Raw genomic sequence first — 144,179 nt, 5'->3', positions numbered from 1 at the left:
GTGCTTCCAGGTGGTCCAGCCAGACCATTAATGCTCTGGCCGTGCATGTAGCAGCTATCCCGGGTTTTAACCCTCCGCTAGCAGCTTCCCAGGATCCTTTTAAGAACACATCCGCCCTCTTATCCATAGGATCCTTGAGGGTTCCCATATCCTCAAAGGGTAAAGCAAATTCTTTAGAAGCTTTCGCAATAGCGACATCCAATTTTGGTGCTTTCCCCAATGAAGCACAGGCTGGGTCGCCAAATGGATATTTCCGTTTAGGGGCTAACAGGGCTTTTTTATCTGGCCTCTTCCACTCCTTTATTAGGGCCTGTATTTTTTCATTTAACGGAAACACCCTATGTCTTTTTTGTTCTAGGCCACTAAACATAAGGTCTTGTGCGTTTTTTTTAGCACGAGTGTCGGCCAGCCCCATGGTTGTTCTAACCATTTTCACTAACGCATCTGTTTCTTCAATCAGAAAACAGTTGAGGCCGTGTTCTGAGGATGCGGAGGATGATGATGATGAAGATGCAGAGCTCCCCGAGCTGTAATGTACACTATCTTCCTCGCTGGAACTGTAATCTGGGGATTTGTTTTTCCGTTTTCTCTTATGGCTTTTTACACTCTTTAGTGCCTCTTCTACTTGGGTTTTAATTAAGTCTTTTAGCTCAGAAGCAAATCTTGGGGTCTCTTCATTAATGGTGTTCTCTATGCATAAGGCACAGAGCTTTTTTGCCCATGCAGTTAGTAAATCTGCCAAGCAGAGCGGGCACACTATGTTTGGTTTTCGCCTGGCATTTCTTCCCCTAAGAAATACAATAAACCCCTATTTAGAATATATACATTCACGGAGGTCACTTACCCTCCTAACGTGAGGAAGATACCGGTTCTGGTCTTGGGGATGTCTTCTCCATTTGAACCGCCGTTTTCCTCCTGGATCCACTGGAGCCCCTGCTGCGTTGGGATCCTGAGCTGTGGTGCTGCATAAGTTGTTTCCTCTGCGGGTGGCGGCGCTCCTGTGGGTCTTTCTCCTGCGGGGGTTGCGGATTTTCCTCCACCGACTGCTCTTTTCCACTCATAGTGGTAAAATTTGAGCAGCGGTAACCGGTTTCTCCGCCTATTTTATCTTTATTGTGCGGTGCAAGGCAACATCCAGTCTACCCAGAGGTACCCTGCGCCGCCCCGGAAATGACCCCCCGCGCCTGCGCAGTAAATTGCCGCCGGCCTCGCGCGCACTCTACTGGCTGCCGGCTCACAGGAGGGACGGAGGAATCGCCACAGCCGCCGCTGCTTCACCACCGTGTCGGAGCCTCCTGTCGGTGACCGCCGTCACCTCCTCCCATGAGCCCCTCAGACCGGCGGTATCACACCAGGTAGCCGCCACTACCTACTACCGGTCGCTGTGGAAGAGAAGAGGCAGACTCGGTTCCTCTTCACTGCCTCTTCTCTGCACATACCCACAGGGCCCGCCGACCCCAGAATGTGCCTTCAGGGATGACCTCCAACTGCGACGGCGGCAGGGCCCCCTGCTGCCTGAATTCGGCCTGATGGTCCCTGGAATCCTACAACAATGTGGTAAGCTGTGGGCTCCCCGTCAGGGACAGGAAACCGAACTGAGGTGGAGGAGAGGTCCCGCCTTTTTAACCTGTGGGTTTCCTGTCCCTGAGGGCGGATCCCTCTCTCCGTGGTGCCGTCATGGGGGTAAGAGAAAGACAATGTGTGTGTAGGATGCTAGCAGGTGCGTAGGATGCAGTGACAAGCAAGAGGCAGAGCAAGGGTTAACAGGTTCTTTATACACTGCTCAAGAAAATAAAGGGAACACTTAAACAACAGAAAATAACTCCAAGTAAATCAAAACTCTGTGAAATCAAACTGTCCACTTAGGAAGCAACATGGTTTGACAATCAATTTCACATGCTGTTGTGCAAATGGAGTAGACAACAGATGGAAATTATTGGCAATTATCATGACACTCAATAAAGGAGTGGTTCTGCAGGTGGAAACCACAGACCACATCTCAGTACCAATGCTTTCTGGCTGATGTTTTGATCACTTTTGAATGTTTGCTGTGCTTTCACACTCGTGGTAGCATGAGATGGACTCTACAACCCACACAAGTGGCTCAGGTAGTGCAGCTCATCCAGGATGGCACATCAATGCAAGCTGTGGCAAGAAGGTGGTTTGCAGCGTCTAGCAGCATAGTGTCCAGAGGCTGGAGGCGCTACCAGGAGACAGGCCAGTACACCAGGAGATGTGGAGGGGGCCTTAGAAGGGCAAAAACCCAGCAGCAGGACCGCTATCTCAGCCTTTGTGCAAGGAGGAACAGGAAGAGCACTGCCAGAGCCCTGCAAAATGACCTCCAGCAGGCCACAAATGTGCATGTGTCTGCACAAACGGTTAGAAACCGACTCCATGAGGATGGTCTGAGTGCCTGACATCCACAGATGGGGGTTGTGCTCACAGCCCAACACCGTGCAGGATGCTTGACATTTGCCACAGAACACCATGATTGGCAAATTCGCCACTAGCACCCTGTGCTTTTCACAGATGACAGCAGGTTCACACTGAGCACATTTGACAGATGTGACAGTCTGGTGATGCCATGAAGAGCGATCTGCTGCCTGCAACATCCCTCAGCATGACCGGTTTGGTAGTGGGTCAGTAATGGTGTGAGGTGGCATTTTTTTGGAGGGCCGCACAGCCCTCCATGTGCTCGCCAGTGGTAGCCTGATTGTCATTAGGTACCGAGATGAGATCCTCCTTGTGAGGCCATATGCTGGTGCGGATGGCCCTAGGTTCCTCCTAATGCAGGACAATGCCAGTACTCATGTGGCTGGAGTGTATCAGCAGTTCCTGCAAGATGAAGGCAATGAAGCCATGGACTGGCCCACCCATTCCCCAGACTTGAATCCGATTGAACACATCTGGGACATCATGTCTCGCACCATCCACCAACATCATATTGCACCACAGACTGTCCAGGAGTTGGCAGATGCTTTAGTCCAGGTCTGGGAGGAGATCCCTCAGGAAGCCATCCGCTGCTTCATCAGGAGCATGCCCAGGTGTTGTAGGGAGGTCATACAGGCACATGGAGGCAACACACACACAACTGAACATTATTTGCTTGTTTTGAGGCATTTCCACTGAAGTTGGATCAGCCTGTAATTTGATTTTCCACTTTGATTTTGAGTATCATTCCAAATCCAGGCCTCCATGGGATATTCATTTTGATTTACATTGATCATTTGTATGTTGTATTGTTCTTGACACATTCAACTATGTAATGAATAAAGATTTGCAACTGAAATATTTCATTCAGTGATATCTAGGATGTGGTATTTTATTGTTCTCTTTATTTTTTTGAGCAGTATAATTTTATGTGTAAGTGTGCATGTGTAGCCCATTCACTACCTCCACCTATCCCCCACCCCCTGAAGATGGCTGAACTTTCACTGTAAATACATCATTGTAAATACATACCTGTACTTTGCATCTCCCCCACCTCATTGTAGATTGTAAGCTCTCAAGAGCAGGGTTGTTTTATTCTGCTTTAATCATTATATTCGTGTTAATACTTACCTATGACTGTTTTGTTTGAAACTGTTTAACTGTAAAGTGCTGCGGAATATGTTGGCGCTATATAAAGATTATTATTCTTGATCACATTCTGGATCCATGCACTTAAAATTTCAAGAACATACTCAGTTACAATTTTTAACCTTTAAGAAGCTTGAAAATCTTTTTTTCTCTGGATTGCTTACGTGAGTTCACACGTTTTTCCTTGCTTCTCCACACCGAGAACTGTCCAGATGAGCTAGATACCACTATACTAATATTCTATACCATTTAGTTAGTGCCTGGACAAGTTTAGGGATTTATGTTTATTTTATTTTTTTCTGGTTTTGGTGCAGTGCAACCCATGGAAAGCCATAAAACCTGCAAGTTTTTAGACCAAAATTGCATTTGCTTGTTTGAATACTACCAAAGGCCCAATGCCTACCAGAGCAAGGGAATCCCTGCAAAATACACACACACAATTATGGTTGTAAGTGTTGGCACCCTTGAAATTGTTCCAAAAACATTATTGGAAATCACACGTTTTGTTATACACGTTTATTTCCTTTGTGTGTATTGGAACAACACAAAGAGGGGGAAAAAAGGCAAATTGGACATCATTTCACACAAAACACAAAAAATGGGCTGAATAGAATTGTTGGCGCCTTTACAAAATTGTGCGTAAACAAACTTTGTTTAGAGCATGTGATACTCATTCAAACTCACCTGTGACAATATAAAAATCACACCTGAAATCAGATAAAAAGGGGAGAATTTGACTCAGTCTTTGCATTGTGTGTCTGTGTGTGCCACACGAAGCATGGAGAACAGAAAGGAGAGAACTAGCTGTTGATCTTGTTAAGAAATGTTGGTTCTCAAATCCTCAATCTCAAGGTTATAAGTCCATCTCCAGAGATCTTCATGTTCCCTTGACCACTGTGTGCAACAATCAAGAGGCTTACAACCCATGGCGCTGTAGTTAATGTCTCTGCACATGGATGGCAGAGAAAAATTGATAAAAGGTTGCAACGCAGGATTGTCCAGATGGTGACTAAGCAGCTCTAATCAAGTTACAAAAGAAATTCAACCGGTCTTGCTGGCTCAGGGTGCATCAGTGTCAGCGTAAACTATATGTCAACACTTGAATTAAATTCAACACTATGGCAGGAGACCGAGGCAGGCCCCCACTGCAGACAGGCATGAAAAAAAGCTATTCTGCAGTTTGCCAAAAATGTACCCAGGAAAGCATCTTGTGGATAGATGAGACTAAGATAAAGATTTTTGGTAAAGCACATCATTCTACTGTTTGCTCAAAACAGAATGAGGCACACTACCTACATTCAAATATGGTGGAGGCTCAAAGATGTTCTTCTGCCTCTGGCACTGGGTGCCTTGACTGTTCAAAGCATCATGAAATCTGAATATTACCAAGGATTTTGTGTTGCAATGTAGTGCCCAGTATCAGAAAGCAAGGTTTGTGTCCAAGGTCATGGGTCTTCCAGCAGAACAATTACCCCAAACATACTTCAAGAAACACCCAGAAATGGATAGAAAAATCACTTGAGAGTGGCCAGCAATCTGGCTCTAAATCCCATTGAACACCTGTGGAGAGATTTAATTGCTGTTGGGAGAAGGAACCCTTCAAATATGAGAGAACTGGAGCAGCTTGCAAAAGAAAAGTGATCCCAAATTACAGTCACAAGGTATAAGAAGCTTGTTAATTTTTATAGGAAGCGATTGATTGCAGTCAATATTTTTTTGCTCACCCTTTAGAGTAATTAAGGTGAGGGTGACAGCAATGTTGTCCGGACCATTTTTGGGGTTGTGTGTGAAATGATGTCCATTTTTTGTGTGTGCGTTTTTCCAATACACACAAAGGAAATAAAACGTGTATAACAAAACGTGTAAGTGGAATAATTTTCTGGGAGAAATTCTTAATTTTCTGGAACAATTTCAAGAGTTTGTGGCCATTAGTATGCGTTTGCTTTGAAAGTCAGTATCTAAAATAAGTAGTCGGTATATCAAAAAACTTTTCTTGTACCTCTTTTTTAACATAATTCTGCTTGTGGAGGGCCCAGGTTCTCGCTGAACCCTCTGCACTTCTCATGCTTCTAATGTACAGGCAGAGCGACCGGAAGCACATTTCTCCCAGTGACATACTGCTACTCTATTAGTGAAGCTGCAGACAGTCAGGGAAAAGTCTTCCATCTACCATTGTCACACTGGTCTGTGCCCTGAGCGGAGTGTAAACACTCTGATCAGAGCAAAGACCAGTCTGAGGCTATGTGCAGACGTTCAGGATTTTTCGCATATTTCCGCGATAAAAACGCGAAAAAAAAACGCTTGCATATGCCTGCCAATAGTTTCTATGTATTCTGCATAGCTTGTGCAAATGTTGCGTTTTTTTCCACGAAATTCAATAATTTTGCGGAATCGCTTATTTTCCGCTCACATAGACTTGTATTGGAACGCTTGAAATACGCAAACATAAAAAAATTTGCAGATTTCAAGCGTTTTTTTCGCGGTAAAAAACGCAGCAAACAGGAAGTGACATGTCCATCCCATCATGCCATGTATACGCACCCCATAATCCAGGAAGACGAGACTCCCAGATCATTCCCGTCTTCCTGTATTATGGCTGCCGACATGGAGTGGTATGATCGGATGATAAGGAAAGATGCAGATAAGTGTGCGTGTGTGTGTTCGGACATAGGCCGATGAGACTACTACTCCCATCGGCCTATGTCTGTTATCTCCAAGTCATGGCAGCAGGCTCAGCTCGATGGGAGCAGTATTTCCCATGGAACTGTCCCTGCTGTTATGCAAGTACCCGAATTTAGTGGTGGCCCCCTCCCCCTAATTTCATAAATAAATTTGCCAAAATTTCCCCCAAAAAATGTCACCTAAAATAATTTTCATTGGTGACCAGTGGTTACGGGCCCATGTTAAATTGCCCCATAAATATTTTAATCATTTATTAATTATTCCACCCCAAAAAAGTATCATTGGTGGCCAGTGTGTATTCTTATAAAATAATTTACATTGGTGGCCAGTGGTAAAAATAAATAAATAAAATAATTTTTCCCCATGTTATGTCCCTATTTTTAACCCCTTCCCGACCTTTGACGCCACGTAGGCGTCATGAAAACCCGTGCCAATCCGACCCATGACGCCTATGTGGCGTCATGGAATGATCGCGTCGCTGCAGAGCGGGTGAAAGGGTTAACTCCGATTTCACCCGTTCTGCAGGGACAGGGGGAGTGGTACTTCAGCCCAGGGGGGGTGGCTTCACCCCCCCGTGGCTACGATCGCTCTGATTGGCTGTTGAAAGTGAAACTGCCAATCAGAGCGATTTGTAATATTTCACCTAAAAAACTGGTGAAATATTACAATCCAGCCATGGCCGATGCTGCAATATCATCGGCCATGGCTGGAAATACTGAAGTGACCCCCCCACCCCACCGATCGCCCCCCCAAGCCACCGATCTGTCCCGTAGTCCCCTCCGTCCTGTGCTCCGCTCCCCCGTCCTCCTGTCCGCTCCCCCCGTGCTCCTATGTCACCCCCACCGTGCTCCGACGCCCCCCCGTGCCCCGATCTCCCCCCCTTATACTTACCAAGGCTCCCGGTGCCCATCCGCCTCCTCCATGGGCGCCGCCATCTTCCAAAATGGCGGGCGCATGCTCAGTGCGCCCGCCGAATCTGCCGGCCGGCAGATTCATTACAAAGTACATTTTGATCGCTGTGGTAGGTTCTATCACAGCGATCAAAATAAAAAAAATAATAAATAAACCCCCCTCTTTATCACCCCCATAGGTAGGGACAATAATAAAATAAAGGAAATATTTTTTTTTCTTTTTCCACTAGGGTTAGAACTAGGGTTAGGGTTACGGGTAGGGTTAGGGTTAGGGGTAGGGGTAGGGTTATGGCATGTGCACACAGTGCGGATTTGGCTGCGGATCCGCAGCGGATTGGCCGCGGATCTGCAGCGGATTGGCCGCGGATCCGCAGCGGATTGGCCGCGGATCCGCAGCGGATTGGCCGCTGCGAATTCGTACCAGTTTTCCATCAGGTTTACAGTACCATGTACACCTATGGAAATCCAAATCCGCTGTGCCCATGGTGAGGAAAATTCCGTGCAGAAACGCTGCGTTGTATTTTCCGCAGCATGTCAATTCTTTGTGCGGATTCCGCAGCGTTTTACACCTGTTCCTCAATAGGAATCCGCAGGCGAAATCCGCACAAAAAAACACTGGAAATCTGCTGTAAATCCGCAGGTAAAACGCAGTGCCTTTTACTTGCAGATTTTTCAAAAATTGTGCGGAAAAATCTCACACGAATCCGCAACGTGGGCACATAGCCTTAGGGTTAGGGTTGGAATTAGAGTTAGGGTTGGAATTAGGGCTAGGGTTGGAAATAGGGTTAAGATTAGGCTTGTGGTTAGGGTTACGGATAGAGTTAGGGGTGCGTTGGGGTTACAGTTGTGGTTAGGGTTGGGATTAGGGTTAGGATTAGGGTTGGAATTAGGGTTACGGGTGTGTTGCGGTTAGGGTTGTGGTTAGGGGTGTGTTGGGGTTAGGGTTGTGATTAGGGTTATGGCTACAGTTGGGATTAGGATTAGGGGTGTGTTGGGGTTAGTGTTGAAGTTAGAATTGAGGGGTTTCCACTGTTTAGGCACATCAGGGGTCTCCAAACGCAACATGGCGCCACCATTGATTCCAGCCAATCTTGCGTTCAAAAAGTCAAATGGTGCTCCCTCCCTTCCAAGCCCCGACGTGCGCCCAAACAGTGGTTTACCCCCACATTTGGGGTACCAGCATACTCAGGACAAACTGGGCAACAACTGTTGGGGTCCAATTTCTCCTGTTACCCTTGCAAAAATAAAAAATTACTTGCTAAAACATAATTTTTGAGGAAAGAACAATTATTTTTTATTTTCACGGCTCTGCGTTGTAAACTTCTGTGAAGCACTTGGGGGTTTAACGTGCTCATCACACATCTAGATAAGTTCCTTGGGGGGTCTAGTTTCCAAAATGGGGTCACTTGTGGGGGGTTTCTACTGTTTAGGCATATCAGGGGCTCTGCAAACGTAACATGATGCCCGCAGACCATTCCATCAAAGTCTGCATTCCAAAACGTCACTACTTCCCTTCCGAGCCCCGGCATGTGCCCAAACAATGGTTTACCCTTATATATGGGGTATCAGCATACTCAGGAGAAACTGGACAACAACTTTTGGGTCCAATTTCTCCTGTTACTCTTGCAAAAATAAAAAATTCTGGGCGAAAAAAATATTTTTGAGGAAAGGAAACATTTATTTTCACGGCTCTGCGTTATAAACTTCTGTGAAGCACTTGGGGGTTCAAAGTGCTCACCACACATCTAGATAAGTTCCCTTGGGGGTCTAGTTTCCAAAATGGAGTCAATTGTGGGGAGTTCCTACTGTTTAGTCACATCAGGGGCTCTGCAAAAGCAACCTGACGCCCACAGAGCATTCCATCAAAGTCTGCATTTCAAAACGTCACTACTTCCCTTCCGAACCCCGACGTGTGCCAAAACAGTGGTTTACCCCCACATATGGGGTATCAGCGTACTCAGGAGAAACTGGACAACAACTTTTGGGGTCCAATTTCTCCTGTTACCCTTGGGAAAATAAAAAATTGTGGGCTAAAAATCATTTTTGAGAAAAGAAAAATTATTTTTTATTTTCATGGCTCTGCGTTATAAACTTCTGTGAAGCACTTGGGGGTTCAAAGTGCTCACCACACATCTAGGTTAGTTCCTTGGGAGGTCTAGTTTCCAAAATGGGGTCACTTGTGCGGGAGCTCCAATGTTTAGGCACACAGGGGCTCTCCAAACGCGACATGGTGTCCGCTAATGATTGGAGCTAATTTTCCATTCAAAAAGCCAAATGGTGTGCCTTCCCTTCCGAGCCCTGCCGTGCGCCCAAACAGTGGTTTACCCCCACATATGGGGTATCATCGTACTTAGGACAAACTGGACAACAACATTTGAGGTCCAATTTCTCCTATTAGCCTTGGGAAAATAAAAAATTCTGGGCTAAAAATCATTTTTGAGGAAAGAAAAATTATTTTTTATTTTCACGGCTCTGCGTTATAAATTTCTGTGAAGCACCTGGGGGTTATAAGTGCTCACTATGCATCTAGATAAGTTCCTTGGGGGGTCTAGTTTCCAAAATGGGGTCACTTGTAGGGGATCTCCAATGTTTAGGCACACAGGGGCTCTCCAAACGCGACATGGTGTCCGCTAACGATTGGAGCTAATTTTCCATTCAAAAAGTCAAATGGCACGCCTCCCCTTCCGAGCCTTGCCGTGCACCCAAACAGTGGTTTACCCCCACATATGAGGTATCGGCGTACTCAGGAGAAATTGCCCAACAAATTTTAGGATCCATTTTATCCTGTTGCCCATGTGAAAATGAAAAAATTGAGGCTAAACGAAATTTTGTGTGAAAAAAAAGTACTTTTTCATTTTTGCAGATCAATTTGTGAAGCACCTGGGGGTTTAAAGTGCTCACTATGCCTCTAGATAAGTTCCTTGGGGGGTCTAGTTTCCAAAATGGGGTCACTTGTGGAGGAGCTCCAATGTTTAGGCACACAGGGGCATTCCAAAAGCGACATGGTGTCCGCTAAAGATTGGAGCCAATTTTTCATTCAAAAAGTCAAATGGCGCTCCTTCCCTTCCAAGCCCTGCCGTGCGCCCAAACAGTGGTTTACCCCTACATATGAGGTATCAGCGTACTCAGGACAAATTGGACAACAACGGTCGTGGTCCAGTTTCTCCTTTTACCCTTGGGAAAATAAAAAAATTGTTGCTAAAAGATCATTTTTGTGACTAAAAAGTTAAATGTTCATTTTTTACTTCCATGTTGCTTCTGCTGCTGTGAAACACCTGAAGGGTTAATAAACTTCTTGAATGTGGTTTTGAGCACCTTGAGGGGTGCAGTTTTTAGAATGGTGTCACTTTTGGGTATTTTCAGCCATATAGAACCCTCAAAATGACTTCAAATGTGAGGTGGTCCCTAAAAAAAATGGTTTTGTATATTTTGTTGTAAAAATGAGAAATCACTGGTCAAATTTTAACCCTTATAACTTCCTAGCAAAAAAAAAATTTGTTTCCAAAATTGTGCTGATGTAAAGTAGACATGTGGGAAACGTTATTTATTAACTATTTTGTGTCACATAACTCTCTGGTTTAACAGAATAAAAATTCAAAATGTGAAAATTGCGAAATTTTACAAATTTCACAAATAAACTCAGAAATTATCGACCTAAATTTACCACTAACATGAAGCCCAATATGTCTCGAAAAAAAAATCTCAGAATCGCTAGGATCCGTTGAAGCATTCCTGAGTTATTACCTCATAAAGGGACACTGGTCAGAATTGCAAAAAACGTCAAGGTCATTAAGGCCAAAATAGGCTGGGTCATGAAGGGGTTAATAAAATGAGTCCATAAAATTCATTTTCATTGGTGGCCAGTGGTTACCTGTGGAAATAAATTATACATACCTGTTCCTGCTGATCGCCACCTAAAATAAATAAAAAAACAAAACAAACCCATACTCACCTACACACCCAATTCCACGAATCCCTAGTCAGAAAAAAGTAAAAAAACAAACCACAATGTATACCTACCCTTCCGCAGCATCCAATTTAACGAGTGATCTTGAGTTTAGAGCAGCCACATAACATGTGGCTGCTCTAAACCGCGGCCACCGATACAATGAACGGGATCGTAAAGCGACACTGTTCATTGTATCACGAGTTCTCCCAAATGCAGCTCGCGCTGCTCGGATGAACTCGTTAGGTATTCACTGCGGCTGCATGGACTCCCCGGCTGACCGGAGGTGAACTCTGGAGCGTGGGAAGTTTTCCCACGCTATCAGTTCATCTCTGGTCAGCCAGGGAGGCCGTGCACAGATGATATATATCATTCTGCAGTGATGTTTACAGCGGGGCTGGTTCATTAGCACCGGTCCCATTGTAAACTAATGGATACATTTTTTTGGGGAACCCTGGAGGGTTATGTCTAGGGTTAGTGTTATGTCTAGGGTTAGTGTTATGTCTAGGGTTAGTGTTATGTCTAGGGTTAGTGTTATGTCTAGGGTTAGTGTTATGTCTAGGGTTAGGATGAGGTCTAGGGTTAGGATGAGGTCTAGGGTTACGGTTGTGTCTATGGTTGTGTGTTGGGTTAGGGGAGTGTTGGGATTAGTGTAGGAGTTCAAATGGGTAGTTTTTCACGGCTTCTGTCCATTATGTGATGCTTTTGTGTTTCTCTATTTCACCCGTTATGTTAGGACATTTTCTTCACAATTTGTTCGTTAGATTACGTTGAACGCGCTGTGTATGTGGTTTTGTGTGTGTGTCTCTGTGCTAGTCTAGATATCGATATATTTCTAATAGTCCACAATTAATTTGAAAAAATATTGACAGATTCCTTTGGTGTAATGGCCATTCCGGCTAATACGGGCGAAGTGGCGGAGTCCAACGATGCCGCTCCTGGCTCAGGTGCTGCCTCCAGCTCTGGTGGTGGTGTGTTGAGGCACATGGGGATGGGGGATGCTTCTGCCTGTCCCGTGGCATTGAGAAGTGCGGCACCCAAGAAGGCAAAACATTCTCAAATTATAGAAAATCTAACTAGCAGAACGCTCAATCTGCTTGACAATTCGGGCAAGCAAGATGAGCATGACAAATTTGGGTCACTTTTGGCAGACCGCCTAAGGACACTGCCACGGGACAAGCAGCAAATATACATGACAGCAGCCAGGGCCGGACTGGCCATCGGGCACTTCTGGCAAATGCCAGAAGGGCCGGTGCCAGTAGTGGGACGCTCGATCCGCCTACCCCCGCCCCCGCCGTCGCATTCAACTATACCGGCGTATAGACGCCGGTACAGTTGAATTCAATGATGGAGGAGAGCGTCTACAGACGCTCCTCTCCCATCATTCCCCGCTCTGCCTCTGACACTGCGGGTGCGCGATGACGTCATATCATCGCGCACCTGCTGTGTCCCGGGCAGACTGCACGCTGCTGAGACAGAGACAGGAGCAGGAAGGCGGAAGCAACGCTGGCAAGAGGAGAGGTGAGGAGAGTTTTTTTTTTTCTGGACTGTGGGGCCATTCTCGGAGGAGGTGAGGGGAGGGGGTGGAGGAAGAGAAGAGATGTGGGCTGTGCTCTGTGCTGTATACTACTGTGCTATATATAGTACTCTGTGGCTGTGCTCTGTGCTGTATACTACTGTGGGCTGTATATAGTTCTCTGTGGGCTGTGCTCTGTGCTGTATACCACTGTGGGCTGTATATAGTACTCTGTGGCTGTGCTCTGTGCTGTATACTACTGTGGGCTGTATATAGTTCTCTGTGGGCTGTGCTCTGTGCTGTATACTACTGTGGGCTGTATATAGTTCTCTGGGCTGTGCTCTGTGCTGTATACTACTGTGGGCTGTATATAGTTCTCTGTGGGCTGTGCTGTATACCACTGTGGGCTGTATATAGTTCTCTGGGCTGTGCTCTGTGCTGTATACTACTGTGGGCTGTATATAGTTCTCTGTGGGCTGTGCTCTGTGCTGTATACTACTGTGGGCTGTGTATAGTTCTCTGTGGGCTGTGCTCTGTGCTGTATACCACTGTGGGCTGTATTCTGTGCTGTATACTACTGTGGGCTGTATATAGTTCTCTGTGGGCTGTGCTCTGTGCTGTATACTACTGTGGGCTGTATATAGTTCTCTGTGGGCTGTGTTCTGTGCTGTATACTACTGTGTGCTATATATAGTACTCTGTGGGCTGTGCTGTATATAGTACTCTGTGGGCTGTGCTGTATATAGTACTCTGTGGGCTGTGCTGTATATAGTACTCTGTGGGCTGTGCTGTATATAGTACTCTGTGGGCTGTGCTGTATATAGTACTCTGTGGGCTGTGCTGTATATAGTACTCTGTGGGCTGTGCTGTATATAGTACTCTGTGGGCTGTGCTGTATATAGTACTCTGTGGGCTGTGCTGTATATAGTACTCTGTGGGCTGTGCTGTATATAGTACTCTGTGGGCTGTGCTGTATATAGTACTCTGTGGGCTGTGCTGTATATAGTACTCTGTGGGCTGTGCTGTATATAGTACTCTGTGGGCTGTGCTGTATATAGTACTCTGTGGGCTGTGCTGTATATAGTACTCTGTGGGCTGTGCTGTATATAGTACTCTGTGGGCTGTGCTGTATATAGTACTCTGTGGGCTGTGCTGTATATAGTACTCTGTGGGCTGTGCTGTATATAGTACTCTGTGGGCTGTGCTGTATATAGTACTCTGTGGGCTGTGCTGTATATAGTACTCTGTGGGCTGTGCTGTATATAGTACTCTGTGGGCTGTGCTGTATATAGTACTCTGTGGGCTGTGCTGTATATATTGCTCTGTGGGCTGTGCTGTATATATTACTCTGTGGGCTGTGCTGTATATATTACTCTGTGGGCTGTGCTGTATATATTACTTTGTGGGCTGTGCTGTATATATTACTCTGTGGGCTGTGCTGTATATATTACTCTGTGGGCTGTGCTGTATACTACTGTGTGGACTGTGCTGTATACTTCTACGTGGGCTGTGCTGTATACTACTACGTGGGCTGTGCTGTATACTACTGTGTGGTCTGTGCTGTATACTACTGTGTGGTCTGTGCTGAATACTGCTCTGTGGGCTGTGTTATCTACTACACGGGCTGTGCTATAGTATGCAGGCTGTGCTGTATACTATGCGGTTTGTGCTATATAATATGCGGGCTTTGCTATATACTATGGGGAGTATATTATATTCTATACTATGGGGGGGCTGCATTATATATTATGGGGAGGTGGGCTGTATTATATTCTATGGGGGTTACATACTCTGGGGTGGCTGCATTATACTCTGGGGTGGCTGCATTATACTCTGTGGTGGCTGCATTATACTATATGTGGGCTGCATGATACTGTATCAAGGACTATGGGAAATACGTTATACTATATGAAGAACTATGGGGTGCATTATACTATGGGAAGTGAATTGTACTACATGGATGACTGTGGCGGTGCATTATACTATATGGAGCACTATGAGGAGTGTATTATGCTATATGGAGGACTATGAGGAGTGTATTATACTATGTTGAGGACTGAGCAGTGTATTTTAATATATGGAGGACTATAGGGAGTGTATTATACTATATGGAGGACTATGGAGCACATTATAATATATGGAGGACTATGGGGTGTATTTTACTAAACAAGTAAAATGCTGCATATTCAGATTGTTTTTGCTGGAACAAAAAGCCTTGTTGTCAGCAGCACATTGCCAGTGTAAACTGTAGATGTGCTGCTGAAAACATGATACGGTATGGTGATCTGTTAGTGATCTATTAGTGATCGTTCTGTCCCATCATTATTCCTCAGCTGGTGGAAAGAGGCCAACAAGCGTTGAACAACTTCCGTATTGTCGATCAAACTCATTTAGCGGCCTGAACTCAGCGCACGTAAATACAACAGAAAGGCTTCTGTGTGATGTGGAATATGTTAGCTTTTGGGGCCCCATTTTAAACTTTGCCTAGGGCCCCACTTTGCCTAAAACCGGCCCTGCCTACAAGTGTACAAAGATATTATACAGTCACCATGTGACAAGTGGGCCTGTGTAACTTCAAATGCCAGGGCTGAATTTTAGTCCCAGTCCGGCCCTGACAGCAGCCAATTGTCTGTTAACGGCTATTGATGGCACATCCACCCTACTCCCTGCACAATATATAATGATGGGTATTTTTTATATATTTAATAACCTCATTGTGCCTCCACCACCAGCACCACAGCGTTTTGGGCAGGTGGCGCCACAAAGGCCGGACACTGCTGATGCCTACAGTTATGGCTATCCACCAGTACCTACAACAACTGGCCATCGTACAAGTGCGCCAAATTCAAGTGTCTCCTCCCAACAAGACTTATTTCCGGGTTATGGATATGACCCTGAATATCATCAATTTTGAGTTTGGATTGTTTCCTCTTTTTTTAGTTGAGTTGGACGTTTGGACAATGTTTGTGCAAGTGTTTTAAAAAACAAATATGAAAAAGTTATTTATATTTAGTAAAAATATGTCAGTTCATAAAAAAAAATTGTTTTATAAAAAAAATAAATAAATAAAATAAATATAAATAATTTTGTTGGAGTGGATTCCTTCTGAAAAGTAAAGCGGATGAGATCAAACAAACCTCAGCCTCGCGCTGTGAACCTGACACGCGGTACTGATTTTAACTCTGCGGCCTGTCGTTTAGGTACGCACTGTCTGCTTTAGCCCAATGTAGAACACATAAAATCCGCAGTGAAACCAGCATCTAAATCTGCATCTTACACATGGGGAGTTACCTGCATGATTATTTAGTCACTGGTACCTTTGGACCCTACCCAGTATGAAACTGGAAAGGTAATGTCAGATGTTATTTTGCACAGATTTTTGACGTTCAGTATTTGGTCAGTAATTCACATCAGTGAACAATCAGAGGGAAAGTATAGAAACACGTACTCACTTCTGTATTTATAACCGACTCCTGGTTTTGCCCTACTGAGGTAAAATGCTGACCAAATACTGAACGTGTTTACGTGGCCTTACTCCCATCCTTCTGCATAAGTGGGTTGTGGGAAACTCAACAATCTGGCGAACCCAGAAAATTTAAGTGCAGTTCAATGTTCATTTTAATTTCATAATAACATGCAAAGTATCGGCTTTGTAATTTTTGGTATTAATTCTGCTTCTGTATCCTCCTGGGCTGATCTTCAATTCAGTTTGTTTTTTTTTTTACTAAAAATATATTTCAGTTTATTAAAAACGTTGTTTTGGAACAACTCTGATTTTTTATTATTAAAAACATGTAGTATTTGCATAATTATAGTATGTGAAGAGTGGGTAATGGGACCCGATTAAGTGACAGTGAAAATAAAATTCATGGAGACGAAGTTTTCAAAAATCAAAATTTGTATTAATTAACAATTATTTGGTTTGATATAGATGAATAAAAACGGGCCTTGGTAGATAGTAGTGTTGAGCATTCCGATGCTGCAAGTATCGGGTATCGGCCGATACTTGCTGTATCGGAATTTCCGATACCGAGATCCGATATTTTTGTAATATCGGATATCGGTATCGAAACAACATTAATGTAAAAAGGTGTAAAAGAAAGAATTAAAATAAAAAAAATCGCTATACTCACCTGTCCGACGCAGCCGGGACCTCGGCGATTGTAAGCGGCAGCGTTGTTTCTTTAAAATTCGCGCTTTTACTTGCTTACGTGAATTCCCGGCTTCTGATTGGTCAGGGCGGCCATGTTGCCGGGACTCGGACCAATCACAGCAAGCCGTGACGAAATTACGTCACGGCTTGCTGTGATTGGTCCGCGTCCCGGCAATATGGCGCCGTGACCAATCACAAGCCGTGACGTCACGGGAGGCTGGACACGCGCGCTTTTCAAAATAAGCGCGTGTCCAGCCTCCCGTGACGTCACGGCTTGTGATTGGTTAATGGCGGCCATGTTCCTGGGACGCGGACCAATCACAGCAAGCCGTGACGTAATTTCGTCACGGCTTGCTGTGATTGGTCCGCGTCCCAGGAACATGGCCGCCATTAACCAATCACAAGCCGTGACGTCACGGGAGGCTGGACACGCGCTTATTTTGAAAAGCGCGCGTGTCCAGCCTCCCGTGACGTCACGGCTTGTGATTGGTCACGGCGCCATATTGCCGGGACGCGGACCAATCACAGCAAGCCGTGACGTAATTTCGTCACGGCTTGCTGTGATTGGTCCGAGTCCCGGCAACATGGCCGCCCTGACCAATCAGAAGCCGGGAATTCACGTAAGCAAGTAAAAGCGCAAATTTTAAAGAAACAACGCTGCCGCTTACAATCGCCGAGGTCCCGGCTGCGTCGGACAGGTGAGTATAGCGATATTTTTTATTTTAATTCTTTATTTTACACATTTATATGGTTCCCAGGGCCTGAAGGAGAGTTTCCTCTCCTTCAGACCCTGGGAACCATCAGGAATACCGTCCGATACTTGAGTCCCATTGACTTGTATTGGTATCGGGTATCGGTATCGGATTGGATCCGATATTTTGCCGGTATCGGCCGATACTTTCCGATACCGATACTTTCAAGTATCGGACGGTATCGCTCAACACTAGTAGATAGGGATTAGGTGTCATATGTTCTCTGGTGTCATCTCTGCCGTACAGGCTGGGGCCTTGGTAGATTGTGTTTAGGCGTCATATGTTCTCTGGTGTCAGCTCTGCCGTACAGGCTGGGGCCTTGGTAGATAGGGTTTAGGCGTCATATGTTCTCTGCTGTTATCTCTGATGTACAGGCTGGGGCCTTGATTGTGTTTAGGCATCCGATGTTCTCTGCAGTTCAGGCTGCTCAACACCGGCACGGGAGTATTGCAAGTGCACGGCACCTTCAGGACTCATGAAGTAGTCAGTGAAGGTTTCTCTCACACACACACAGCCGAGCTACATTGCCTTCCTTGACCCATGTTGTCCACTGCAATTAATTCTGACACCTGTGGCTCCTCAACTACCTCTGTGCTGTATTCCCGAGCATAGTTGTGGAGCACATAGCATGCCTTTATTACAGTGTCAACAGTCTCCGGATCTAACTGGATGGCAGTGTGAAAAATCCTCCACCGACTACAGATGATCCCAAAGGTACATTCCACATATCTTCGTGCACGGCTCAGCCTATAATTAAAAATCCTCCGCCGGTCATCCAGTGTTCTTCGTGGGTATGGGTGCAGCAGGTTGGGCTTTAAGGGAAATGCCTCATCCGATACCATCACAAAGGGCACTGGATGTGTGGAACCCGGCAAAGGTCTTGAGGCTGGGAGCGTTCCGCCATCTTGAAGAATCTGAAGTCCAATCTGTGATGATTGCAGCACCCGAGAGTCCCCAGAACTGCCAGAAGCACCAACAAGCTTGTAATGTGCGTCAGCCACCACCATCAGGCCCACAGAAAAATACTTCTTATAATTAAAGAAGCGTGATCCTGATCGTGGTGGCTTTAGCACTCTCACATGTTTGCCATCGACAGCACCTACGCAGTTGGGGAAATTGGCCACAGTTTGAAAGCCTGCTGCAACCTGCAGCCAAGTCTCCCCAGTTGGGCAAGGCATCATGATGGGCTGCAAATTCTGCCAGATGACGGTACATGTGCATCTCACAATTTGAGCAATGGTGGATTTGCCAACCCTAAATTGGAGGTGCAGGGATATGTAGCTCTCTCCTGTGGCTAAAAACCTGAAGAAAAAAAAAAAATTAGAATACCTAAGAAAATTAAAATTATGTATGGCAAGATAAAAAATACAAATCATGGGCACTATATCTGGCAGCATTATGGCACAGTGTGGCAGCATTATGGGGCACTGGCAGCATTATGGTGCAGTGTGGCAGCATTATGGGGGCATTGGCAGCATTACGCAGTGTGGCAGCATTATGGGGGCACTGGCAGCATTAAGCGGTGTGGCAGCATTATGGGGGCACTGGCAGCATTAAGCAGTGTGGCAGCATTATGGGGGCACTGGCAACATTACGCAGTGTGGCAGCATTATGGGGCACTGGCAGCATTAATTATGGGGGCAATGTGTCTGGGGGTATGTGTAAAAAAAAAAAAAAAAATTGGCCTTAGGCTAGGTTCTCATTGCGTTTTAGTGAACCTAGCCTTACCGCAAGGTGATGAGCAGCCTTTCCTCTGCAGAGATTGCTCTTCACATGACCGTATCTTCATAACTGAGGTGTGGACCAAGAATAATCAGAAGGCGAATGCCTCAATGGTAAGCCGGCAAAACGGAGTAAATTTATCTGGATAACTGAAGAAAAAAAACAAAATGAATACATTATTTTAAACACACACATAATGTAACACTACATTGTATAACAGCAATAAAAAAAATAATAGGAACACAGATGACAATATACCTTTTCTCCCTATATCTTACCTCCTTAAATCCCGGTAAAGGACATGGAAGTGTCCCTTTTGCTCCCGCTCCTGAATAATGGGATGAACCCACATCCGTTTCGGTCATCTTCTATTCCTTCTCCGAGATTGCTCCTATGGGAGAATATAGTCTTTATTATTACATGGTACTGTACAACGCATGGAAAACTGCTGCAAATCCCCAGCGTCAGATACGCTGCATATCTGCAGCCTAATACGCAAAGTATGAAAGTATGCACATCTAATGACTTTATCTTACCTGCTCGCTGTGGTGGTGCAGCAAAAGCTGTGCCGTAAGCAACAATAGCTGGTTCTGTTGTGGGGTAAGACAAAGGTGCGGCATGTTGAATCCAACAAGAAAGCAAAATGGAGAAGAGAGGTTGGACCAGGAAGTGACCTCATGGGAGCCTTTTTTTTTTTTTAAACCAACTTTGTGTGTTGTAAAAATCATACAAAAAATGCTCAAAAAACGCACAAATAACGCATGCGGATTTCCTGGGAGTGGTGTCAGGTTTTTCTCAGGAAAATCTCAGAAAATTCTGCACACATTCCTGAACATGTGCACATACCCTGAGGCCATGTGCACATGTACAGTATTTTTCGCATTTTTTTCGCGTTTTTTCGCTATAAAAGCGTGATAAAAACGCGAAAAAATGCTTACATATGCCTCCCATTATTTTAAGTGTATTCCGCATTTCTTGTGCAAATGTTGCTTTTTTTTCCGCGATGCGATTTTTTCGCAGAAAAAAATCCAACATGTTCATTAAATTTGCGGAATTGCAGGGTTCCGCACACCTAGGAATGCATTGATCTAATTACTTTCCGCATGGGGCTGTGCACACCATTTGGGAAGTAAGCACATATGTGCGGTTGGTACCCAGGGTGGAGGAGAGGAGACTTTCCTCCACGGACTGGGCACCGTATAATTGGTAAAAAAATAAAATAAAAAAAAAGAATTAAAATAAAAAATAGTGATATACTCACCTTCGATGGCCCCCTGGAGTCTTCCCGCCTCTCAGCGCTGCATGCTGCCACTTCTGTTCCTATAGATGGTGTGGTGAAGGACCTGCGATAACGTCGCGGCTTGTGATTGGTCGCGTGAACGCTCATGTGACCGCTCAAGTGACCGCGACGTCATCGAAGGTCCTGCGCACACACACCATCTATAGGAACGGACGCCGCTGAGGACATCGGCTGTCTGCAGGTGAGTATAACCATTTTTTTTTAAATTATTTTTAAACATTCTATCTTTTACTATTGATGCTGCATAGGCAGCATCTATAGTAAAAAGTTGGTGACACTTGTCAAACACTATGTTTGACAAGTGTGACCAACCTGTCAGTCAGTTTTCCAAGCGATGCTACAGATCGCTTGGAAAACTTTAGCATTCTGCAAGCTGATTTCGCTTGCAAAATGCTAAAAAAAACGGGAAAAAAACGCAAAAAAAAAATTGCGGATTTCTTGCAGAAAATTTCCGGTTTTCTTCAGGAAATTTCTGCAAGAAATCCTGACGTGTGCACATACCCTGAGGCCATGTGCACACGTTCAGGATTTTTCGTGTTTTTTTTTCGCGTTTTTTCGCTATAAAAACGTGATAAAAATGCGAAAAAACGCTTACATATGCCTCCTATTATTTACAGGGTATTCCGCATTTTTTGTGCAAATGTTTCATTTTTTTCCGCGAAAAAATCGCATCGCGGAAAAAAAGCAACATGTTCATTAAAAATGTGGAATTGCGGGGATTCCACACACCTAGGAGTGCATTGATCTGCTTACTTTCCGCACGGGGCTGTGCACACCATGTGGGAAGCAAGCAGATTATGTGCGGTTGGTACCCAGGGTGGAGGAGAGGAGACTCTCCTCCACGCACTGGGCACCATATAATTGGTATAAAAAAAAGAATTAAAATAAAAAATAGTGATATACTCACCCTCTGATGGCCCCCGAAGTGTTCCCGCCTCTCCGGTGCATGATCTCTCTTCGGTTCCTATAGATGGTGTGGTTCAGGACCTGTGATGACGTCGCTGTCTTGTGATTGGTCGCGTGACTGCTCATGTGACTCACGCGACCAATCACAAGCCGCGACATCATCGAAGGTCCTGAACCACACCGGCATCTATAGGAACGGACGCCGCTGAGGAGATTGGCTGTCTGCAGAGGGTGAGTATAACCATTTTTTTTATTATTTTTAAACATTCTATCTTTTACTATAGATGCTGCATAAGCAGCATCTATAGTAAAAAGTTGGTCACACTTGTCAAACAGTATGTTTGACAAGTGTGACCAACTTGTCAGTTTTCCAAGCGATGCTATAGATCGCTTGGAAAACTTTAGCATTCTGCAAGCTAATTACGCTTGCAAAATGCTAAAAAAAACGCGAAAAAAACTGAAAACAAACGCAAAAAAAAATGCGGATTTCTTGCAGAAAATTTCCAGTTTTCTTCAGGAAATTTCTGCAAGAAATCCGGAAGTGTGCACATACCCTAACAGTGATGGATAATAAAGCTGATAACTATCACTATCACACTGGTATTTGCTGTGATCGGAGCGTTTACTTTCCCATTAGGACACAGATGAGTGGGACAATGGTAGATAGTGAAGCTGCAGACTGGCAGGGAAATCTTCTAATAAAGCAGTACTTTGTCCTCAGGGGCTTCATGCACTCACTTCACAACACTGAAGAGGGTAACTGCTCTGAGCAGGGAGACCACATCGCTCAGAACAGTTACTTCACTTCAGTTATGTGGAGGGACATAGCGCCACTGGGCATGTCCAGAAATGGTGGAGAGACTTATTGATAGTTGGATTAACATAACATTTGCATATTATTCCCATATTAATAAAACTCCATTAAATAGGAGCAAAAGCAATGTGACAAGACTTCACCCCTCTGCAAACCCAGAGGCATTATGAGAAGAAGGCATCAAGATGGCAAACCACTCAAAAACAGAACAAAAACCTTCTGTATTATTCTGTAATAAATGTAGCGTTTTGTGGTTTCAGGTTTTTTTTTTTTTTATATAGGTCCGGATATAAATGGGGATAGATTTCCTTTCTACTTATTTTTTTAGATTTAATCCTTAGAAGTCAAGGTTTCACTTTTTGCTTAATGATACTACTGTGCAAAGGCCAATTTATAAGATTAGATAATTTGACTGTAACATGCCCCAAAATGATAAAATAGTGAGCCGATTGGCACTCGCTTGCTTTACCTGCTACAATTTTTTGGGGGGATTCTCAAGTGCGGATTCCATCGTCTCTTTACATCAGGGGTGGGGAACCTCAGGCCCCAGGGCCATTTACGGCCTTCGATGACCTTTTATCAAGCCCCGAGCAGATTCTCAGGGACCGCATTCTTGGGCAGGGAGGTGTATTTTGATTACAACCAGCTCATTAATTTCTTCTTGCTCTGCTAGCACACACATGCAGTGTTCACTACTGAACATTGAAGGGCATGCAATGAAAGATTACGTCCTAAAACAAGTGCCAGAGAGGATGTACTTTGTGGGCGGAGTTTGTACGGCCCCCGAAGGATGGCATAAACATCCAAATGGCCCTTGGCAGGAAAAAAAAAAAAAAAAAAAAAAAAAAAGATTCCCCACCCCTGCTTTACATAAATTAAATGGATATGCTGCCAACAAGCAATGTGTCATTTGGAAATCATCCGAATTGTATTGCATCTTTTATGAGATTACTGTACTTTACGAACAGCATCTGGGAATATCAAATGGTTATTTGAGCAATTGTTTCACTGTGTAAGTGGCCCTGAAAGAGAACGTGTCAATCACATGCAGTACAATCTGTGGAAAGCATGGGATAGAGAAGGAGAAGCGGAGGCAAATAATATACTGAATCTTTTCAAACAATCCCTTATAACTCAGATTTTATTCATTGAAGTGCCTGGTGTTTGTTTACATACGAGTCCGGTGGCTGGTTCTATTCGGTGGCTGACCGATATCGCTGCATGCACAGACATAGAGAATACTGTCCATTACTGATTAGGACCACCCCTGGACTCATGCATAAAAATGACATGGATTTGTGTGACTAAAACAAAATGTTTTACGGATACTTTACCAACAAAATGTATATCAATCAGATCAGCTCCTCCTGCTCTATACCATGCTGCCTGCAAATCAAATACCATTTTCAACATGACATATTCCCTTCTAAGCCTTAATTTGACTTTTACTTTTTTGGGTGCAGCAGAAACACACAACACAACAAGTGTCATTTATCATGCAAAGAGTTCCATTTCATAGTTTATTTGATATTAACAGCTATCATCCATTTCATGCTCAGACATGCATCCTTGCACCACTACTCCTGAAACACTTGAGTTGAGCTCTTCTGTAATACTTAAACTCAGATCGTCGGCAATACTGGAATTTGGATCCTCAGCTTCATTGGAGCTTGAAACTTCATGCATAATAGGACTGAGTTCCTGTATAATGCTGGAACTTGGTTCTTCAGAAACACTAGAATAAGATTCCTCAACAACACTAGAGTTATGTTCCTCTATTAAACTAGAACTGATTTCGGAATGGTGATAATAGAGGTCTTCTCCTGTGTAGCTGGAATTTAGTTCTACAGTTTGAGAGGAACTAGATCCATGCAAGTCACCTGAATGTACACTACCACCATCTTCATCATCATGAAATATACCCTCATTATGATCATAGTCCTCATTGTTGGGGATATTTGTAAAGGTTGGCCCTGCATCTTGTGCCATGTCATGTCGCTGTTCAATTTCAGCCTCTTCATGGTGTTCATTGTCCTTGGTTGCACATTTTATCTCCATATGTTTGGAAGCTTTTATTTCCTGCGTCTTCTTAAAGATAGTTAACATAACCTCATTATTATCATTGTCCTCATTTTTGGGGATATTTGTGAAGGTTGGCCCTGCATCTTGTGCCATGTCATGTGGTTGCTCAATTTCAGCCTCTTCTTGGTATTCATTGTCCATGGTTGCACATTTTATCTCCATATGTGTGGAAGCTTTAATTTCCTGCGTCTTCTTAAAGATAGTTAACATACCCTCATTATTATCATAGTCCTCATTTTTGGGGATATTCGTAAAGGTTGGCCCTGCATTTTGTCCCATGTCATGTGGTTGTTCAATTTCAGCCTCTTCTTGGTATCCATTGTCCATGGTTGCACATTTTATCTCCATATGTTTGGAAGCTTTAATTTGATGAGTCTTCTTAAAGATAGTTAAAATACCCTCATTTTTATCATAGTCCTCATTTTTGGGGATATTCGTAAAGGTTGGCCCTGCATCTTGTCCCATGTCATGTGGTTGGTCAATTTCAGCCTCTTCTTGGTATTCATTGTCCATGATTGCACATTTTATCTCCATGTGTTTGGACGCTTTCATTTCCTGCGTCTTCTTTACGATAGTTAACACACCCTCATTGAGATCATAGTCCTCATTATTGGGGATATTCGTAAAGGATGGCCCTGCATCTTGTGTTATGTCATCATGTGGTTGTTCAATTTCAGCTTCTTTTTGGTATTCTGAACAAAGTGGGGGCAGAATATTGTTCATGGTAGCACATATTATATCCATGTTTTCAGAACCTTTAATTTCCTGCATCTTCCTAAAGATAGCCCTCATTGTTAAGGGAATTGACATGCAACTGAGAAAGAAAATGAGATAATTCATGGCTTGCTTACAATTAATCAGTTATTTTTTCATCATTTCTATAGAATTAAATTTTGACATTGGAATATCTATAAATAAACAATGTCACATTGAGAAAACTTTGATCATGTTATGGCATATGCTGGCCATATCCCACAATGTATAACCATTGAAATTTCTGTATGAAGCGGATACATATTGAAGCATTTATTATCCACCTATTAGACAAAGTGCAGATCAGAAGAGTATTGACAGTGGAGACCCCAATCAATCATCATTTTGCTCAGTGCCATAGACTAACTATTTGATATTACAATGATGCTTGTACCTGAAAATTGTAGAATGGGATGGCCACAAAATAGTATGTAGTTACCTTTCTAGAACTTTCATGATGAATTCAGTGTTGCAAGGTGAAGGTGGGTCTGATGGGTTAGTGTAGAGGCTGCACATCAATTTCCTGTGACTCAAGACATCAACGACAACTATAGAAACATGTGAAAGGTTACTTTTCACAGGTCAAGCTCGATAGAAGAATATCAAGTACAATGGTCTCAATGTCATTTTTTTTGCATTTCTCAATTTTAAACCTACGTATAATTGAATGTTGTATTTATAGTTAAAGAAGACCGGTCACCAAGTTAAATGAAAGTTTTTGCTCCCTTCCCCCCCGATGCTTCCCCTGATTATTCTGTTTATTTTGTTTTTTTAATTCACCATTATTGTTCCAGAGATGTGGCCATTTTTTCTTTACTAGTATTTTTTTCTTGGCTTTACCAAAGGTGTACTGCACAAAACAAAATAATGCAAAGCAGCCTGAAGACATCCCAGAGAATCCTGTGACCAATGCCTCCTCTGTAAAGGCCATAGAAATTAGCACCAAATAAAAAGGCCCATATCTCTGGAACTGTATGGCAGATTTAACCCCTTCATGACCTTTGACATACCAATACATCATGGTTGGATAGGGGTTCCAGACCTTTTACTTATGGGTAAGTCATGACGATTGTGTGGGGTACAGGAGCTGTATCCACGCGATCGCCACAAGGAGTTCTGTTTATGTAATAGCTGAGCTCCGACTGTCACGACCAGGAGCAGTGACTGCATGCCTCGGGGCCATTTAACCCCCTAAATGCTGCAATTGATAGCAATCGCAGCATTTAGAAGGCTGTTAGAAGGCGATGGCTCCCTCTTCGTTCCAATCAGCGCCCCGCAACGTCATCATAAGGGTCCAATTATTGCCATGGCAACCCAAAGTAGTTATGACGATCTCCGGGTCTGTCAGCCATGAAGGCCTTGTTAGACTATGCCAGGAGCAAAGTCTAAGAGACATCGGTCAGTGCAGCACTGACAGTTATGATGCATTTCCACCAGGATTTACATATAAATCTCTGACATATACAATTCAGACGGAACCGCTGCCGAAACATTTCCTATAATGAGGCAGATGGAGTCACTGTGGACGCCGTCGGACCTATGATCCGGCGGTGTCCATCCTTTTAGACGTGCATAAAATCGTGGACGGCTACAGTTTTGTGCACTTCTGAAAAGAAGGACATCGCTTAACAGGGGCCACACAGATTCTAGAATAAGGCCGGGGTCACACTAGTGTATCACATCTGATGAGAGATGCCAATAACACTCGACTCCAGCTCTGCTGCGAGTGTGAGCAGAGTGTCAGTGCTCTGAGCTCCGATCCTCTCACTCCGCTTCCACACCACTTTCCGGCAGCAACTATGTGATGTCATCCTCCAGGACCAGGTAAGGTGGTTGTTAGAAAGGGTGACCGATACTAACAGTGTCCCGAGAGCTCTATTGCACCAAACATGTCCAAACCTAGGACAGATCATGTTTATCGAACTGCCCTGGTTAACCTTAGGTAAATGCAGGATTCAATAGGTTTTGCCCATTAACACTTCTGGCACTGTCAGATTTACACTTCTGGCAAAGCTTGTGCACTGCTCACCCGAATTTTGCTCTTGGTGCAGGAAAACCTAGATCCGCTTCTGTTTTGATGGAAGAAAATTATTGCATAATATTGCAAAAGGCACAACTAGTATGGTTGGAAGATGAATAGATGTTGTATGCAGATTTCTTTGCATATAATGACCCTTTGTTGATCGGTTTTACTATTGTCACTAATAAACCGAGCAGATGAATATCACCAATTGTAAACAGTTTAAATGACCATTGTACTTTCAAAACAGCTTTATCACATTTAATACATTATATGATAAATAGGCAATCTGTATATCAATATTTAAAATGTTGTAGTCTTATCCCACCTCCCAAATAAATAAATCATTCACTCTCGTGTCTCAACTGTAGGATGCTAGCAGGTGGGTAGGAAGCAGTGACACACATGACTGCGTATCCCAAGATTGGTCCTTCGAGATGCCGCATAATACCTACCCTCGACCACATTCCCCCCCAAGATATATTTCTTAACCTCAATTAAGACATGACAAATTATTTCTTTGGATAATTTGGCCACAGCGGCCATTTTATTAACAAAACAAACATAAATAACACCATTTATACATTTGTATAAAAACTTGAGGGGAGGGTTCTTGGAGCTAATAAATCTGGCACCTAATAGGCAAAAGCCCAAACCAACTTTTAAAATGAAAACCTTCTTTACCCTCAGCCGTAACCACCAGCTCAAGGGCACCATGTAACCCGTTTTCCAGGCAAACAAACCCCAAAGCTCCCGAGGTAAACTCCCCGTCCAGAGCCAGTAAACCAAAGCCAGATCAGCCCCATAAAACACCAACTCCAAGAACCCTGCCCCCCGCCAACCACGAGCAGCACTGAACACCTCAGGCTCGCGAGAGTGCCCCACCACCGCCATGGCTCTCTCAACACCTTCCTGTATGGCCAACATCCACAAGTCCAGACCAATATCGTTCAAATGAACGCCATCATGCCTCCAAAAATTTCCCACACCAGCCTCCAATTCAAAATGCCGAACTGCCACACCCCCATTCCGGGAGCTTGCCACGGCCCTGTTCAGCTTCACCCGGGCCCTATTGATCCCCTAAAGGGAACTTACCACCCTCCACGTTTTCCTGGGCACGATGTCAGACCAAACCGTCACCATCCCTGGAAAGGATACCCACAATCTCAAAAAATCAAAACGGATATCCCGAATCAACTCTCGTACCGGCTTAGACCCCAAATCATTCCCACCCAAATGCACCACAACAATGTCCGGGGAACGATCCAAACTAGCAGCGTGGGCAAATAGTATCCTGCACCACAACATGCCCCGAAAACCCAACCATCGGACCACCACCGCATCTCTCTTAAAACCCAGTTGCCTACCATCAGCACAAATCGCACCTCAATGCACAATAGAGTGTCCAAATATCCAGGCCAGCAGTGGGGTCCGACCTGCAAAATACAACAACAATACCCACCAAACAAGTAACCAACATCAATGTCGAACATAAAACAAATACCGATTAGACGACCACCTGCCAATACGCCGAATAACTTCCGGCCCCAAACCCAAACCAGCAGCCTCAGATGCCGCCCCAATTCAAAACGAGTGTGACCCAAAGGAATATGGGTCAAGGCCTAACGATGTCAGCCCTTTTCTCAATACCACCGTGAACTGAAACCGCGACAAAAACTCACCTTGTCGGTGCCGTAAAAGTGGGCCAGACCTGTCAGGCCACAAACCCCAATAATCCTCCAAACACCGATGAGGGCACATCAAACCCCAAACCACCTTCCCTAAAACCACACGTTTTCCTTTACCCAACTGATCGGTCTTTGACCGCCTAATCCAAAAGGCGATTCCACCAGCCCAAAATTCTACATCCTCTGCTAACAAACCCCCCGCTTTAAACCGATTAGGGGACACCAACTGTCCGAGTCTCAAAGGCCAATGAAAACACCAAGCAAAACAAAACAGCCTCGAAATGAGAACTACAACGTCCCCCCAACGCCTCCCCCAAATGCTCCAACGTCCCAAAAGATGACGCGCATTGCAAGTTGACGAACCCTTCCGAAAACCTTTTAACGCCTGCCGATCCTTAGTAACATCCACGGAACCCTGAAGCTTAAAACCAAAAGCCAAACCAGCTATAAATTTATTCAGCTTTGACACCGACCAACCCCATTCCTCCGCCGACCCAATCAAAAGCAAAATCGCCATCACCTTGTCACCATCTGATTCAACCGAACCCAACTGTTCCAACCACCCTTCCCACATATGCCATGCTGATTCGTAACCTGACCACGTCCTTCCCGACACCGAGGCCTGTATCAACCGACCTCCTCGTCCGCAACAATCCGCCACAAATGAGAAGGGCATGTTGTTCCTGCATCCTCCGCTTCTGGAGCGAACTCCCGAAAACGCTCCCACTGCAAACGAGACAAAGCATCAGCTATAGTTTTGAACGCCAGGAACATGTACCGCTGAAATCCAAGTATTCAACTCCAGGCACCGCAAAACTAACTCCCGAAGCAGTCTGATTACCGGGGGAGAGGAAGAAGAAAGACTATTAATCACCGCCACCACGCTCAAATTATCGCAATGGAAACGTACCCGCCTATGCTGGAACGTACGACCCCAAATAAACACCGAAACCACAATTGGAAAAAGCTCAAGCAACGCCAAATTTTTAGTTAAACCAGATGCACACCACCAATCAGGCCATCCGCCAACACTCCATTTTCCTGCACAATAGACCCCATAGCCAACACTGCCAGCTGCGTCCGTAAAAATTTTGCAATCAAAATCATTCAAATCTTCCTGTTGAATCAAAGCCCGGCCGTTATAATTATCCAAAAAATGCCGCCAGATGACTAAATCCTCCCTATGCTCCTTATTCAAACGTATGAAATGATGTGCGGACCGCACTCCCGCAGTCGCCCTGGACAATCTCCTACAAAATATTCTGCCCATAGGCATGATACGGCACGCAAAATTCAAACGCCCCAACAGCGACTGCAACTCTTAACGTAACCTTGCACAACTTTTCACATCTCAGCACCTCCTGCCGTAAAGCCAACAACTTCTCCTCAGGTAACCTGCACTCCATCCTCTCCGAGTCTATGAGAATACCCAGAAAACTCAAAACCGTGCACGGGCCCTCCGTTTTTTCCCGCGCCAAAGGCACACCAAACTGTCCTGCCACCCATTCCATGCTAGCCAACAAATTTCCACACAACAAAGAATCTGGCGGGCCGACAAACAAAAAATCATCCAAGTAGTGGATGACAGATGAAACCTGGGAAACATCCCGAACAACCCACTCAAGAAAAGTACTAAAGGACTCAAACAGTGAGCATGAAATCAAACAACCCATAGGCAAACACCTATCCAAATAAACCCCCCCCCGTTCCAAAAACATCCTAACAACGGGATACTATCGGGGTGAACCGGAAGCAATCGGAAAGCCGACTCAACATCTGTCTTAGCCATTAACGCGCCAGCTCCATACCTACGCACCCATTGTACCTCGGCATCAAAAGAAGTATATACCACAGAACAAAGCTCCTCAGCGATGCCATGAGTAACTGACTGGCCCTTCGGATACGACAGATGCTGGATCAAACGAAACTTATTAGGCTCTTTTTTAGGGACAACCCCAAGAGGCGAAACAACCACCCCTTCCATCGGTAAAACACTAAACAGCCCCGCCATACGCCCTAACTCAACCTCCTTCGCCAATTTAGCCGTAACTACGTCCGCCCGTAAATTAGCCGACCTCAAATTCTTTTTTGAAAAAGGGATAGTATGAGCCGGATGGGGAATCCGAAAACCCTCAGAAAAACCGTCCCACAGTAGCCTCGCCTTTTCCTGATCTGGATACCTACTTAGATAAGGGGCCATCCTTTGAACCTTCACCAGAGTCACCCCCTTGACCGCCACCCACTGCTGGTTTACCCCTTGCTTTTTTAAAACATTTGGCGGCTCCATGTGAGGCCCCGCTGCAGTGAGAACATACATGCTTGAACTTGCATGTACTGCCAAATTTGCATTGGCCGTCACGGCACTGCCAACACGTCCCTGTTTTGTCCTTAGCCCCTTGTGACCCCTGTCCCCCAACTCCTTGTCCCGACTGCTGACCGCTACTCCCTCCCCCCCCATGAAAGGACTGCCCAAACCTCGTTGGAGCCATAACTTTCAACCACAACCCTATATCTTTTTGATCCAATTTTATCTCAGGCCTGACCGCCTTCCTTTGCCGAAACTGCTCATCATACCATAGCCAAGCCTGGCCCCCGTACGCCCTTTATGCCTCCCCTATAGCATCCAAGTAGCAAAACAGGCCCGAACAGTTCTCAGGAAACTTTTCCCCGATAACACTTGCCAAAATTGAAAACGCCTGCTGCCAATTCACAAACGTCTGCGGTATTAATCGCCAGCGTCTCTTTTCTTCCTCCTCCTTTTTACTATCCTCATTCTTACCCTTGTCTAAATTAAACTTCTCCAAAGGCAGGAGGGAGAAAATCTCCACATATTCATCTTTCCAAATTTTTTCTTTTATTTTTCTCTCTTTAAATGAGCCCCTAACGGCCCCTCAAAACATACATAAACCTCTCCCTTAGCTCTATCATCCAATTTAATAGTATCCCCTTTGTCCTTTTCCATTTGAACCGACACCCCTGCCGCCGACGCTTGCTTAACGCCACTCGCTCCATCAGACCCCACAACCACTCCTGCACCCTGGCCAGACGCAGGCAACCATGCACCTACCGGAGATGACCGCGCACTATCAAGGCCCCCCCATCCAATCTCCTCAAAATCTGAGACATAACCGCCAAATGCTCCCTGACCCCCCGGAACCCCAACAGTGCTAGCCCCTCCTCTCCCTGCCAAATCGACCCCCCCATACCAGCTATCCCCAGACCGAACTCCACTATCCATCACCGCAAAAGAATCAGCCTCATACTCCCGAAGCTGCGCAGGTGCTGTGTCCCCGCCAGCCGTGCGATCACCGAAGTTGCGTGGGTCACTCCCGGATCCGGAATCCTCCGCGCTGCTGTGTTGCTCCAGGCCCGCGACCCTGGCCTCCTCGTCACCAGGGGGACTGGAGCAGAAGAAGCGGACCTTTCCCTCGACCTTCTGGGCGACCTGGACCTGGCGGCTGCCAGCACGTCTCCAGGCCTGTCTTCCTGCTCGGCCCTGCCACGAGCCACAGCCTCTGCCGAACTGCGGCCCCTCCGAACTGGGCCAGGCTGAGGGGTTGAGATATGCCTGTCCATCGCCCTGCCTCTCGAAACGCCGGTCCAGCCAGGCACCTGGGGTGTGTCAGACCCCGGGATACCCGCCGCCGAACCACTGCTGCCATCGCTGCCGACCCTCCGCACCACCACTGCTCCCTAAAGGCTCCTTGTCGTCGCCGTCGCTGGCGCCACCGCGCGTGCAGCTCCGCGCCGGGTAATGCTCCTGCTCACCGCCGCCATGTTTGGCCTTTGAACCGGATCCACTGCCGGTACTTCTGGTGCGGCCGGCGCCTCACTTCGGGCCTGCACCGCTGCTGCTCCTGATCGCCAGAGGATTCCTGCCGTAGGGCGGGCCAAGGCGGGTTGGTGACCCGCGGCCTGCGCCCTCCGCAGGGTCCCGAGAGGGGCTCCGTGGCCTGCGTCTGCCGCGCGCTCCCAGCTCCGGGGACAAACGCTCCGGGGTACGGGTCCTCCTGGATCTGGTCCCCTGGACACCGGGGCCACCCAGTAAAGATGCCAGCTGTTCCTCCAGCCAGCCACCATGCCGGGACCGCGCCATCTCCCGCAACTGCCCCAAAATGGCTTTCACAGAGGACATCGTGCCCATCTTCACTCTCTGCTGACTAACAAGGTAATGCCCCCCTTTCCCGCACTTTTCCCCACAGGCCCCCACAGGCCCTACAAGCTACAGACCACCCCTTTCTTCTTTCCCCCTAGAACCAATCCCCACTGCCCTCACTTTATTTTTAAACGATGCTCCCCCAGTCCCCTTGGCAACGCAGTCATGGGGAGCTTTCGTTTAACTGCGTTCCTACAGCCCCCCCCCCCGCTGGAGACAGAGCAAAGGTTAACAGGTTCTTTATATATAGGAGCAGTAATTATACAAGCAGAGGGGTAAAGGATGTGATTGGAGGATGGGGGAAAGTCAAATGCAATAGAACGTAACAGGTTAACTTATCAGTCTCTGTGCGCTGAAGGAAGGTGGCTGGAAGATCCCTCGGCGGCGCGAGATGTCTCCGATCTGGTCCCACAGATGAGCGATGCACTTGCTTCTTGCGACGACGAAACCTCCGGGCTCTTCGGCATGCAATCTCCTGATCCGTATGCATGGAGAGGCAGAGGTGATAGTTGACAGCACAGAAGAAGAAACACAGAGTTCAGTGAGCAAGGCAGCAGTAGGTGCACACAGTCCAGCGTACACAGCCACAGGTCACTCCTCAGCAGGTGCGGCGCCCCAGTGGTATTTCTTTCCTCTTGGGGAGCTTCTGCTCCAATTTATTATATATAATAAATATATATATATTTATTTTCAGTTCCTGACAGAGCTCCAGACAAGAGTTCTGGAGGGAGTTCCAGACCAGAGTCTGAGGAAGATGGGAGGTTAAAGAAGCCATGCATGCCCTCAGAGCTGCAGCTCCCAGAAAGACATTGAAAGGCAGAATTGTATTACAGCGAGCGTGAAGGAAGTCGAAGCAAAGAAGAGGATACCAGAAGGGGACTAGCCCCGCTCAGGCTGCCTCCTTCTGAGGTGCAAAATCCCGGGAGCCGGAACACCGAGGGAGTAAGGACCTCTACGCCTTATTTCAGAGACCGGCAGGACAGCTAATTGCAGGTTACCTGTCCGCACCTACACCCAGGAGGCACGGTGCACCTACAGAGCCGGGTTATCTAAGAGACCCTATAAACAGGCTTAAGTCACCAGTAATATGGGTTTTGTCCTATCCTATATGGGGGACAGAGAGAGTGAAACATCGCATCTGTGAGACCCTTATGTGAAACCATAGGTAGTAAGGGACTACAACACCGCAGCGCAAAGGAAGGCTACTGATTTCCACCTGGACAAGGGAACTCTGGACTTGCCTCCAAACTGGCCTGCCTCGTGATCTGGTGCCCTGGACTGTGGATGCTGAAGTCTTCAGTAAAGGTAAAGAAAGTGCAACCTTGTGTCCTCGTTCTTCTTTGCGCCTCTCACCATACCACCATCTACATACTGGGAAGCCCTGGGGACATACTTCACCTGTGGGAAGGTATACCATCTAGCTGCCATAACATCACCCCAGCAGACCCCTTAAAGCAGCATTGGTCACCCTGACCGAATACCACAGGTGGCGTCATGAACATAAACTTTATCCCTTTAAAGACTTTTCCCTTTTATACGGACGTCCCAGGGCCACGGACCGGGTCAGCCACCGTGACATCCCCCTGTGAACCAAAGGACACAGTACATAGTACCCCACGAACTTAGGAGAACGATCCACAGGCACTGCAAGGATAGGACTAAGCGGTGCCTCCGCGGTGTTGAGTTGAGCGAAGGTCTGTACTCTATCCTGGTCACCACCTGGTGAGGAAGTCTCTCTGGGCTGAGGGTAGGATGCATCAGCAGTCTGGGGGTATAGGCACAGCTAGCGGGCGTTGGTCCGTGAAGAAGGAGTTAACCGTCTTACTATTCACAAGCTTGGTCCTCGCCAAGACGCCTTTCCTCTCAAATTGCTAGTCGGACCCGCCCCCATCAGTCAGGTGCCTTGTACTGCTGCGGTCAGCAATCTCTTCCCCCTGCACCACTGGTGACAGCCCTGACGTTCTGGCCCAGACACACAGGAAAGACCATTAACTTGGCTCTCCTCCCTACACTCCCCCGCTCTCTTTCCTCCCCATTCCAGGGGCGATACTCTTCAAGAAGTGTATGGCTGTCTTCTCTTTTTCTGTGCGAATTGTTGCCAGTAGTGTTGAGCGATACCGTCAGATACTTGAAAGTATCGGTATCGGAAAGTATCGGCCGATACCGGCAAAGTATCGGATCTAATCCGATACCGATACCCGATACCAATACAAGTCAATGGGACTCCAGTATCGGACGGTATCCCTGATGGTTCCCAGGGTCTGAAGGAGAGGAAACTCTCCTTCAGGCCCTGGGATCCATATTAATGTGTAAAAGAAAGAATTAAAATAAAAAATATTGCTATACTCACCTCTCCGACGCAGCCTGGACCTTACCGAGGGAACCGGCAGCGTTCTTTGCTTAAAATGCGTGCGTTTACTGCCTTCCGTGATGTCACGGCTTGTGATTGGTCGCGTCGCGGCCACATGGGCGGCACGCGACCAATCACAGCAAGCCGTGACGTAATTTTCAGGTCCTGAATGCCTAATTCTAGGCATTCAGGATTTGAAAATTACGTTACGGCTTGTGATTGGTCGCGTCGCGGTCAAATGGGCGACGCGACCAATCACAAGCCGTGACGTCACGGGAGGCAGGAAACACGCGCATTTTAAAATTACATCACGGCTTGTGATTGGTTGCGTGCCACCCATGTGACCGCGACGCGACCAATCACAGCAAGCCGTGACGTAATTTTCAGGTCCTGAATGCAGAATTAGGCATTCAGGACCTGAAATTACGTCATGGCTTGCTGTGATTGGTCGCGTCGCGGCCACATGGGCGGCACGCGACCAATCACAAGCCGTGACGTCACGGAAGGCAGTAAACGCGCGCATTTTAAGCAAAGAACGCTGCCGGTTCCCTCGGTAAGGTCCAGGCTGCGTCGGAGAGGTGAGTATAGCAATATTTTTTATTTTAATTCTTTCTTTTACACATTAATGTTGTTTCGATACCGATACCCGATACCACAAAAGTATCGGATCTCGGTATCGGAATTCCGATACCCGCAAGTATCGGCCGATACCCGATACTTGCGGTATCGGAATGCTCAACACTAGTTGCCAGACAAAATTCTCTTAGTCATAGCGATTGGGAGGTTAGCCAGCTGTTGTTCGCTCAGAGCATCTCAGTTCAGAAGAAGTAGTGGGGCCGAATCTGGCTGAGGGGGAAGACCCATGGGGGAGCTTGCATCCTCTGGTTCCAACGTCTCAGAGCTTAATCCTTCACCCCCTTCTTCGTCCTCTGCTTCTACCGGCATATGGACCATTTCAGGAGCCTCGGGTTTCTCTTCTACGCAAACAGGGTTCTTGGACAAAGCAGGGTCGGAGCATATTTCGATGAAGAATTCGAGTGGGGGCATCTTCTTTTCCTTCAGATTGAACTTCGTAGACCGGTCCCTCTGGACTAACTCTTCTCTTCACCCGATACAGGTCTTTCTCCCAACAATTTTCCAGCTTGTCTTGAGGGCGTTTCTCCCGCACCAAGATGCGATCTCCAGCTCGAAACTCTGTTGCTCTGGATGAGGTTCTCTCTGCATGTGCAGCGTCCCAGAGTCCTGGTCGTTGCAGTAATGTCGCTCTGCCACTAAGGGGAGTGATGTTACGTCTGACTGCACTAAAGGAGTTCACCTGACCAGGTAACACTCACACTACACTTCACACTCCGGCCACCAGGGGGAGTGGTTCTATCTAGTAGGCCACTCCTCACACTCTGGTAAAACTGGGGGTTGGACAGGAAGACGGGGAGAAGTAACTGGGAAGAGCTAGAGAGGACCTGTCAGGGATGGGAACCTGACAGATTCCTAAGAAAGGACAAAAAGTGAGAAAACGGGAATACAGCAAAGAGGCGATAGGACCAGAAGGAGTCGTGCTGTAAGATCGAGGCAACATCCTTCTGAGGCACAAACAGTCGGTGGCCGGAAGGCCAAAAAAGTAAGAGACTTTAAGCATTACTTCAAACCACGGCAGGACAGCCAATTATAGGTTGTCTGTCTCACCCAAAATCACCTAAGCAGACAACGGAGGCAACTGTGGGAGAGGGGCGACTCTAGGGTCCCGGAAGAACTCCAGGCCTACGCCGTCATACGGGTGCGTCCTAACCATATCATCTGGGGGACAGAGAGAACGAACATCAGAGACAGACAATCAGTTGTGAGGACTATCCTGGGGTGTTCAGCAGGGAAGGACTACAACACACAGGCGCTAGAAGGTAGACACTGATTCCCACCTGCAAAGGGAACTCCGGATGTGCCATTGGACCGGCCGGTCTCAGCCAGCCCTGTTAACAGTGCTCTGGATGGGGTACCTCCAAACCTTCAGTAAAAAGGTAAAGAGACTGCAACCTGGTGCCTTGTTATTTACTGCGACCCGCACCGCACCATATCATCATCACCATCCACACCTTTCATTGAACGCCCCTCAGCAGGGTCACAGACCGGGTCTAGCCACCGTGACAACCCCAGAACAGAGACTCAGAGGCCCGGTACCGGGTACCCCTCGGCCCTGCGGCAGTGGGGGCGCTCCACATGCTCTAGCTCCTATAACCTGGTCTGGACCAACCGGTGTAACGTCTGCAGGCGATGTGTAGCTCTTGCAAGGCATATTGAGCCATGGTCTCGCCCTCCTTCTGCATCCTACTAAAAAAGTCGTCTTCTCAGTTCCCCTACATCTGTGGTGTCCCAGTGTGTCTACTCTAAGATCTGTAGCACCTTATTAAAGGTATCCCGGTCTCGTGGGGTCTGTAACATTACTGAATCCCTGGCTTTTCCGTCCAGAGCCATAATAGCCACCTCAGCCTCCAGCGCAGGGGTAATGAGGTGAATTCTCATCATGCCTCTAAGTCGCTCAGTCCAGCTCCAAAGCATAGCGTTGTTCCCAGTGAACTTGGGCAAATTGCTCAGTATGGCCCCCAAAGAAAGGCTAGTGTTGGGGCCACCCCCAACTGCTTGGTCTGCCACCTGCATTCTATTAGACTATATCCTGCCCACTACTCTACTTGTAGGATGCTAGCAGGTGCGTAGGATGCAGTGACACACAGGAGACTGAGCAAGGGTTAACAGGTTCTTATATATATATATATATATATATATATATATATATATATATATATATATATATATATAGGAGCAGTAATTATACAAGCAGAGGTGTAAAGGATGTGATTGGAGGATGAGAGAAAAGTCAAATGCAAAAGAATGTAACAGGTTAACTTATCAGTCTCTGTGCGCTGGAGGAAGGTGGCTGGAAGATCCCTCGGCAGAGCGAGATGTCTCCGATCCGGTCTTGCAGATGAACAATGCACTTTCTCCTTGCGATGACGAATCCTCCGGGTTCTTCGGCACGCCATCTCCTGATCCGTGCGCACTGTGAGGTAGAGGTGATGGTCGGCGACACAGAAGAAGAAGCAGAGAATTCAATGAGCAAGGCTGCAGTAGGAGAACACAGTCCAGCAGACTAAGGGGTGCCTCCGTGGTGGTGAATGGAGCGAAGGTCCATACTCTATCCTGATCACTGCCCGGTGAGGAAGTCTCTTTGAGCAGAGGGTAGGACACGTCGACAAGACAGCATAGGGGGTGGCAGCACCATTTGTCTCCCTTTTTGAGCACGTAGGCACTCATCTCTCTGCACAAGCAGGTCCCCTGATGATTGGCTTGGAGGAAATGCGTCGGGACTGACTACAGGGAGAGTGCAGGGCATGTTATTGCAGGGGTAGCTGTGGACTGCCCTTGTAAGGGCGGGAGCTCTGGGGTTAGTTTATTTGTAGCCCCATAGGGAATGACAGGGTATTGTCGTCCCTACTTATCAAGATCAGGATTACTCCCTGACCAGAGGCTTTCCGGTGCTCCTGCCCATTCATCTTGAAACCGGTGAGATTGTTCCTTTACCGTTCTACTGTGTTAATCACTAGCAATACCTTTGCTGCATTTTTTTAAAAAATAGTGATAATTTTCTTGCATGTAACCATCTGTATGTAGTATGGCCCTGCCACTCATGTGTAAATGATTTTGGTAGTTGTGGCTTTAACCATACTTTGGTCAGCGTTCACTCCGCAAGTACTAATGCAGGCGGAGTTGTTTTGAATCCTAATTGGGGTTTTTGGTTAGGTCTCATGGTGGGACCCTACCCCATTTTTTATAACACTTTGGGTGACATTGTTTTTACTTTTATCTATTTAATACGAGTAAAAGTTACGTTTTAGTCCATTTCTGCTGTTTATCTTGTTATCAATTGGTGGATATATCTGCTGAATTTACACATTTAGTATAGATTTTGCTATTTTCTGCAGAGGGTAGGACACGTCGACAGTCCGGCTAGCTGGGGGCATAGGCAGAGCTAGCGGGCGTGGGTCCGTGAAGAGGGAGTTAACGTCTTACTACTCACAAGCTCGGTCCCCGCCAAGGGTCCTGCCTTCCCGCTCAAATTGTTATTTAAGTCGGACCCACCCCCATCAGTCAGGTGCCCTGTACTGCTGACACCTACTGCCACTAATAACAATGAGGGCAGAAGCAGTGGATGGGAGTATTCATCAGCCGCTCCTCTGCTGTAAATAAAGAAAAAAAAAACAAAAAAAAAAAAACTTGTGTTGGTTCCCCTGTATTTTTGATACCCAGCCAGCTGCAACCCTCAGCTGTCAGCTTCAGTGAGGCTGGTTATCAAGAATAGAGGGGTGCCCATGCTGTATTTTTTATTTAAATAAATAATTTAAAAAAATGATGTCATGAGGTCCCCCTATTTTTGACAACCAGCCTTGCTAAAGCAGACAGCTGGGGGTTGGTGTTCTTAGGCTCGTAAGGGACTATGGATATGGACCCCCATCCCTCTTAAAAATAGCAGCCCGCAGCCGCCCAGAAAAGGCACATCTATTTGATGCACCAATTCTGATGCTTTGCCCTGCTATTCCCACTTGCCTTGTAGCGGTGGCAAGTGGGGTTCATATTTGTGGGGTTGATGTCCCCTTTGTATTGTCAGGTGACATGAAGCCCACGGATTCCCACTGCACTTGCGCTGACATCACATAGGTGAAGTGAGTTCACTGGCTGTGAACTCGCAGGACTTGTCTGACTGCATCACGAGCAAGAGAACTTTTCTCATGCTCACGGTGCCCTCAGACAGGGAATAGCTGTTCACAGGCAGACACAGAGCACACAGAGCTCAGTATCTACTGCATGACAGGCTGCATGGTCGCATTTCTGCGAAAAGGTGAGGAATATAGTTGGGTTTGACCAGGGGATCGGGGGAATGTGCGAGGTTGTAAATATGGTTTAATTAAGATTATTAAAGAAGTCTGTTTCAATTAAAGGACTTTTTTTCTGGGTGTCTGTTTTCATACAATGCGATTATGGGGTTAGTAATGGGGGAGTCTTATTGAGGCCTCTCCATTACCAACCTCGGGGCCTCGTGTAGCGGGGTCGAAACGTTGCACCACTTGGTGCTGGATTAACCCCTTAATGACAGCCAATACGTCTTTTAACTGACCTGAGATATAAGAGAATAGCATCCCCCCATACAGGTGACAATCCAGCAGCTGTCAGCTGTACACTATAGCTGGCAAGTTGCTGTATCAGCTACGATCAGTGTTTGCACCGTCCAAATCTGTTTAACCCCTTAGATGCTGCTGTCAATAGTGACCACATCGTTATAATTGGTAAACAGAGTGTGGGGGCTTCCTCTTTATCCAAATTGGTGCCCTCAGATCACAATTGTGTGGTCCTGATGTTTGCCATGGCAATTCATGACCAAATAGTGGCCTTGGTGTCTGACTGTCATGCCACTTTGCATTAATTCCTGTAAAGCACCTGAAGGGTAAGGCTGGGTTCACATTTTGTTTTGGCAGTCCATTAGATGGACTACGTTACACCGCGGCATAACGCGGTGTAACGTAGTCAGTAGTGTTGAGCGATACCGTCCGATACTTGAAAGTATCGGTATCGGAAAGTATCGGCCGATACCGGCAAAGTATCGGATCTAATCCGATACCGATACCAATACAAGTCAATGGGACTCAAGTATCGGACGGTATCCCTGATGGTTCCCAGGGTCTGAAAGAGAGGAAACTCTCCTTCAGGCCCTGGGATCCATATTAATGTGTAAAATAAAGAATTAAAATAAAAAATATTGCTATACTCACCTCTCCGACGCAGCCTACACCTTACCGAGGAAACCGGCAGCCTTGTTTGCTTAAAATGCGCGCGTTTACTGCCTTCCGTGACGTCACGGCTTCTGATTGGTCGCGTGCCGCCCATGTGACCGCGACGCGACCAATCACAACAAGTCGTGACGCAATTTTCAGGTCCTGAATGCCTAGAATTAGGCATTCAGGACCTGAAAATTACGTCACGGCTTGTGATTGGTCGCGTCGCGTCACATGGGCGGCACGCGACCAATCACAAGCCGTGACGTAATTTTCAGGTCCTGAATGCCTAGAATTAGGCATTCAGGACCTGAAAATTACGTCACGGCTTGTTGTGATTGGTCGCGTCACGGTCACATGGGCGGCACGCGACCAATCAGAAGCCGTGACGTCACGGAAGGCAGTAAACGCGCGCATTTTAAGCAAACAAGGCTGCCGGTTTCCTCGGTAAGGTGTAGGCTGCGTCGGAGAGGTGAGTATAGCAATATTTTTTATTTAATTCTTTATTTTACACATATTGATCCCGATACCGATTCCCGATACAACAAAAGTATCGGATCTCGGTATCGGAATTCCGATACCGCTAAGTATCGGCCGATACCCGATACTTGCGGTATCGGAATGCTCAACACTAGTAGTCAGTTAACGCCGCCATTAAGTTCTATGTCGAACGCATCGCTAGCGCACGCCCACAATGGGTGTGCGCTAGCCATGTGCCATCATTGAGTGACGGACCCTGGGACGTGGGCTGCAGCGTTTCCGGGTCCGTCACTGCTAGCGCAGATAAAGCATCTGCTAGCTCTATCTGCGCTAGCGATGTGACACATCGGCACTTGTGTTAACAGCAGCCCGTTAACGTATGTGTTGAACGGACTGCTGTTAACGCAGTGTGAACCTAGCCTTAATAAACTACCTGACAGCATTGTTCAATATGTCAGGGGGTACTGTTTTTAAGATGGTATCACGTTTGGGGGTTTCCCAATATATGAGACCCCTAAAGTCATTTCAAACATGGATAAAGCCCCTAAAAAAAAATTCCTTGAAAAAATGAAAAAGTGCTGCTACATTTTTAAACCTCCTAAAATGCTAACAAAATAAAATAACATTTTACAAATGGTGCTGATGTAAAGCCGACATGTGGGAAATGTTATTTATTAATGGTTTGCTGTGGTATGACCATCAGGATTGAAGGGATAATCATTCAAATTTAGAAAATTGCAAATTTAACATTTTTCTCAAATTTTTGATTTTTTTTTTATAAATAAACAAAACAGACTTACATTATACATTATGATGGTAAATTTGTCATTGGTCAGATTTCAAAAATTTGGCTCTGTCACTAAGGGGTTAAAATCCACAATTTTTCCTTGAACTGGAGTGTAGATAGATAGATAGATAGATAGATAGATAGATAGATAGATAGATAGATAGATAGATAGATAGATAGATAGACAGACAGACAGACAGCTCTGGCAAAAATTAAGAGACAACTGCAAAATGTTCAGTTTGTCTGATTTTTCCCTTTATAGGTATATTTTTGAGTAAAATGTAAATTGTTCTTTTATTCTATAAACTTGTCTCAGAATTTCCAAGCAGTAATATTTGTATTTTTTTCTGACAAAGAAAAATGGTCAAAATTAAAAAAAAACAAAAACACAGTGCTTTCAGACCTCAAATAATGCGAAGAAAACAAGTTCATAATCATTTAGAAACAATACTAATGTTTTAACTCAGGAAGAGTTCAGAAATCAAGATTTTGTGGAATAACCATGATTTTTAATTACAGCTTTCATGCGTCCTGGCATGCTTTCCACCAGTCTTTCATACTGCTTCTGGCGCAAAAATTTAAGCAGATCATCTTTCTTTGATGGCTTGTGACTACCCATCATCCTCTTGATTACATTCTAGAGATTTCCAATGGTCTCTTACTTACAGCTCTGGCAAAAATTATGTATGTATGTATGTATGTATGTATGTATGTATGTATGTATGTATGTATGTATGTATGTATGTATGCATGTCTAACCTGTCATGCTGTGATTATACTGTATGCAGCACAGTATCTATCATCTACTTGAAAATACTTTAGCGGCAACGCAATTATTTTCCTGCACTTTTACCGAATGTTGCTGACTTTTTCAGATTTTTAAGAAAAATGCTGGTGTTACCGATCATGAATCCATATGTACCAAAGTCGTGTCGAATTTGTTTGGTGATTGTTTTCCGAACATATTCGTTCATTTCTACCCTCAACCCACTAGCATTAGACCATTTGTTGCCAAGTACCCTTGCTAACCAGCCCTCTAATGCTTATTAGGCATTTGACTAGTCGATGGGGCATTTATTTCCCCAGGCTAGTCATCCCTCCTTGCATTTTATCATGCCCCTGTGATAGGCGTTATTGCCAACTTTCTATCGCCATGTGAGTGCCTTTCTTTGCCCACATCATTGCTCCTCTGAAGCCAGGTGTACACTTCTCAACTCTAGAGCCAGATATGTCCAGAAGACGTTAAACACCATAGAGGGCTGGTTAAGCATGATATTTAGCAATAAATAGTCTAATGCTCGTGGGTTGGAGGGCATGGGGGTCCTGTCAGGTTTAGAAACAAGATACATACCACATGAGAGACTGCCACCATTAGGATGTTGGAAGGAAATACAGATTCTTAAATCTTTTTGCAAGGAGACCTCAAAGTGTAGCATATCTGTATGATCTGAAAAGATGAAAGCATAATACATATGACAAGTTTAACAACAACCCAGGAGATTCTCAAACAAACTTTCAACAAAAAGGAAGTGTAAAAAAAAAAAAAAAATTAGGCCACGTTCACACATTCAGTATTTGGTCAGTATTTCACATCAGCATTTGTAAGCTAAAACTAGGAGTGGGTGATAAATACAGAAGTGGTGATGTGTTTCAATGATACTTTTCCTCTGATTGTTCCATTCCTGTTTTTGGATTACGAATACTGAGGTAAAATACTGACCAAATACTGAGCGTGTAAACATGGCCTTAGTGTAGTTGTACGTGGGGAAGGTTATTGAATTTTTAATTCAAGAAGATTAGAAAATCATTTTATATTATGACATTAAATAGGGATTTACAATGAAAATTAGTTGAACTGTGGACAACCCCTTCACGACATATGATGGCATGTGTCGTGTCCCTGCCTTTGATGCAAGCTCACACACCAAGGCCACATTTAATCAGTCATCATATGCCTTTAACAGCTGTGGCTGTTAACCAGTTAACTCCGCTGTCAATATCTAACAGCGGCATTTACCACGCACCAGCAAGGGGGTGCGTCATTCCACGTTTCCATTGGCATGACTATGACGTGATTGCGGATTGCCAATGGGTTGTCATGATAGCTGGGGGTCTACTGATGATCACTATGCCTATCATAACGATCCTTCTTTGAAAGCGTGTCTGACGTTCATAGGAGATTGCGAATTTTGCTATACATTGATGTAGCTTCAAGTCCCCAAATGAGACAAACCATTAAGAGTGGGGGAAAAAAAAAAAAGTTCAAATCACTCCTTTTTTGCCCTATTAAAAAAAAACAACAACTTTGTTTCACTGTGTTCACAAAAGTCCAGTCTCTCAAAATAAAAAATAAGTTAATCCGATTGGTGCATAGCTTAGCAAGGGAAAAAAAAAAAAAAGCCAAGATTACGTGGTTTTCTCCACCAACATAAAAGTGCAATAAGTGTAATAAAGTGCAATAAGAGGCTATCAAAACCTCAGATCTACTCCAAAATGGTATTCGTAAAAAAGTCAGCTCAAGCCTCAAAAAAACGGCATCAAAAGCGAACTTATTTTTTTGACAAATTTCCGATTTTTTTTTTCACCCCTTAAAAAAAATAAAATAAAATAGTATGTTTTTTTCATACACAGACACGTTTGGTATCTGCACGCTTGTACTGACCTATGGAATCACATTGCCTGGTCAGTTTTAAAATATAGTGTATATAGTAAATAAACCTCCCAAAAAGCAATTGTGAAATTGCACCTTTTTTGCAATTTCAAAATCCTTAGAATTTGAACAAGAGTCAAATAAGCAGTTTTAACATGGGCCGAAAGAGGAAGCAACCCTCTCCCAATATAAATTCACCAAAGCTAGTAGTGAATAAAATGGAATACTCCAAACAGGTATATTTACAAAGAGGAACGGAGTACAAAAGCACCACCAATATAAGATAAGAAATCATATTTTTATTTAAATATCATAAACAACAATGTTACAATATATCATGCCAAACAACACCAACAGAGGGGCAAAAAAGGAAGGAGACATGCTAATACAGCAGGGAGACAGTGAGCACCTAAATAGCCAAGGGTGTGTGGGAGTGCATACCAAAAAGAGACAATCAATTAGGCATATGTTACATATTCCACCGGGTATATAAATCACAAAGGGTTAATCCCACTTACCCATATGGAATGACAGTCTCCACGTGTCTTCCTGCTGGTCCCTTGATGAGCATTGCTTCCCTTTTTGAAAAAGCTCACGTGAAACATGCTCTGGGCATCTAACAGTTGGCGCTATAGAGTTAAGTCCTCTTTCTCTCAGAAGAGGCAATTTGCATATTGTATTTTTGGTATGAACTCCCACACACCCTTGGCTATTTAGGTGCTCACTGTCTCCCTGCTGTATTAGCATGTCTCCTTCCTTTTTTGCCCCTCTGTTGGTGTCCTTTGGCATCTTTTTATCATATTGGTGGTGCTTTTGTATGCCATTCCTATATATATTATATTAATTTATCTCTCTCCTTGGAATTTCTCATTTTCCAATACACTTTATGGTAGAATGAGTGGTGTCGTTCAAAAGTACAACTCGTCCCGCAAAAAAAACAAGTCCTCATATGCCCATATTGGTGGAAAAATACTTAAGTTATAGCTCTTGGAAGAAGAGGGATGAAAAAACCAAAAATCGCCCAGATATGAAGGAGATAAATCAGTATGGGAAACATACATTGAGAAACAATCCATTTTATAAAGTAAAATAAAAAACAAAAAAAAAAAAAAACAGTGCAACCTCATGAAGGGCTTAAGTGATATGCAAATGAGACTAGAAATGCTCTGGGCAGGACAAGCACTTCCAGTGATTCACCTCTCCTCAATTTTATTTCCACCTCTCCCTTGGTGATGGATATGCTGCAGTGCTAACGGTCAAGTGCATATTGGAGGGCAGAGTTAGGCCACGTTCACTTGTTCAGTGTCTGGTCAGTATGTTACATCGGTATGTGCAAGTCAAAAATCAAGAGTGAAACAATCAGAGATAAAGTATCATTGAAATTCATCACCACTAGTGTTGAGCATTCAGATACTGCAATATCGGGTATCGACCGATATTCGCGGTATCGGAGTTTCGATACCGAGTTCCGATACTTTTAGTATATCGAATACCGGAATCGGACGTTCACATAATGCAATGAGCCAGTTTGATTTTATTCAGCCAGTGAGGATCCGAAGAAGTGTGGGCACATCCTGTTATGCATGTTAGGCATGGCTGTGATTGGCTGCTGAAATGATGTCATGATGCACTATGAAAGCCGACTCCACCATTTTGAGTTCACTCTGCTGTGAATTCAGTTAGGGACATTATGCGGCTGTTCTGAGGGACAGTTTTAGCTACCGATTTGCTTGATTGTGCTTTACCCAGGCTACTTTATCAACCGCTGTAGCTTTCTTTTGCCTTGCAGCACTGTTCACGGCTGTCTGCAAGGTCTCTGTGTGTGTGTGCAGCTCACGCTGTAGTGTGTTCTGCAGCCACCTCCGGTTGTAATCCGCTCAGCGTGCGTCACTGCCTCATAAATTGTCCTTTTTTGCATTAGTGCTGCTCATGTCTCCTGATTTCTCCTATTGGTGTGGGTCCATCCATATCCAGCTAGATTGCTTGCACACACTATATAGGAGTAGATAAAGGAGCCTTTCTGCAGCCTTGTGCCCTGCAGCCCCAGCCAGATTAGTATTAGCCTATTTTTTGGAGCCTCATCTATTGCATTGTAGGTTACCTTCTTGCATTGTAATAGCTACAAAAAGTTTGTGATACTATCGGTTTTACATCTTTGGGCACATCCAGTGTCTTTTTGTGAAAAAACAAAAAGTGAATAAAGTTCACCAAACACTCCACTTTATAGTTGTGTAGGCCACATTAGCTCATATTAAAGTCTAGTCCACACTTTATAAAATTAGTGTTTCTTATACCTGTTAGCAGCTGTTCAGGAATAAGCACACTAAGCCCTTAGTACTTTTCTGCCAATCTTTATCAGTCTACAAAGATGAAGAAGGCAGGGAGTAAGGCACATGGTCGTGGGCATGGGCATGGAGTTTCTGCAGGGAGAGGACGTGGGGATTCTGTGCCTGCTGGGGGCACCAGTGACTCAGCATCCCCCAGTTTTACCAGGGAACAGTCCTTTATGTGCAGCTTTGTAGGGAGCTCGCCGTACCCCACTGCTGCGGGAGAAACAAATTGAAGCCGTTGTCGGATGGATGGCAGCTAATGCATCGACTTCAATTAGTTCCAGATCCTCTCAGGTCCAGAGCACTGAAGAGCACCCATCTGTCTCTTTACCACCTGCCAAATTGCCCAGGCAGTTAGAGAGCCCTCGACAGGAGCTATCTCTACTTCTGTTCTCTGAATCTCTTGGCTTGGAAAGAGGGGGCCAGCCAAGCAGCATTCGAGAATTTGAAGAAGAGGTAGTATGCAGTGATGCGCAACAGCTTTGTCTCTCTGAATAGGAAGAGGTGGGTGGGCCAGTGCCTACGGTCAGCACACCTCAGTACGCATCTGATGATGAGACTCAGGTGTCACTTTCTGGTGTGTACTGTGCTGACTACCCAGGAGAAGCAGTTGTTTGAAGAGGGTAGTGTAGATGATGAAGTCCTTGACCCATCATGGCGTGAGGTACAGGAAGGTGGTGGGAGCAGCTCTGAAGAAGAGATTCCCCGAATGGCCCAAAACGGAGGGAGAGGGAGGGGGCAGACTTCGTTGCCTGTAGCCTCCACTTTGGCACCCATTAGGAGCATGCCTTTTCCAAAACCCAAAACAAGCGCTCCCAAGACTTGCAGTGCCTGGTCCTTTTTTGACACAGTTGCAGATGACATTTGCTTTGTCAAATGCAAGCTGTGCAATCAGAAAGTCAAAAGAGGGAAAAGTGTCAGCAACCTCAATACCACAAATATGTGGAAACATGTGCGGACTAAGCACGTGGTGGAGTTACAATGACACTGAAGACCTAGGCCAACCTACAGCGCCACCTACCACCTCTTCAGCTCGTGTTGTAGCCTCTTCCTCCAGCTCACACACAGCTGGTTTGGCTTCCTCACAGGATCGCCATGGAAGAACCTTTGGCACTGTTGTACAGAAACACAGTGTAATTCCACACACAGCACCAAGTTCCCTGTCATCCTCACACTCCCAGGTCAGTCTACAGCCATTGGTAGTACAGGCATGGGAGAAAAGGCCCCCACACTCGGCAAATCACCCCCGAGCACAGGCTCTGAATGCAGCAAGGATTGCAGGAATCCAGTCTGAACACATTACTCCTCCTCATACTCCTGTTCCTCTGAATTCTCTCTGCAGGAGCCGTCACAGTCTACCTCCACATGGACCCGTGAAGGCTTACCTGTTACGACCGATATGAGCACAGCCGTGGCCAAATGTCAACAGGCCGTATTGAAATTAATTTGGGGAATCAAAGCCACACAGCGCAGGAGCTCTGGAATGCCATCAAGCAGCACAGCAACGTGTGGTTTGTGCCAGCGAATCTCCAGCCAGGCAGGACAGTGTGTGACAATGGCCGAAATCTGGTGGCAGCTCTGGGCCTAGGTAACCTCACTCACATCCCATGTCTGGCACATGTGCTCAACTTGGTCGTGCAGAGTTTTTTTGAGGGACTATCCGGAACTTGATGCACTGCTGCACAAGGTCCGCCTAGAGTGCGCTCACTTGCGGCATTCCAGCATGGCCAGATCGCGCATTGCAGCTCTGCAGCACCGATTCCGCCTTCCGGAACATCGCATCACATGTGACCTACCCACAAGGTGGAATTCAACATTACATATGTTGGAGAGGTTGTGTGAGCAGCAGGCAGCAGTAATGGAGTACCAGCTGCATCAGGCGCAAAGAAGTCGCACTGCGTGCCGTTCAGACTTCACAACCACTGAGTGGGCCTCTATGAAGGACATCTGTCATGTTTTGCGTGCTTTCAATGATTCCATGCGGATGGCGAGTGCAGATGATGCACTATCCCCCTTATCTGCCTGCTTGAAAAAACACTGCAAGCACTAAGGGAGGAGGTTTTGGAAGAGGTGGAGGATGAGGAGTCACAAATGCCATCTGCTTCTGGACAGTCTGCGCAACGTGGTTCCTCACAAAGGCCTAGGCAGGGGACACTTTGAGGAGGATGAGGAGGAGTCAATGGAGGAGGAAGACATCTGTCCAGAGGAGGGAGGTCAACAATGCCCTAGTAGTCAGTATGTAGAGCGAGGGTGGGGTGATGCAGAGCAGGCAGAGATGATGCCTCAAGCAGGGGACAGCGTTTCTTGGCCAGTTGGCAGTCTGCAGCACATGGTTCATTTCATGCTGCAGTGCCTGAGAAACGACCGCCGCATCGCCCACATTCTCAACACGGCTGATTATTGGGTGTACACCCTCCTAGATCCTCACTACCAGGACAACTTGCAAAGCCTCATAACACCGTTGAACCAGGAGCGTAAAATGCGGGAGTACCAAGACACACTGGTGCATTTCATCATGTTCTCCATTCCACCCGAGAGCAGTGCTGCTAGTGCTTTACAAAGCAGCTCAGTGCGTCGAAGCAGTGGAGGAAGCTCTGCACGGGAGCAGAAGCAGCACCTTAACACAAGGCAAGACCAGTATGGCCCAAATGTGGCAAAGTTTTGTGTCCCCGCCACAAATGTCTACACCATCACAGATGGCTCCAGTCAGCAGGAGGCAACGTTTCCATCAGATGGTGATAGACTACATGTCTTGCCCTCTCAGTGTACTCCCAGACGGCTCTTCCCCCTTCAAGTTTTGGGTCTCTAAGCTGGATACATGGCCAGAGCTTAGCCAGTAGGCATTGGAGGTGCTGGCTTGCCCTGCTGCTAGTGTATTATCGGAATGTGTCTTTAGTGCCGCAGGTGGTGTATTAACAGACTGTCACATGCGACTATCCTCCAATAATGTTGACCGGTTTACTTTTCTGAAAATGAACAAGGCCTGGATCTTTCAGGAATTTGCCACTCCTCTTCCAGATTAAATAATTGGTTGGCAACAGTATCCAGGTCTCCTGTTGTGTTCAAGTTTCTACCACCTGAACTGTAATCCCTGGGCTCCAACACCACCAGTTGCTGCTCAGAAGTGCCATCTGCACAGTCAACACATGCTTCAGTGCTATTGGGTTTCAGTAACGTCAGCTGATCCCCAGCTGTGTGTCCAGCAATTTCTCCAGTGCCATCCACAATCACACTACTACAGATATTAAACTTGCTCCAATTAGGCCTCTGGCTACACTCTGTTTCTAGCATTGACCCTGGGCTCCAACACCGCCAGTTGCTGCTCAGAAGTGCCGTATGCACAGTTATCATTAGCTCCAGTGTTATTGGGGTTCATTAGCGTCAGCTGATCCCCTGCTGTGTATCTGGCAATTTCTCCTGCTCAGTCCACACTCACACTACTACAGATATTAAACTTGCTCCAATTAGGCCTCTGGCTACACTCTGTTTCTACTGTAATCCCTGAGCTCCAACACCACCAGTTGCAGCTCAGAAGTGTCTTTGGCACGGGTACTCCCTCCTGCCCAGCCTGGTTCCAGCACGCCAGCTGTTTCCGGGTAGTGTCAACGTCACTTTGCCTCCAATACGTTGTCCTTTCTGGTTTGCGGTCGGGATAGCCGACTCTATGGTGCCTGCAGTTCAGGTGCTTCCTATGTGGGCTGTGGAATCTGGCAATGAAGGCTGGTTCCGTAGTGCCAATAGAACAAGCACCCCCTGTAGGACTGTGGGTTTTGGTAACTGCGGCCGGCTCGCGGCCTTGCAACCTTTTTTTTCATGTGGACCTTCTGCTGCCTATCTGAGTTCCAGTACCTTTAGCTGGTTCTGTGGAAGTCAATCTTGAATAGGTCCCCCTAGGTTCCAGTAACGTCAGCTGGTTCCAGGCAGAGCCTTTGACTTAGGTGCCTCCTTCTCGGTATCCGAGTTCCACCAACATCTGCTGGTCCTTGGTAGTGCTTTCTGGCACAGGTACCTCCTGCTTAGTAACCAGGTTCCAGTACCATCAGCTGGTCCTTCGTAGGTCCATTGGCTCTTGTACCTTCTGCTACCCATCCAGGTTCCAGTACCATCAGCTGGTTCTCGGCAGTTCTTCAGCCTTCTCGTACCTTCTGCTACATTTCCAAGTTCAAGCTTTTTGAAATGGTTTTTGGTAATCACTCTGGATCTCCCTGACAATGACCCTGAAGACCACCCAGAAGAAGACGATGACCCCGAAGACGACGACCCTGTAGACAACGACCCTGTAGATGACGACCCTCAAGACCACCCCGAAGATGACCAAGAAGATGACCCTGAAGAAGATGACCAAGAGGACAAAGAACAAGAAGACAACCACCAAGATACAGAAGAACAAGAGACAGAAGACCAAGAAGCAGAAGAACAAGAAGCTGCAGAACAAAATATATATAATTATAAGCAGAAGACAATTAAGCAGTGTATGGGGGTGAGTCTGTTCCTCCTCATGGTGCCCCTGGAAAATACCTGCTGCTGCATGCCAAACTGAACACGGACAAATCCTGTTGTAAATCTTTTGTGACAGGCAGAACAGAAGGTGTAATCTTCAAACTTTTATAGAAAACTACAGGAATGCCTGTCACAAATAAGAATATAATTGTCATGCAGCTGCAGTGCAGTACAGTGCAACCTCCACCAGGGGGAGCTTGGTGGAGCAGCGAGACTGCACTCACAGAGCAGCTGAACAAACGCCACCTAGTGGCGAGAGAGAGAGAGGTCAGGATAGCCAAGTCAGAACACAGGATAGCATTACAGTACAAAATGATTAGACAAAATGGATAGTCAGGACATAACAAGGGATCAGTAAACCAGGACGAGCAAAATACGGTACAAAAGGGACAAGCTGAAACAGAGTCAAAACGCCAAGCCAGGAGGTCAGTAACAGGGAGTCAAGCAGATCTACAGACAAACAAAGAGACACTGGGAAAGGGCAGGCAGGGGGAGATAACATACACAGGACAAGTCAGGGTTCACAACAGGACAAATCAAGAACTTCCAGAGTCAGGTACACACGCCAAAGACAGAGCTATAGCTGACACCACCCTCAGGATACCTGAGAGCTAAATAGCAAACCTGAGCCCAAAATGAGGCAGAGCAAAGTTAACCCTAGACATGATCCACTCAGAGAATGAGCAGACAGGACTAAACTCCGGACTGGATCATGACAATAATGAAGAAGAATTATATGAAGAAGATGAAGAAGTAGAATATGAAGAAGAAGAATAGTTGAATAAGAAGAATATGAAGAATGTAAAAAAAAAAGAATAATAGGAAGAAGGTGAAGAAGAAGATGAATAAGGTGAAGAAGAAGTTGATGAAAAAGATGCTGCTGCTGAGGATGATGAAGGAGAAAGTGTGGGAGAAGTAAAAAAGAAGGCGAAGAGCATGGAAGTAGTGAAACAAATATCTGACAAAATATAAAAAAGCTTAGCATAGTCAATATCTTTGTAACTCCGAACGTCTTAAAAAAATTTAACTCCTGCTATTCCATTTGATTGGGCTAAACCTCTCTGCCTTTAATGTCTCCTCCACCTTCCCCAATACATTCTATATTATTCTTAGTTGTTTTCCTTCATGTAGAGTTAACCTACAAGGAAATAAAGGGTTTATATTCATTCCGATATTTGTGTCCCATTGACTTGCATTGGTTTACGGTATCGGAATCGGCGATATCCGATATTTTTGGGGTATCAGTCTGATCCAATCCGATTCGATATTTCCAGATATCGGAAGGTATCGCTCAACACTAGTCACCACTTGTGCATTTTTCACCAACTCTTGGATTTGGTTTTACAAATACGGATGTGAAATACTGACTAAAATCCTCCCATGTGAACATGGCCTTAGGTGGAGAATTGAGCTGGGAGCTGAGGAAATGGAAGTGCTCTGTCCTGCAACGAACCCTTCTTTTAAATTCTGGGTTTTTTTAATAGCGTAATAACTGGCAATTTAGTTCTATTCAGAAAGAAATAGAGCTGTAAAACAATGGGGAAGGTGCAGCTGTGCTGGGGAGAAAATGGCTAGAAGGTTGGAGGAGTGTTTAAACTAGGGAATGGGGGGAGGGTATTAATTTTATAGGAGGGGAAGATAGTGCAGATAGAGACCTGGGCACAAATAAGGAAGTTGGGGGTGGCGGTCGCATGAGGGGTAGGATTAGAACAATTAATAATTTAAGAAAGAATAGAGGTGCAGAGAGATACATAAAATGTATGTATACTAATGCCAGAAGCCTCGCCAACAAAATGGACGAATTTGAATTAATGTTGTTGGTGCATAATTATGACATGGTGGGGATATGTGAGACGTGGCTGGATGAGAGCCATGACTGGGCTGTTAACTTGCAGGGTTATAGTCTCTTCTGAAATGACTGAGGCGAGGGGGAGGGGTGTGTCTATATGTAAAATCATCCTTAAAACCCATCCTGAGTGATAACAAAAATTCCCCATTAAGTGTCACCTGCTTAACCCAGCAGGAAGTACGGCAGCGTCTAAGAATCACTAAAATTGACAAATCTCCGGGCCCGGATGGGATACACCCCCGAGTACTGCAAGAACTAAGTACAGTCATTGATAGACCATTATTTTTAATCTTCAAAGACTCCATAATAACAGGGTCTGTACCACAGGACTGGGGTATAGCAAATGTGGTGCCAATATTCAAAAAGGGGACAAAAACTGAACTCGGTAATTATAGGCCAGTAAGCTTAATCTCTACTGTGGGTAAAATCCTGGAGGCCATTCTAAGGGATGCTATGCTGGAGTATCTGAAGAGGGATAACCTCATGACCCAATACCAACATGGGTTTACTAGGGACCGTTCCTGTCAGACTAATTTCTATGAAGAGTTAAGTTCCGGACTGGACCAAGGGAACCCAGTGGACGTAGTGTATATGGACTTTTCAAAAGCTTTTGATACGGTGCCACACAAAAGGTTGATATATAAAATGAGAATAATGGGGAGAGGGGAAAATATGTGTAAGTGAGTTAAGAGCTGGCTCAGGGATAGGAAACAAAGGGTGGTTATTAATGGAGCGCACTCAGACTGGGTCGCGGTTAGCAGTGGGGTACCACAGGGTTGGGCCCTCTTCTTTTTACATATTTATTAATGATCTTGTAGGGGGCATACAGAGTAGAAATTCAATATTTGCAGATGACACTAAACTCTGCAGGGTAATCAGTACACAGGAGGACAATTTTATATGACAGGATGATTTTATGTAAACTAGAAGCTTGGGCTGATAAATGGCAAATGAGCTTTAATGGGGATAAATGTAAGGCCATGCACTTGGGTAGAAGTAATAAGATGTATAACTATGTGCTTAATTCTAAAACTCTGGGCAAAACCGTCAATGAAAAAGACCTGGGTGTATGGGTGGATGACAAACTCACATTTAGTGGCCAGTGTCAGGCAGCTGCTACAAAGGCAAATAAAATAATGGGATGCATTAAAAGAGGCATAGATGCACATGAGGAGAACATAATTTTACCTCTATACAAGTCACTAGTTCGACCACACTTAGAATACTGTGCACAGTTCTGGTCTCCGGTGTATAAGAAAGACATAGCTGAACTAGAGCGGGTGCAGAGAAGAGTGACCAAGGTTATTAGAGGACTGGGGGGTCTGCAATACCAAGATAGGTTATTACACTTGGGGCTATTTAGTTTGGAAAAACGAAGGCTAAGGGGGTGATCTTATTTTAATGTATAAATATATGACGGGACAGTACAAAGACCTTTCTGATGATCTTTTTAATCATAGACCTGAGACAGGGACAAGGGGGCATCCTCTATGACTGGAGGAAAGAAGGTTTAAGCATAATAACAGACGCGGGTTCTTTACTGTAAGAGCAGCGAGACTATGGAACTCTCTGCCGTATGATGTTGTAATGAGTGATTCATTACTTAAATTTAAGAGGGGACTGGATGCCTTTCTTGAAAAGTATAATGTTACAGGTTATATATATTAGATTCCTTGATAGGACGTTGATCCAGGGAACTAGTCTGATTGCCGTATGTGGAGTCGGGAAGGAATTTTTTTCCCCAAGGTGGAGCTTACTCTTTGCCACATGGGTTTTTTTGCCTTCCTCTGGATCAACATGTTAGGGCATGTTAGGTTAGGCTATGGGTTGAACTAGATGGACTTACAGTCTTCCTTCAACCTTAATAACTATTACTATGTTAATACAAGACCCAACACTCAAGTAAATCGGTTACAGATGAGCCTACTCTTAGAATAGATGCAGCCAATTCTTCTCTGTCCCTTTACTATCAACTTTCTCAGCTGGACTCAAAAACCCTATACAATATGAAGGAATCCCCTGCCGCTCCCATCCTGGTGGTTTTTGGTTTTTTTCAGGTCTCCGTTCCATGAGGTGATGTTGATATGGATATGTAACTGCAGAAATGGTGACCTCAGTGGCGCTGACAAGTGATTGACTGCTGCTGCATGGAGAAAAAAGAACGGAGACCAGCAGAGAATCAAAATGGCAACATCAGGAAACCAGTAAAATGATTAATTTTTTGAATTATTTATCTTGTAGCATTGTAGGCAGTTTAAAAAAAAAATGGCAGCTAGATTTACCATTAGGGTTTATTGTGCTCGATATACAGCTGCTCAGCAGGGTGTTGTAGGCTGCTTGGTGTCGTAATACTTCCAGAATTGATGGGACATGATTTGGGTCGATAAAAGGTATTTTTTTCACCAATGCACCAATCACAATATTTTCATTGTCCAGTCTGCTGTTCAGCACAAAACACTGATCCTCACCTCCTGAAAGAGACTAAGAAGTAACATCTCATCAGAAGCCAGCATTACATTTCGAGGTTTCCTTTAGATGCTCAATGAGTACTGACTGCAGGTATAGGTGACAAAAGTCTTGAATAGAAAAAGTGTAGGGGAACAAAAGCGCACAAGACCATCGGGTAAACGGGGATACCCTTTTGGGTGCAAAAAAAGTAAAAGGAAGGTGCTCAGCTGAGCAGGGTCTGTGCAGGCACAACTTGTATGAACAACTGAAGATATCAGCTGCTGCCTAGTGGCTGGGGATTGTATGTATGGATGTGACGGTCAGTTTTTTCAAATGTATTGTTTAGCTTTCTGACCGAGCACTCCGCCTCCTACAGTGTGCTACCTTATTCGCTTGAATTAGTGGCTGGGGATGACCGCCTCCAGGATGACAACACGATATCAGACTGTGTTGCTGTAATAAAGAATCCTTAGGATCAAAATGCAATAGTTTTTTTCCACTTGAAAAACCGTAGTCCAACATGAACGCTGTGGAAATAATAAAAAATTCAACGCAACTTGGTCCTAAATATTCTTCCTTATAGCAGCGCAGACTGATATCGTATTAAAGTTGGCCAAAAGTCTTGTACGAGATTAGATTAAACTAATGACTTTTCCTAAAAATAATACTGCTTGTATGTATATATAGTTGCTTAGTATTTTAGCTCATAAATATTCAATTAAACAGGCAATATATAACTTTTAACTTTTTATGTCTATCAAATTTGTCCTGGTAGTAATTATTTTTCCCTAGTACGAATCAATCTAAATTTGGCAATAAACAGAACACTGCAAATAGGAGCAATTATTATTATTCCACATTAGGACCAGTCTCCTGAGGTCAAGTTCATGCGCTATTTACCTCTGACCACAGCTTGTATAGCTCTCACAGTATTATGATCAGCTTTGCAGATAGGAATAAGCAGATGTCCTCTTTATATAGTTACCTTTATTCTGTTATGTCAGATATCAAAATTTTGTAGCAGTCTTGTAATGGGCCCTAGAATACCCGCTTTATGTTGAATAAACAGCGTGCATGGTATTGAGGAGAATGAACTCTTTCATGGGAAATACTGCAAACCATTTAGTATCATGACATTGTGGCTTACAGGAAGAAAACACATACAAAGAAAAACAGAGGTCATACAGCACAGTGTTAAACTAACAAGATACACAGCGCCATCTGCTGTCTGTGCAAGTTAGCATCGCTGCATAAGCCTGCAGCTATTGTATGCTCTAAAAAAGGAAAATGTATAAACCTACTACAATAAACTGGACTTCTTGACCAACTAGATCCGCAAAAGGCTTTTGCTTCGTTTCAATAATCAGCTCATGAAAGAGACTTTGTTTTGTGGAGACAACCGTAAGGCCTTTAAAATAAAAGATACATATTGTAAATACACGCATTTCTTAGGTTACTACTGGTAGATTATGGCAAATTCAATGAATCCTGCCATCTATAAAATCTTATATATAAAAATAGTTTTTCTTGAGTAATTTTAGTCACAAATACCATTCTGATGATTCTCCCACTGTAGTGTGATAATTGGGCCGCGTTAGCAGCAAGTTCATAGTTAAAGGGGTTGTCTGGCCTTAGCTTACAAGTCAGCTTTCACTCTGACTGCAGATATAAGACATGTGAATCTTTGCAGTGTGCGCTGTGAGGTTTCTCAAGTGCTGGGAACGTGACCTCAAATATGCAGTCTAGACCTTCACACCTCGTTCAATATGAGAGAATTGAGTGAGGTCGGTCATGTCTAGTTGAAATGTGGCCAGAAGTATGCAAATTACATATTTGTGGTCACATGACTGCCCGCTCCTGGCAAAAGCACTTCAAAATCTTCACAGTGAGCACGCTGCAAGCATTTACAAGTCTGCAGTCACATTTAGTGAATCAGCAGAGCTCAGCAGGACCAGCTGACCAGCTAATGTTAATGGGATCCTCCAAATTTTCCACAGACAGATGATGTCAGGATAAAGACGGATAGGGAAGTTGAAATTTAAATGAGCGACCCTTTTGTTTTATGGCACAGAATACTCCTACTTTCTTACTTTTTCCTAAAGAAAACACATGAACACTTGACAGGCAATTTTTCATGTGCAGCAGGCAGGTGAATGCGACAGCAACCATCTAACAGCTACTTCATGTTTCCAGATCCTATATATTGTCCTTTCCTCTGGTCCATGAAAGACTGAATTGAAAGACTGAATTTACAGTGGCTAATGTACAAGTAAGTAGGTCCGCTAACTCTGATGCATCTGTGAGACCACCAATATTTAGAAATAAATATATATATATATATATATATATATATATATATATATATATATATATATATATATATATATATATATATATATATATATATATATATATATATACACACATACATACACACACACACACAAACACAAACATACATACATCTGGGTTTACTCAGATTTGGAACCTTTGTTTTTTTCCACAAATATCTAAAACTACAAGTCAAGCCTACAAAAAAAAAAATCCATTTCTTAAACTGAAAAAGCAGACCCAGGAATGACTGCCTAATCTCCCAATTACATTCTTTTTTCTTAAAAGAGGACGGCATTTTGTAATTACATAACATGCCACTATAGCCCTAAAATGAAAATATTTAATGACCATTGTCAAAACAGAGAAAATAAAAGATTCCAGTAAAATCAGTAAATTAATAGAGTAAAGAAAGATTTCTCCTACCGGTTATGTTTTGGATCTTCTGAATTAATGGGAGCAGAACGGGCTCCAGGTGATCAAATCTTAGAAAGAAACATCCTGGTAGTGATATACAGGACTCATCAGTGAGGGTTGATAATCCATCCATGCTTAAAATATGACAAAATAAGAAAAAATGCATTTGTTGTTTTTTATCCATGCTCATGAATGAGTAGGCATTAGTCACAGACTGCCCCATTAAATCGGGTGCCACCATTGCAATCAGTAAACAGTTAAATTGCTGGTCACTGCTTCCCAATGAGAAAAGCAGTGCAGCTTTAGGTTAAACCATTCAGATAAATGCTCTGAGCCTGCAAAAGAGACAGGCATTGTTCAGAGAGGGGAACTCACATTTATGATGTCTATTCCCTAATAGGGCATATTTGCAGAGGATGCCCTGGTGTAGCAGACCACGCACTCATTTTGAGCACTTTAAGAACTTTTCATTTGATGCAAAAATTAGTTGTATTACCTTCCATCTCCTTGGGGACTTTCTTGGAATAATGACCCCATTGGAAGGTGGTACCAGTTTGTTGTGCCTGCAATAGTTACCGATACATGTGATCCAACCACACGACTGCCTGGAGAAAGAAAAAAAATAAACGAAAACAAGAACACAAAAAAATAGAAATAAGTAAAATGGTTATCTATTGGTAAGAGAAATACATCTGAAAGAACCATTGGCAATTTATTTTTTCCCCTTGTTCCGACAGCATCAAGAGAACACACAAACTCCCCCTCTGTCAAATCAGATCCTGCAACTCACGTGTAACTCCCTCTACTCTTCTTGCTAGCCTACACACTGTAATGTTGGTAGAATCTGGGACCATCTGACCATCTACTGGGGAGAATGCGGAGGACTACAATTCTGCTCCCCCTTGACATTCAGCTTATCAATATGGTCATGTCGAAAGCCTGATATTTTGTTCCCAAGAAAGATAACCCAACACTAGAGGTGTCTGACAGTAGCTGAAGAAACTGTTACACTGGGCAATAAATACAATTATTCATACGATCCAGATTCTCATCATTGCCCAGTTTAAAACGGTCACGTGATTGACATTTGCCCATTTGGCTTTGATAGTACATTTTATGAATAAAAAAAAAAAATAAAGACCTCGTTGAAAAAAATATAGTCCACATAGCTCATAAAGTGGGTGCCTATTAGATATCAGTTAAGTGCAATACTACAACCTCCTTTCCCCTGAGATCAGGTATACTTGATGAAACTAGGAAACCAAGTAAAGGTTTTCCAAATTTTACAGTATTTGCTAAAGAAAAAAAAAAAATGTCATATGCCCGAATGCCATAATTCAGTTTCTTGCTTTCAGTCTTCTTCCTGGCCACAGCTGAAGCCTGCACTGGCTATCACAACAAAACAGCAGTAGCAAGACTGATTAGCCATTCTCGGGGCGACAGCCTCCGAAAAATATATGACGGGGTCATGCTCCGGTCGGGAGAACCGCATCTATTCCGCGCGTCTTGGTCCATGAGGAGTCCGAGATCCACAGACGTCTGCATGAGCCCTTAACATAGGAATTTTTCTAACATGTAACATGACAAGACTTGAATTTATATGGCCATATTTTTTCATAGCCACCCCAGTTATATTAAAAGGGAGCCATGTAATACTGACGTTACTCCAGCAGGCAGTACTGGATTTACATCTCAGGAACCTGTAGGCTCCTTATAAGCTAACCATCAAGCAGGATAAGTTTGTTTTTGTTTTTTTGATCTAGGGCAGTGTTCCCCAACTCCGGTCCTCAAAAGCCACCAACAGGTCATGTTTTCAGGATTTCCTTAGTATTGCCCAGGTGATAATTGCATCACCTGGAGAGGCAATAATTCCATCACCTGGGCAATACTAAGGAAATCCTGGAAACATGACCTGTTGGTGGCTCTTGAAGACCGGAGTTGGGGGAACACTGATCTAGGGTATGGAATCCCACAATAAATATATTCTATGCTATATGGCAATGATTTTATTTTCGTAATTTGCAAGACATAGCTGAAAAATTTTGGACATCTGCAGTATCACGAATAGTCAAAGGGGGCTATTTTACAAAGGTTTCCACCCACGTCCAGGCATCTTAAAATAATAGATTTAGGAGTGGATTGGTTAATTCCACATTATAAACTGTCTGCAGTGATGGCTTAGACCTGCTCGATTCAGCATAGTATAAGGTCTCATTCAGAAAAAAAACGAGCCTTAAGGGTCATTGACTTCAATGTGAAAGCTACTGTAAAAAACACATTAAAAAGGGATAGTTTACCTTTCATTTAGAATTCCATGTACTTTCTTTATGTAAAAACAGTCAATTGTGCTTACCCCTTACTTCTCCATCTCTGCTGCTAACCCCCCTTTCTTCTCCCCCCACTGTATAGGTGATGTGACAGTGACATCACGCAACTGCTGCAGCCAATCACTGGGTTCAGCAGGGATACCGATGTAGACAGCACAAGGCCGCCGAACCCAGTTATTTTAACGTACAGTAAGACTATCGAATTGGGAAAAAATGGATAACCTCATTAAGTCATGTATGGAAGTAAAAGGTTTGCGTACACTAACAAATTTCATATTCATCAAGCCATTTCTGCAGACTTTTGGAGTGTCAGCCTTTATCATTCCCAAAGCATTGAGCGGCTAACAAATATGCATAATGTGAATAGATAAGTTCATTTCTAGTGTACACATAAACTGCAGCCAAAACCTTGCTTTCCTCCAGCGTGTTAAGGAAACCTATAGGTACAGGCCTAGTGGTAAATATTGTCCTGACCACAAGGTGAATCAGAAGCCTCACGGAGTTTCATCTAGTAATAATAACTACTTATTTATTACAAAATTGGTGCCGATATTTAAAGGGTTTGTTCTGTTAGCCACATTAAAAAGAAGTTTCAATCAAAATGTATGACTTGAAGGATGTTTTTAAAGTCTAATGATGTTTGTGCATAATTGTATACATCTGTATGGCCATTAGTCCAAATGAGCAAATAATTTTCTAAAAGGCAACTTCTACCTCATATCATGACAAGCTTTCACAATTTAGCTTATAAAATGGTGTGTTCCCACGGTCAGTAAACGCTGCGGGTTGGAGAAATCCCATCTCCACTTTGTGTGCACGGACTCCTCCGGCTTCCCTGCGGAGACAGACATGCAACACATCTATTTATCTTGCGGAGACGCTCAGTCTCCGCAAGATAAATGTCATCATTCCATTGTATTGGGCATGGTTATTTCGCATGGATCAATGAACACATGCGGAATCACCTGCGTTTCAAAAGCCGGCAGAGCTTTGGCCGCAGCCGACATGTGCTGTGTCCAAAGCGCTGCCTAATACTCACTGTGGGGACATACCCTAACAGGTACCTGTATTTTTAGCCTATTCAAATTAAAAGTGTCATGTGTGCGCACATGAGAAAACACAATATTTCTAATATGTCTTGTTTCAGGTAATGCTCACAAGTTCTTTCCCCTACAGGAACACAATTTTCTTTTGTCTCTGTGCTAGTGGGTGGAGGCTAGGGGCTAGAATATCTCCCATACACAGCACACAAGGGATTCCTGTAGCACGTGTTGAGAAGCAGTAGCATGGAGTATATCATACAGCAGTACTAGTAATGTAGCTGTGAATCCAGCTTTGGGGTCATGCAAAATCTTTACAAAAAAGCTGCAGCACAGAAGACCATTACACACCGTTTCTCCCTCTTTCCTATAAAGACTTCAAAAAAGTACATATTGTGTTGAAGATTGCAGAAAGGTTTCTTATTTTGGCTTGTACTATTGAGGTTTGCAAAGTTTGTTGATCATGTAGAAGATATCCTTTACCTGGTGTTCGTTTTTCTTCCCAAATCTGTTGTGGAGTAATATAGTACTCAATATTCATTGGAGTTCCTAATGGACATAAGTTAAAGAAACTGTACTTAGAAAAGAAAAAAGGCAAAAGGATGAATTTATACATAAAATTTCATTTGTTCTCTGGAAAGTGCTTTTCTGAATTCATTCAGTTTTGAGTAAAATTGGGCTTTTAAATGCTTTATGTAGTTGCTGCAACACTTTACCTTTATTGAGGCTTGTTTTGCTTCTGTTATAGTCACTAGCTTTTTGTCTTTGAAAATACGTTTTGTGTCTACTATAAGTAGGATGATTTTTCTGCCATCTGCCTCAGTATCCCAATTTTTCCATAGTCATGTATTATTTTTATTTTTGCATCCTAAAAAAGCTTGTAACTATTGACCATGACATTTTGGGATATAGCAAAGATGCAAAGCAAATTCTGGACCTGTTACTGGAGGTTGAATGATTCATCTGCAATGTGGTAATCAATGTTCTGTATCTGCATTATACACAACTGTGTCACCTGAATCCGATTGTGCATTACAGGCAGGGCCAGCTCCAGGTATTTGTGGGCCCCTTTAACACACACCATGATTTGTGATGCAGATACATCAGAGAAAAATAGGTGTAGTACAATGCCAAATATTTCACTTACTTCTTACATTACGAGTGATATCTATTGTAAAATTATACAATAGCTCAGAAACCAGAGATTATAGTCCTCCATACAGTATTATGTGCACCAGATAGTGCTCCATGCAGAATAATGACCCACAAATATTGTTCAATATAATAAAAGATGGACCCAATATAATTTTTCAGTGGTAATGGGCCCCATATATTGCTCCATACAGAATATGGTGGATCCCATATAATGCTCCATATATAATGGGCCCCATATAAATGTTCCAAACATGAAAAAAAAAAAAAAAAAAAAAAAAAAAGAGGAAATTGAAATACTCACCTCTACTTGCTGGCCGCTGCTCTGCTCTGGACTCCTCACAGTCACCGCCTTCCGGCTCTCTGCACTGTGACTGTTAAGAGCAGAGGACACACACTAGTCATGTCATCGTGCCGTCTGACCTGAACCTCACAGAGTCCGGAGACGCAGAAGATGCCGCAGAGGGGAGAGGCAAGTATTGCAAGTGGGGTGGAGGGGGTGAGTAGGGCCCACTCGCGGGTGCTGGCAGTGGGCCCCCATAGTGCACTGGTGTCCCCAATGGAGAGTGGGCCCCTAGACTGCTCAGAGCCCTGGCATTTGCCTGGGTGTGGACGCCAACCCGAATTACAGATGTTACATTATTTTCTAGGTGAATATGGCAATAATTCTCCATTTTTTTTTACAGTATTTCAGTGAAATACCTCTTAGGCTTAATTCGCACTTCAGTATTTTTGACTATTATTTTGATGCCAAAAATTGGAGTCTCTCCAAAACACAGAACAGGTGTCAGTCTTTCAATTTTAGTTTCTATGTCTGAGAAATGCAAATGGAGCGCCCCGTCAGGGCAGCAGGGTACTCGGTATCGGGTCCTGCGGTTCACGGTGGCTGACCCAGTCCGTGGCCCTGGGACTTCCATGCAAAAGGGAAAGGTCTTTAAAGGGGAAATGTTTGTGACGCCACCTGCGGTATTCGGTCAGGGTGACCGACGCTGCTTTAAGGGGTCCGCTGGGGTGATGTTATGGCAGCTAGATGGTATACCTTCCCACAGGTGAAGTATGTCCCCAGGGCTTCCTGGTGTGTAGATGGTGGATGGTGAGTGGCGCAGTGAAGAATGAGGACACAAGGTTGCAGTCTCTTTACCTTTACTGAAGACTTCAGCATCCACAGTCCAGAGCACCAGATCACAGGGCAGACAGAGTCAGGCCGGTTTAGAGGCAAGTTCAGAGTCCCCTTGTCCAGGTTGAAATCAGTAGCCTTCCTCTAGCGCTGCAGTGTTGTAGTCCTTTACTGCCAAGCTTCTCATAAAGGTCCTCACAGATGTTGTAGATGTTATGTCTCTCTCTCTCTGTCCCCCAGATGGATAGGACAAACCCGTATGACCGGTGGCTTGAGGCGGTTTATAGGGACTCTATCATGCCCCAGCCTCTAAGGGGTGCCACCTTGGATCCTGGGTATAGGGCTGGCAGGTAATGTGAAATTAGCTGTCCTGCCGGTCTCTGGAGCAAGGCATAAAGGATCGTTGCTCCCTCGGTGTTCCGGCTACCGAGATCCTGTGCCTCAGAAGGAAGCAGCCTGTGTAGGGCTGGTCCCCTTCTGGTATCCACTCCTTTGCTACGACTTCTTCCACCCTCTCTGCAATACAGTTCTCTTTCAGTGTCTTTCTGGAAGCTGCAGCTCTCAGGGCATGCACAGCTCCGTGTCCTTCTGTCTTGATCTCTGACAGGATCCCACCCCTGTCAGGGACCAACTACCTGAGCGAAGCTCAGCCAGCCAACCAGCAACTAACTCACATTCCCTACAGGTCACTAGTCTTACCTAAGTGTGGGGAGTGACCTAATAAATAGGAGCAGAAGCTCCCCCTGGTGGCCTGGAGTGTGGAATGTGTTGCATGTTTGTGTTACCTGGATGCAGTTGTCCTTCTTTGCCTCCAAAACATAACATCACCCTCCCCTAGAGGAGAATGACATTACTGCAAAGACCAGGACCCTGGGACGCTGCACAAACTTCTGCCCAAATACTGACATGTGAATAAGCCCTTAAAAAAATAAATAAAAATAATTTTTTCCCCTACTCAACAACCCCAGCTTAAATCACTTCAAGACCACAGAGAAAATAAACATGCTACATATCTCCCACACGTCTAGCAATGTCAGTGCTGCCATTAACAGTGGATCACGTGACATTGATGGGACATTGAATTACTGCATTAGTCGCATGACACAACATAGTGGATGTCCACTCTGAAGACATACCAGCTCCAATCAAATCAGCGATCAGTCATGTGATGCAGTAGTCATATGACAAAAATCAGCTGCTGGTGACTGGCTGCAGCCTTTATTCTTTCGCCAGAGTGGAAGTCCTCTCTAACTAAATATTGATGAGCTGCAGTGGGAAATTTGACGGTCAATCTACTCCCAGAGGATAACCTATTTTCTATGGGGCCCACAAGTAACTAAGAAGGATTCTTTTTCCCTTTTATTGGACAGCCCCTTTAACTCAACTTTTTTTCTATTTTAATGGGGAATACTATAGGTAAAGTATGGGGGCAAACATTTCACCATTTCTGGCAGTTTATATGGCCCTATGGGAGAATATGAACATTTTTCTCCCATCAGGCAGAAATTTTGAAGGTTAATTGGTCTAGCAGGATTTCTACGTTAATGAACCAATTAAGACTTTGGGACGATTATGTGTTGGCCACACCAAGACCTTTTAAAATATTTGATTGACAATTGCATCAACACAACATTTACATCAGCTGTTTTTGATACAAAGGTGTTCTTTTTGTAGACACAACCATCATGTCTACAGTAACGAACCATAAATCGGATATGTCTTAATGCATGCTAATTTGTGTCACCTTATACATGTTAAAAAGAGGTTTCCATTTGTGACAGGTTTCTGTTTCATTGGAATTGAAAGTGTTAGTTTATCAAGCATAAACTGATAGAAAACTTTTGTTTTTAATGATGAAGCATTATGGATTTTTTCCATGAATACTCATTTTCCAGCTGGTTTCAATTTTAGATATGACTTGGTTATCATCTGTGAAATGTACTGTATATTTAAAAAGCAAAAGGATACATTTCTATAATAGCAATATAGTGGATCTATTTTTAATTTTGTAACAATTTATTGTATCAGTGTCATTTGTGTCACAATTTGTTGTACAAACATTTAGCGATTGGCTCTGCCTTAGGCCTCATTCAGATGTCTGTTGCATATACATGTTCTTTTACAGATGCAGGTTATATCAGTTATAAAAACAGGAGTGGACAAGCTTTTCAGCTCCTCTTCTGAAGACCTTAGTTAGTTGTTGGAAAGTACTCAGAGTTGGAACACACATTTACCATCCAGCATTGCTTAAAGAGGTTTTTCCACAAACAAAAGTGGGATTTTAATTAATAGATCTTGGAATAATAACAAATTCCATTTTTTTGTGTGTTTAATAACATATTCCTGTGCTGAGATAATCTTATAAATGCGACCCTGCGGTGTGCTGTGTAATGGCGGTGTCTGACCGTACTGGAACATGGTCTGATCATACCACATTCAGGAAGGGAAATTTTTTACCTCACAAAAAGAATCAGCCGTGATCCCCTTACTCTCTCTCTTTTGCTTCCTCCCATGGCCGGTAGATGTGGTATGATCAGACCATGTTCCTGTACGGTCAGACACAGACATTACTCAGCAGGGGCACATTTATAAGATTATCTCAGCACAGGAACATTATATTTACACACATCCAATTGTAAAAGTTACTATTATCCAAAATCTATTGATTAAAATGAACGTTTGTTTGTGGGAAAACCCGTATAAGGGTGTTGTGTGTGGAGAAGAGAGAAGATTATACTCAGTTAGCAAGTTCTAAAGTAACCAAGCAGCAGAAGTAGTCTACAGCAGCAGGCAAGTGGGGTGCCTATCGATAGAGTTATCTATACTACATAAGAAAGTGAAATGTTAGCCATACCTGAAAGCTCTGGTGAAGGAATACTAGATTGGCCAGGGTGGGACACGTGTTCCCCTAAATGAGACAAAGTGGCACCTCTGGACTCTGTGGCCCGTATAAATTACAAATTAAGAATAGTTGTGATGTACCACAGCGACACACCTCGACTCGTACGGCTCACAAGGGAAGATGGAGGCCCTCAATCAGAAATGTGCTACTACATGTAACCAACAATTTTATACCTCTGAATTTTGCGGAAGATGTGTTACTTAAGTAACATTTCTGCCATCTGTACATGTGCTTTACAAGTTCATTCAAGATTATTTTCTTACTCCGGTCTCATATTCATCTCTACTTCGTTGGGTCCTGGCTAGGGATGAGTGGACCCATGGATGTTTTTCAGGTTAGTCCAAACGACAGTCCAAAGTTCGGTTCAGGTACCAGAACTCTACTTGGGCTTGAACCCGAACCACATAGAAGTCAATGGGAACACGAACTTTGGTGCTGTAAAATGGTCGTAGTAAGGGCTATGGGGCTGCATAGCAGTCTGCGCCCCAAGTCACATAGCAGTCACTTCTGCTTTTTGCTGACTCCACTGGCTGTGATTCTGTGGGCCACCTGGCCCAGCCTCACATTTGGAAGAGATTGAGAGCACTGATGGCCAACCACTTGTTCATTTGAAAGATGAGTACATGGGAGGTTAAGTACAAACGATCAGCGGACCACTGCAGCATACATCAGATGATGATGATGAAACACAGTTGCCAACTGCTGAAGCTTTCTGCTGTGTGCAGACCTGCAAGGAGGGCATGGGTGAGGACTGGGTGGAAGATCACGGGGGTGATTATTATTATGGTTTACTATTAGAGCACCTTTGATTCCATGGTGCTGTACATGAGGAGGGGTTACAGACAAAACACAAATAGAAATTACAATGAACAAACGAATAGTGACAGAAATACAGAATGGAGAGGACTAGTGATGAGTGAGCATGTTCGTCACTACTCGTTATTCGCTCGAGCATCAGTGTGCTCGAAATGCTTGGCGAATATATATATTTTTTAATGCTCAAGCAGGAACTAGAGTCCCCATCCCACATGTTTGGTGCTTTTTAAACAGCCAATGAACATGTGGGAATTGCCTGCCACTCACTGTAATGCTGTAGCCATCTTGGTTGTGGCATTACTGGGATTGGTTGGATATACAAGACTTATGACGCCATGCTCAGCACACTGTACCCCGGACGTAGGCAGCTTATGGAGAGGTGTTGGTGAGAGGGACAGAATTGTAGCTGCATATTAGCCAGGGATTCAACCACATTTATATTTTTGTAAAGTACAACAGTCCTTCTTAGGGCTAATTAGAATACATATTAATACTGCTGTTAGCAGCACTTAGAGAGATATTGTGCTGAACGGATCTTGTAGGACAGGACAGGGTGAATTGCAAGTCCTTTATGCTGCAGTCTGCAGCTCATACCAAAACCCCTTCTAAGGACTAATAATATTATTTTTGTTCTTAATCCTGCAAATTGTTCTGAGCAGGGAAATATTATACACCATTTTTACTGTGCATCAAAAGCATACAGCCAGACTTGGTTGGATCTCAATAGCATTGCTATATGGACACTGCAGTCTCATTCGTCCAACTCAATTGGGCAAATTTGCCTGGCATTGTAATACTGCCAATTTTTTGAGCAGCGAAAATTTAAACCACATTTATCGTGCTATAGTTGAGCTTGCAGCTTTTTTCAAGATGGAAATATCACACACACCGAAGTGGACATAAGTCTAATTGCGAGCACAGAAGCCGAAGACATGGGCAAAGTGAAATGGTCCTTGCCACGGGAGCACAACAAACACACACACACACACACACACACACACACACATCAATCTAGCTTTCTGTCCCATTTTGAAGGGGGGCATGGAAAACCACTCTTGAAGCCAGACCAGTATGAAGAGGTTGTTGGATAGATAGCAGATAAATGCTTCCAGTCACTGTGCAAGCACCACTCTGTCTTCCACACGGTCAAGTCTCAATAGCGGTGATTCTGGACCACATAATCCTCACCTTGATCCTCCTCCTTCCTTCCATCATGCAGTGTGCCTGGAGACAAATGATTCCACACTTGAACACTTCAAAGAGCTGTTCACATTTCCATTTACAGATTCTTGCCTCTCATCCTGCCTGTTGCAACCGAGACATGAGGAGATTGCATGTAGGGATACTCAAATAATTGAGCAGCCACACGCACAAGATGGCTGCGGTGGGAAAATTCAATTACGGTCACAAGAGCTGGATGATGATGAGACAATTGCCAGCAAGTGGGGTAGACGAGGAATGAGGTAGACGATGAAGTCACTGACCCCACCTTGAAAGTTGACATGCAGAGCGAAGATAGCAGCGCACAGGGGTGGGGATCCACAGCATGCAGGAAAAGGCAGTGGGGTGGCTAGAGACAACTTATCAGGTGGGCAACTGATCCCCAAAGCACCAACATGGGTGAAGTTGCCAAGCCAAGGTTTAGGTGTTCACAAGTCTGGCGCTTTTTTTTTTTAAAGACAGTCCAGTTACCCTAAAAGAAGCCATTTGTAACATCTGCCATGCCAGCATCAGCAGGGGCAGCACAACTACAAGCCTGAGCACCACCAGCACATGCAAGCAAAGCACCTGACTACTTGGGTCGAAATCCGGGGTCCATAAACCGTGTCTGTGGGTGACACAAAGCATCTTCCCCTGTTCTGCGGGCACGCCAATCCCTTTTTCACGACAAACGTGAGGATGCACCTGTTGCACGTTTACAACCACCATCAGCAACTATGTCCACATCCTTGTACCAGTACAGCATTCAGTTGTCTCTACCTCAGTCCTTGGAGTTAGAACACAAGCGTAAAATATGCTGCCACCCACAGGCTATAATGCTAAAATTACCACATTTCCAGACTGCTTGCCCTGGAGATGTTGCCATTTAGGCTTGTGAAGACGTAACCTTTCCGCAACCTCATGATGGCGGCCGTACCTTAGTACTCTGTCCCCAGCTTCCACTGTTTCCCCGCCTTACACATGCATGTGTCCTATAACATCAGCCGTGCCCTGACCAACACGGTGACTAGGAAGGTCCACTTAACCACAGACACCTGGACAAGCGCTTGTGGCAAGGGACACTACATTTCCTTGATGGCACACTGGATGAATATTGTGGAATCGGGGACCCAGTCAGACCCTGGGAAGAAATACGTGCTACAGACAGAGGATTGTGGGCCCTGATTCAATTAGGGTTGCCCCCACCTTCTACAGAAGTTCCTGCACCTCCTCCTCACCCTCCATCTCACAAGTGTCAACATCAGTCGCAAGCTGGAAGAACTGCAGCACTGCCTTGGCCAAGTGGCAACAAGCTGTGCTGAAGCGAATTTGCTTAAGTGACAAACCACACATTGCCATAGAGTTGTTGAAAGGTCTAACAGATCAGACTGATCTCTGGCTATCACCCCTGAACCTACAACCAGACATGGCAGTGTGTGACGATGGCCATAACTTGGTGGCAGCTTTGTAGCTTGGTAACCTCGCACATGTACCATGACTGGCCCATGTGCTCAACTAAATGGTTCAGCGAAAACCTACCCAGATCTGCCTGAGCTACTTGTGAAAGTACGCCACGTGTGTGCTCATTTCCTCAAGTCAGCTACAGCTGCTGCCACCCTGGCAGTGCAGCAGTGTTTGCAAATTCCAGCTCACCGACTGGAATACTACTCAAACATAGTAAGAGGGTAACAGTGGGCTGATACTTTATTCGATATCACCAACAGTCAATAACAAAATACAGTCCCAGCAAGTATATAAGATGGTGAAAGTAACAGGAGTCTAACCCTGGCACTAGCTTGCCAGGAATTAGAATATCTGCGACTTCGGGGCTACCCCAAGCAGTGGCACTCCGCTTTTGGCAGGCACCCACAGAGAGGAGGTAGAGCAAGCCTAGGAAGCTGACAGTCCATTGAGGTATGTGGATAGGTGACCAGATTGGAAAACCCAGGTTGAGACACATTTCTATGGGTACAGTGATGGGCAGTGGATCAAATGTGTATTCCTTCAGTTGGTGCCATTGTGCCTTGGTTGCTCTCCTCTAGAGTCTCTCTGTAGAAGGAGAGAGATCCTTTTTATACCAACAGCTGTCCTTCAGGGCAGTATCCACAGGTTTCAGGGGAGGTGAGGAAGTGATCGCTCATTGTTCAGGTGTTCAATTAACCTGTATATTTTATCCTTCAATGTTTGCAGAACGTCAATTTGCTTGGACTGATAACACTGGTCAACAGCATTTTTGGTGCCAAAGATATTTCATCGAATTTAGGGTATTTTTGGGGTGCTGATTCTGAATATGTCATCAGTTTTGCCAGATTGGCTCAAGTTTTTGAGATTTTTGGTATCTTATTTATAGCACTTGTTGGTAAATGCGACGCATCATCTCATTAATTTCTTTGGATTAGTACTTGAACTGAGCAGTTCTCAATATAGTTTTGTGTTAATTAGTGTTCTAAAAGTTTGTTCATAGCTTGATTTTTGCACTAACTTTATGTTGTTGTCTGTTTTCCAGTGAAAAGCATGAACTCATCAAGAAGAAGTTGTCTTAACGATCCAGACTCATTCTGTTACATTTGTGGTGAATACACACTGCCAAAACATAGAAGAAACATAACAGACTTCGTAAAAAAAGTGTATTTTGCCTATTTTGGGGTTATGCTTGGGGACCAAGACAAGTTTTGGGCACCACACATAGTGTGCAAAGCATGTATCGAATTATTACGAAAATGGAGCAAAGGACAAAGAAAAAGCTTCAAATTTGGTGTTCCAATGGTGTGGAGAGAGCCAAAAAATCATCATGATGACTGTTATTTATGGTAAACACAGGTACAGGCACATCTTCACAATGAGGGACAGGCCTTCTTGCAGATTCCATGTTACTCCCATTTTCGTTTCTTATGCTTATTGAATCCTTGCACTTGCACTGCACAGAAATAACAGTCATCATGATGATTTTTTGGCTCTCTCCACACCATTGGAACACCAAATTTGAAGCTTTTTCTTTGTCCTTTGCTCCATTTTCGTAATAATTCGATACATGCTTTGCACACTATGTGTGGTGCCCAAAACTCCCAAAATAGGCAAAATACACTTTTTTACGAAGTCTGTTAATGTTTCTTCTATGTTTTGGCAGTGTGTATTCACCACAAATGTAACAGAATGAGTCTGGATCGTTAAGACAACTTCTTCTTGAGGAGTTCATGCTTTTCACTGGAAAACAGACAACAACAAAGTTAGTGCAAAAATCAAGCTATGAACAAACTTTTAGAACACTAATTAACACAAAACTATATTGAGAACTGCTCAGTTCAAGTACTAATCCAAAGAAATTAATGAGATGATGCGTTGCATTTACCAACAAGTGCTATAAATAAGATACCAAAAATCTCAAAAACTTGAGCCAATCTGGCAAAACTGATGACATATTCAGAATCAGCACCCCAAAAATACCCCAAATTCATTAAAATATTTTGGACACCAGAAAAAAATTTTTTTTTTGTTGACCTGTGTAATAGCTCGTTAACAAGCAGTCACCAAATTAAAGGGAATGTCACCCCCTGGGTCACTTTAAAGCTTTTACTAGGGGCAAACAGGTGATAGGATGGTTAAAAAACTCTTACCTATATGCCCCATAGCTTCAGTGTAGTTGAGAAATTGAGTTTTAATCTTTTATGTTAATGAATTCTTACAGGCCCCTGGGGCATGCGTTGCCGGGAAGAAATCTCTGCCTCCTGTCTTCATTGTCATACCACACCCTACCATGCCTGTCACATTGCCCTGTGATGTGCAGGTGTGGGGCCGGACTACTGCACAATGATTAGCCTGCGCATGCGCAGAAGGAGGAGGAAGACACTACAAATATAAGGTGTATAAAGTTCAGATAATTGTACAAGTGCAGGGATTACGGTGCCACAACTGCACGTCCCATGAAAACAGGAGGCAGAGATTTCTTTCTGGCACCACACGCCCCAGAGCCTACCCCACAGCTATGGAGGCATACAGATAAGACTATTTTAACCATTGTGATACCTGTATGCCCATAGTAATACCTTAAAAGCACCCCAGGGGGTGGCAGATTCCCTTTAACAAACATTGATTGTTCAGTTGACCTGTGCCTTTGTTCCTCAAGGATAGCAGAACAATCATCTGCAGGTACGGACACCATGGGTATGAACCAACATCAATTCAACCTACAACAAGAGTCAATTTCCAGGCTCTCTTAACCTGCTGAATATTATGTCTGGCATAATTAAGACTAAATGCTGTGCTGTCACAACCCTCAGAACCCAACTAAGGCTACTTTTACACTAGTCCGTCGGTACGGGCCGTCGCAAACCGTCGGCCCGACGTACCGACGGAGTGTGCTAATTATTCAGAACGTGGGCAGCGGATGCAGTCTTACGATGCATCCGCTGCCCAGTGTGATGAGCGGGGAGGAGGGGGCTGAGTTTCGGCCGCGCATGCGCGGTTGAAAATGGCGGACTCGACGCACAAAAAAAAGTTACATGGAACATTTTTTGTGCCGACAGTCCGCCAAAACATGACGCATCCGTCGCACGATGGATGCGACGTGTGGCCATACATCGCAATGCGTCGCTAATGTAAGTCTATGGGGAAAAACACATCCTGCAGACAATTTTGCAGGATGCGTTTTTTCTCCTAAACGACGCATTGCGACGTATTCCAAACAATGCTAGTGTGAAAGTAGCCTTACTGTCCCTCACTGGAGCTGTGTCCTGTCCCTATGCTAGTCAGAGCACAATGGCGGCACCACCCGTGATCCAACATTTACCCATACCCTGGATGGTTGTGATGGCTGCGCAAGTGCCCACAGCCAAAAAGCTTGTTGATTGGCTGCACTGCAGCCCTTCAACAAGCTTTTTTGAGCATCAGAATTCCAAACACTAAATTGAACTTCCTGGAGAAGTTCACGTTCAAAGTTCAGGTATCTTGGTATCACGGATGAAAAATGTCAATACAAATGTATGGATCTGTGACAAACAAGTACAGCACACGGATGGCATCCATGTGCTGTAAATATTTAACATTGCAATGTATAGAAAAGCTTTGTCATTTATTTATCCATCCGTGAAAAAAAACTGATGACACACAGATGGTAAAACTTGACACACAAACCAATTAGCCAACTGTGAATGAGGCTGTGGAGACATCGGTGGGGGAATGTGGTGGGAGTCTGTGGGTGCTCTAGTCCACTGGCCCGAAATCTCATGGTCCAGGGCTCAACCCACTGAACGCCCGCTCTCTTTTTACTATAGGCATAATACTACTCAGACAACACAGGGTGAGGATAAAAACAGTGTGGCAATTCTTTATTGAACCACAAAGCAGATGATAAATAGAACAGTCTCAGAAAAATACCCAAGATTTTAATTCTGCAACGAGTCTCTCTTCTGCTGACTTGCCGGGATTGGGAACAGCTGCGACTCCTGGGTGTCCAAGGCCGGACTAGCCTCACCAATGGCACCCTGCTTTTGGCAGAACCCCACAGCAAGAAGGTAACGACAAGCTTAAAAAGCTGACAGTCCATTGACGTACGAGGCCAGGTGATCAGAGGGTCATAACCTGGCACAGCCGAACATCTCCATGGTGCCAGTTGACTGGTGGGCCCCAATCCTGGCTTTCCCAAATGTATCTATGGATTCAGTGATGGTCAGTGGAGCAGATCTGTATTCTTTCAGCTGGGGCCATGGTCCTCTAAGCTGGCATCATGTAGAATGTCAAATCTGTGTCCCTCATGATTGAGCCATGACTACTGACTACTGTCCTGTGGAGTGTTCTTGGCTGTGGTTTTGTAAAAAGTCTCTGATCCTTTGTTACAGAGGCATATTCCCCTTATATAGTTCCCATTTGTTGTCCTTCAAGCCATCATCCAGTGGTCAAGGGGAAGGTGTGAGGAGATGAACTGGCTTGCATTGTTTCGTTATTTAATCAATCTGCATAATTTGTCCTCAGTTTAGCAGGTCAACAAGCCACAGGACACACAATGGTCAATCAACATATTTAGCAAACATCCATTGTTCAATGACCCTGCATCCCTGCCTTGCAAAGATAGACAATAAGTTACTACAAACGTCAATATTAAAAGGTTCGTACAAACAATAATCTGTGTTTCTTGACCAATGAAAGAAGAAACACAAAATTCAAAAGTCCACAAAGATAACAGTCTATGCCTCCTGGACATCTGGATAATTAAGATTAAATGCTGTGTCGTAACAGAGGCCTTGCTGGGTGGTGGGTAATAGGGACGTGAATTGGTCACAAGGTTGTAGTCATGATTAAGACCACTAACTCAAAAAGCATTGGATAACATGCTAAAGATGGCAGTTTCATGGTTCTATGTTGCGTGAATAAAGCTGCAAGTTATTACAGTCTGAAGATTGATTGCAGGAGTTTTTCTATTTTTCTTGAACTGCACAGGTTCATGTCCGTGCACCTGAAAGTGTGATAAGCTGGCAGCATGAGGACTATCATTGTCATTTTGGCAGTCAGAAGGTTATTGGTACGTTTCTCATTAAACATTCACTTTTAGGTACAAAGCAAGTGCAATTATACCATATTAGGATTAATGTGACTCTTAGGTTAACCTTAAAGAAGCATTCCTATGCAGATTTTTTTTTTTTTTTTTTTTAACTAAATCTGTGTAATGTGGTGTGTTAAAATACTCAGCTACTGCTGCCTTCTCCAGGATCCAGTGCCATTCTTCATCGCTCCTCTTCTCAGTGACGTCACTGCTCTTCTGACTATCTGGCTCACTCTATGCGAGAGTCAGAAGTCTTTTACCTTGTAAGCCTATGGAGCCTTGCTCCGACACTCCATAGACTTACATTGTAAAAGCCACATCCAAGTTACACAAGTGCGCAATGTGACCTAGAAAATCTGAAGAGCAACGACATCACCGAAGAAACAATAGCCGTAGAAGGTGGTGGTAGGCAAGTATATTAACACACTCACACAGATGTAGAGTTTCTAAATAAAAAAAAAAATAATAATAGAACAAACATTTACCTCCACTTCTTGGAGAGATGAAGCCTACTTTTCCATCTAGGACTATAGTTATCCTACAATTGTCACTTGTGGATCTAAAGAAAAATTCAAAAGGTATTTAACATGTGTTCGATATAATATCACAAAGCATTGTTAAAGGAGTATTTCCATTTTAGTCAGTTACAACACATATTGTAACATTGGATATGCCATTAATACTCAATAGCTTTCGAACCTGCAAGAGAACAGATCAGGGTCATATTGAGATAGAATATGGCCAAAGCAGGTGAGGGAACAGTATTGTATGCTATTAAACCCAAATATTTGTCACCTACAATTTTAAACAAAATGATAAAGTACCTGCTGAGATTAAACAAGGCAGTCATATCCTCTTCTAGATTACACAATGACAGGTACACTTTAGCTTTGATATCACTTGAGAGAAAGAAAAAAATGATGCTTTTAAAATGTATTTGAGAAAATCAAGAACTCTAAATTATAAAATGTATACAGTATACCTTGTCGTATTAAATTATAATTGTACTTGATAGATTCCCTTATTTTTTGGTACTCCTGTATCTGTGAATATTTAGAATAAATCTAGTTTTGTGAGTCATGTCATTTGTTAGTCCGTGTTTAAGGCTATGTTGACACGCTGCTGATTTTGCTGCAGATCCGCAGCTGCGGGTCCGCAGCAGTTTCGCATGCGTTTACAGTACAATGAAAACCTATGGGAAACGCAATCCGCAGTACACATGATGTGGAAAAAAACATGCGGAAACGCAACGGTTTACATTCCGCAGCATGTCAATTCTTTGTGCTGAATCCGCAGTGGTTTTACACCAACTCCACAATAGAAAACCACAGGTATAAAACCGGAGTGGAATCCGCAGTAAATCCGTGGTAATTCCGCAGGAAAATCAACAGGTAAAATGCAGTGCCTTTTACCTGCGGTCTTCACAAATCCGCTGCGGAAAAATCAGCAGACCTCAAGAATACGTGTGCACATACCCAAATGGAATCTGTCAGTAGAATCAACAATCCTAAGTCATCTATATGTGCATGTAGGGAGAATAATTGTATGCACTCTGATCAAAACAATGCGAGGTGCTGGTAAGACAGACCCGGACGCCCAAAGAGTCATGTAACCAAAAATTACCGCACGCTCTGACTCGATATGATGCAAAAAAGTGTTCAACAAGTTTATTACAAAAAAAGAAAAGTTGCCATGGAATAAATAGAAGCACAATGAATTCAGATTGGACCAAACCCAACGTTTCGACCCACAAGGGTCTTATTCATGGGGTTACTTGGTTTCCAAAATGCGTACATAGAGAAGAAAGCAGGTAGGCAATTTTTCAATATAAATCCTGTCACTATGGTGTCACAGGAAGGCGCATCAGTGCATGCATAGGGATGAAGGCCAATGGCGAATCATTGAAGAGCCAGGGGTAGCATTGTAGCGCATAAGTTTTGCCTGTTAAGGCTCGGAGCTGCAATATTTCCGTATATAATTCAGTGTAGTGTACTAGAAGGGAGGTAGCGAGTCCACTCACCCACACTGGTGAGGCAGGATTAGATGTGCTGGACCTGAATTGTCCTTTAGCCAGAGTACATTTATGCCCAGTATAGTAGGATGTACTGGGGAGATGTGGGATATTGTATGTCCTGGCTCCCGGTATACTGCTGGATCCAATGTGCTGGAGTGTAGGAGCGGCACTCCCGTGCCCTGCTCTGGGTGGTGTGCCTCGGGAGTGCCGCTCCTACACTCCAGCACATTGGATCCAGCAGTATACCGGGAGCCAGGACATACAATATCCCACATCTCCCCAGTACATCCTACTATACTGGGCATAAATGTACTCTGGCTAAAGGACAATTCAGGTCCAGCACATCTAATCCTGCCTCACCAGTGTGGGTGAGTGGACTCGCTACCTCCCTTCTAGTACACTACACTGAATTATATACGGAAATATGGCAGCTCCGAGCCTTAACAGGCAAAACTTTTGCACTACAACGCTACCCCTGGCTCTTCAATGATTCGCCATTGGCCTTCATCCCTATGCATGCACTGATGCGCCTTCCTGTGACACCATAGTGACCGGATTTATACTGAAAAATTGCCTACCTGCTTTCTTCTCTATGTACGCATTTTGGAAACCAAGTAACCCCATGAATAAGACCCTTGTGGGTCGAAACGTTGGGTTTGGTCCAATCTGAATTCATTGTGCTTCTATTTATTCCATGACAACTTTTCTTTTTTTGTAATAAACTTGTTGAACACTTTTTTGCATCATATCGAGTCAGAGCGTGCGGTAATTTTTGGTTACATATATGTGCATGTAGTTCATAGAAAACTGAATAAATTTATATCTGTTTGATGTCTTTACTTGAGAGAAATCTATACACATACACACATACACACAGTTCAGCACTATGGGCTGGACCCTGATCTGCATGAGGATTGGCCTCCACAAAGCTCATTTTGCATAAAAGGGGCCATTACCAGTGTGATGTGTAATGGCCGCTCTCTGCTCTCCTGATCTCACTGCAGAGCTGTGTGTGATTATACCGGACATCTGCAGGTTCCTCTCAGCTTCCAGCTCACAGTGAGTGTTGCAATACAGCAGAGCTGTGAGAGCTGCAGTGTGTTTGTAGGAAGACAAGAGTTAATTTCTCCTGTTCTGTGTTAGTTACCTGTCGCACATTGGTAACACCCTCTTTCATATAAAATTATCCCCGGAGGCAGAGTCTCCTGCAGATCCGTGTCTGGCCCATAGTTCTTACCTCATTTACATGTAAGAAAAATGTGGATTTATCTGGAATAAGATCAGACAGCAGATATCACAGTATCATTTTATTCAACTTCCTACATGCCCATATAGACGGCTTAAGAGGGTTGATCCTACTGATCTGGAAATGTATTTAAATTTAACCTTATAGTAGTGGCCTCTAGTTCGTAGAACATTTTGGGAAAATGATACTTCAAAGCACATGTTTACCTGTTGCCTGGAATGCTGTACAATTGTAAAAGTTCTTCCAAACTTTTGCCAAAACCATCAAAGTCCTTAGTTCTGAAAAGGAAAATAAAGATTGTAGAAAACACAAAAATCCAGATTTTGAAACCTGCCTATTATAAAGAATTTGGGTTACCCATCTATTGCTGCAACATACAGCATAGCGGAACTTAAATGAAATAAGATTATAAATGTATTTATTTACTAAGAATTAATGAAAAATTGCATAGTGAACTGAGAGACAAGAAACTTATAGAGTATGTGTAGATGATCCAGAACTGGCAGCGTATTGGACGCAGCTCATGTTTGCTGTGTCCAAAGCGCTGCTGTCTGTTAAACGCAAGTGAATCCGCATGCGATCACTGAACCGTGTGGATTCACCGGGTCCAATACATTGTACTGGCGAAATTTCTCTTGCAGAGACTCTAGTCTCCACAACAGAAATGGACATGCATCGGTCTGGAGAGATGCGCCGCATGTCCGTCTCCGTGGGTGATCCGCAGGAGTCTCTAGATGCATAGTGGGCATGGGATTTCTTGAAATCCACTATGCTGCAACATCTGGATGCTGTTGCTTGGACCCTTCAAAAGTACCCAGCATCCAACCCGCAGCGTTTACTGATCATTTGTACATACCCTTAGAGTCAGTGGAGGGAGATTATTTGGAAATCACATGATCAACTTTTTCTATGAGACTTTTCTAGACAATGACACTCAGTTGGCTAAAATGATCATTGGTTGTTCAAATGATAGTTTGTTAAAATTGTGTGATGAACTTTAGATTTAATGCATAAATATAATACATTTATATAAACTGTAGCAATCTGATAACCCTTTATAACCTCTTCCTGTCTTAGGATGAGTGCATGTGTATGGAGCTTGCTCGGGATTGGAGCCCGCCCAACATCTGGCAAATGCTGGTCGAGTTTTATAGCCAATGTCTGTCTGTAATAGCAGCCATCAGAGCCACTGGTAATCCCTTCAAAACTGTTGTCAGTTTTCAGCTTATGTTCAACGCAGTTGTGGGGTGCTGGTGGCTTGCTAAGGCCATCAGAGGCCTTCTCAAGGTCTCAGTGGCTGCCATGCTGGTAATCTTGTACTGGATTTCATGGTAGACCAGAATTTTAGCTATATGCTAAAATAATAATACTAATCTCAAGTCACCCCTTCGTTCCCCTTAGGAAAACTAAAATTATAAAAAAAAGTAAAAAAAAAAGTTGTCAATTCTACATCAGAAAAAGTTTTACTAAAGTATAAGATTTTGCTCAATTTTAACCCAACAACCAGAATTTCTGTTTTTAAGTCACTGGAACTTCCATCAAAAATGGAAGAAGATGAGAATAAGAATAAAAGGACAAAAACGATTTCAAAAGGAAATGGGCCTTTGTGGAAGTGGTTTAATACTAGAGGGAGATAAATCTTTATATGGTAAATATCAATATTGTCATCATGCACTGGTTTCTCATTTAGAGATGCATTTTTCTTATCTAAAATTACTCACAATTTCTCTTACAAAAAGAATACAAAAAGAATAGAGTGCCTTATCTGTAATTGCAATGCTTCATATATAGGACTGCAAAGTTAAGGCAAGAAATAAAGTGGAAAATGCAGGATGAGGGTGGGCTATTTATTCTATAGAAAAAGATCCCTCTGTATTGCAATATAGTAGTGAAATGTAACAGATACAGTATCAGCATAAAGTAAACTTCGAATCTTAAATTTCTCAGGATTTATACTAATAAAAGTAGATGAAATAGAATATCAATAAAATACATACACATTGCATTAAATATATCAAGCACCTGTTTGATGACATTTCATATGAGAATCCCCAGAGTATGCTGTGATACTCTAATGCAGAGTTCCCCAACTCCAGTCCTCAAGAGCCACCAACAGGTCATGTTTTCATTATTTAAATAGTATTGCCCAGGTGATGGAATTATTGCCTGTGCAGGTACTGCAATTATTACCTGGGCCATACTAAGGGTACTGTCACACAGTGCAACTTTCCAACGATCACGACCAGCGATACGACCTGGCCGTGATCGTTGGAAAGTCGTTGTGTGGTCGCTGGGGAGCTGTCACACAGACCGCTCTCCAGCGACCAACGATGCCGAGGTCCCCGGGTAACCAGGGTAAACATCGGGTTACTAAGCGCAGGGCCGCGCTTAGTAACCCGATGTTTACCGTGGTTACCAGCGTAAAAGTAAAAAAAAAAAAAACACTACATACTTACATTCCGGTGTCCTTCAGGTCCCTTGCCGTCTGCTTCCCGCTCTGACTGAGTGCCTCCGTAAAGTGAAAGCAGATCACAGCAATGACGTCGCCGCTGTGATCTGCTCTCACTTTCCGGCCGGCAGTCAAAGCGGGAAGCAGACGGCAAGGGACCTGAAGGACACCGGAATATAAGTATGTACTGTTTTTTTTTTTTTTTTACTTTTACGCTGGTAACCACGGTAAACATCGGGTTACTAAGCGCGGCCCTGCGCTTAGTAACCCGATGTTTACCCTGGTTACAAGAGAACGCATCGCTGGATCGCTGTCACACACAACGATCCAGCGATGACAGCGGGAGATCCAGCGACGAAAGAAAGTTCCAAACGATCTGCTACGACGTACGATTCTCAGCAGGGTCCCTGATCGCTGCTGCGTGTCAGACACAGCGATATCGTATGGATATCGCTGGAACGTCAGGGATCGTACCGTCGTAGCGACAAAAGTGCCACTGTGTCACAGTACCCTAAGGAAATCCTGAAAACATGACAGGTTGGTGGCACTTGAGGACTGGAGTTGGGGGAACACTGCTCCAACGAGATGACATCAGGGGGCAGAGGCTGCAGTCACTTCCACAGCCTCCATCTCTACCTTGAAATGAAGCTTCATCATTGACATCTGTTTCAGGGGCTGGGCTACTCCCTGCTCTACTGAGCATGCATCAGATGTCAATTTCCACATATGTCATTAAGAGCTTGTCACAGTGCAATATTCTATTTAATGCACAGTGACAGTGCACTTTCTCTCGAGCTCTTCACTTCTGATTAGAATTGGTGAGGAAGCGCACTGTCACTGTACATTAAAAAGAATATTGAACCGTGCTCATTTGAAGGAGATAACCCAGCAAGCAGGAAAAGCAAAGACCAGCACCACCCCAAAAAGGGACATTGGTTTGAGGCTCGTTTCTGTTCTTTCATCTTTGGCCACAGCACAAATCACATGGCCAAAGAATGTTCTGTGCAGCTGCTACTCTGCATCTTCATATAAATGGGGGTGTGCGAGAGCGGGTGGGAGAATCACATTGTAACCACGAAGGCAAGTCACAAAAAGTACATGATTAAAAATATATATTTTTCCAAAACTTTTAGTAATCGTGTATGGAACTAAACATATACCTTAGAAGCAGAAGTAGTTCCTTGCAAATCTGGGAAATCAGAAAAGGAAGGCATTAAGATTTGAAGCAAGCAATACATACATCTAGCAAATTAGAAAAATACTTTACAGCTCAATGACAAAAGAGATGCTCTTTTCGGAATGAAAGCAAATAGGGTTGAGATGCAACAAAATAAAAAACATAGACCCTTAATATCTCATAAACCCCTTTTAATCTATTTAGGCAAAGTGTTTAACGCAGAGTACCGTATATTGTCGGCCACTGATTGGATCACATTACCACTGGGTGACACAGCAGGGATGGTACCAGTCAGTTAAAGTATGAATTGTTCTGGCATTTTGAATATATAAATCTGAGGGATCAACGATTGCCTGCTACAAAAAGTGGAATACAGTCTGTAAAAAAAATAAATAAATAATAAAGTCAGCTAAAGTAGAAGATCAACAGCAGGTAGCCAAGAAAAAACAAATCCCAAGAAATTATTTAAATGCAAAAGGAAAAAAGAAAAAAAGTTCCACACAGGTGGTGGATCTAAGGATATGTGCACAAGCTGTGGATTTTGCTGCGGATCAGCAGCGGATTCGCAGCAGTTTTCCATAAGTGTACAGTACCATGTAAACCTATGGAAAACAAAATCCGCAGTGCACATGCAGCGCCCCAGAGTCCTGGTCGTTGCAGTACTGATGCTCCGCCGCTAAGGGGGGCTATGGTACGTCCGATGGCACTGAAGGAGTTCACCTGACCAGGTATCACAGACACCAATACACTTCACAGTCTGGCCTCCAGGGGGAGCTAAGGGTTCTATGTATTAGGCCACGCCTCACAATCTGGTAAAACTGGGGGTTAGATAGGAAGTTAGTGAGAAGCTGACTGGGTTGGAACCAGGCAACATCCTGTGGCAGAGGGTGTTGCAGGGGAAGATTCAGGGGGGTCCCTGTCAGGGGTGGGATCCTGACAGAGGCCTAGCGAACAGAGAGAACGTTACGGGACCGCGCCTACACTTCATCGCGGCGGTACCCCAAGAAAGGACAAGAAACGAGGTTTATTGTGCTGAGTGAGAAACGAGATCAACGCAACAAGGAGAAACACCAGTAGGAGTCGTGCTGTAAGACGAGGCAACATCCTACTGAACGCCGAGGAAGTATTGAGCTCCAGGCCTTACTTCAAATCTACGGCAGGACAGTCCGTTATAGATGGGCTGTCTCACTCAAATCACCTAAGACGACATAGGGGGCAACATTTGGAGAGGGGCGACTCTAGGGTCCCGGAAGACCTCCGAGCCTACCCGTCATACGGGTGCGTCCTAGCCATATCATCTGGGGGACAAAGCAGAACATCATAATCGAGTTGTGAGGGAACTTCAGAAACAGACACAACAGTTGTGGGGACTATCCCGTAAGCACAGCAGGGGAGGACCACAACACACAAGCGCTAGAAGGTAGGTACAGATTTCCACCTGCAAAGGGAACTCTGGAGGTGCCATCGGACCGGCCGGACTTACACAGCCCGGTTAACCGTATTCCGGATTGAGGATCCTGAAGCCTTCAGTAAAGAGGTAAAGCGACTGCAACCTGGTGTCCTTGTTATTTACTGCGACCTGCACCGCACCATAACATCATCCCCATCCACACCTTTCATTGGTCGCCCCTCAGCAGGGTCACGGACCGGGTCTAGCCACCGTGACAACCCCAGAACAGAGACTTAGAGGCCCGGTACCCCTCGGCCCTGCGGCAGTGGGGGCGCTACACACATGCTGCAAAAAGAAAAAAACACGCGGAAACGCAGCGGTTTACATTCCGCAGCATGTCAATTCTTTGTGCGGATTCAGCAGCGGTTTACACCTGGTCCACAATAGAAATCCGCAGGTGTAAAACCACAGTTGGAATCCGCACAAAAAACGCGGAAAATCTGCGGTAATTCCGCAGTAAATCCGCAGTGCGGTTTACCTGCGGATTTACCAAAAACAGTGCGGAAAAATACGCACACCATTCCACAGCGTGTGCACATAGCCTAAATAATTGTAATGCAAAGTTGGGTCATTGAAGACAGGGCCATCTTAAAAGCATTTTGGACCCCTGGGCAAACCAGTGTGCTAGGGCCCCTACGACAACCATTCACAGGAATAAAAAGTAAATATTAAGCATATATTTTATTGGCACTTCAATAAAACTGGTGTTAAAAACCATGCTTTAAATCAGCAACTAATCAAAAAGATAAACATTTGAACAATACGCAAGGCTTGAAAAACACAATAATACTCAATAAACCACACAGATTAGATGGCACAGTGTGAAAGTACAAATTTATTACAGCAACGAGCATTTGCGACATTTCTTGAAATTACTTTATTATCGGCTTGAAGTCAATGGTCTTCAGGATATCATTTTCCATGTACTTGAGTGAAAGCCTGTCCAAACTATGCTGCACCATTGTGATATGAAGCAGATGTTATTTATTTATTTTTTATAAAGTTTCCATTTTGAATAAGAACGTCCTCCAGTACAGTTGGTCACCATCATGCACATGAACAATCGAGTGCAATTTCAACATTTGGGAATACAGAATTCAAATTGTCCAAAACTATTTTTTTGTACAGTGCAGGGAGAATCTCACCATTTTCATCAAGAGCCATGTAGTGCTTCAGATTAGCAATGGACGAACCCCTGGATGTTTGGGTCTGGCTGAACAGTTTAAAAAAGTTTGGCTGGGGTACCAAAACAGTACCCAAACCTGGACTCTTCAGATGAAGGGGGGCCTGAGCATCCATTGTTTGCCATGCTGTTATCTGAATGACTGCACGGCAAACACTGCCTCTGATCCGCGGTAAGATTATTACTGCCAGTCAAAAAGCTGAGGTTTCCACGCTGACAGGGTATTCATCAGCCTGTGCTATAAATAAATAAAAAATGACATGGGTTCCCCTCTATTTTTGATAATCAGCATGGCAAAACTGACAGCTGCTGGCTGCAACCCTCAGGTTTCCGCTTTATCATAGCTGGTTATCAAGAATAGAGGGGTCCTAGACTGTAAGCTATTTTTGACAACCCCCAGTTTTGATAACCAGCCAAGCTAGAGTAGACAGCTGGGGGCTGGTACTCTCAGGCAGATGAGGGACCATGGATATTGCCCCCCCACCAGCCTAAAAATATCTATTAAGTGTGTCAATTGCGGTGCTTAGCCCACCTCTTCCATCTTGCCTTGTAGCAGTGGCAAGTGGGGTTAATATATGTGGGGTTGACGTCACCTTTGTATTGTTGGGTGACATCAAGCCCATGGATTAGTAATAGGGATCCATATCCCTCACCTGTCCGACAGCGCCCCCATGCCATAATTCACATTTGCGATAAGTGGTTTTTAACCTGGATGGTGCCAACATGCGACCATCCAGACTGAAAACCACAGAAGGAGCTGGTGCAAGCAGCATTAGTGATGTAATTGATGTTACTGTAGGTCATTGAAGCTGCATTCCCTGTTCACTTCACTGTGAGCCAGGCCGATGAACTGCAGTGACCTCAGTGAGATCAACGCTAGCACCATGAGACTTTCTCATGTGCTGCACCATGAGACTTTCTCATGGTACTAGCAGTGATCTCTTTGAGGCCTGTTACTGGACAAGCTACTTGACTCCCTTTTTTTGCCATCCACACAGTGGTACCCCTTGTAGGCGAGGGCAAGAAAGAGCATGTGTGCTAGTGGATGGCAAGTGTTGTATCAAGTGGCCTCTACTCCTCTGCCTCCATCTTATCACACACAGTACAGTCCTCAGAGGTGTCACCACAATTACTTCCCCCTGCGTCACAACTTTCCAATCGCCCAACTGACCCAGAGTACAAATCGTATAATTGCGCAGCATGGATGCATGGGGTAGGGCCAGGGACAGGGCTTGGAACAGCATTTCTAGCTTAAACATTGATCAATAACAGGTGGATGAGTGACGGGTGTAGGCCTGGTGCTCTGAGAGCCCTGCCAAATTCAGGCAACATACATGAAGGAGATCCAACTCAGAGTCCAAAGATTTCAAAAAATTAGGGGCAGACACCACTAAAGAGGCATCAATTTCCCCAGAGTAGAAATAATATAATGGGGTTCTGACACCCCTTCCAATACAGGCAACCCACCAGATGGATACAATTTGGAATCTACACATTTCAAAAAATTGTTACTAACATCAGCAGCTGAATGCCCTTATTGGTCAGGCAACCACCTGCAGAGCTGAAGACACCTTCTGAGAGAACGCTGGCTGCAGAGCATGACAGGTGAGATCAGGCCACTCTTCCATTTTTGAAGACCAAAATGCAAAGGATCCAAACTCCCCATGATGGATCGAATATTGAACTCGAGATACTCCTGAGCTATCCTCTTCAGTCGTTCACAACATGTCAGGCTTGTACCCTTTTGTGCTGGTTCATGGGCTGGTCAAAAAAAGGTCTGAAACGACTCACAGAACTTGCTTCTGCTACTTACACTGCTGCTGCTGCGTCACGACGCTTGTCGGGTGTCCCTGAACCAGGGGCTCCTTACCTGTCCCTAATGCTAGGGGCACCCTAGCTTGCATTGTTCCCCGGATTACTTCTGATTGTGAAGAAGCCAGAGCCAAGTACCTTGCCTTATCGCCTGACTCTGCCCTCAGTCTGTACACTTCCCTTACCCAGGGAAAAGGGGAGTAGTAGTGTACCTTAACCCCCTTCATGATCAGAGCTTTTTTTGGTTTTGCGTTTTCATTTTTCGCTCCCCTTCTTTCCAGAGCCGTAACGTTTTTATTTTTCTGTCAATATGGCTATGTGAGGGCTTATTTTTTGTGGGACGAGTTCATCTTTTGAACGACATCATAGACTTTAGCTTGTCGTGTACTCAAAAATTGGAAAAAAATTGCAGTGCAGTAAAATTGCAAAAAAGTGCAATCCCACACTTGTTTTGTTTGGCTTTTTTGCTAGGTTCACTAAATGCTAAAACTGACATGCCTCTATGATTCTACAGGTCATTATGAGTTCATAGACACCAAACATGTCTAGGTTCTTATTATTTAAGTGGTGAAAAAAATTTCCAATATTTGCTTAAAAAATATTGTGCAATTTTTCATGATCTGGGGTTGGATGAGGGCTTATTTTTTGCACACGACGTTGCTGATGTTTTTAATGATTGCACTTTTGTGCAGATACGTTCTTTTGATCGCTCGTTATTGCATTTTAATGCAATGTCACGGCGACAAAAAAAATGCAATTCTGGCGTTTCGATTGTTTTCCTCGCTATGCCGTTTCACGATCAGGTTAATCCGTTTTTTTTTTATTGATTGGGCAATTCTGAACACGGCGATACCAAATATGTGTATGTTTGATTTTTTTATTGTTTTATTTTGAATGGGACTAAAGGGGGGGTGATTTAAATTTTTTTTTTTTTTTCTTATATTTTTAAAACTATTTTTCTTTAAGTTTTGGCATGCTTTAATAGCCTTCATATGAGGCTAGAAGCTGCCACAACTTGATCGGCTCTGCTACATAGAGACGATGCTCAGATCGCCTCTATGTAGCAGACTTACTGCATTGCTATGAGTGCCGACCACAGGGTGGTGCTCACAGCAGTACGGCATCAACAACCATAGAGGTCTCAAGGAGACCTCTGGTTGTTATGCCGATGAACCGATGACCCCCGATCACGTGACGGGCGGCGGTCAACGGTGCACGTATTTCTGGCCCAAAAGTTTGACAGCGGCTTTTAACTAGTTAATAGGCGCAAGCGGATCACGATTCCACCAGCGCATATTGCGAGCACATGTCAGCTGTGCAAAACAGCTGACATGTCCCAGCTTTGGTGTGGGCTCACCTCCGGAGCCCACATCAAAGCCGGGGTACTGCCATTGGATGCACTATGCTGTCCAATGGCAGTAAGGGGTTAATACGCCAACCATACTAACTAGGTAATACGAACAGGGATTAAGGAAAATATCAATCATACAAATATACACACAGAAACAACACAGGCAAAATATGGGGAGTGGAGGATGGGGTTAAGCCAAAGTAGGAGAAGAAATGGAATTATCACACCAACAAAACCTAGCAACAGTCACAGATAAATCCACCAAACGCCTTCTGTAATAACTACCAACAGTTTATGATGCATGGCTGGAGGTTAACTGACAATGAGTGCTAGCCAGGGCCTGGTTTATACAGGAGATGGGAGTGGCTAACAGTGCACAGCTGAGAGCCTTAACACAGGAAAGCTTCCAGGAGCTCTCAACTGAGCAGATTAATCCATGCACTTTTAAAAGAAATTTACACTGTTTAATATGAAGGAGAAGTGCTTCTAATCAGTGCAGTAGTAGGATAAATCAGACATTGCAGTCTTTTGGCTCTTCTCTGTCGCAGTAAACCCATTACATGCTGTAAATGTTTTTGCGTTGATGACTATATGTTCCCAGAGTTGTAAATCTATAACTGATGCACGCTGCGTGCCAGACTGCGGTCTTGACAAAAATCACTCTCTGGTTTGGGGGGGGGGGGGGGGGGGGGGGCAGGGGAAGCAACTGGCAAAATGTACTCTCGTACCGTGGATCTAACAGAATAACAACCCAGTAGTCAGCACTATTTCTAATCCTAGCAATATGGGCACCATGCTGCAGATATGAGCTCCTACTCGCTGCACCATGTTGGGGGCTTACATGAGGTACAAGTCCATGGTATGTTAGGGGCGGGGTAACACTGAAGCTTGCTTCCTCCATCCCCTTCCACCAATCACGGACAACAGAGAGGGGATCGCTATCCTCTTCATCTCTTGACTGTCATCACCTCTTCCTCCTCCATTTGATGCTTAGCTTGTTTAGTTCCATGAGCCACCCTTGGTCGCTGTAATCCACCCTCACATGGCACCCACCTGTGCAATGGCACCACATCCATACGGAGTTGGCTCAAGCTATGCAAATGGACATTCCAAACTGCTTGCACATCGCAAATCAACTGGTTAACCGGTAGTGCCAAAGACCTCTGTAGCAATGCAAGTCGATGAACCCTGTGGTGCGAATGGTGGAAGGGGGCACACAGACTGTGCGTTCTGCAGCAGCACATCCAGGCTGGGATAGTGGTGGAAAAATTGCTGTACCATCATATTGAGAACGTGAGCCATGCAAGGCACATGTGTGAGGTTGCCCCAGCATAGGGCTGCCACCAGGTTCGCACCATTATTGAACATGGCCTTCCATAGCATCAAGTTCAGTGGAGACGGCCCATGCGCTAACAAGACTAAGATAGCTGTCCACAACTCTTGAGTTGTGCGACTGCGATCACCAAGGCATATTAATTTAAACACTGCCCGATTGCAGGGAGCCCTGGCTGTGCAGTACGGAGGTGGGGGGGATGATTTGCTCTGCACTGTTGGATCACGTGTCTCATTAAGGGAGAGGTTGAGGGTGTGTAGCGCCCCCACTGCCGCAGGGCCGAGGGGTACCCAATACCGGGCCTCCGAGTCTCTGCTTCTGGGGTTGTCACGGCGGCTAGGCCCCGGTCCGTGACCCTGCCGTGGGGCGCACAGTGAATGATCGGTGTGGATAGTGGTGGTGGTGCGGTGCAGTAAATAACGAGGACACCAGGTTGCAGTCTCTTTACCTTTTTACTGGAGATCTCTGAGTCCTCAGTCCAGAATATGGTTCACCAGGCTGCGCAAGTCCGGCCGGTCCAATGGCACCTACAGAGTTCACTTCACAGGTGGAAATCGGTGCCTTCCTTCTTAGCGCTATGTGTTGTAGTCCTTCCCTGCTGTGCTTACGGAAAGTACCCCACAACTGTTGTGTCTGTTTCTCGTGTTCCCTCACAACTCGATTAAATGATGTTCTTCTAATCCTCCGTCCCTCCCTGATGTTACGGTTGGAACGGCACCCGTTTGTCGGATAGGCCTGGAGTTCTTCCGGGACCCTAGAGACGCCCCTCTCCCGCAATTGCCTCCCAAGACTTCATAGGTGATTTAGGCGAGACAGCCCGCCTGAGACTGACTGTCCTGCCGCTGTTTAGAGTATTGCTTGAAGCTGGTTATTGTAATACTCCCTTGGCGTTCCGGCCACCGGTAGTGCGCCTCAGTAGGATGTTGCTCCGGTCTTACAGCACGACCCCTACTGGTATTCTCCTATCGCTTGATCTCGTTTCTCACTCAGCACAATCTATCTCGCTTCTAATCCTTTCTTGGGTCCCGCCGCTTCCCGGAGCTGGCGCGGACCCGTTACGTTCTTTTCAATGCCAAGCCTCTGTCAGGATCCCACCCCTGACAGAGACCCTACTGTCTCTTCCTCCACAACACCCTCTGCCACCAGGTGTTGCTTCGTCCAATCCAGTCAGCTTTCTGATCTAACTTCCTGCCTGACCCCCAGTTTACCCACTATGGTGGGGAGTGGCCTAATGAATAGCACCCTTAGCTCCCCCCGGAGGCCCAGCTGTGAAATGTATTGGTGTCTGTGATACCTGATCAGATGAACTCCTTCAGTGCCATCGGACGCACCGTAGCTCCCCATAGTGGCGAAGCCACAGTACTGCAACGACCAGGACTCTGGGGCGCTGCACTCCCCCCTGGTTAAACACAGTACTCCGGGACTGGGAAGAAAACAACAATACAAGTTAGCAAAAAGACATACAATTTTGTTGAGTGCAATAACAATAAGCATATTTGAACAGAGCTTCCCTTTATGGGAGGTGAGGGCACTTGAACGTTACAAACATGGTTAACATTATAAATTATAGGCTATAAATAACTCCTGTTACCCAACCGGGCATTCTACTTAAGTGCAAAATTGTTGAACAATAATTTAACATTGCCTTTAAGGACTCACACTCTAAATCCACTAAAGACCTTCCTATAATCACATTATAAGGCACTTTAACTTTCTCATTCTCCTTCTTTAAATCTGCAGGACCGCCGGTCCTATCGGCACCAGACCTACTGCCTCTCCTTTCTTTTACAGGACCGCCCCGTTCAGCCAGGGCCTACTGCCTTTTCAACTACTATACACAGTATAGAACATAACATTTCTTTCAGTTTAAGAGCACTGAGTCATCTCTACATGACTCCTATCAGGACTCAGGGTTTACCTTCTATCCTAACTTTCTATCAGCATTATCTAAACATTGTCTATCGAACATTAAGCCTTCTCATTATCTTTCTTCCTTTCTTGCATGCTGGACACCACATCTATTTCTACGGGCCCACTGCATCCTTCTTCTATCTTTCACCTTTTACTTCTCCGAGCACATCATCAGTATTCCTTCACATTTAACTAATTAAACACATATAACTCTCTTGTACAAAAATTATCATCACTTTTCTCTCATTGACATTATTGCTATTTATCTTAAGTAATTTTACTATTGAAATACGATAAATGAACATCCCCTTTAAGAGGGGACCAAGTCTCTGTGAGGTAGCGTGTCTTCCCAAGCTACCAGTCCATACTCAGCAAAGGTTCCAGTGCGGTATCTTCGCAAAGAGTCTTTAAGTAAAACCAGTAGGGAGCGCCTTTAATAAGGTGCAACTATTTACAAGAAGTTCGGATCATGCACTGTTCATGATTTCAGCAGTTTTTGAATAACATAGAAAAATAGAAAAATAACCAAAAACAATAGGGATCCCGGGTCCATAGAAGGATCCCCCTAAAAGTTTACCCTGAACGGGTTTTAGCAGCAATCATAAAAGGCAATAAAACAGTAACTATTTTACAAGTAACAAAGTACAGTAGAATCTTACTGTGGTGGTCTCCGGTCTGGCATCACCAGGCCAACGGATCGCACTGGTGCGCCAGGAAGCGGTTCCGGTCCCAGCAGTGATAAAATCCCTCGCCGGGACGCCCTTCTCACGGGTAGGTGCACACGTTCCTCCGGAGCACGGCAAGGACGGGCTCCTCGAGATTCCGCGGGGCCGGGCTCTGCTGCTTTCCCCTTGGGATCATCTTCTTCCGGTGTTCCGGCAGCAGCCTGGAGGGCAATGCATCGTTGCACACCTCGCGCCATCCAACCAAACTCTCCCGCAGCCCTCCTCCATCTGGTGTAAGTCACCGCATCGCCTGGCTCCAGGTCGCGGGGAAATCTTCCGCTGCAGGGCTCCACCTCCTCCCGATCCACGTGGATCTGTAGCGGCTCCCCGATTTCTTGGATAACCCCGCGTCCATACTGAGGGTTAAAGGCCGCCACTACACCCCAGTGTGATGGCGGGATCTCCGGGGTGCTAATTAAATCAACCTGCTCTGCAGGCTGGGGCCGGCTCCGCCACGCTGCCATCAGACGCCGTAGATGTTCGGCGTCCGGCATGATCTTCAGGCCCGGCGTCTGTAGCGTACCTTCAGCTGCGGCCAGGTGGGAGGGAGCAGGGGACACTGGGGATAAACGGATCTCCGTAGGCTGGCCCAGCCGAGTGAGCACGCGGGCATCAGCCTCCAGCCTGCGGGCTAGCTGTCGGGCCTCGGCTGCAGCCACACATTCCTCAGACAGCGGCAGAGGGGGTCGGCCCATCGGTGACCCTGTGAGGGTCAGACCCCGCAGCGTCGGCGTTTCTGGGGCTATGTCAGGTTGCGCAGCCTCAGGCCGGACCGGGTCAGCCCCGCGTGGTGCTCCTGGTGTCGCCATCTTGGCCTTTCCTCCAATGTCTTCTTCCCGCGGTCTCTTTCGTGGGCGGCCCCGTCCCCATGGTCTCCACCCTCCAACCAGGATCAGGAGGCGGACCTCGGCTGTTGACGGGCACGTCCTCAGGACACAGAAATACTTAGACTGGGCGGCCATCGCTGTTCGCGCTCTCCAGCTTGTCTACGCCTACTTCACGCCCCTTCTCTCTTCAGCGCTGCAATGGCGGCGGATTTTGGCGGTAAATGGCGCAACACAGTCTTCGTAGTAAAGCACAGTCAAAGCACAATAAATCACAGTTCCAAGGCACACATGACCTGATTCTTCAGGCTTAAGTAGATCCTGTTCGTGACGCCAAGTTGTAGCGCCCCCACTGCCGCAGGGCCGAGGGGTACCCGATACCGGGCCTCTGAGTCTCTGCTTCTGGGGTTGTCACGGCGGCTAGGCCCCGGTCCGTGACCCTGCCGTGGGGCGCACAGTGAATGATCGGTGTGGATAGTGGTGGTGGTGCGGTGCAGTAAATAACGAGGACACCAGGTTGCAGTCTCTTTACCTTTTTACTGGAGATCTCTGAGTCCTCAGTCCAGAATATGGTTCACCAGGCTGCGCAAGTCCGGCCGGTCCAATGGCACCTACAGAGTTCACTTCACAGGTGGAAATCGGTGCCTTCCTTCTTAGCGCTATGTGTTGTAGTCCTTCCCTGCTGTGCTTACGGAAAGTACCCCACAACTGTTGTGTCTGTTTCTCGTGTTCCCTCACAACTCGATTAAATGATGTTCTTCTAATCCTCCGTCCCTCCCTGATGTTACGGTTGGAACGGCACCCGTTTGTCGGATAGGCCTGGAGTTCTTCCGGGACCCTAGAGACGCCCCTCTCCCGCAATTGCCTCCCAAGACTTCATAGGTGATTTAGGTGAGACAGCCCGCCTGAGACTGACTGTCCTGCCGCTGTTTAGAGTATTGCTTGAAGCTGGTTATTGTAATACTCCCTTGGCGTTCCGGCCACCGGTAGTGCGCCTCAGTAGGATGTTGCTCCGGTCTTACAGCACGACCCCTACTGGTATTCTCCTATCGCTTGATCTCGTTTCTCACTCAGCACAATCTATCTCGCTTCTAATCCTTTCTTGGGTCCCGCCGCTTCCCGGAGCTGGCGCGGACCCGTTACGTTCTTTTCAATGCCAAGCCTCTGTCAGGATCCCACCCCTGACAGAGACCCTACTGTCTCTTCCTCCACAACACCCTCTGCCACCAGGTGTTGCTTCGTCCAATCCAGTCAGCTTTCTGATCTAACTTCCTGCCTGACCCCCAGTTTACCCACTATGGTGGGGAGTGGCCTAATGAATAGCACCCTTAGCTCCCCCCGGAGGCCCAGCTGTGAAATGTATTGGTGTCTGTGATACCTGATCAGATGAACTCCTTCAGTGCCATCGGACGCACCGTAGCTCCCCATAGTGGCGGAGCCACAGTACTGCAACGACCAGGACTCTGGGGCGCTGCAGGTGCACATGGAGGCCCTAGATTAGATGGAGTAGGCAGAAGCAGTGGAGGAAGTGTTAGATACAGGAGGTTTGTCCGGCAAGCCTTGGGGATGCCAACACTTGATGTCTATTGACACTTGTGTCCAGTGGTTTTGTTCACCATCCCTTGGTGTCTAATGGTTTAATTCCCCAACCCTAGGTGTTTAGTAGTTTAGTTCCCCATCTGGTGGGAAAGTATAATAGAAACACGTTACCACTTCTGCATTTTTCACTTACTACTGGTTTTGGCTTACAAATACTAATTTAAAACACTGATGAAATACTGAATGTGGCCCAACACTCATCCAGATGTGTGAATGTAGCCTTAAGACTCATGTAGACAAGCGTTTAATCCATCCGTGTACGGTCTAATTTTTTAATCAGATATCACACGGACAGCACACTTATCAATGTTATGCAGAAGTGCTTGTGCAGAATGATTTTTTTCTCGATTTGACTTGTACATCTGCATACATGGCCAATTCGGTTTGAAGAAAAAGAGGCCTTCTTCACCATTGATACTATTAAACTGTGGAACTGCCTACAGCAGGAGCTGGTTACAGCAGGGTTTATGGATGGTTTCAAGAAGGGCTTAAATGCACTGCTTAGAAGAAAAAAATACTCATGTACATGTGAACATTTTTTGTACAGAATATTGATACAGTTAATTGGCACTCAGGATTGAAAAATTTGTTCTTAGTTTTATAGTTGTACAGGTGTCTCTTTACAACCACACTAATTATGTACAGTGGGGCAATAAAGTATTTAGTCAGTCAGCAATAGTGCAAGTTCCACCACTTAAAAAGATGAGAGGCGTCTGTAATTTACATCATAGGTAGACCTCAACTATGGGAGACAAACTGAGAAAAAAAAATCCAGGAAATCACTTTGTCTGTTTTTTTAACATTTTATTTGCATATTATGGTGGAAAATAAGTATTTGGTCAGAAACAAAATTTCATCTCAATACTTTGTAATATATCCTTTGTTGGCAATGAGAGAGGTCAAACGTTTTCTGTAAGTCTTCACAAGGTTGCCACACACTGTTGTTGGTATGTTGGCCCATTCCTCCATGCAGATCTCCTCTAGAGCAGTGATGTTTTTGGCTTTTCGCTTGGCAACACGGACTTTCAATTCCCTCCAAAGGTTTTCTATAGGGTTGAGATCTGGAGACTGGCTAGGCCACTCCAGGACCTTGAAATGCTTCTTACGAAGCCACTCCTTCGTTGCCCTGGCGGTGTGCTTTGGATCATTGTCATGTTGAAAGACCCAGCCACGTTTCATCTTCAATGCCCTTGCTGATGGAAGGAGGTTTGCACTCAAAATCTCACGATACATGGCCCCATTCATTCTTTCATGTACCCGGATCAGTCGTCCTGGCCCCTTTGCAGAGAAACAGCCCCAAAGCATGATGTTTCCACCACCATGCTTTACAGTAGGTATGGTGTTTGATGGATGCAACTCAGTATTCTTTTTCCTCCAAACACGACAAGTTGTGTTTCTACCAAACAGTTCCAGTTTGGTTTCATCAGACCATAGGACATTCTCCCAAAACGCCTCTGGATCATCCAAATGCTCTCTAGCAAACATCAGATGGGCCCGGACATGTACTGGCTTAAGCAGTGGGACACGTCTGGCACTGCAGGATCTCAGTCCATGGTGGCGTAGTGTGTTGCTTATGGTAGGCCTTGTTACATTGGTCCCAGCTCTCTGCAGTTCATTCACTAGGTCCCCCCGCGTGGTTCTGGGATTTTTGCTCACCGTTCTTGTGATCATTCTGACCCCACGGGGTGGGATTTTGCGTGGAGCTCCAGATCGAGGGAGATTATCAGTGGTCTTGAATGTCTTCCATTTTCTAATTATTGCTCCCACTGTTGATTTCTTCACTCCAAGCTGGTTGGCTATTGCTGATTCAGTCTTCCCAGCCTGGTGCAGGGCTACAATTTTGTTTCTGGTGTCCTTTGACAGCTCTTTGGTCTTCACCATAGTGGAGTTTGGAGTCAGACTGTTTGAGGGTGTGCACAGGTGTCTTTTTATACTGATAACAAGTTTAAACAGGTGCCATTACTACAGGTAATGAGTGGAGGAAAGAGGAGACTCTTAAAGAAGAAGTTACAGGTCTGTGAGAGCCAGAAATCTTGATTGTTTGTTTCTGACCAAATACTTATTTTCCACCAGAATATGCAAATAAAATGATAAAAAAAGACAATGTGATTTTCTGGATTTTTTTTTCTCAGTTTGTCTCCCATAGTTGAGGTCTACCTATGATGTAAATTACAGACGCCTCTCATCTTTTTAAGTGGTGGAACTTGCACTATTGACTGACTAAATACTTTTTTGCCCCACTAACTATAACTACCTTGTGCAATACAGCTTTTAAAAAAGTTTTTGTCCGATAGCCAATTACCTTTGGAATGCAACCAGGAGTAATGGGGTGTAATTTATTGAAATACTTCTTACCGTTATTCAGTACAAAATGGCTTTAGAGATTCATTGTACAATGTTCTCATGGCTTTGAGTCTTGTGATTTTTAGATTACACTCTGCCAGATATTTTGATATACAAGTTTATTATCTGTTTTGCCTACTCCTACTGTGAGTGCTACTGTCAGCCGAACCTGTAGATATCAGCTGGTTCAGCCAACGTTCATCTAATATAGACTGTGGGGAGGGGAGGGCCTTAGAAGTCCAGAAAAAAAAAAAAGTACATTTTTTCTCAATACAGAAACCATGTTACCATTGGGGATTCACCGTGGTGGGCCAGCTTGACAAATGCTACATGTCCATTTTTCTTCACTTGTACTTCTATGTAGAACATTTCTGAGGTTATATAGCAGGTTCTTCCATTTGGACCCAAGTGTGACTCCAACCTGTGTTTTTGAAAAGTCAGAAATGATGAACACACTTTCTAGTAAAGTTTAGTTTCTTTAGTAAAAAAAAAATATACAATTCAACCTAAATGGTCTGACAGCTACTATTGAGACTACTACTGTTAAAGTTGTTATAACCCCATGTATCCAAACCATAAAGAAGGTCCAGTGCAACAGAGCATAAGAGCATATATAGGAAAACTGCACATAGAGAAACAACCAAGATAAAGTAAAATAATATTTGACAAAATCTTTGAAATGTATTATAAATACAATAAAATTGCAGAGCAAAAGAGAAAAGGGTGAATCAGGCAATGAAAAACACCAAAACCGTGGAAGTAGGGCCCCGGTACTTACTTTTCACTGTGGCGCCTTCTGCCTCTGATGTTTCAGGTCAGAGGGCGCGATGACATGTCTGTGCGCCCTCTGCCTGACCATTCAGTACAAAGAGCCAGAAGACGGCGACGCTGAGGTGTCCGGAGTAGAGCAGCAGCCAGGGAGGAGATGGAAGCATTTAATTTTTTATTATGGGGCCATCATATACTGGAGCATCATATAGGGCCAATCATATACTGGAGGATCATATGGGGCCAATCATATACTGGAGCATCATATGAGGCCAATCATATACTGGAACATCATATGGGGCCAATCATATACTGGAGCATTATATGGGGCCCATCATACACTGGAACATCATATGGGGCCAATCATATACTGGAGCATCATATGAGGCCAATCATATACTGGAACATCATATGGGGCCAATCATATACTGGAGCATCATATGAGGCCAATCATATACTGGATCATCATATGGGGCCAATCATATACTGAAGCATCATATGGGGCCCCATCATATACTGGATCATCATATGAGGCCAATCATATACTGGATCATCATATGGGGCCAATCATATACTGGAACATCATATGGGGCCAATCATATACTGGAGCATCATATGGGGCCAATCATATACTGGAGCATTATATGGGGCCCATCATACACTGGAACATCATATGGGGCCAATCATATACTGGAGCATCATATGAGGCCAATCATATACTGGAACATCATATGGGGCCAATCATATACTGGAGCATCATATGAGGCCAATCATATACTGGATCATCATATGGGGCCAATCATATACTGAAGCATCATATGGGGCCCCATCATATACTGGATCATCATATGAGGCCAATCATATACTGGATCATCATATGGGGCCAATCATATACTGGAACATCATATGGGGCCAATCATATACTGGAGCATCATATGGGGCCAATCATATACTGGAGCATTATATGGGGCCCATCATACACTGGAACATCATATGGGGCCAATCATATACTGGATCATCATATGGGGCCAATCATATACTGGAACATCATATGGGGCCAATCATATACTGGAACATCATATGGGGCCAATCATATACTGGAACATCATATACTGAAGCATCATATGGGGCCCCATCATATACTGGAACATCATATAATTGAAAATTGTCTTTGCAGAGAAATTGGAAGTTATAAAAACAGCTCTGACTGCTTTAAAAATTAAACTAGCATTGCATACTTTTTATTGGCTATGCATTTATGTTCATAGTTTTTAAAAAAGTATTTATTTTTGTATGGATCTACATCAAAGAATATAAATGCAATATCTGGCACTGGAATCCATAAGAGTAGTATTGAGTAAATCCAGATATTTTACAAATTTTCACAATTTAACTTATATTAAACCATTTACTTACCCCTTTTGCTTTGATATGGATTCTATCCGGGTTAATAAGGTTGAAAGGGATTTTGCTAAAATTCAGAGGAATCATTTTGTAAAAACTGATCTTATATGACCAAAAAAAAAAAAACACACGCACAACCCAAGATTATGAATCATGAAGAATCATTAAATGATCAAAAATGCCTTATTTTGAATTATAATAGATTAAAACAAAATGTATTAGGTGCAAAAAAAAACAAACAAAACTTTTCCCCCAGTTGGGCTTTATTAAAATATTTGTACCCTTCTTACTTTTACAGGTTCTTTGTTTACCTGCACATTGAACTTTGATGTGATCTTAGTTATAAATGTAAAGAGCGATAAAAATATAAAAATTATAAATCCCACCAGACTGTCATAGTGATGTGACTGCCAGATTCTCAGTTAACTCGCTCTGCAGCCAGCAAGAGACAGTGCAACATGGTGAAAACATTTTTCAATGAAACCAACTGCATTTGTTTTTTTGAGTACCAATTACAGTACATGCATTTAAGTAACACAAAAAACATAAGTTTGTCCCCAAAGAGGTGGACAACCCCTTTAAGGCTAGTTTCATATGTTGAGGCAAGGCTACATTTGTTTTGCAGAGATTTTCTTAACTTTCTTTCAAATCACAGCAAATTCTAGTCACCTTTCACAGCTTCTTGCAATGTATTTGTGCATCTCAAAATGGGATGTTCTGCTAAGCGTTTTATAGTGGCTGAAGCAGGCTTTTCCTGAAAAAAAAAGGATATTGACAGTGCAAATAACATAATACATAACATATTAATGTATGCAAAGTATGAATTATAATAGAATTCCATCTTAAATGCCTTTGTGTCCCACACTTAATTGGGCATTCTATAAGGTCTGGTCACAAAAGCGGTTTCTGCACAAAACTCTAAACAGTAATTAAAAAAAAAAAAAAAAAAAGGGTCACCAAAAGATCAAAGCACAAAGTATTAATACATGATGAAGAATAAGAAACCAAAAAAAAATAAAAAATCAGTAGCTCAATGAAGGCTTAAAGAGATTAAACTGAGGGCCACAGAACGTATATAGAAAAAAAAAAATGCCTATGAACCATATACAAGTCCATCCATAGAACATGGTTCACAGTGGATTTCAAATACTTCCATTAGCATAGATTAGATATGCCTATAGGCTTACATAATTTTAAAAAAATGTTGTAATTTTCAAACTTAATTTTTATGCCCACATGTCTGCTTTACATCAGCATAATTTTTGAAACACTTTGTTATAAGGGTTAAAAGTTGACCAGCGATTTCTCATTCTTACAACAAAATTTGAATTTTTATTTATTCATTTTGTAATTTTTTTTTTTGTTAGGGATCACTTTTAGATCCACTTTTTTTTTCTAACTTCCACAAGGGTAACAATAGAAAATGGACCATATAATTTGTTGCGCAATTTCTCCTGAGTACGCAGATACCCAATATGTGGAGGAAAAACACTGTTTGGGAGCACGGCAGGGCTTGGAAGGGAAGGAGCGCCATTTGACTTTTTGAATGTAAAATTTCCTGGGATAATTATATACAAGGTGAAAGAAAACCATCCATCTTAACAAAAAAGAAGCCATCTCCCGCTGAAGAAAAATACTTCTAGATTCTCCTTTACATATACTGACACAGCTAAGGGCCGCGCTTAGTAACCCGATATTTACCCTGGTTACCATTGTAAAAGTAAAAAAAAAAAAAAAAAGTACCCTGTGGACACCGGGGGACGTGACAGACATCAGAATGTGAGTATGTACTGTTTTTTTTATTAACTTTTACAATGGTAACCAGGGTAAATATCGGGTTACTAAGCGCGGCCCTGCGCTTAGTAACCCGATGTTTACCCTGGTTACCCGGGTGCTGCAGGGGGACTTCGGCATCATTGAAGACAGTTTCAACGATGCCGAAGTCGTTCCCATGATCGTTGGTCGCTGGAGAGAGCTGTCTGTGTGACAGCTCTCCAGCGACCACACAACGACTTACCAACGATCACGGCCAGGTCGTATCGCTGGTCGTGATCGTTGGCAAGTCTTTTAGTGTAACGGTACCTTTACTCAGAGTAAAAATAGTTACCTGCGCAAGCAGGTAAACACTATCATATGGTGTCCTTTGTTATTTATCGGCATACACCATCATTGCTGCCTACACCTCGGGAGCCCCGCTTCACCTGTGGGAAGCATCACCATCTGGCCACCATACCATCACCCCAGAGGACCCCTTTAAGTGGCGTCTGTCCCTACTGACTGAAAACCACAGGTGACGTCATGAACAATAGACTTTATTTACAATTCCCCTTAAAAGACCTTTCCCCTTTAATTGAGTCCCAGGGTCACGGACCGGGTCACAGCCACCGTGACATCCCCTTTAAGTGCGACCAGACCCCGATACAGAGTATCCCCATTGCCCTGGTGGGCGGCTAAAACACAAAAAAAAGTGGCAATTTTTTTTTTAAATTATAATACCGCTGTAGAAAAAGTGGAATAAAATGAAATTAAAAAGTTAATATTTACTAGGAGGCAATTTTACTATTTAGAGAGCATGAAGGAGTCATTATTATTATGCAAGGAGCACAGTGGTGGCATTACTACGTGGGGCAGTAAGAGGAGACGTTATTGTACCACAGAGCAGGTGCAGTAATAGGGATACATACGGCAGCAGTGGCTCAATATTGGGGTATAAGCAGAATGAGGAGTTTGTGCAGGTTAGGAATAGATAGAGACGGAGCTGGAAATGTGAGAAGTCTGATGGTTCTGTGCTGTAATTTCTGCAGACAAGTCCTGGCTGGTGTAGTAGTCATGCCAGTCTGGGCCAGGGGAAAAAAAAAGACGGCAAAAAAAAAAAAAAAAAAATGAAAATGAAGGATTCCATAAGAAAGAAGAAAAAAAACAAACAAACAAACAAACAAAAAAAACAGCTGGTAGTCACTATTTGTAACTGTACTGTCATCTTATACGATCACCATATGTTGGTAATAAATCAGTGCTCGCCATTGTATATAGATTGATTTTCAGTAACAGCATGGTCATCTGCCGTGGTTCCCCTATACCTACAATTAGGGTGCGCCACCGTAGCCGTTTTCATGGTTACCTGGTTAGGGGCCCACTCAGATGTTTCGCCCGCCGCCCCTGAGCTGAAACCCTAGTGACACCTCTGCTGGAAGTGTATGTTGCGAGTCACTGTGGTATTTGGATGGTAGCATTAAGGAGGTATTTTGGTGTTTTTGTATTGTAAGTGTTGCTGTGAGAGGCGCTATATTTCAAACTGATCGTGTATATTTCCTTCTGAAAATCATTGTTGGAATGGAATAGGCTCGAGGGGTGGCACTTTTTAAATAGTTTGGAGCCCCAATTTTTTTGGGGGGGCTGTCCTGGGTGCTACCAGTCATTGTAAATTTGCCTCTAATAAGGAGACATGCTGAAAACACATCAAGAAAGAACAGAAATTATTTTAGGAGTCTAAAAAGCCCCAGTGGCCAGTATGAAAACTGCAAGATTACAAATTTATTTATTTATTTTTTTTAAATAAAAGATCTTAATATGATTATACAGTTTAAAAAAAAAAAAGTCAAAACTTATGAAAATACATATGAAACATAAAAACTTGATTTAAACAGATGTTTTCAGACCATAGCTTCCCTTTAACATCAGAAAACAACATTTTTTATGTAAATATTACTTGGCATTTGCATTTTTAATATGATATTTAAGTAAAAAAAAGGTTGGTAGATAAGAGGTGGAACACAGCTACCTTCTAAAGACAGATGTAAATGTAATAATTTAAAGACTTTAGATGAATGCAACTCAAGAAAAACCAAGAAAACTAGTTCTTACCAGACAATAACGGACAAGTTTATATGTTTCAATCCATGGTTTCTGTGAATATTTCAAGTGAAGCTTTTCTAGTAAGGCTTTTGATGAGAGCTTTACTGGAGCTGCAATAATTAAAAAAAAAATAATAATATATATATATATATATATATATATATATATCGCACTGTATAAAAAAAAAAAAAAAAAAGGAGGTAAGGTATACACTACACAGTAATCATTGCACAAATTTACTCATAACCTGTTGTCTAGCACAGAGGCATAGCTAGGGAATTCGGTCAGGGGGGCGAAGCTTCTGAGTGGGCCCCTAACCAGGTAACCTTGATTACAACTCGGTGACACACCCTAAAGGCTGAGTCACACATAACGATATCGTTAACGATATCGTTGCAACGTCACGCTTTTGGTGACGTAGCAACGATCCCGCTAACGATCTCGTTAAGTGTGACAGCGACCAACGATCAGGCCCCTGCTGGGAGATCGTTGGTAGTTGGGGAATGATCAGGACCATTTTTTGGTCGCTGATCACCCGCTGTCATCGCCGGATCAGCGTGTGTGACGCCGATCCAGCGATGTGTTCACTTGTAACCAGGGTAAATATCGGGTTACTAAGCGCAGGGCCGCGCTTAGTAACCCAATATTTACCCTGGTTACCATTGTAAAAGTAAAAAAACCCCAAAAACAGTACATACTCACATTCTGATGTCTGTCACGTCCCCCGGCGTCCACAGGGTTAAAACTGCTTTCGGCAGGAGCGCTGCTAATGCACGCGCTGCTGCCGAGAGTTTCCCTGCACTGACTGTCAGCGCCGGCCGTAAAGCAGAGCACAGCGGTGACGTCACCGCTGTTACTGCCGGCGCTGACACATTCAATATCGGGTTACTAAGCGCGGCCCTGCACTTAGTAACCCGATGTTTACCCTGGTTAACCGGGTGCTGCAGGGGGACTTCGGCATCGTTGAAGACAGTTTCAACGATGCCGAAGTCGTTCCCCTGATCGTTGGTCGCTGGAGAGAGCTGTCTGTGTGACAGCTCCCCAGTGACCACACAACGACTTACCAACGATCACGGCCAGGTCGTATCGCTGGTCATGATCATTGTAAGTCGTTTAGTGTGACGGTACCTTAATAGTGGAGGAGAACCTCAGCAGATGATAGCACTGCTGCTGAAAATAATCTCTATACAAAGACCAACATTGATATTACTGCCATATGGTCAGTTGTAGATACCATCCCTACAGAACATATAAGAGATTACAGCAGAGTTACAGATAATGACTTACTGCTGACATTCTTTCTGATGGAGTTGTTCACTTTTCCTGTCTTTTCTATCTGGCCCAGACAGACACGAGAACTTCTTCCACCCAGGACTCGTCTGCAGAGATTACAACAAAGATGTAACACCCCAGGGTCCTGGTTGTTACAGTGGCATTGCTTTCCTCACATGGAGAGTGATGTCACACTTGGAAGCGAAGGAAGATCTCTTTCATCAGGTAAACACAAGCATACAATATGTTCACACTCCAGGCCAGAAGGGGGAGCTCTGATCCAGATTTTGGGTGGCTCCCTTAGTTATATATGCAGTATATACACATCAGCTTAGGTGGAGTAGGTACGAGAGGAGTGCAGCTGAGAAGACATGGGAGTCTGCAGTTCCTGGCAGACAGAGAAGAGAGATAAAGGACTGAAGGGCTGTTCAGCTACAAGCGTGCTGCATCTCCTAGACAGAGATAACACAGAAGGAAGAACAGCTTGTAGTGAGCGTGCAGGAGAGCGACAATTGGGGAGCACAGCTGCGACTGGGCTACCTCCCTACAGAGCGCAGACACCGGTAGCTGGAAGATCGAGGCTGTGAGGGACTCCAATACTTACAGCAGAAGGTGGCAGGACAGCTGGACTACACATCACCTGTCCACCCTAATACCCAGGAGGCACAGTGGACATAGAGCCCGGGTCGTGATAGAGACCCTGTAAAAAGGCTCGAGCCACCTGTCATACGGGTTAGTGTCCTACCCTTTATGGAGGACAGAGAGAACAGCGAGGACCTTGACAGAAGCCACAGGCAGCAAGGGACTACACCACAGTGCTAGTAGGAAGGCTTCTAACTCCACCTGGTAAAGGGGACTGAACTCACTTCCAAGCTGGCCAGACCCTGCCTGTACCTGTAATCCGGGACTCTGGCTGCCTGAAGTCTTCAGTAAACCAGGTAAAGAGACTGCAAGCCTGTGTCCTCTGTTTCTTACCGCACCATTCACCATCTTCATCTATACACTGGGAGCCCTGGGGACCCAACTTAACTGCCATAACATCACCCCAGAGGACCGCTTTAAGCAGCGTCTGTCCCCACTGACCGGACACCATAGGTGTTCTTTAAAGTGTAATGCAGCGCCCCCACTGTCGCAGGGCCGAGGGGTACCCGGTACCGGGCCTCTGAGTCTCTGCTCTGGGGTTGTCATGGTGGCTAGGCCCGGTCCGTGACCCTGCTGAGGGGCGCCCAAATAATAGGTGTGGATGATAGGGGTAGTGTAGTGCCGGTCGCAGTCAATAACGAGGACACCAGGTTGCAGTCTCTTTACCTCTTACTGAAGGTCTCAAAGTCCTCAATCCGGAATACGGTTAACCAGGCTGCGCAAGTCCGGCCGGTCCGATGGCACCTCCAGAGTTCCCTTTGCAGGTGGAAATCTGTGCCTTCCTTCTAGCGCTATGTGTTGTGGTCCTCCCCTGCTGAGCTTACGGGATAGTCCCCACAACTGTTGTGTCTGTTTCTCGTGTTCCCTCACAACTCGATTAGATGATCTTCTGCTAATCTTCCGTCCCTCCCAGGTGTTATGGTTGGGACGCACCCGTATGACGGGTAGGCTCGGAGCTCTTCCGGGACCCTAGAGTCGCCCCTCTCCACAGGTTGCCCCCTATGTCTGCGTAGGTGATTTAAGTGAGACAGCCCGCCTGTGACTGACTGTCCTGCCGTTGGTTTGAAGTATGGCTTAGAGTCCTGTACCTCCTCGGCGTTCCGGCCGCCGGTTGTTTACGCCTCAGTAGGATGTTGCCTCGATCTTACAGCACGACTCCTACTGGTATTCTCCTTCTTGCTTTGATCTAGTTTCTCACTCAGCACAATAAATCTCGCTTCTCGTCCTTTCTTAGGGCACCGCCGCTATGAAGTGCAGGCGCGGTCCCGTAGCTTTCTCTCTGTTTGCCAGGCCTCTGTCAGGATCCCACCCCTGACAGGGACCCTACCGAATCTTCCCCTGCAACACTCTCTGCCACAAGGTGTTGCCTGGTTCGTACCCAGTCAGCGTTCTTTTTAACTTCCTGCCTGACCCCCAGTTTTACCAGTATGTGAGGAGTGGCCTAATGAATAGTACCCTTAGCTCCCCCTGGAGGCCCGACTGTGAAATGTATTGGTGTATGTGATACCTGGTCAGATGAACTCCTTCAGTGCCATCAAACGTACCATAGCCCCCCTTAGCGGCGGAGCCACAGTACTGCAACGACCAGGACTCTGGGGTGCTGCACTAACTTTATTCAAACCCCTTTAAAGACAAATCCCTTTTACATGGGCACCCACAGCCACAGACCGGGTCACCGCCACCATGATACATCCCCTCACATTCCTCATCCTACTGGTACCCCAATGCTGCCGCCGTATGTTTCCCCATTACTGCACCTGCTGTCTGGTTTTCTGTGCCATCTAAATTTTAAAGCAACCCTCTAGAATGTAGCAATGCTGGCGCAAGTGCCCTAGAAAACAGTGCTCACGCTTTGCTCCGTAGAAAGTAATAGTGCCCTGTGCGCCCCTTTGATAGTCACAGTAACCCGAGTTCCCCTATAACAATAAGTTGCCACTTATCATTGAATAATGTCCTGAGTCTCTCCCCGTTCAGCTCCTACACACAGTATCATACATAACATGATGCCTCCTCACTGTAATGTACCACACAGTATACTGACCCCTAGTAGCCCCCAAACTGCTAGATGGCCCCAACACTGTGATGGCCCAGTCACTGTAATCCTCACACTGTGTGATGGCCCCAAAGATATTCCTCAATATAGTATAATGTACCCCCCCCATTAGGCAGCCAGTACAGTATAATGCACCCCCCATTAGGCAGGGAGTAGAGTATAATGCACCCCCATAAGCAGTGAGTACAGTATAATGCACCCCGATTAAAAAAAAAAACCAAAAACACAATACTCATCTTTCTTCCCCCTTGTTTCTGCAGTGCTCTGAGTGCCAGCTCATCTCCAGACCGTAGGCACTGAGTACTGACGTCATCGCGACCCCATCAGTGTCGGCATATGTGACGTCAGACACTCACAGGGGGATGATGGGAGAGGAGGCGCAACGCTCCTTCTCTCATCAATGCGGTCAGCTGTATTGGCATCTAGGGTTGAGCGAAACGGATCGGTCATTTTCATAAGTCGCCGACTTTTGGCAAAGTCGGGTTTCATGAAACCCGACCCGATCCCAGCGTGGGATCTGCCATGTGGTACGCGATCTTCGCTCCAAAGTTGCATTTCAAATGACGCGTTCAGCGCCATTTCTCAGCCAATGAAGGTGGACGCAGAGTGTGGGCAGCGTGATGACATAGGTCTCAGTCCCCACCACCTTAGAGAAGGGCATGACAGTGATTGGCTTGCTTTCTGCGGCGTCACAGGGGCTATAAAGGGGCGTTCCCGCCGACTGCCATCTTACTGCTGCCGAGCTGAGCATAGGGAGAGGTTGCTGCCGCTTCATAAGAAGCAGGGATAGCGTTAGGCAGGGTACATTAACCCCCAAACCGCTTGTGCTGTAGCGATTTCCACTGTCCAACACCACCTTTTCTTTGCAGGGACAGTGGAGGCTAGATTTTTCTTCATCAGCTCTGTAGCTTATTGGGCTGCCCTAGAAGGCTCCCTGATAGCTGCATTGCTGTTTGTACGCCGCTGTGCAAACCAACTGCTTTTTTCAAAGCACAAATCCTGCTGCTCCTTCCTTACTGCACAGCTATCTTGTTTGTTTGTCCACACTTGTGTGCAGCAGTCCTTTTTATTGCTGCCTGCCATACTTTTCTGAGATTATTGTAAAGAGATAGTAATTGTAGTACAGTCCCTTTTTTCTTTTTTTTTTTTAAATATATCTTCAAGCCACTTTCAGTCCCTGAAACTGTAGTGTAAAACAATGGGCCTGTATTTTTCTGCACTTTCCTACACCTAAAAAGGGAGATTAATATTGCCTAATCTGTGCATCTGCGCCAGTCCTGTCTGTGGTATCTGTCAGTCATTTTCAGCCACAGAAACTATACTGTAATACAGTGGGCCTGATTTATTCACCAGTCTCCCATATATATAAAAAAAAGAGGGAGATTAATATTGCCTAATCTGTGCATCTGCGCCAGTCCTGTCTGTGTTTTCTGTCAGTCATTTTCAGCCACAGAAACTATGCTGTAATACAGTGGGCCTGATTTTTTTTTTTTTTTTTTTTATATGGGAGACTAGTGAATAAAAGCAGATTTATATTGCCAGTGTGTGCATCTGCGTCAGTCCTGTTAGTGGCATATCCCCAGCCTCTTTCTGCCAATCAAACTGTGTAGTTTAATACATTGGGCCTGATTTTTTCCTGCATTCTCCCACACATAAAAAAGGGAGATTTAAATTCACAACAAGTTTACGTAAACCTTCTACCTGGTTTTACAGGACCATAGAACGGTTGTTGGTTTGGTTACATTTTTCCAAGAATGAGGTAGTCTGGTGGAAGAGGTCGTGGCCGTGGGTGGTCATTGCCAGCTGGTAATGATGGTAGTGGTGATGGTCGTGGAGCATCAGGTGGTCGTGGGAAAAGCAATATAGCCCCTAAGTCTTGAGTTGTTGAGCCAGCGTCATCGTCTGGCTACACAAGGCCTCGAACGCTCCCTTTTCTGGGAGTTGGAAAACCGCTGTTAAAGCCGGAGCAGCAGGAAAAAGTTTTGGCTTTCCTTGCTGACTCTGCCTCTAGCTCTTTCGCCTCCTCTTCGGATAGTTCAAAATTGAAAAGTAGCCAGTCGTCGGTGGATGCTCCCGGTCAGGAACAAATTGATTCCTTGTGTCCTTCCCCCAAAACAACAGTGAAGGATGCGTCAGGCGACACAACAGGTTACTCCATGGAGCTCTTTACACATACCATGCCTGGGTTAGAAAGGGAAATAGTTACCAGCCCACTAGAAGATGATTCGGACATGGAGTGCACTGATGCACAGCCACAGCTAGAGTATTATGCTGTTCCATTGACTCAGATCACAACATTGCCCTCGCAGTGTACCGAGCCAGAATCTGACCCAGATGAGACTATGGTGCCCTGTCCCGAACGCTATAGCAACGGCTTACATGGTGACCCAGAGGAAGGTGCACAGGACATAGAAGAGGAGGTGATAGATGACCCAGTTGTTGACCCCGATTGGCAGCCATTGGGGGAACAGGGTGCCGCTGGCAGTAGCTCTGAAGCGGAGGAGGAGGAGCCGCAGCAGGCATCAACATCGCAACAGCTTTCATCTGGCAGGCCCGTATCTGGCCAAAAACATGTGTCAAAACCAAAAACAGTTGTAGGACAGCGTGGCCATCCGGTTAACGTAGCACAGTGTGCAATGCCTGAAAAGGTATTCGATAGTAGGAAGAGTGCAGTCTGGCAATTTTTTAACCAAGATCCGAATGATCAGCGCAAAGTGATCTGTAAGAAATGCTCAAGGACCTTTAGCAGAGGTCAGAATGTCAAAAATTTAAATACAACTTGCATGCGTAGACATTTAACCGCCATGCACTTGCAAGCCTGGACTAACTACCAAACGTCCCGTAATGCTGTTGCAACCGCTCACAATGAAGCTAGTCAGCAACGCTACATTCCTTCCCTCACTGTAAGCCCACCGTTTACGACACCACCTGCAGCAAATGTGGAGGTATCGTCGCAAGGCCAAAGCAGTCAGGGAATCACCAGGTTCTTGGTAGGAAACACTGTATGTAGGCCAACAGCAAGAATACCATCACCAACCCTCTCTCAGTCTGCCATGTCCACCACCACCCCCGCTAGTTCCACCATATGCAGCTCTCCAGTCCAGCTCACCCTACAAGAGACTCTCGTTAGGAAAAGGAAGTACTCAGCCTCTCATCCGCGTACACAGGGTTTGAACGCCCAATTGCTAGACTAATCTCGTTAGAGATGATGCCCTACCGGTTGGTTGAAAGCGAAGCTTTCAAAGCCCTGATGACCTACGCCAGGGGTGTCAAACTGCATTCCTCGAGGGCCTCAAACGATGCGTGTTTTCAAGATTTCCTTCTCATTGCACAAGGTGCTGGAATCATTCTGTGCATGTGATTAAATGATCACCTGTGCAATACAAGGAAATCCTGAAAACATGACCTGTTTGCAGCCCTTGAGGAATGCAGTTCGACACCCCTGACCTACGCTGTACAACGCTACGACCTACCGAGTCGACACTTCTTTGCGAGAAAAGCCATCCCAGCCCTCCACCAGCATGTAAAAGACCGCATTGTACATGCACTCCGGCAATCTGTCAGTAGAAAGGTGCACCTCACAACAGATGCATGGACCAGTAGGCATGGCCAGGGACGTTACGTGTCCATCACGGCACACTGGGTTAATGTGCTGGATGCAGGGTCCACAGGGGACAGCCATATTAGGACAGTTCTGCCTAGCCCACGGTGTAGGAAACAGTTGGCTGTAGGCGTTCGCCACCCCTCCTCCTCCTCCAGCAGAAGCGAGAGCTCGTCCACAGACCACATTCGCACGACCTCTCCATCTGCAGCTGCCACTGTTGCACCTGAGGTGTCCCATTATGGAACAGCTAGTGGCAAGCGTCAGCAGGCTGTGTTGGAAATGAAGTGTTTGGGCGACAACAGACACACCGCGGAAGTTCTGTCCGTGTTCTTGCAGCATGAAACTCAGTCATGGCTGGGCAGTGTACATCTTGCGGCAGGCAAGGTAGTCAGTGATAACGGAAGGAATTTTATGGCTGCCATAGCCCTTTCACAACTGAAACACATTCCTTGCCTGGCTCACACCTTGAACCTGGTGGTGCAGTGCTTCCTGAAAAGTTATACGGGGTTACCCGACCTGCTCCTGAAGGTGCGCAGACTTTGCTCGCACATCCGCCGTTCACCCGTACACTCCAGCCGTATGCAGAACCATCAGCGATCTTTGAAGCTTCCCCAGCACCGCCTAATAATCGACGTTGCAACAAGGTGGAACTCCACACTGCACATGCTTCAGAGGCTGTGCGAACAGAGGCGTGCTGTTATGTATTTGTGGGAGGATACACATACACGGGCAGGCAGTTGGATGGCAGACATGGAGTTGTCAGGTGTGCAGTGGTCGAAGCTACAAGACCTGTGTCAAGTCCTTCAGTGTTTTGAGGAATGCACACGCCTGGTTAGTGCAGACGACGCCATCATAAGCATGAGCATCCCCCTAATGCGTCTGCTGATGCAAAGTTTGATGCACATAAAGGAGCAGGCGTCTGCAGCCGAGGATGAGGGAAGCCTTGATGACAGTCAGCCATTGTCTGCTCAGGGAAGTCTCCTGGACGAGGTGGCGGATGAAGAGGAGGACGACGAGAAGGATGACGTGGATGAATATCTATGGGAGGAGGAAGCTTCTCAGGGGCCAATACAAACTGGTGGCTTTGCAAGGTCAGGTACAGGGTTTTTGAGGGAGACAAGTGATGTTGATTTGCCAGAAAGTGCTACTCAACCCAGCACAAGCGGTGAATTGACACCTGGAACATTGGCCCACATGGCGGATTATGCCTTGCGTATCCTAAAAAGGGACCCCCGCATTATCAAAATGATGACCGATGACGATTACTGGTTGGCCTGCCTCCTGGATCCACGCTATAAAGGGAAATTGCAAAATATCATGCCACATGAGAACCTTGAGCAAATATTGGCTAACAAACAAGCAACTCTTGTAGACCGCTTGGTTCAGGCATTCCCAGCACACAGCGGCAGTGATGGTTCTCACACGAGCTGCAGGGGGCAACATGGCAGAGGTGTTAGAGGTGCACAAATCAGAAGTGGCATTGGACAGAGGGGTTTTATGACCAGGTTGTGGAGTGATTTCGCAATGACCGCAGACATGACAGGTACTGCAGCATCAATTCAAAGTGACAGGAGACAACATTTGTCCAGTATGGTTACTAACTATTTTTCCTCCCTTATCGATGTTCTCCCTCAACCGTCATTCCCATTTGATTACTGGGCATCCAAATTAGACACCTGGCCAGAATTGGCAGAATATGCATTGCAGGAGCTTGCTTGCCCAGCAGCTAGTGTGCTATCAGAAAGAATTCAGTGCTGCTGGTTCAAAACTGACCGAAAAAAGGACTCGTCTGGCTACCCAAAATGTTGATGATCTAACCTTCATTAAAATGAACCACTCATGGATTTCTAATTATTTTGCCCCACCTTTCCCTGTTGACACCTAGCTTTCCTGTAAAAAAGGTCTTGCTTTTGGACTGGTCTTACTGACTGTTCCAATTTCTCAATTTGCAGCTGCTGTATGTCCAGCATACCACATTTTTAAACCTCCCTAATTGGGCCGACTCCCCCCACGGGGCCGTGGTCAGTCACCACTTGGTGCAAGCACCCGTGAGAGTGCCGATTGTGTCTGAAGAGGTGGGTGTGCCCACTTTTGGGCGACGGCACAGGGTCCCTCATAGTACAATGAAGTGTCTCTGGCGGTGGTGGTGCGCACCCAACGTCAGACACACCGTTGTAACATGAGGGGCCCTGGGCCAGTACCGCCACCCACGAGAGAGTTTGTCCCCCCCCCCAGCTCAAACAGTGCTCTACCACTTGCAAAATTATCTCTCACTGCTCCACCACTGTTTAGTCTATGCGGTTAAATCCTTCAATGGCACTTCCAGTAACAATTTGTTGACATGTATGATGCTAGTAAAAATATTCAGGGGCCCTGTCCTACATTTACACCAGTTAATACATTGCGCCAAATACCAATGCCTGCAAGTCAGCAGAGGAGCCCACCCCTGTACCTAGGTATGCCACCTGTTTGTTTATTTATTTATTTTTTTTGGCGAGACATTAACATGTATTTATTATTTTGGAGTACTAACTGTGTCAGACACTCCTTCCAATTGTCCTCCGCTGACCACAGCAATGCTGCCTGTGTACCCCTGTAACCTAATAAAACCTGCATCGAGCCAAGTTTTTTAATTTAAGGCCTAGTAAGTCTGTCTGCGGTCCCTCCTTCCAATAGTCCTCCACTGACCACACCAACGCTGCCCGTGTACCCCTGTAACCTTTTTTAAACCTGCATCGAGCCAACTTTGTGGTGTAAGGCCTACTATCAGTGTCTGTCTGAGCCACTCAATACAGCTGTCCTCTTCTTAAAAAAGCTGAGTTGCAATTGTCAGGTTTTCAGCCTATCGGAATTTGAAAACTGCATTGGGGCTACAAGTTTGGTTGGGTTCTACAAACGGTGTCTGCCGCTCCAAGGTGTTCTCCATGTTTACTTGCCTGAGCTTCAATCTTCAGGCTCTCATTAAGTAGTTGTTAATGTAACACGGCATTAGGCCTACTAGTTTGGTTGGGGCCTACTAACGGTGTCTGCCGCTCCAAGGTGTTCTCCAGGTTTACTTGCCTGAGCTTCAAACTACAGGCTTTTGGCCTATAGGGAATTTTAAACTGCATTTGGGCTACTTGTTTGGTTGGGGCCTACTAACGGTGTCTGCTGCTTTTTGCTGTTCTCCACTGAACAAAGCAGTGCCGCCTGTTTACTACTGTTGCCAATTTTGAACTGCATTTAGCCTAGTTCCTTATTTGGGCCTATATCTGTGTTTCCTCCTCATCCTGCCCATTGCCCAGCCAGTGCTAGAGGAGTCTTGTGGTACATTGACCCAGACCACTACATTCCCCTTGAACGCTACACAGCCAGAATCTGACCCTGCTAAAAGTCAGGTTCCCCTTCCCGCATACTATACCACCTTACACGGGGACAAAGAGGAAGGTGCAGATGAAAGTGCAGGTTCCTTCATCAGGTGGGGGGGGCATACTTGTTGGCGACGTCACTGGCACAGGGCCCCTCATAGTACGCAAAACTGTCGCTGCCGGTGGGAGGCGCCCCCGCCGTGCAAACACACCGCCGTACTTTGAGGGGCCCTGTGCCAGTGCCAAAGCGAACGAGTGGGCCCCCCCTGCTTGCTCAGGATCACAGCACTTGCAAAGTTGAAATACTTACCTCTCCCTGCTCCAACGCCGTGACGTAGTCAACGTTTCCTGGGCCCACTGTTGTGAATTTGGATTCTGGGCTCCCCCGGTGGCTACTGGTGGAATTGAACTGGTGTCTTCATCTTCTCTGTTCACCTGTTCCCATCAAGATGTGGGAGTCGCTATATAACCTTGCTGCTCTGTTAGTTGCTTGCCGGTCAACAATGTTATCAGAAGCCTCTCTGTGCTTGTTCCTGCTCCTAGACAACTACTAGATAAGTTGGACTCTTGTCCATGTTTGTTTTTGCATTTTGGTTCCAGTTCACAGCTGTAGTTTCGTTACTGTGTCTGGAAAGCTCTTGTGAACAGGAATTGCCACTCTGGTGTTATGAGTTAATGCCAGAGTTTTAAAGTAATTTCTGGATGGTGTTTTTGATTAGGGTTTTCAGCTGACCATGAAAGTGTCCTTTCTGTCTTCTGCTATGTAGTAAGTGGACCTCAAATTTGCTAAACCTATTTTCATACTACGTTTGTTATTTCATCTTAATTCACCGCCAATACATGTGGGGGGCCTCTGTCTCCTTTTGGGGTATTTCTCTAGAGGTGAGCTAGGACTAATATTTTCCTCTGCTAGCATTATTTAGTCCTCCGGCTGGTGCTGGGCATCTAGAATCAACGTAGGCATGCTACCCGGCCACTGCTAGTTGTGTGTTAGGTTTAGTTCATGGTCAGCTCAGTTCCCATCTTCCAAGAGCTAGTTCCTATATATGCTTATGCTATGATCTCTTGCCATTGAGATCATGACAGCCCACTAAAAACTTGAACCAGCCCTACCCCCCACAACTTTAGCCAAATGACCCCCAATTTCCAATGCCTAACTATTATTATAAAGTAAATTAAGATTGACAAGCTTCAGTAACAAGAATGGATGTTTTTGCCATTAAAATGGGCACTGTAGGTTTTTTCCTGGCCTCCACTCACTGCCGACTATGCTTCCCCATTGACTTGCATTGGGTTTCGTGTTTCGGTCGATCCGACTTTTGGCGATAATCGGACGATTTCACTCGACTTTTGACAAAGTCGGGTTTCGCGAAACCCGACTCGATCCTAAAAAAGTGAAAGTCGCTCAACCCTATTGGCATCCAGTCGATACAGTTGATCCTGCTATGATGAGCAGGGGGCCCGCATCTGGCACAGGGTCCCCCACCACCTCCTCAAGGGCCCCATAGTGGCTTAGTGGCAAAGCAGGGAGATCGATTTTCCCTGCTCTGCCGCAGAATGTAACTGTATCGGCGCAATGCAATGTCAACAGAAAAATGCAAGAAACTTCCTTAAAAACTGAATGGAGCTATGGAGGATGTGATGAACTCGCACCTCGCCACCCCACCTGATGTAACTATTACATCGGAGGGATAACAGTACGATCTCCCGACTTCCACCATCATGATGTTCCGCACTCACTGGGGAAACGCAAGGTCACAGATTACACAATCACCCCCTGTGCACAAGTGCCCAAGGAGGCATGGGGAGTGAGAATGTGGGCACATTCTAAGCATCTGCTTGAACTGTTCGCACAGGGCATTGGTATGTTTGTGGTAAAGGGACTACATCAGCTGCGACATGAACTGGGTATCCCTGTCAGTAAGCATTTCCTGGGAGAAAATCCACTAGGGGAGAAAAACTCCATTAAGACAGGGGCAACCTTGTCAGCTCAAATGAATGACAAGGCTAGCTCCTACGGGTATCGGCTGGCATAGTCTACTACCGTCAGTAGTTTCCTGGAGCTGCTGGAAGAGGCCATCGGTCCAACCAGATCCAAAGTCACCCTCCTGTAAGGTTCTTCAATAACAAGCAGAGTAATCAGTGAGGATTTGGAGCGCCTCCTTGCCTTCCCCACCATCTGACAGGTGTCACATGAATGGCGGTAGGCAGCCACACTTGCCCCCATCCTTGGCCAGTAGAAATGCATTAGGGAGAGGAGCTCGTTGGTACATGACTAAGTGTGAAAAATCGCATATGTCCTTGGTTGGGGGGGGGGGGGGGGGGGGGCGCCAAAATGAATTCTTGCCCCGGGTGCCAGAAATCCTAGATACACCTCTGCATATGGTAATGTTTTGTAGTTGATTATTTGTGTTATGTGATATGTGTATGTAAATTAACTGTTTGTTTTGCAGAAATGTAAGAACATTGACGAGAACCTGATACCAATGGCAGACCTCTCGGATTTTCAAAGAGGCCAAATTGTTGGTGCTCGTATGGCAGGCGCTAGTGTAACAGAAAGTGCCCGAATGCTTGGCGTGTCAAGAGGTACTGTCTCCAAAATAATGACTGCGTTTGAAAGAAGGAAATCACTGCTGAGCTCAATGAACACCTACAGAACCCAGTTTCCACGAAAACTGTTCGTCGGGAGCTGCACAAATCTGGATTCCACGGAAGAGCTACAATTAGAAAACCGATGCTCTCAATGACAATGTTTCCAAGTGCAGCGCCCCAGAGTCCTGGTCGTTGCAGTACTGATGCTCCGCCGCTAAGGGGGGCTATGGTATGTCTGATGGCACTGAAGGAGTTCTTCTGACCAGGTATCACAGTCACCAAAACACTTCACAGTCTGGCCTCCAGGGGGAGCTAAGGGTGCTATGTATTAGGCCACTCCTCACAATCTGGTAAAACTGGGGGTTAGGCAGGAAGTTATTTCAGAAAGCTGACTGGGTTGGAACCAGGCAACACCTTGTGGCAGAGGGTGTTGTAGGGGAAGATTCAGAGGGGTCCCTGTCAGGGGTGGGATCCTGACAAGAGGCCTAGCTAACAGAGAGAACGTTACGGGACCGCGCCTGCACCTGATTGCGGCGGTACCCTAAGAAAGGACAAGAAGCGAGGTATATTGTGCTGAGTGAGAAACGAGATCAACGCAACAAGGAGAAATACCAGTGGGAGTCGTGCTGTAAGATCGAGGCAACATCCTACTGAGGCGCGTAGCCGGAACGCCGAGGAAGTATCAGGCTCCAAGCAATACTTCAAACCTATGGCAGGACAGTCAGCTATAGGCGGGCTGTCTCTCACCAATCACCTATGAAGACATGGGGGGCACACTAGGAGAAGGGCGACACTAGGGTCCAGGAAGAGCTCCGAGCCTACTCGTCATATGGGTGCGTCCTAGCCATATCATCTGGGGGACGAAGAAGAACATCAGAATCTAGTTGTGAGGGAACACGAGAAACAGACACAACAGTTGTGAGGACTATCCCGTGGTGCTTAGCAGGGAAGGACTACAACACACAAGCGCTAGAAGGTAGGCACAGATTTCCACCTGCAAAGGGAGCTCTGGATGTGCCATCGGACCGACCAGGCTTGCGCAGCCCGGTTAACCGTATTCCGGATTGAGGATCCTGAAGCCTTCAGTAAAGAGGTAAAGAGACTGCAACCTGGTGTCCTCGTTATTTACTGCAACCTGCACCGCACCACCACAACATCATCACCATCATGCACACCTATCATTGTACGCCCCTCAGCAGGGTCACGGACCGGGTCTAGCCACCGTGACAACCCCAGAACAGAGACTCAGAGGCCCGGTACCGGGTACCCCTTGGCCCTGCGGCAGTGGGGGCGCTACACAAGCGTTTAGAGTGGTGTAGAAACCTCCAGAATTGGTCCCGCGAGCAGTGGAAACATGTGATGTTCGCAGACGAATCATCGTTTACCCTATTTCCGACCTCCGGCCGAGTGTACGTTTCGAGACAGCCGAAAGAAGCATTCCATCCAGACTGTCTTCTCCCAACTGTAAAACATGGCGGAGGGTCTGTGATGATCTGGGGTGCTATTTCGTGGAGATCTGCCTGGCCAATGATATCCCTTCATGGAAGAATTAATAGCCGAGATTATTTAGGCATTTAGGGCGACCAAGTGCATCCAATGGTTCAAGCAATGTTTCCGGAGGGGAACGCCATCTTTCAGGATGATAATGCACCAATTCATACAGCTAGAATCGTTAAAGCATGGCACGAGGAACATTCTAATGAAGTTGAGCTTCTCATCTGGCACCGACAATCCCCAGACCTCAACATTATTGAGCATTTATGGTCGATTTTAGAGATTCAAGTTAAACGTCGATTTCCGCCGCCATTGTCGCTCAAAGAACTGGAGGGTGTTTCAACTGCAGAATGAGCTAAAATTCCTTTGGAAACAGTTCACACCTTGTATGAATCCATACCTCAGAGAATTGAGGCTGTAATCGCCGCAGAAGGTGGACCTACACCATATTAATCTAACTTTTGTTGATGCTTCCATTATTTGGTCCAACTCCTGTATATGAGGGGCCGCTGCTGGGCTGTATATATCTATCTCATATATATATATATATATATATATATATATATATATATATATATATATATATATATATATATATATATATATATATTCTCTGCTGCTGGGCTGTATATATCTGAGACTGTTACTGAGCCGCCGCGGTGGAGAATCCTCTTCTCGCGCCGACATCGTGGCTCCACCTCCTTCCTCAAAGGTAGTTGAGCAAACTATCATCTTATCTAACCTGAGGGAGTGATCATGTAGCTGAATAGGTAGCGCCTAGAAGCTTCTGTTGGGATCGGAAAAGGCTGCCGCATGCCATAAGCTAAGCATTAGGTACAGGGAGGGTACTAAGGAAGTCTGGCTAGCCAGGTCAGTGGATGATGATGCAAGTCAGGTGCCATGACTCTGCCACTCTGCGCCAGCCACTGAGATGTAGGACCATAGCCAGGTCCCTACACATTCAATAGGTTCTCTTTTCTTAAATGTTCCTTATCATTAGAAATGGTTCTCAGCTAAGAGATGTGTATTTTACATGTTTTGAGATATTTATCCCTATATTGGTGGGAGGCCCCCGCTTGGTGGGTGGCCCAGGCCCCTTGGGCACACCCCTAAATCCGGGCCTGAGGTTGCTACTAATTGACGTTTCCTTGGCCTCACCTCCAGTGAACCCTGCTTGGCTGTTACCCGGTAAAGCCATCCTTGGTAATGACCACCCGCACAAGCTCAAGAGTCTGAGGGAGGCTGTGCTGCCTGCTCATTGAGAGCTTTCAGGCTATCATCAGTTTCCAATGACACCTGAAACCCTAAACTGGACAAGGCCAGAATAGGCGAGACTGACACTTCTTCCGTCAGTTCCCCAGGACCTGCCTCCTAGTCTCCATCTGACCCGGCAGCAACTTGTCAAAAACAGAGAAGTGGTCATGCCCCCAGCACTACCACTGCGTGAGACATCGGCCACAGCAACCTAAGGTAGTACCTGCTTCCCCTCCACTTCTGACCAAGTTGCTGGTCCAGACTGACTAACCTGGCCCTCTAACATCCCAGTTGCGGAGGAACCCTGCAATGAGGCCTTACCTGGGAGCCCCATCTCACCTGACCCTCAGTTACACGCTCCTGCTCAGCGGTCTGCCCCATCTGTCCCCTCTGTGACATACTTAAAAGGAGAACTAGTTCCAGCTACGGATCCCATTGATATCAACAGGGATGGACATTACCTTGTTGTCTGGAGATCAGACATTGGAGGGGGGGGGGGGGGTTCAGTAGCCACATACTGGGAAACTAGCCTTTCCCAAGCAAAACACTGGCAGGAATATTCAAGGATACCCCACTTTCTGAATTCCAGTCCAGTCTAAATGCACCTTGGTGATGAGCAGCGCTGATACGCTGCCTCCAATCCCGGATACAGAAAGGATTTTCCCAGGTCCCAAGTGAATCGCCCACCAGGGCAGTGGGGTACTTGGTACTGGGTATGGTCGCTTTTAAAGTGGATGTCACGGTGGCTGCGACCCCGTCCGTGGCCCTGGGACTCAAAGGGGAACGGTCTTTTAAGTGGGTATTGTGAAAGTATTTTCGTGATGCCACCTGTGGTTCTCGGTCAGTAGGGACCGACGCCACTTAAAGGGGTCCTCTGGGGTGATGTTATGGCGGCTGGATGGTGATGCTTCCCACAGATGAAGCAGGGTCCCCAGGGCTCCCAAGGTATATGGCAGGGATGATGGGTTGCCGGTAAATAACAGAGGACTCAGGGTTGCAGTCTTTACCTGGTTTACTGGAGTTGCAATAGGCTTCAGTCCAGGGTACTGGCAACAGGTACAGAAGGTGTCCAGGCAGTCTGGGAACAAGAAGAAGTCCCCTTAGCAGGTCAGGTTGGGAGCCTTCCTCTATGTGCAAAACCCCAGGTAACCGGTTGTTGCAGTGATGTTGCCTTCCTTTCGGGGAGGGTGATGTCACTTTTGGAGGCAAGGGAGATTCTCTCTATCAGGTAAGGCACTCACGTTCAACACATCTGAATCTAGGCCAGGAGGGGGAGCTCAGGACTGGGATTCAGGGGAGCTTCCTTACACTTTATGTATCCTGGTCTGGAGGAGGAGCCAGTCAGTCTTTTAGAGTTGTAGAGAAGTGAGGAGCGTAGAAGGACGTCTGGAGCAGACGTAGGGGCTGAGCAGCTACGAGGGAGCTGCTACCCCTGGAAAGAGGGAGAATCTGAAGGAGAGTTGAATAGTGGAGGAGCTTAGAGGGAAGAAGCACAGAGGAGGAAGAGGCTCAGGAGGGGGAACAGCGGAAGAACACCCTAGGAGCCAGAGTGCAGAAGCCGGGTGCAGGGAGCTTGAGGTCTTGTTGTTAACCAGGACGCACGGCAAAACCGGAGGGCATAGGACTGCATGTCAATTGCCTGCATCAAGTCTGAGGTGAAGCAGTAACCTTAGAGCCCGTCGTCATGATAGAGATCCAATAAACAGACTCGAACTGCCAATCGTACAGACATCTGTCTTAGGACAGGAGAGAGGGGACTTGCAATAAGCTTCAAGCGGCAGGGACCTATTCAACTATATAGAGCAAGTAGGAAAGGCTTACGGACCTCACCTGGGAGAGGGATCTCCTATTGCCTCCAAGCCAGCTGGACCACAGCTACCCTGCGCTTGGTACCCTGGACTGAGGACTACTACCATCAGTAAACCAGGTAAAGACTGCAAACCTGTGTCCTGGTTCTTTACCATACCATCCACCACACTATCGGTGCCCTACACCTGGGACGCCCTGGGGACCCCACTTCACCTGTGGGAAGCGTCACCATCTTGCTGCATACCATCACCCCAGAGGACCCCTTTAAGCAGCGTCCGTTCTCACTGACCGAACACCACAGGTGGTGTCACGAACAATAGACTTTATTCACTAATCCCCTTAAAGACCTTTCCCTTTAATTGGGCACCCAGGGCCACAGACCGGGTCGCAGCCTCCGTGACATCCCCTTTAAGACCGGACCCGGTACCGAGTACCCCGCTGCCCTGGTAGGGTGCTCCATATGCGCTGGGTTTCTTGTACCTTGCCACCTGTGGTTTGCTGGCAAAGCACTCCTTTCTCTCTCCTGTCCTGGGACAGAACCTGCATGCCAGGCAGCTTGAGCTGTACTCTTGGTGGTCTCTGACACGGTGACTCCAGGCTCTATTGTCTATTGTTGTCAAGTGAACTCCCACCACCCCCACCCAAAACAGTGGACAGTTTCTGGGAAGGGGATGGGCCCTTCGTGTGCTGTGGACACATTCCTTTGAAGTTTCTTGGCTCTTTGCACAAATGACATATGTGGAAAGGGAAGATTGGACAGGTGCCCCTTGGGCTTGTGGGCAGGGACAGCAGGCACCACATTCATTTACTCCCTCTCCAGCCAGCAGGTTTCTTGGCCTCTGACATCCTGCTGTGGAAGTAATCATCAGTAAGTGTTGCTGTGGCAGAGGCCCCCTTTGGCTTCTGGTCACAGAGATACTGCCTGGAAGACGTCCAGCAGTTTCACAAAAATTGCTCAGTTGCAAAGAGATCCTTCAGCTGCTGTATGATGTTGATTTCCAATCCTGTGGTTCATTGGTCAACTGCTGTCATTAGGGCTCGCATGTGATTGTCCGAGATGTCTGCAGGATGCCGCTGCATACTGCGGACCTTCTTCCAGTAAGTCTCAGGGGTCAACTTATACTGTTGGACCAGAGCCTGCTTGATATTCTCATAGCTTGTGGTGGTCTCACTGGGCAGGTCCCCAAAAGATTTCATGGGCCTTCCCCCTGAGGCGTGGGGTTAAGAACCGGACCACTGGTCCTCAGGCAGATGGTAATAATGGCAAGTTCTTTCAAATGCCAGCAAGAACATGTCCAAGTCCCCTTCTTTGTCCAATAGGGGGAAGTTTTCCGCCCATAGCTTCAGGACCCGGATCTCTGGGGACTCGTGACTGGCTGGGCTCTGCGGCTGGAGTTGGAGTTGGTGCTGAATCATTTCTAGCTGGTGCTCGCGTTCATGCCAATGTTCTGTCGCTACCTCGCGATGTTCTGCAGTTGCAATGAGGATCTCTTAGGTGGTCTTGTCTTCAGCCTCGAGTCTGACCAGGGCAGCCTACAGGAGGGTATCCGAGCCTGCCTGACTGGGAGAACAGACAGGTGGTGGTGCGCGGCCAACTGCGGGCCTGCCCATTAGCGACTGGCTCCTTGGAGAGTCTGGGCTTGACCCTTCCTCTGCTTGAGCAACAGTGCCCTCTGCCTCTTCCCCACCACTGTCCGTAGCATTGGCCATCTCCCAGGCTCTGCCCCTGGTGCCACTGGCCATACTTGCAATCTTTGGTGACTGACACAGAGCTGCAACATAATGCACCCAAACAATTTACAGTGTTTGAATATGGACTGTCTAGTGCTGAGCTAGTCTTCAGACCCCAGCAGCAAAAAGCTACTGCTGGTAGTCTTTAGCATCTGGGAGTATGGGTCCCACACATTATTATTATCTTCATCCCACCGCTCTGCCACCAATTGTGATGAACCCAAACGCCACTATTACATTGCACCAATGTGATGTTCCTCAGCACCTGGGGACATGCATAGTCAGCTTGGCACAGTTTTACATAGACACCCCCTTTTCACATTACACAGGTAGGGAGAATCTGGTCCATGCAGCCCATTTCACTAGCACCAATGAAAAAGTTCTACCAGCCCAGTAGGACTGCCACCAGTTCCTCGTTGGATATAAGCCCAGTCTCTTAATAGGATTATGTCGGGCCTGATACCAGCCCCGGTAGCATGTAAAGTTAAAACCCACAAATCCACGATCGAGGGGAAAAAAAAACCATGAGCAGATGAATCATGTCAAATACTGGTTTGAGAGGTTTGACCATGTGTGCTGGGCAGTCAGCTGGTTTCAGTTTCTCCCAGCACGTTATGCGCCATGTTTCTCATGGTGATTTCATTGAGGTCACCTCAGTTCATCGTCCTGACTCACAGTGAATTTCCCATTGGAATGCAGCTTCATTAACCAGTGGTAACCCCTCTATGATGTCACTGCTCGTCACTTAAGATGTTTGATAATAATAATTATTATTATTATTAGCAGTAGCTCATTGTGTCCTGGTTTTTAGTGTGAACGATCGTATCATGGTACCGTTCACTTTGAAAATCAGATGTCGCAGAGATAGATTACGGCATGGGACAGTATGGATTATCTTCAGGTCTGACAGGTGAGGGGACATGTGCTTCAAAGTATTAAGGGTGAGAATTACTGTTTTTTTTGTTTTGTTTTTTTAAATGTTAAAGAGGGAGTTTGTTTTTTTTTTAAATAAAAGGATTTTCTTATTGCTGTGTGTGTGTTAGGGCTGGCGGAATGCACCGAGTAATTATAAGAGTAGCATAGGTGCGTTCGCAGCCCGGGGTCCACCGTGCAGGAGTGGGACCTGCTGTTAATAAATGACGGCTCTATATGGTGGTATAGACACGAGTTCTGTCACTCGGTCTGATTATGAACGAACCCTGTTGCTGCACAGAGTCGTAAGATTCCACCTGGGAATAATACCCCAACTAGGGTTGTGCTTGCTCTGGAACTCTTCCGTGCTAACTGCACACAGGAAGGAACCAGATGCTAAGCAAAGCGACTAATTGCCCCCACTGACGCTAGCTGTCTGCCTGAGAGTATTCCCAAAGCTAGACGAACACACACCACATGTGGACAGAATGGTAGTGTATCAACTGGCGACAAGCGCATACACAAATGATACTAGCGCATGGCCTTTTATAGTTGCAGCAACTTCAGGACCTTCCTAGAGGACCAATTGGGAGTTGCTACAGGACCTAAGCGTGTGACCTCCAATGAGAAATCTTCCTTTGGGCATGCTCAGAAGGGGAAAAGCAGGACTTAGTCCCAGAGGCGTCTGCTCGCCGCTGACCAGTACTGGCTACAATAGCTGAGCCTGGAAGAGCAGCAGCAACCAAGTGCGGAGTATCTGCTTGAGCTAGACGCTGGGACCGACGTCTCCGCTGAGCAGACTCCACTGCGTCTGGAGAAGAATTGAGAGACCGCAGCGGAGGTGGTTCGAGATTCCCCCTGTGCAGCGGCGGGAACTCGACACCTAACACTACCCCCCCTCCTTGGGCCTTGCTACGCTCGAAGGCTCGAATGTGCTCAGCAGGCTCCCAGGACCTGTCCTCTGGGCCATAACCCTTCCAATCGACCAAATAAAAAATTTTTGCCATGTACCACCTTGCACCCCAAGATAGCATTTACCTCGTAATCGTCCGTAGACAAACCCGATGTCCCAGCAGATGACTTGGAAAACCGGGACATGTGTACGGGCTTTAAGAGGGACACATGGAAGGTGTCAGTGATGCCTAGGCGTGGAGGAAGAGCCAGACTGTAGACTACAGGGTTAACCTATTCAAGGACCTTGAAGGGACCCAAGTAGCGAGGTGCAAACTTCGTGGACTCAACTCGCAGCCTGATGTTACGGGCTGAGAGCCACACTAAATCGCCAGAAAAAAGGTCGGAGTGGGGTGCCGATGTGCATCGGCGGAGAACCACATTCTCTCCTTGGAGGCCCGGATGGCATCCTGTGTGTGGTCCCAAATGTCACTTACCTCCACAGCCCAGTCTGCCACCCTGGAGTCGGCAGAAGACAAGGGCATAGGCACAGGAACCCGCGGATGCTGTCCGTAATTAAAGGAGGAATGGCGTCTGACCAGTGGAATCGGCTACGGCGTTGTTCAGCGCAAACTCCGCCCACGGTAGCAAAGATGCCCAGTCATCTTGCCTGGCTGAAACAAAATGTTGCAGATATGTGACCAGGGTCTGGTTGGCCCTCTCTACCAACCCATTCGTCTCAGGATGATATGCTGAAGAGAGATTCAACTTAATGCTGAATAGACGACAAAGCTCTCTCCAAAACCGAGACGCAAACTGGGGACCCAAGTCACTGACAATTTTGTCCGGAATACCATGTAGGCGAAAGATATGTTTAATAAACAACGCTGCCAGACCCCGTGCAGAAGGTAGCCGTGGAAGAGGCACCAAGTGCACCATTTTGGAAAAATGGTCGGTGATCATCCAAATAATGGTGCAGCTACGAGACTTGGGTAAGCCCACCACAAAATCCATCCTGACCATCTCCCAGGGCCTGTCCGCCACCGGCAGGGGGTAAAGTAACCCAGCTGGCTGTTGTCGAGGGGACTTATTCTTGGCGCAGGAGACACACGCCCGAACATAGTCTCCGACATCACTGGCCATATGCAGCCACCAGTATGTCTTTGCCAGCAGCTCAGATGTCCTTTTGGTCCCAAAATGTCCACCCACCCTGGACGAGTGAGCCCAAGATAGAACCTCCGGATGCAAATTTGATGGTACCAAAGTCTTGCCCGGGGGCACAGACTCTAGCGAAACCGGAGCCACGGTTCTCAGAAAGGACAATAAGCTGAGGCTCCTCCTCAGATGACACTACGGAGCGGGAGAGAGCATCGGCACGAGAATTTAGCCACTGAGCACTCGGAATGTACACCAAATTTTTGTGGTCTGTAAAAACTTGAAAGGGAAAGCGAGCCCCCTCCAGGAGGTGTCTCCACTCTGAGAAAGCCAACTTCATGGCTAGCAATTCCCTGTCCCCGATGGAATAATTCCTCTCCGCCGGTGTGAAGGTCTTGGAGAAGAAGCAGCAAAGATACTTCCGACCTTGAGCATCCTTCTGGAAGAGGACTGCTCCAGCACCAATGGATGAGGCATCCACCTCCATTATAAACGCTTACCTACATCGGGGCGATGTAGGATGGGAGCGCTAGCAAAATGAGAATAGAGGTGAAGGCCCCTGAGACCTCCTCTGACCACAATTTGGGATTTGCTCCCTTCTTGGTGAGGACTACCAAGGGAGCTACCAAAGTTGAGAAATGAAGGATGAACTGGCGATAATAGTTAATGAACCCCCTTAAAGGGCTGCACCGCTTTAAGAGAATGGGGTTCTTGCCAGTCCATCACAGCCTGTAGTTTGGCAGGACCCATAGCCAAACCCTGGGCGGAGATGATATAGCCAAGGAAAGGTAAGGACTCCTGCTCAAACACACATTTCTCCAATAATACAAAGCAGCAAACAGATATTTGAAGCTGCTGGTGCCTCTGGAGTCCCTCGAACCTCAAGGTGTAGGCTCCTTCAAAGGCTTGCTGTGGTGCATAAACCTACTATTCGGCCACCCTTAAACAGTGTCCACAAGCAGAAATGGTGGTATTGGGCCCACACATACATGAAGACTAATTTCCAAACAGTCTTGTTTACTGATAAGCGTTGAGCAACCCTGGATGGTCCAGATGGACGGAGTAGTGGATGGTTGGTGGATGGCCACCATGTCCCAACAAGGCTGCAACGTCAGCAAGGAGGTGGAGGAGTCATGTTTTGGGCAGGAATCATGGAGAAACAGCTGGTGGGGCCCTTTAAGGTTCCTGACGGTGTGAAAATAACCTCTGCAAAGTATATAGAGTTTCTGACTGACAACTTTCCTCCATGGTATAAAAAGCAGAAATGTGCCTTCAGGAGCAAAATCATCTTCATGCATGACAATGCACCATCTCATGCTGCAAAGAATACCTCTGAGTCATTGGCTGCTATGGGCATAAAAGGAGGAGATGGTGGCCACCATCTTCCCCTGACCTCAACCCTATAGAGAACCTTTGGAGTATCATCAAGCAAAGGATCTATGAGGGTGGGAGGCAGTTCACATCAAAACAGCAGCTCTGGGAGGCTATTCCAACTTCATGCAAAGAAATACAAGCAGAAACTCTCCAAAAGCCCACAAGTTCAATGGATGCAAGAATTGTGAAGGTGATATCAAAGAAGGGGTCCTATGTTAACATGTAACTTGGCCTATTAGGATGTAATGGAGTCAAATAGCTTTTTTGTTCAGTGAATGCTGCAAATTCCACAAATGAGCATTTTCAGTTCTTTAAAACATATCAAATGTTTAGAATTTCTACTGTGCCTAATAATTTGGAACAGTGCATTTTGAGTTTTTATTCATTTTGGAGATTATACTGTTATCATTGGGAGGTTTCTTCAATAAAATTCGATGTATACTCTAACGGATGATGACTTTTATTAGACTGACTGTCATTTGCACCAACCATTTAGGAAAATCCGCTAAAAATGTAATTTGCATAATAATTTGGAACATAGTGTAGACTATGACCGAGGTGGAGAGCATATCCCGGAAGATATCATTTACAAAGTCTTGGAAAATGGCTGGGGCATTACAGAGCCCAATGGGCATCACTAGGTATTCATAGTGCCCATCCCTGGTGTTAAAAGCAGTCTTCCATTCGTCCCCCTCACGCATGAGAATCAGGTTGTAAGCACCCCGCAGATCTAGTTTAGTAAATATCCTTGCTCCCCGAAGCCTATCAAAGAGCTCAGATATTATCAGAAGCAGTGGATACTTATTCTTAACGGTGATGACGTTAAGACCCCTGTAGTCTATGCATGGACGTAGTTCCCCGTTCTTCTTCTGCACGAAGAAGAACCCAGCCCCTGCAGGCGACACTGACTTCCTAATGAATCCTCTTGCCAGATTCTCCTGGATGTACTGAGACATTGCCTCCATCTCCGGGAGAGATAACGGATAGACTCGACCTCGGGGAGGCTCAGCACCAGGCAAGAGGTCAATAGGACAGTCATAGGAGCGGTGAGGTGGAAGGGTCTCTGCAGCCCTCTTGGAGAGCACATCCGCATAGGACCAATAATGCTTGGGGAGAGAGGGAAGATCTGCAGGTACCTCTGTAGTAGCAACCTGAACGCATTCCCTCTGACATCTACCCTCACAAGATTTACTCCAACCCAAAATTCTACCTGTGGACGACTCTAACCGAGGGGAGTGATACCGTAGCCAAGGTATCCCTAACAGGACCACATCAATTACCTCAGGAAAGACAAGGATATAATCTCCTGATGAGATGGGGACATAGATAGAGTAAATGGGATGGTCTGGTGAGTAATCTGTGAGGGCAGTGTCGACTCATTCACCACTCGTACGGTTACTGGTTTGGCGAGCATCACCAGGGGTATTACGTGACGGTGGGCGAAGGCAGAAGACATAAAATTGCCCTCCGCCCCAGAATCCACGCAAAGCTCTACCATAAGAGTGGATGGGCCAATGGTAATTGTCCCCTTAAAAAGGACAGTTTAGGTGAAAACATCGCTGCGACTAGTGAACCTCCTCCTACGGTTACTAGACGCGATCGTTTTCCCGACCGCTGGGGACATTTATTGGCATAATGTCCTAACTGCTGGCAGACATTACAGACCACGGGTACTCGAGCGGCACGGGACTTCGGTCCCCCTCGAGAAACCTCCATGGCCTCATGGGAGTCGGACGCCAGAACAGGAGATTCAGAGGACTGGCAAAGGTAGGAGCCAACCAAAACCTCTGCCTACACTGGGTCCGCTCCCAACCTCCGCTCATTAAAACGAAGGTCGATGCGGGTGGATATAGTTATAAGCTCCTCCAGTGTGGCGGGAATCTCCCTGGTAGCCAAGGCGTCCTTCACATGGTCTGCCAGCCCCCTCCAAAATACAGGGATGAGGGCTTTATCCGGCCACTCCAGCTCTGAAGACATAGTCCGGAAATGGACGGTGAATTGGCTGACCATGGACGTGCCCTATATTAATGCCAGCAGTTGGAGCGCCATATCATGAGTGACATGAAGTCCCAGAAATACCTTTTTCAGAGAGTCCAAGAAGCGAGGAGCACTCTGCACCACATGAACATCACGCTCCCACAGCGGGGTTGCCCACTCCAACGGCGTTTCTAATTTTTTTCTCGCTACGCTGTTTAGCGATCAGGTTAATGCTTTTTTTTGTATTGATAGATCGGGCGATTCTGAACGTGGCGATACCAAATATGTGTAGGTTTGATTTTTTTTATTGATTTATTTTGAATGGGGCGAAAGGGGGGTGATTTAAACATTTTTTTTTTTCACATTTTTAAAAATTTTTTTTTTTTTTTTTTTAACTTTTGCCATGCTTCAATAGCCTCCATAGGAGGCCGAGGTCAGAAAGGGGTTAAAGACCTTTCCCTTTTACATAGGCGCCTTGGGCCACGGACCGGGTTGCCACCGTGACATCCCCCTGTGAAACAGCAGGACCCGGTACCGAGTACCCCACGGCCCTGGCGGGGCGACACACACGTTGCGGATTCGTGTGCGGATTTTTCTGCGCAGATTTCACACCTGCGGATTCCAGTTATAGAACGCTTTTTTTTCCCGCAGCATGTGCACTACGGATTTGGTTTTCCATAGGTTTACATAGTACTGTGCAGCGCATGGAAAACTGCTGCGAATCCGCAACGTGTGCACAGACCCTTACAGCGCTGGACTTATTCCTTTTGAGTTCTAAAAACCTTGCCGCACAGTAGGATCTGCACGCTCTAGGAGGTGGTGAGCAGACTTTTTTTTTTTTTTCTTTTGTATATTTTACATTAATCCATTCTCCACCTCTGGGTTGGCTCCAGGTATGTGTGTGCCCTGGGTGAAAGTCTCAGTGGGCCCCACATAGTGCTCCATACAGAATTATAGCCAATATATACTGCTCCATACAGTATTATGGGCCCCATATAATGCACCATGCATGAAAAATAAATACTAACCTCTCCCAGTTCCCCCACTGCTCCGATCTCCTCAGCATCTTCTGACTCTCTGGAAAGAGGGCGCACTGTAGTGACGTCATCACATCCTCTTCTCTGAGACATCACGTAGGTCAGACACAGAGGGAGAATGATCCGAGATGGCTCCCTATCCATTTTTTTTCCCCAACTGTATCGGAATCATGGATGCCAAAATAGTCGAAAGTACAATGAGTAGAACGCTCCCCCCACACCCCCGATTCCTGGGCCCCACACATATTGCTGGGGGATTATGCCAGCCCTGTTCCCCATTAAAAACACATGCACATTTGGGGTCTTGAGAAATAGCTATTCACCCCACTGGTTGCTGTGGTTGAGAAAAAAAAAATCCTCACTATGAAAACACCTATGAAAACTCAGCCCAAGGGCTCATTCAGACGAAATTATACAGACGTGTGCTGTCTGCATTAAAGTTAGACCAACACACTGATTAATGTTAAGGCTCATGCAGACATCTGTGCAAATTGGTCCAGTCTCTGACTGCAATCACGAACTGGCGCGACTCTCAAAACTTGAGAGTCACCGCTTCATAACATGCATTGCAGTTTGAGATCGGCTGTCTGCAGGAGATCTTATTCATTGAAGTTCACAAAAGTATTTACACACAGACCAAGTGTCCATGGGGTGGGGGGAAATAAATAATCGGATAGCATACAGATCATCTGTGTAGTATTTTTTTTTTTAAATTAATATATTTCCATTATTAAACACAGGGAACTGTATTTGATCTTGTACACTTTAAAAAAAGTTCATGTATCAATACAGATTCCACACGTAAGGAATAGGAATACTGATGAAAGTTGTGAAGTTTCTTAATGGGAAATATAAAAAAAAATTATATATATATATATATATATATATATATATATATATATATATATATATATATATATATATATATATATATATATATATATATATATATATATATTTTTTTTTTTTTATTTATTTATGGAGCAGCTACCCCTAGAAGCTAGATTCCAACTTCACTTTTATAGGCCAACGAATGACTAATTTAGCTGGTGTCCATTGAAACCTTTCTTACTTCCCAGTCTGTGCTTTACCTAAATCAGAGGTCTTCTTTTCCTGCTGGTATTCAACAGGAGCATGTAGCGAAACAGTAGAGTTCTCCAGGATCACTGGGGTCCAGAGGCTTGCAACCATACTCTCCTCTGACAAATCAACATACGCCTCCATCCCTGCTGCAGCCAACGTAGCCCTACAGTGTTTCATCTGCTGTGGCTGACCAGCCTCCTTACCACACCTGTACTACTTAACATGGCTCATGTGTCAGTAGCCAATGCCTCATTCAATCAGAATAGGATAATGTAATATTCAAACATGTGTGTGACAAACACGTGTGTCTGTCACACTTTTCTGGAAGTCACAAAATTAATCAAGAGAGACCAGTGTTGTTCACTTGTGCCCAGATGAGAAATGAACGAAGCCTATGACGAGTGGCGTTCTACCCTGTGTACAGTGTGTCAGAAATCTTACTCCAGTCTCTGCTAGAATAAGATTTCTGGCATAGTGAATGTCACTTTGATGAGTAGCGGTCACCACGCCCATCCTAGGTCCGCACACTTTGTCAGAAGTGGGGAAAAAATGGCGTGAGAGCGCTAAAGGTCACAGAGAGGTCAATTTACCCAGCATAAAAAAGCAGAGTTTTGGCTTACAAATGCAGAGGTAAAAAGCTCACCAAATATGTGGACGTGGTCTTATGGTAGGTGCAAAAGTACTGCAGAAACATGAACATTAAACACTCACCAAATACTCATTGTGTTGTGAGAACGTAGTCTGAGACGCTACAGTTTTGACACACAGAAAATACTCATTGTGGGAACCTAACCTTATACACGCCGGTTTTTAACCAATAAAAACCCCATAAGGCCGGTTTCACACGTTAGTGGCTCCAGTACGTGAGGTGACAGTTTCCTTACGTACCAGAGACACTGACACACGTAGACCCATAAAAATCAATGCATCTGTGCAGATGTCATTGATTTTTTGCGGACCGTGTCTCCGTGTGCCAAACACGGAGACATGTCAGTGTTCGTGGGAGCGCACGTATTACACGGACCCAATAGAGTCAATGGGTCCGTGTAAAACACGGACCACACACGGACGGTCTCCGTGTGCAGTCCCTGTGGCGTGCAGGAGATAGCGCTACAGTAAGCGCTGTCCCCCCCACATGGTGCTGAAGCCGCGATTCATATCTTCTGTGCAGCAGCGTTTGCTGCATAGAAGATATGAATAATAGTGTTTAAAAGAAAGATCTATCTGTCCGCCGCCCTCCCACCCCCTGTGCGCCCCCCCCGCTGTTCTGAAAATACTCCCCCGCGTCCCTCGCAGTGTCCTGTGCTGGCTTCAGCTTCTCCTGTATGCGGTCACGTGGGGCCGCCGATTAGTCATGAATATTTGGCTCCACCTCCCATAGGGGTGGAGCCGCCTATTCATGACTGTAAATGAGCGGCCCCACGTGACCGCATACAGTAGAAGGTGCAGCCAGACCAGGAAGCAGCGACAGCCAACGAGGGACGCGGGTGAGTATTTTCAGAACAGCGGGGGGGCGCACAGGGGGTGGGAGGGCGGCGGACAGATAGATCTTTCCGTTAAACACTATTATTCATATCTTCTATGCAGCAAACGCTGCTGCACAGAAGATATGAATCGCGGCTTCAGCACGATGCAGTGTACCACACGCGTGGGTACCACACGCTCCGTGTGGTACCCACTCGGCACACGGGCGGCACATGTGTGCCGCACGTATGGCCTACGTGAGCTCACGGGCACACGGACACGGATAACTCCGGTACCGATTTTTTCCGGTACCGGAATTATCTGGACGTGTGGGACAGCCCTAAAGGACTATTGGAGAAAAATGCTACCATGCAATAGAGAAAAAAACATGTTTAATGAATGCTGCATTTAAAAAAAAAAAATGCAACCATGAAAAAGCAAAAGTGTGCCCAGTATTTTATAATGTCTTATACTGACTTGTAGTCAATGTCACTTTTTTTTTCTTTTTGGGGGGGAGGTTAATTAATATGTAAGTATAGGCTTAACCTGCTTATTTTATTTCACAACTGCCCACACCTGCAGATTGTGATATGGATCTGAATATAATCCACAACAGGATTCACACCATGCTGATTTTGTTGCCGAAAATTCTGCAACTGTCTTAGCCCTCTGAGGCTACGGTCTCACGGTGAGCTTTTGGCGTCATGTGGTTTTGACAGGGCCGGCTCCAGGTTTTTGAGGGCCCCGGGCGAAAGAGTCTCAGTGGGCCCCCCCCCTTTAAAATATATCACGATTCATGATGCCCAGATACAGTGGAGAAATATAGGTATAGTACAATGCCAGATTTCACTTCTTACATGAGTGATAGCTATTGTAAATTCTGCAGTGTATATATACAGGGGAGAGGTACTGTGCAGTATATATATACAGGAGGAGTGGTACTGTGCAGTGTATATATACAGGAGGAGAGGTACTGTGCAGTGTATATATACAGGAGGAGTGGTACTGTGCAGTGTATATATACAGGAGGAGAGGTACTGTGCAGTGTATATATACAGGGGAGAGGTACTGTGCAGTGTATATATACAGGAGGAGTGGTGCTATGCAGTGTATATATACAGGACAGGAGGAGTAGTACTGTGCAGTGTATATATACAGGACAGGAGGAGTGGTACTGTGCAGTGTATATATACAGGAGGAGTGGTACTGTGCACTGTATATATACAGGACAGGAGGAGTGGTACTGTGCAGTGTATATATACAGGACAGGTGGAGTGGTACTGTGCAGTGTATATACAGGAGGAGTGGTACTGTGCAGTGTATATATACAGGACAGGAGGAGTGGTACTGTGCAGTGTATATATACAGGACAGGAGGAGTGGTACTGTGCAGTGTATATATACAGGACAGGAGGCGTGGTACTGTGCAGTGTATATATACAGGACAGGAGGAGTGGTACTGTGCAGTGTATATATACAGGACAGGAGGAGTAGTACTGTGCAGTGTATATATACAGGACAGGAGGAGTGGTACTGTGCGGTGTATATATACAGGACAGGAGGAGTGGTACTATACAGTGTATATATACAGGACAGGAGGAGTGGTACTGTGCGGTGTATATATACAGGACAGGAGGAGTAGTACTGTGCAGTGTATATATACAGGACAGGAGGAGTGGTACTGTGCAGTGTATATATACAGGACAGGAGGAGTAGTACTGTGCAGTGTATATATACAGGACAGGAGGAGTGGTACTGTGCGGTGTATATATACAGGACAGGAGGAGTGGTACTATACAGTGTATATATACAGGACAGGAGGAGTGGTACTGTGCGGTGTATATATACAGGACAGGAGGAGTGGTACTGTACAGTGTATATATACAGGAGGAGTGGTGCTATGCAGTGTATATATACAGGACAGGAGTGGTACTGTGCAGTGTATATATACAGGAGGAGTGGTACTGTGCAGTGTATATATACAGGAGGAGTGGTACTGTACAGTGTATATATACAGGAGGAGTGGTGCTATGCAGTGTATATATACAGGACAGGAGTGGTACTGTGCAGTGTATATATACAGGAGGAGTGGTACTGTGCAGTGTATATATACAGGAGGAGTGGTACTGTACAGTGTATATATACAGGAGGAGTGGTGCTATGCAGTGTATATATACAGGACAGGAGTGGTACTGTGCAGTGTATATATACAGGAGGAGTGGTGCTATGCAGTGTATATATACAGGACAGGAGGTGTGGTACTGTACAGTGTATATATACAGGAGGAGTGGTACTGTGCAGTGTATATACTTCAACAGCCGCCCAGCCCAGGCCCCCAGCACCTGTCCTGTATATATATTATATACACTGTATCTATACAGGCTGTGCTGGGGGCCTGGGCTGGGAGGCTGCTGTAGTATATATATATCAGCTGCAGCCGCCCAGCCCATGGCCGCCCCAGGTCACCCAGTCCCAGACTGTCAGAACATACAGCGATATAGCATTGCACTCACTCAGGTGCTGGTAGGAGCTCGGTCTCCTTGATAAGTTCAGGAGTGCACACAGTCAGGAGATTCAGAGCAGGAGAACTCTCCGCCCACAATGTCACGCTGGCTGTGTCCTTAATTAACCCCTATGTGTGCCTGGCCCTGCACTGACAGTGAGAAGATGCTTGTGCCAGCGCAAATTGAAAGGGTAGAAAGGGTTAAAGCAGCCAGATGGCTCTATGACTGTGTGAGTGGGCCCCCCTGTCTCGTCAGGGCCCCGGCAATTGCCCGGCTAGGCCGGGTGTTGACGCTGGCCCTGGGTTTTGACACTGTGTGTTTTTGCTGCCTCGGGTTTTTAACTCTGCGAAAACAGATCTGCAGTGCGTGTTTCAAATCTGCAGTATGTCACTTTCTCTTAAGTGTATAGTGAGTTTTCCCCAATGTCTTACATTAGATGTGGAAAATCCACAGCAAAAAAATGCACAAGTTTCTAGTGCATTTCTGCAGCAATAACGCATCAAAAAATGTGTGTAATTCGCACCTAAATATATCAATAACCTTTTTTCAAAGCAAAAAAGTGGAAGTATCACAAACAAAGCAGCGTCAAAAACACAAAACAAATGCATACTAAAAAACGCAGACAAAAACGCAATGAAAAAACCAAAGTAACTTAATTTAAATAATATGTGCAGAAATTCTGCAACATCAAAAATGCACCAAAGGGCTCATTTCCATTTGCGAAGAAAACGGACGAGTGCAATCCGATAAAAAATCGGATTGCACTCGGACCAATATTATTCAATAGGTATCTTTTCATTTGCGATATTTTTCTCAGCCGAAATCGGACTGAGAAAAAAATCGCAGCATGCTGCGTATTGTTGCGATTCTCGGACGAGACTCGCCAATGTAAGTCAATGGGTGCGAGAAAAAAAACGCACAGCACTAGCACCATTTTTACGCACCAGAGTCCTTTGAAAAGCCGGTAATTCAACGCGGTGTACAGTAAAATCACACTGACAGATTAGAATAGAGTAGATATATACACATAGAATAGGTACATATATGCAGCGCCCCAGAGTCCTGGTCGTTGCAGTATTGTTGCTCTTCCACAAGGGGGAGTGATGGTACATCTGATGGCACTAAAGGAGTTCACCTGACCAGGTATCACAGTCACACACTACACTTCACACTCCGGCCACCAGGGGGAGCAAAAGGTTCTATGTATTAGGCCACTCCTCACACTCTGGTAAAACTGGGAGTCGGATAGGAAGTTAGGGAGAAGCTGACTGGGTATTGCCCAGGTAACATCTAGTGAGAGAGAGCGTTGCTTGGGAAGACTCAGGGAGGTCCCTGTCAGGGGTGGGATCCTGGCAGTGGCCTAGCACGAGACAGATCGTTACGGAGCCGTGCCTGCACCTCATTGCGGCGGCATCCTATGAAAGGATACGAAGTGAAGTATATTGTGGAGAAGTGAGAAATGAGATCACAGCACAAAGGAGATAGAACCAGGAGGAGTCGTGCCCCAAGATCGGCAACATCCTTCTGAGGCGCGTAGCCGGTGGCTGGAACGCCGAGGGAGTAATAGGCTCTACGCATTACTTTGAACTACGGCAGGGCAGTTAACTCTAGGTTGGCTGTCTCACCTTTACACCTAATGAAGACAACGGAGGCAATTGTGGGAGAGGGGCGTCTCTAGGGTCCCTATAAAATAACTCCAGGCCTACCCCGTCATACGGATGCGTCCTATCCAAACCCTCTGGGGGACGGAGAGAAAGAACAGAAACATACACGACAGTTGTGAGGACTATCCCGTGGTGCTCAGCAGGGAGGTACTACAACACACAGGCGCTAGTAGGAAGGCTACTGATTTCCACCTGAAAAGGGAACTCTGGATGTGCCTTCGGACCCGCCGGTCTCAGCCAGCCCTGTTAGCAGTGCTCTGGATTGTGGATGCCGAAGCCTTTAGTAAAAAGGTGAAGAGACTGCAACCCTGTGTACTCGTCATTTAATGCGACCTACACCATCACCATCTACTCATCAAGGGAAGCCCTGGGGACATACTTCACCTGTGGGAAGTTACACCATCTAGCTGCCATTCCATCACCCCAGTGGACCCCTAGCAGCGTCGGTCACCCTGACCGAATACCACAGGTGGCGTCACAAACACTTGACAAACTCTCACCTACACCTTTAATTGGGCGCCCCTTAGCAGGGCCACGGACCCGGTCGGGCCACCGTGACACCCCCAGAACCGAGACCGACGGACCCGGTACCGAGTACCCGCTGCCCTGCGCTTGGGGGCCGCTCCAATTTTGGTGTCACGAACAGGATCTACTTAAGCCTGAAAAATCAGGTCATGTGTGCCTTGGAACTGTGACTGAATTGTGTTCGAACCGTGATTTATTGCAAAGACTGTGTATTGCTATTTGCCGCCAAAAGTTCCCGCCAAAACCGCCGCCATTACAGCGCAACGAGGAGCGCAGAGAAAGAAGAACGGCGTGCCATGGGAGGAGACTCCTATATACAGTATATATATTTAATGCAGCGCTAGATAGCAGAGAAGCCGGTAATTCAATTGCCGGCGTTTGCTATCTCCCTCACAAACCCGACAGGATATGAGACATGGTTTACATACAGTAAACCATCTCATATCCCTTTTTTTTTTGCACATTCCACACTACTAATGTTAGTAGTGTGTATGTGCAAAATTTGGCTGCTCTAGCTGTTAATATAAAGGGATAAATCGCAGAAAAAATTGGCGTGGGCTCCCGCGCAATTTTCTCCGCCAGAGTGGTAAAGCCAGTGACTGAGGGCAGATATTAATAGCCTAGGGATGTACCATGGTTATTGGCCCCCCCCTGGCTATAAACATCTGCCCCCGCTACCCCAGAAAAGGCACATCTGGAAGATGCGCCTATTCTGGTACTTGGCCACTCTCTTCCCACTCCCGTGTAGCGGTGGGATAAGGGGTAATGAAGGGTTAATGTCACCTTGCTATTGTAAGGTGACATTAAGCCAGGTTAATAATGGAGAGGCGTCAATTATGACACCTATCCATTATTAATCCAATAGTACGAGATGGTTAATAAAACACACACACTGTTAGGGCTGGTGGAACGCACCGAATATATTTATTATATGGGATAGGTGCGTTCACAACCCGGGATCCACCGTGCAGGAAAGAACCCAGCAGGCCATTGCCGAGGAGACCGATTCTGGGCACAGGAGATGCACGCTCGAATATAGTCCCCGACATCACGGGCCATATGCGGCCACCAGTACGTTCTCGCCAAAAGCTCGGATGTCCTTTTGGTCCCAAAATGCCCACCCACTCGGGACGAGTGAGCCCAAGAGAGAACCTCCGGTCGCAAATTCGCTGGCACGAAAGTCTTGCCCGGGGCACAGACTCTAGCAAAACCGGAGCTACAGTTCTCAGGCTCTCAGGTGGCGTCACGAACACTTAACAAACTTTCACCTACATCTTTAATTGGGTGCCCCTTAGCAGGGCCACGGACCGGGTCGGGCCACCGTGACATCCCCAGAAGCGAGAGAGAAGGACCCGGTACCGAGTACCCCGCTGCCCTGCGTTTGGGGGCCGCTCCAATTTTGGCATCACGAACAGGATCTACTTAAGCCTGAAAAATCAGGTCATGTGTGCCTTGGAACTGTGACTGAATTGTGTTCGAACCGTGATTTATTGCAAAGACTGTGTATTGCTATTTGCCGCCAAAAGTTCCCTCCAAAACCGCCGCCATTACAGCGCAATGAGGAGCGCAGAGAAAGAAGAAGGGCGTGCCATGGGAGGAGACTATCAAAGCGGCGCCAAAAGTGACGACCGCCCCCTCCGACTACTGCTGCGAGAAGACGACGTGCCCCGAAGTACAGGAGAACCGCCCCCTGATTTGCTGCTGCGGGAGCCAAGACAAGAAGGAGCTCCACCCTCAGAAAATGGCGGAACCATGTGGGCGTGCAGCTGTCAACTTCGAAACAGCGAGGGTGACCAGCGAGTACCTGAATGACGACGAAGTGATCCCGGACTATCCCCACCGACCGGAGGCGGATCCGAACCCACCACAGCTGGAGGATTCGAACCTCTTGGGGCCACAGGCGGAGGAGCTGAGTCAACCTATCCTAAATACGGAGCCAGCAGATGTGAAGCAATGGAGGTCGGAGCTGTCCCAGAGGGTCGCCACGGAAGAACCGCGGTCCGAGCCGCTGCTGACTCCAGTGTCCTCATCAGTGGAACAGACCGGCATCGGTGGAACCACATCAGACGCAGGTATGGAAAGCGCCCCTGCTCGCCCGACCGATCCTGCTCCCGTGACCGCTCCCCGTCCCGGCAGTGACCGATTCCTCGCCGCTGAGTTGGTAGTGATAACCCCCGACACTATGGAGAAGCTGGTGCCTCCGTTACCGACAACTGTGGGGTAACCACTAGATGTGAGCTCAGAGGGGGTGATCTTCCAATGGGATACTCTGAGGATTGGACCCGACGGGGCCAGGCAGGAGGACCTCAGCATTGCTGTGCTCACCTGGGAACAATACAAACAATGCTTAATTCTACACTGGAAAAACCGAAAAGAGACCGAACAAAGTGACCCACCGAAAGTACAAAACTCAAAGACTGAACGCGGTAAGAAAAATTTGGTAAAACAGGGGACTGTACTGGCCTTTCACCCGAAACGGGGTTGAGGCTCTATACAGGAACCGGGACTGCCGACTGAAGTCTTCTTTACCAGCTACAATGTGAAGACCCCGTTCCGCAACAGATGTGACAATCCACTTCTATGTAAAGGGGACCAGGTGACCTACACTCGCCATCGGAGTGCGCAAGGGTGGTGCGCTCGGAACGTCCAACGATGCGAGCCTGCAGTGGCGCCACCTGCTGTCCTGACTAAGACTAACTCTGACCTGACAAATTCTACTACTATCACCACTGTGTGCATAATTGCCACTACTGAACTTGCTACCAAAGCTGACATTCGAATTCAGACCCTTGGTGACCTGGCCGCACCTGAGAGATGAACCACTGATACTGACACTGCATCGGATGAGGACATGGAATCGAAGCTTTCCCGGTCAGGAAGCGTCCGCTACCGACTGATGCCTTGCAACCTATTGTGAGAATAGACCTCAGAACCTTAACCACTGTAAATAGTTAACTGTTTGTTTGTCTGCTGTTTTGCTGCTAAAACCCGACCGGGATTACTTTTTAAAGTGATCCCTTTGTTGACCCGGGATCCCTATCGTTTTATGTTTGTTTTCGCACAAGTTCATCAGTGTTCTAAAAGACTGCCGAATCATGGACGGTGAATGATTCACAAACTGTCGCTGTACATAGTTTGCACCTTCTTAAAGGTGCCCCCTACTGGTTTTACAAAAAAAAGAGCTTTTTGAAGAGACTGTTCCTGGGTACAGCGCAGAAGTTCTTGCATTAAACGGACTTGCAACTCGGAAGTTGCACTACCTCAAAGAGACTTGGTTTCCCTCTTAAAGGGAACGCTTAATTGTTGCACTTAGCTTAACCTATAATGTGCCTTAACTAGTTAGACAGTGATAATGTTTTACATAGTAGTAATCTGTAGTTAGAAAGATAGCGATAAGAAATAGAAATGTTGATAATGCTATGTGAATAAAACTGAAGTTAAAGTGATTAATAGAACTGATGATAGGAAGCCAAGGAAAGATGCAGTAGGCCAGTGGGGGTAGACAAGAGAGTCCTGCATATGAGAAGGAGAACTAGAGAAAAATGTTGATTTGCACTTTTAGTCTTATAGTATACCTTTAGTGGGTACCTGCCTTACGCCCTTAAAGGAAAAGTTAATTATTGTTCAAGAAAAGTTTGCACTTAGTAGATGGTAGATAGAACGCCCGGCTGGGTAATGATAGTTATTTATAGTTAGTTATTTCATAAATGTTATTTAAAATCTTAAGCACCATGTAAATATGTTTCAGTTTGTAACGTTCAAGTGTCCTCACCTCCCATAAAGGGAAGCACTGTTAAATTTACTTGTCTACAGCATTTCAAAATGTTGTATGTCTTTTGCTAACAGGTATTGTAGTTCCTCTTTTCCCAGTCTGGGAGTACTGGATTTAACGGGGGGGGGGGGGGGGAGGGGGGGGAGTGCAGCGCCCCAGAGTCCTGGTCGTTGCAGTAACGTCGCTCTGCCACTAAGGGGAGTGATGGTACGTCTGATGGCACTAAAAGAGTTCACCTGACCAGGTATCACAGTCACACATTACACTTCACACTCCGGCCACCAGGAGGACCAAAAGGTTCTATGTATTAGGCCACTCCTCACACTCTGGTAAAACTGGGGGTTGGATAGGAAGTTAGGGAGAAGCTGACTGGGTTTTGCCCAGGTAACATCCAGTGAGAGGGGAGCGTTGCTTGGGAAGATTCAGGGAGGTCCCTGTCAGGGGTGGGATCCTGGCAGTGGCCTAGCACGAGACAGATCGTTACGGAGCCACGCCTGCACCTCATTGCGGCGGCATCCTAAGAAAGGACACGAAGCAAAGTGTTTTGTGGAGAAGTGAGAAACGAGATCACAGCACAAAGGAGATAGAACCAGGAGGAGTCGTGCCCCGAGATCGGCAACATCCTTCTGAGGCGCGTAGCCGGCGGCCGGAACGCCGAGGGAGTAATAGACTCTACGCATTACTCTGAACTACGGCAGGGCAGTTAACTCTAGGTTGGCTGTCTCACCTTTACACCTAATGAAGACAACGGAGGCAATTGTGGGACAGGGGCGTCTCTAGGGTCCCTATAAAATAACTCCAGGCCTACCCCGTCATACGGGTGCATCCTATCCAAACCATCTGGGGAACGGAGAGAGAGAACAGAAACATACACAACAGTTGTGAGGACTATCCCGTGGTGCTCAGCAGGGAGGTACTACAACACACAGGCGCTAGTAGGAAGGCTACTGATTTCCACCTGCAAAGGGAACTCTGGATGTGCCTTCGGACCGGCCAGTTTCAGCCAGCCCTGTTAGCAGTGCTCTGGATTGCGGATGCCGAAGCCTTCAGTAAAAAGGTAAAGAGACTGCAACCCTGTGTCCTCGTCATTTACTGTGACCTACACCATCACCATCTACTCATCAAGGGAAGCCCTGGGGACATACTTCACCTGTGGGAAGTTACTCCATCTAGCTGCCATTCCATCACCCCAGTGGACCCCTAGCTGCGTCGGTCACCCTGACCGAACACCACAGGTGGTGTCATGAACACTTGACAAACTCGCCTACATTTTTAATTGGGCGCCCCTTAGCAGGGCCACGGACCGGGTCGGACCACCGTGACATCCCCAGAACCGAGACAGAAGGACCCGGTACCGAGTACCCCGCAGCCCTGCATTTGGGGGCCGCTCCAAGAATATCATCCAGATAGACTACAACCGAGGTGGTGAGCATATCCCGGAAGATGTCATTCACAAAGTCTTGGAAAACGGCTCTGGCATTACAATTCCCGAAGGGCATCACCAGATATTCATAGTGCCCATCCCTGGTGTTAAAAGCCGTCTTCCATTCGTCCCCCTCACGGATGCGAATCAGGTTGTAAGCACCCCGCAGATCTAATTTTGTAAATACCCTTGCTCCCCGTAGCCTATCAAAAAGCTCAGATATCAGGGGTAATGGGTACTTGTTCTTAACGGTGATGGCGTTAAGACCCCTGTAGTCTATGCATGGACGTAAGTCTCCACTCTTCTTCTGTACGAAGAAGAAGCAAGCAGGGCCGGCGTCAACACCCGGCCTAGCCGGGCAATTGCCGGGGCCCTGACGAGACAGGGGGGCCCACTCACACAGTCATAGAGCCATCTGGCTGCTTTAACCCTTTCTACCCTTTCAATTTGCGCTGGCACAAGCATCTTCTCACTGTCAGTGCAGGGCCAGGCACACATAGGGGTTAATTAAGGACACAGCCAGCGTGACATTGTGGGCGGAGAGTTCTCCTGCTCTGAATCTCCTGACTGTGTGCACTCCTGAACTTATCAAGGAGACCGAGCTCCTACCAGCACCTGAGTGAGTGCAATGCTATATCGCTGTATGTTCTGACAGTCTGGGACTGGGTGACCTGGGGCGGCCATGGGCTGGGCGGCTGCAGCTGATATATATATACTACAGCAGCCTCCCAGCCCAGGCCCCCAGCACAGCCTGTATAGATACAGTGTATATAATATATATACAGGACAGGTGCTGGGGGCCTGGGCTGGGCGGCTGTTGAAGTATATACACTGCACAGTACCACTCCTCCTGTATATATACACTGTACAGTACCACACCTCCTGTCCTGTATATATACACTGCATAGCACCACTCCTCCTGTATATATACACTGCACAGTACCACTCCTGTCCTGTATATATACACTGCATAGCACCACTCCTCCTGTATATATACACTGTACAGTACCACTCCTCCTGTATATATACACTGCACAGTACCACTCCTCCTGTATATATACACTGCACAGTACCACTCCTGTCCTGTATATATACACTGCATAGCACCACTCCTCCTGTATATATACACT

The 144,179-nt window shown here is 45.7% G+C and overlaps 1 protein-coding gene across 1 annotated transcript; it reads right to left on the bottom strand.

Annotated features, from left to right (window-relative positions):
* Window positions 1-23,702: 23,702 nt before the first annotated feature.
* On the bottom strand, window positions 23,703-131,893 carry LOC143782098 (mediator of RNA polymerase II transcription subunit 1-like). Its single transcript, XM_077269212.1, has 17 exons — window positions 131,707-131,893; window positions 103,481-103,581; window positions 100,286-100,370; window positions 99,629-99,683; window positions 97,733-97,865; window positions 82,897-82,925; window positions 79,494-79,565; window positions 76,852-76,926; window positions 76,513-76,586; window positions 62,789-62,854; window positions 59,435-59,543; window positions 58,948-59,072; window positions 57,492-57,598; window positions 56,025-56,223; window positions 43,765-43,860; window positions 25,556-25,664; window positions 23,703-25,177 (listed from the first exon to the last, which is right to left on the bottom strand). The coding sequence occupies exons 1-17, from the start codon at window positions 131,873-131,875 to the stop codon at window positions 23,812-23,814; spliced, it is 2,970 nt and encodes a 989-aa protein (XP_077125327.1). The 5' UTR covers window positions 131,876-131,893; the 3' UTR covers window positions 23,703-23,811.
* Between the last annotated feature and the right edge of the window lie 12,286 nt (window positions 131,894-144,179).

Source organism: Ranitomeya variabilis, chromosome 6 (assembly GCF_051348905.1).
Source record: "Ranitomeya variabilis isolate aRanVar5 chromosome 6, aRanVar5.hap1, whole genome shotgun sequence".
Taxonomy (NCBI): Eukaryota; Metazoa; Chordata; class Amphibia; order Anura; family Dendrobatidae; genus Ranitomeya; species Ranitomeya variabilis.
The sequence above is the reverse complement of the archived record's forward strand: the minus strand, read 5'-3'. Positions and strand labels throughout refer to the sequence as shown.

Excerpts from the sequence above, each read along its gene's own strand:
- LOC143782098 (XM_077269212.1), bottom strand. The coding sequence starts at position 131,875 with ATGAAACACTGTAGGGCTACGTTGGCTGCAGCAGGGATGGAGGCGTAT. Across the intron at positions 97,866-99,628 it reads TCCATATCAAAGCAAAAGGG|GTTGGAGTCACACTTGGGTC; the intron begins GTAAGTAAATGG and ends TCAAAAACACAG. Across the intron at positions 62,855-76,512 it reads CATCTCTCCAAGAAGTGGAG|GAACTCCAATGAATATTGAG; the intron begins GTAAATGTTTGT and ends TATGTCCATTAG.